This window comes from Citrus sinensis, chromosome 5 (genome assembly GCF_022201045.2).
Source record: "Citrus sinensis cultivar Valencia sweet orange chromosome 5, DVS_A1.0, whole genome shotgun sequence".
NCBI lineage: Eukaryota > Viridiplantae > Streptophyta > Magnoliopsida > Sapindales > Rutaceae > Citrus > Citrus sinensis.
The window spans coordinates 36,942,380-37,064,071 of record NC_068560.1 but is presented as its reverse complement, the minus strand read 5'-3'; the positions used below and the strand labels follow the sequence as shown (position 1 = coordinate 37,064,071).

At 34.7% G+C, this 121,692-nt stretch overlaps 17 protein-coding genes across 34 annotated transcripts; 9 read left to right on the top strand and 8 right to left on the bottom strand.

Annotated features, from left to right (window-relative positions):
* Positions 1 to 4,894: 4,894 nt before the first annotated feature.
* On the top strand, positions 4,895 to 8,394 carry LOC102629557 (jacalin-related lectin 3). Its single transcript, XM_052441533.1, has 8 exons — positions 4,895 to 5,312; positions 5,475 to 5,531; positions 5,629 to 5,841; positions 6,084 to 6,614; positions 6,708 to 6,935; positions 7,052 to 7,420; positions 7,495 to 7,713; positions 7,800 to 8,394. Exons 2-8 carry the CDS (start codon positions 5,529 to 5,531, stop codon positions 8,094 to 8,096), a joined length of 1,860 nt encoding a protein of 619 aa, XP_052297493.1. The 5' UTR covers positions 4,895 to 5,312; positions 5,475 to 5,528; the 3' UTR covers positions 8,097 to 8,394.
* Positions 8,395 to 17,660: 9,266 nt separating this feature from the next.
* Positions 17,661 to 22,787, top strand: LOC102628616 (cytokinin dehydrogenase 5). Of its 2 annotated transcripts, XM_006473504.3 has the most exons (5): positions 17,665 to 18,678; positions 19,081 to 19,208; positions 19,516 to 19,791; positions 20,599 to 20,861; positions 21,967 to 22,787. In XM_006473504.3, exons 1-5 carry the CDS (start codon positions 17,964 to 17,966, stop codon positions 22,301 to 22,303), a joined length of 1,719 nt encoding a protein of 572 aa, XP_006473567.2. In that variant the 5' UTR covers positions 17,665 to 17,963; the 3' UTR covers positions 22,304 to 22,787. The 2 variants fall into 2 exon arrangements, with proteins under 2 accessions (XP_024952650.2, XP_006473567.2); XM_025096882.2 differs by lacking the exon at positions 19,516 to 19,791 and having other exon boundaries at positions 17,661 to 18,678.
* Positions 22,348 to 27,237, bottom strand: LOC102628899 (uncharacterized). Of its 6 annotated transcripts, none has more exons than XR_008055252.1 (11): positions 26,859 to 27,217; positions 26,651 to 26,718; positions 26,473 to 26,569; positions 26,259 to 26,387; positions 25,469 to 25,577; positions 25,233 to 25,377; positions 24,973 to 25,015; positions 23,976 to 24,149; positions 23,284 to 23,464; positions 23,114 to 23,190; positions 22,348 to 22,992 (listed from the first exon to the last, which is right to left on the bottom strand). XR_008055252.1 is itself a non-coding variant. In XM_025096883.2 (9 exons), exons 1-9 carry the CDS (start codon positions 27,084 to 27,086, stop codon positions 23,351 to 23,353), a joined length of 1,107 nt encoding a protein of 368 aa, XP_024952651.2. In that variant the 5' UTR covers positions 27,087 to 27,215; the 3' UTR covers positions 22,348 to 23,350. The 6 variants fall into 6 exon arrangements, 1 of the variants encoding a protein (XP_024952651.2); XR_003064624.2 differs by having other exon boundaries at positions 22,348 to 22,735; XR_003064625.2 differs by lacking the exon at positions 23,114 to 23,190 and having other exon boundaries at positions 22,348 to 22,735; positions 26,859 to 27,218.
* Positions 27,238 to 27,827: 590 nt separating this feature from the next.
* Positions 27,828 to 30,788, bottom strand: LOC102628324 (probable ubiquitin-conjugating enzyme E2 16). The gene is made up of 6 exons (XM_006473503.4): positions 30,626 to 30,788; positions 30,381 to 30,484; positions 30,166 to 30,268; positions 29,850 to 29,913; positions 28,273 to 28,361; positions 27,828 to 28,158 (listed from the first exon to the last, which is right to left on the bottom strand). Exons 1-6 carry the CDS (start codon positions 30,653 to 30,655, stop codon positions 28,063 to 28,065), a joined length of 486 nt encoding a protein of 161 aa, XP_006473566.1. The 5' UTR covers positions 30,656 to 30,788; the 3' UTR covers positions 27,828 to 28,062.
* A 385-nt stretch (positions 30,789 to 31,173) lies between these two features.
* Positions 31,174 to 34,738, bottom strand: LOC102623053 (BEL1-like homeodomain protein 11). Of its 4 annotated transcripts, none has more exons than XM_025096030.2 (6): positions 33,628 to 34,738; positions 33,299 to 33,341; positions 32,238 to 33,009; positions 31,781 to 32,160; positions 31,635 to 31,695; positions 31,174 to 31,546 (listed from the first exon to the last, which is right to left on the bottom strand). In XM_025096030.2, the coding sequence occupies exons 3-6, from the start codon at positions 32,997 to 32,999 to the stop codon at positions 31,388 to 31,390; spliced, it is 1,362 nt and encodes a 453-aa protein (XP_024951798.2). In that variant the 5' UTR covers positions 33,000 to 33,009; positions 33,299 to 33,341; positions 33,628 to 34,738; the 3' UTR covers positions 31,174 to 31,387. The 4 variants fall into 4 exon arrangements, with proteins under 4 accessions (XP_024951798.2, XP_024951799.2, XP_024951797.2 ...); XM_025096031.2 differs by having other exon boundaries at positions 32,238 to 33,004; XM_025096029.2 differs by lacking the exon at positions 33,628 to 34,738 and having other exon boundaries at positions 33,299 to 33,598.
* Positions 34,739 to 48,913: 14,175 nt separating this feature from the next.
* Positions 48,914 to 53,733, bottom strand: LOC102627831 (BEL1-like homeodomain protein 3). 3 transcript variants are annotated; one of them, XM_006473501.4, is made up of 5 exons: positions 53,309 to 53,733; positions 51,220 to 52,223; positions 50,296 to 50,669; positions 50,123 to 50,183; positions 48,914 to 49,822 (listed from the first exon to the last, which is right to left on the bottom strand). In XM_006473501.4, exons 2-5 carry the CDS (start codon positions 52,144 to 52,146, stop codon positions 49,163 to 49,165), a joined length of 2,022 nt encoding a protein of 673 aa, XP_006473564.2. In that variant the 5' UTR covers positions 52,147 to 52,223; positions 53,309 to 53,733; the 3' UTR covers positions 48,914 to 49,162. The 3 variants fall into 3 exon arrangements, with proteins under 3 accessions (XP_006473564.2, XP_006473565.2, XP_024952271.2); XM_006473502.4 differs by having other exon boundaries at positions 51,220 to 52,191; XM_025096503.2 differs by lacking the exon at positions 53,309 to 53,733 and adding an exon at positions 52,660 to 53,281.
* A 3,191-nt stretch (positions 53,734 to 56,924) lies between these two features.
* On the top strand, positions 56,925 to 61,792 carry LOC102627252 (uncharacterized). Of its 4 annotated transcripts, XM_006473499.3 has the most exons (13): positions 56,929 to 57,450; positions 57,824 to 57,966; positions 58,058 to 58,174; positions 58,817 to 58,931; positions 59,078 to 59,215; positions 59,333 to 59,428; positions 59,523 to 59,636; positions 59,958 to 60,026; positions 60,196 to 60,266; positions 60,354 to 60,447; positions 61,062 to 61,190; positions 61,266 to 61,355; positions 61,463 to 61,792. In XM_006473499.3, exons 1-13 carry the CDS (start codon positions 57,082 to 57,084, stop codon positions 61,553 to 61,555), a joined length of 1,638 nt encoding a protein of 545 aa, XP_006473562.2. In that variant the 5' UTR covers positions 56,929 to 57,081; the 3' UTR covers positions 61,556 to 61,792. The 4 variants fall into 4 exon arrangements, 3 of the variants coding, with proteins under 3 accessions (XP_006473563.2, XP_024952556.2, XP_006473562.2); XR_370229.4 differs by lacking the exons at positions 61,062 to 61,190; positions 61,266 to 61,355; positions 61,463 to 61,792 and adding exons at positions 60,657 to 60,750; positions 60,837 to 61,045 and having other exon boundaries at positions 56,925 to 57,450; XM_006473500.4 differs by lacking the exons at positions 61,062 to 61,190; positions 61,266 to 61,355; positions 61,463 to 61,792 and adding an exon at positions 60,657 to 61,046 and having other exon boundaries at positions 56,925 to 57,450.
* Positions 61,793 to 62,189: 397 nt separating this feature from the next.
* Positions 62,190 to 63,826, top strand: LOC102626970 (peroxidase 9). The gene is made up of 4 exons (XM_006473498.4): positions 62,190 to 62,572; positions 62,716 to 62,907; positions 63,006 to 63,171; positions 63,256 to 63,826. The coding sequence occupies exons 1-4, from the start codon at positions 62,306 to 62,308 to the stop codon at positions 63,666 to 63,668; spliced, it is 1,038 nt and encodes a 345-aa protein (XP_006473561.2). The 5' UTR covers positions 62,190 to 62,305; the 3' UTR covers positions 63,669 to 63,826.
* Positions 63,827 to 64,446: 620 nt separating this feature from the next.
* Positions 64,447 to 69,171, top strand: LOC102626677 (uncharacterized). The gene is made up of 7 exons (XM_006473497.4): positions 64,447 to 65,051; positions 65,126 to 65,268; positions 65,376 to 65,647; positions 65,872 to 66,026; positions 66,700 to 66,962; positions 68,254 to 68,316; positions 68,607 to 69,171. Exons 1-7 carry the CDS (start codon positions 64,790 to 64,792, stop codon positions 68,871 to 68,873), a joined length of 1,425 nt encoding a protein of 474 aa, XP_006473560.2. The 5' UTR covers positions 64,447 to 64,789; the 3' UTR covers positions 68,874 to 69,171.
* Positions 69,172 to 70,772: 1,601 nt separating this feature from the next.
* LOC102626381 (26S proteasome regulatory subunit S10B homolog B) lies at positions 70,773 to 73,903 on the top strand. The gene is made up of 10 exons (XM_006473496.4): positions 70,773 to 70,959; positions 71,433 to 71,552; positions 71,683 to 71,819; positions 71,967 to 72,128; positions 72,258 to 72,344; positions 72,439 to 72,525; positions 72,611 to 72,748; positions 73,089 to 73,280; positions 73,357 to 73,455; positions 73,560 to 73,903. Exons 1-10 carry the CDS (start codon positions 70,860 to 70,862, stop codon positions 73,632 to 73,634), a joined length of 1,197 nt encoding a protein of 398 aa, XP_006473559.1. The 5' UTR covers positions 70,773 to 70,859; the 3' UTR covers positions 73,635 to 73,903.
* Positions 73,904 to 74,298: 395 nt separating this feature from the next.
* On the bottom strand, positions 74,299 to 75,721 carry LOC102626087 (uncharacterized). Its single transcript, XM_006473495.4, has 5 exons — positions 75,348 to 75,721; positions 75,108 to 75,248; positions 74,882 to 75,001; positions 74,670 to 74,765; positions 74,299 to 74,569 (listed from the first exon to the last, which is right to left on the bottom strand). Exons 1-5 carry the CDS (start codon positions 75,564 to 75,566, stop codon positions 74,465 to 74,467), a joined length of 681 nt encoding a protein of 226 aa, XP_006473558.2. The 5' UTR covers positions 75,567 to 75,721; the 3' UTR covers positions 74,299 to 74,464.
* Positions 75,722 to 76,402: 681 nt separating this feature from the next.
* On the top strand, positions 76,403 to 79,258 carry LOC102625797 (uncharacterized). The gene is made up of 8 exons (XM_006473494.4): positions 76,403 to 76,796; positions 76,893 to 76,985; positions 77,079 to 77,157; positions 77,317 to 77,395; positions 77,574 to 77,613; positions 77,712 to 77,846; positions 78,097 to 78,234; positions 78,769 to 79,258. The coding sequence occupies exons 1-8, from the start codon at positions 76,432 to 76,434 to the stop codon at positions 79,049 to 79,051; spliced, it is 1,212 nt and encodes a 403-aa protein (XP_006473557.2). The 5' UTR covers positions 76,403 to 76,431; the 3' UTR covers positions 79,052 to 79,258.
* A 2,726-nt stretch (positions 79,259 to 81,984) lies between these two features.
* LOC102624863 (uncharacterized) lies at positions 81,985 to 85,349 on the bottom strand. Of its 2 annotated transcripts, none has more exons than XM_006473491.4 (5): positions 85,010 to 85,349; positions 84,428 to 84,812; positions 83,740 to 83,804; positions 82,616 to 83,602; positions 81,985 to 82,500 (listed from the first exon to the last, which is right to left on the bottom strand). In XM_006473491.4, the coding sequence occupies exons 2-4, from the start codon at positions 84,753 to 84,755 to the stop codon at positions 82,637 to 82,639; spliced, it is 1,359 nt and encodes a 452-aa protein (XP_006473554.2). In that variant the 5' UTR covers positions 84,756 to 84,812; positions 85,010 to 85,349; the 3' UTR covers positions 81,985 to 82,500; positions 82,616 to 82,636. The 2 variants fall into 2 exon arrangements, with proteins under 2 accessions (XP_006473554.2, XP_006473553.2); XM_006473490.4 differs by having other exon boundaries at positions 81,985 to 82,509; positions 85,010 to 85,346.
* A 262-nt stretch (positions 85,350 to 85,611) lies between these two features.
* On the top strand, positions 85,612 to 88,141 carry LOC102625332 (protein TIC 20-I, chloroplastic). Of its 2 annotated transcripts, XM_025096091.2 has the most exons (4): positions 85,634 to 85,773; positions 86,596 to 86,743; positions 86,955 to 87,159; positions 87,350 to 88,141. In XM_025096091.2, the coding sequence occupies exons 3-4, from the start codon at positions 86,979 to 86,981 to the stop codon at positions 87,985 to 87,987; spliced, it is 819 nt and encodes a 272-aa protein (XP_024951859.2). In that variant the 5' UTR covers positions 85,634 to 85,773; positions 86,596 to 86,743; positions 86,955 to 86,978; the 3' UTR covers positions 87,988 to 88,141. The 2 variants fall into 2 exon arrangements, with proteins under 2 accessions (XP_006473555.2, XP_024951859.2); XM_006473492.4 differs by lacking the exon at positions 86,596 to 86,743 and having other exon boundaries at positions 85,612 to 85,773.
* A 6,541-nt stretch (positions 88,142 to 94,682) lies between these two features.
* On the bottom strand, positions 94,683 to 96,018 carry LOC102624589 (bZIP transcription factor 11-like). Its single transcript, XM_006473489.4, has one exon. The coding sequence runs from the start codon at positions 95,450 to 95,452 to the stop codon at positions 94,961 to 94,963; it is 492 nt and encodes a 163-aa protein (XP_006473552.2). The 5' UTR covers positions 95,453 to 96,018; the 3' UTR covers positions 94,683 to 94,960.
* An 8,463-nt stretch (positions 96,019 to 104,481) lies between these two features.
* LOC102623819 (mitogen-activated protein kinase homolog NTF3) lies at positions 104,482 to 108,313 on the bottom strand. 2 transcript variants are annotated; one of them, XM_006473487.4, is made up of 3 exons: positions 107,860 to 108,313; positions 106,914 to 107,339; positions 104,482 to 105,569 (listed from the first exon to the last, which is right to left on the bottom strand). In XM_006473487.4, the coding sequence occupies exons 2-3, from the start codon at positions 107,334 to 107,336 to the stop codon at positions 104,871 to 104,873; spliced, it is 1,122 nt and encodes a 373-aa protein (XP_006473550.2). In that variant the 5' UTR covers positions 107,337 to 107,339; positions 107,860 to 108,313; the 3' UTR covers positions 104,482 to 104,870. The 2 variants fall into 2 exon arrangements, with proteins under 2 accessions (XP_006473550.2, XP_006473549.2); XM_006473486.3 differs by having other exon boundaries at positions 107,905 to 108,313.
* A 6,780-nt stretch (positions 108,314 to 115,093) lies between these two features.
* LOC102622750 (alcohol acyltransferase 9) lies at positions 115,094 to 117,344 on the top strand. Its single transcript, XM_006473832.4, has 2 exons — positions 115,094 to 115,772; positions 116,288 to 117,344. The coding sequence occupies exons 1-2, from the start codon at positions 115,329 to 115,331 to the stop codon at positions 117,197 to 117,199; spliced, it is 1,356 nt and encodes a 451-aa protein (XP_006473895.2). The 5' UTR covers positions 115,094 to 115,328; the 3' UTR covers positions 117,200 to 117,344.
* Positions 117,345 to 121,692: the final 4,348 nt, after the last annotated feature.

Sequence of the window (121,692 nt, the reverse complement as noted above, 5' to 3'; positions counted from 1 at the left end):
CTCAGAGGAGGTATGATCCTTATGCACAAACATACAATCCGGGATGGAAGGATCATCCCAACTTCAGCTATGGAGTTAGACCGTCAGGATTCCCACAACAATATCCACTCAGACAACCAGCACATCCACTGTCAAACTCCAAGTGAGGTATATCTCTTGAAGAAATTGTTAAATCGCTTGCGACTAACACTCAACAATTTCAGCAGGCAACTACAGCAAGCATTCAGAACTTGGAGAACCAAATGAGTCAATTGGCGACTACAGTGAGTTGTCTGGAGTCTCAAGTATTAGGAAAATTGCCTTCACAATCTGAGTGAATCCAAAGCAAAACGTTAGTGCTGTCATCCTTAGAAGTGGGAAGGAGTTGCAAGAGCTTAGTAAGAAAGTGACAAAGCATGTAGAAGATGAGCTTGAGAAGAATGAATTGATGCCTAAATCTCAAGATGCGCAACCCACCAGAGCGAAACTCTTACCTATTGTGATACCTCCTCCTTTTCCAAGCCGATTTGCAAAATCCAAGAAGGGGGAACAAGAGAAAGACATCCTTGAGACATTTCGCAAGGTTGGGGTAAATATTCCTTTATTAGATGCTATAAAACAAATACCTCGATATGCTAAAGTCCTTAAGGAACTGTGCACCTCTAAGAGAAAATTAAGAGAAGATGAAAAAGTTCACATGGGGGAGAATGTTTCAGCAGTTCTTCAAAAGAAACTACCTCCTAAGTGCAAGGATCCAGGTATGTTTACTATCCCTTGTAAAATTGGTAGTGTTAGAATTGAAAATGCTTTGTTAGATTTAAGAGCTTCTATTAATGTCATGCCTCGTTTCATTTATTCATCTTTGAATGTTGGTCCATTGAAAGAAACTGGCGTGATAATTCAACTAGCTGATAGGTCTAATGCATATCCTGGTGGGGTATTAGAAAATGTCTTAGTACAAGTTAATGAGTTGGTTTTTCCCGCAGATTTTCATGTACTTGATATGGAAGATGATAACTCCTCTAATTCTGTCCTAATTTTGCTAGGAAGACTTTTTCTTAAGACTGCTAGGACTAAAATGGATGTACATAAAAGGACTCTCACTATGGAGTTTGATGGAGAGGTTATAGAATTCAATATGAATGATGCCATGAAATATCCTAGTGAGGAACATTCGGTATTTTCTGTGGATGTTATTAACCCTATAGGACTAAAATGGATGTACATAAAAGGACTCTCACTATGGAGTTTGATGGAGAGGTTATAGAATTCAATATGAATGATGCCATGAAATATCCTAGTGAGAAACATTCGGTATTTTCTATGGATGTTATTAACCCTATAGTGCAGGAAGTTTTTTACAAGGAAAAGACGAAAACATTTCATGATAGAATGATTTTGAGAAATGAGTTCTCTGTTGGTCAAAAAGTTCTTCTTTTTCATTCTAAGCTTAAACTTTTTCCGGGTAAATTACGTTCTTGCTGGGTTGGACCTTTTATTGTTACTAATGTTTTTCCTCATGGTGCAGTTGAGATTCAGAGTCCAACCTCTGATAAAGCCTTTAAGGTTAATGGTCATCGTTTAAAACCTTTTTATGAAGGTTTTTCGGTGAATATTGTGGAGGATGTGGCTCTCAAGAGTCCCAATTATGGAGATTGATGCATAAATATGTCTAGCCAAAGACATAAAATAAAGGCGCTTTTTGGGAGGCAACCCAAATGATTTATTTATTTTGGTTTTTGTTATATCTTCTTTTAATTTTGATTTAGATTTTTTTTTAAATAATGTGTTTGCTTATTTTGGCAAGAAGAAAATTTTTGATAAGGCGTGCCCACGTCTTAACTAAAAAGTACTTCTGTAATTTTTAAAGTAAAATAGTTTCAAGGCGTGCCCACGTGCTTATTAAAAAAGTATTTCTGAAATTTTTGGTGTCTCAAAGTGATTCATCACAAAAAAAAATTTATTTATTTATTTTATTTTATTTGTTTTTCTATTTATTTATTTTAAAAAATGAAAAAAAGAGATTTTCTTTTATTCTTTCTTTTATATATATATTTATTTATTTATAAAAAAAATTCAAAAAATCACTGTCCAAAAAAAATTTTTTTTACTGTTCACAAAATCCCTAATTTTCCAGAACTTGTTTTCTTCTCCAGCCGCTTGCAGCATACCAACAGCAAACCAGCCCGCCGGAAAACGCACCACCCCGCACGTGCAACACAACCAGCACCAACCCGCGCAGCACAACCATCCGTGCGCAACTGAACTAGCAACCGTGTACCCGCAAGCTCCAGTCGAGCAGCAATAGTCCACAACCAGCCTACGACCTGCATTCCAGCCGCGTGAATCGAAATCCGTGACAAGATGGGGCAGAATTTGGCTGCATACTTCAAGAGTGGGATTTATCCCACCATTCCCGCCAAGCTCATAGACGTTATGAGGATCAAAGCTCACAATTCAGGGAAGTTTTTGCCTTTAATCTTTTATCCTTACGCTTTAATTTTTATGTGAGCTTTGATTATCTTACATTGGGGACAATGTAAGTTCTTGGGTGTGGGGGAGGGATTTTTGCATTATTGATGTCTGGAAGTAGTATTTTCACTCTACTCATCTATTTTCACTCTACTCATCCTTAAATGATTTTGGAGTTAGTATGCTTTATATATTATTAGTTTTCTTTTCCTTTCTCTCTCACTACTCTTTTCCCATCTATCTCAAATTATTTACATACATATATATATATATATATATATTCTATCATATTATTTCATCACTCACATTTTATCTTTCAATTTTTTTTACTACATACATCTTTTTCGCTTATTATTTTTTTTACCTTTTCTTTTATATCTCACTCATACCTTCTTTTCATTCTACACCACTATTGATGGTTGATTCATTTGAAGAGTGTACATGATTTGATGGCAAATTTACCAACTTTGTGATGATTTGAGCCTATGAGCAACCACTTTGCTCTAATTATTTTTGTTATGTGAATATCAATACTAGTTTGTTTATTCTAGAACTTGCTTTGTTATGCATGTTGAAGCCATATTACGGGATTTTATGCATTAAAATGATAAGGGCAAACCATTTACCATTTTTCTATTCTCGCATTTTCCTTTTTCTCTACTCGAAGACCTTTATTTACTACCTTTGTTTGAGCCTTAACCATTACCCATCTAATTCTCTCCGTGTACTTAACCATTTTTCTTTTTTTTGAGCCTCAATTTAAGGAGATTTTTGGACTCATTGTGTGGATATCTTTTGTTGCTTTTTCTACCTTGTATTAAAGTTTCTCAATTAGATCAACAAGCATTATGCTTGAATTAAATTGTGCAAGGTTCGTTTCTTTTGTTTGATTAAAAAACAAAACAAAAAAAAAACAAAAACAAAACAAGAAAAAAAAAGAAAAAGAAAAAATAAAAAAAAATATGTTTACATTCTTGGTGACTTGAGTAAAAATAAGCATTTTGATATCATAAGTTCATTCAATGAGTTCATTCTTCTCGTTTTGATCTCTTTTTTTTTCGTAGACCTTTATTTTTCATTTCACCTATTTAACCCCATTATAACCCTTTTAAGACCCTTAGATTTTTGCATTTTATTCATGTTTTGTGGATTGATATGTGATATATGAGCAAGCTTATGGTAATAGCATTCTTTGATTTGATTTGAGTGGATAAATGACACCCTAAACACTTTGAGTGCATGGAGTGAAGTTATTGAGAGGGTTATTAAATCTTGTTGCACTTGAATTTTGAATGGATCTTCTTGGTGGTTGAATGTTCTTATTCTATCTTATGAAAATGGGCGCGTGCTGTCAACTGCGAATCTGCAGTTTTTAGTTTAACGTGTTTTGTAATTTTGGCTATTTTTGTAATTACGAATTTAATATTTAGTATTTTATTTTAAATAAAACTCTAAAAGAGGAGAGAGAGAGAATGTATTTAAGGGAGGAATTTATTGTGAAAGAGGGGGATTTTGGAGAAAAGAAAGAAATCATAGATCTAATTTTTCTCTTCTCTCTATGAAGAACTAAACTTATTTTTCTAGTTGAAGGATAATGAAGCTTTGATTCATCACTACTGTGAGATATTTCTTGTGCGTTAATTGTTTTATTACTTTTTGGGTATTTGTTTATTCTCTGAATTATTTTCATGATTATGTTTGTTAATTAGGTAATTGGCTACTATTTAATTATCAACTTAATCTATTGTCAATTAAAGGATTCATCATATGAAGAATTTAATGTTTGTGACAAATAACATAGCAGAGAGTTGTGTTGTGAGAATAAACAATTTAATTTAAATGAATCATCATATGTGTTGATTAGGATTTGGGTCTCTCTGGTTTTTCAGGCTGTCAATTGATTAAATCATATGATCGTATCTAGAGTTGTCTATTGATTAGGGAAATAACCAACGGTCGTACCTTGGTTATCGACTAGTTAAGGAGAGATTGGCTATTAGAAGGTCTCAGTAGCTATAACCGGTCTATTCATGGGTAATAAAAATCTATATTTGAATCAATGATCAGTAGTCGAATCAAGCTGAGTTAATTCCTTCAACCAGAACTTTCTCCAATTTGAATTACAACTTTAATTTGCATTCTTGTTATTTTAATTTGATTTTTATTATTGTCAACAAAACTCTCATTTTATGTTTTGCGTTTTAAAATGATTTAAATAATTACCGATCTCTGTGGACACAACCCTGCTCAATCACTACACACAATTTATTTAGAGTAAGAATTTATTTTTGTTGGTTTCGACAACCATCAATATTCCAATAGAGACATCCATTTTTGGAAGATTCTATTAAGACCGCATATCTAATATGCCAACCATAAAAGTTATAAAAAGTGAAAAATCTTTTCTTCGGAGGAAATAAGCAACAATTCAGAATTCACTGTCTTTTTACTCCAGGAGTTTCTGTAGTGCCATGAACGCGTTTATGATTTGCGGGAAAAAGCTTCTGTTGACGTTACTTGTGCAGATGTCGGATGCTTACTGCTACGTACTTCCATTTTGTTACTGAAATTATAGCCTTGTATTCTCCAGGGACCGGAGCAACACGTGACACCCATATCAAATGACATATGAATTCAGGGCGTATAAAAATCTTGAAATCTAGTATAAAGAAGATTTTTGTTAGATAATTTATTCATATTTTCATAATAACGCACCATGAAGAATTTATAGTACTAGAAAAGCGAATAAAGGATCTCTAATTGTTGAAATGCGTACAACTTCTCTGGCAAGATATAAAGCTCTTTTAGATGATTATCTGGGATCTGATTCTATGCCCTTTGATTTGTTGCCTTTGGTAGTGGTAAACAGAACAGAATTAGCTTCTTCTGCACAATTCTGAATCTATATTTCATTTCAAAAAATATAAATATAAATAAATAAAAAATAATCATAAGTAAACATTCTTTTTTGCTTCGATAAATGCATGTTATTCTTCCCGAGAATTCACAGCAGCATTCAACAGATTCCTCAAGCTTGTTCTTCTGGGCTTTGCTTAGTCTTTGTTCAATATTGAAAGATGGTAATAACCTTATATTATGTGATTTTGATATGATTTCAGCTATATGGCTTATTGATAAACGTTACATACATTAATTGGATGATACATGTTGTCGCAGAGTTTCGAGGATAGCGACAAAAAACCAATAGCGGTTGGACCATGGGGAGGTCAGAACGGTACTCGTTGGGACGATGGAGTTCACACGACAGTGAGGCAGCTGGTGATAGCTCATGGAGCCGGCATCGACTCCATCCAGATTGAGTACGATAACAAAGGTGGCTCCTGTTGGTCTGAAAAGCATGGAGGAAATGGGGGCACCAAGTTCGACCAGGTTAGTCCACACCCACCCAAGCATCTAGTTAACTTTTCATATCATGCATATATATATATATATATATGCTCGTTTTCTGAAGCATAAGCAAGAATAAATGCGCGTAAAATTGTTGAATTTTGTCAAAGGTTATTGTTACATTCTGAAACCTGTACATGAATTGTCTTCAGGTAATGTCCATTTAACTTTGTCAAATCTCATCCCTTAATGATTTTTGCAACTGCTATTTTGACCATTTACAGGTTAAGCTTGATGACCCAGACGAGTTCCTAACTTCAGTCCATGGACACTATGGTGCCACAAATGATCGAGGATCGGTATTTGTGAGATCACTGACATTTCAAAGCAACAGAAAAACATATGGACCATTCGGTGTTGAACAAGGAACATATTTTTCTTTCCCCATGACGGGAGGCAAGATTGTTGGTTTCCATGGCAGGTGCGGTTGGTATTTGGATGCAATTGGCATTTATTTGAAGTCTGTAGTGAAAAAAGTCTCCTCCAACACCAAGGCCATGCTTCAGACGCAAAACTATTATACCACTCAAAATGAAAAAACTGGCTACTCGCTGGTACAAGGGAGTGTGGGCGAAAACTATGATATTGTTCTGGCCGTGAGGCAAAAGGATTCTTTTGGCAATTCCCTGCCAAGCGTAGTCTCTAAGCAAAAGGATTCCTTTCGCAAGACCCTGCCAGTCGAGGTTTCTAAGCAAAAGAAAAGTTCTAGTTCTAGTTCTAGTTCTGATGACTCCAGTGATGATGAAAAGGATAAGGTGAAATATGTATTGCGTTAACTTTATTTTTTTGTTCGTTGCGCAAAGATATATCAATTTGGTTTTCTATCATTGTTTCTTGTTTAATTTCAGAAGCGTGGTGGTGGAAAGGTGCCCCCTAAAGTTGACGGTGCAATAACCTATGGACCCTGGGGTGGCACCGGTGGATCCATGTTCAATGATGGAACCTATACAGGCATTAGGCAAATAAATTTGTCCAGAAATGTTGGAATTGTATCTATGAAAGTTTGTTATGATCAAGATGGAAAGGCTGTATGGGGAAGCAAACATGGAGGCACTGGAGGATTCAGACATGACAGGGTATTGTATAACCAATATAAGTTACACCTTTCATAAGAGTTACAAACAGCTTGTTTAAAATATAACAAGATTAAATATTCACAAAATTTTTGCTTCTTTTTGGCGCTATTTGGCAGGTAATCTTTGATTATCCGTACGAAATACTAACGCAGATAACAGGAACATATGGTCCTTTGATGTACATGGGACCAAATATCATCAGGTCTCTTACTTTTCATACTACCAAAGGGAAGCACGGGCCATTCGGGGAGGAACAAGGACAATCATTTTCCAACAAAATAGGAGAAGGAAAAATCGTTGGATTCCATGGGAGGGATGGTCTTTTCCTGGATGCCATCGGTGTCTATGTAAAGGTGGGGATGGTAACACCTGCTACGCATCCTGTTTCCAACGCAATTGTCAGAGCTGACACACCTATAGCTGAGATTGATAATCCTCAGTGGTCTAACAAACTACTAGTTGCAAAGCAAGGAGTACCTGAAGAGGTATATAATCTTGTTAATTACAAGTTAAATCTGCTGGTTAATTAAGTTCCGTAACTAATTGTTAGTTGCCTCAGGTTGCATGCGGGGTGATCAAAGAACCAGCTCCATGCGGACCTGGTCCCTGGGGTGGAGATGGAGGCAGGGCATGGGATGATGGAGTGTTTTCTGGGATTAAGCAAATATTTGTGACAAGGGCAGAAGCTGTACACTCAATTCAAATTGAATATGACCGAAATGGGCAATTCATTTGGTCTGTAAAACATGGAGGAAATGGAGGAACCTACACGCACCGGGTAATGATTAGATTAACATCTTAATCAAATTTCAAAAATAGTTAGTTACTTCGATTGATTATGTTAATATGTGATGAATTCTGCAGATAAAATTGGAGTACCCGCATGAAGTGCTGACATGCATATCTGGGTATTATGGGCCCATAAGCAAAGATGAGAGGCCCAAAGTTATAAGGTCTCTGACATTCTACACAAGTAGAGGCAAGTATGGTCCATTTGGTGAGGAAGTTGGAACATTTTTCACCTCAACTACAACAGAAGGAAAGGTTGTTGGGTTCCATGGCAGGAGCAGCTTCTACTTGGATGCCATTGGAGTCCATATGCAACACTGGCTTGGAAATGTAAGAACCGCAAGACCATCTCGCTTCAATTTTTTGAAGTAAATTGGATCGGAATTGTACCGAATAATCAAGATTGTGCGTCAACAATATTCATGAGTCATGGACAATAAGCCTCTATGTTTGAGATGTTGTATTCACTACAATAACGTGTCTTGATCTCATGCCCTTTGTGGGCTATCCATCCATCAATCTCATTTTTTTTCTAATAGTGAATTTGAAATTTTGAAGTTGTAAAAATAATCATCTTTTTTTTTTTTGGTTACAAATACTCTATTGTATTTTCGTATTCTATTTAGTCAGTAACCTCTTGATTCTTGAAACCATGTGCCCGTTTAGGAATTTCGGCCCATTGAAAGGCACAAATGAATTCTAGGCTTTCCCTTTTCGATGGAAAATCCAATAAAATCTTAAAGATATATGGATGGAAGGTTCTTTTCTTAATGAAAAACATACGATGTACTATATATGATGTTCTCCATAAAAATACCTGAATGAGTTCAAAGCACGGTAAAGGGGTGAGTATCTTATCTCAACTGACTTGTTGTCAATTACCTTCTCTTATCACAATTAATATTTTTATTCTCTTACCTCCCTAGGAGTAATTAGTAGTTAACTAAATAAACTTACTTGAAAATCACTTGATCAAGTTTTGGGATATTATTATTACTAAGCAATGTGTAACCAGTGTGGGATTACAAAGATACAGCATCTATGTAGTAATGTAGACGCAATATAGGTAATTTTATTATGTATATTTAATGTCAAATACATTTGTTTCTTTCTTTTCAAAGAAAGCTTCATTCAACAGCCAAAACAGAAAATGAGCATTGTCTTCAAGCCCAAAATGAAAAAAGAAAAATAAAAAGAATAGAAACGTATTCGTTAGAGTTGTCATGATGAGGACATATTTGGTTGCAAAATAAATAGAAAATCTTGGCGCAAAACAAGTTGAATTAGTGATTAATACTAGGTTCCCAATATTTCATTTATAGTCTCCCATGTCACTATATCCAGAGATCCAGTGCAACATGAGCATATAGTGCCGAAAATCTTTTAGGGACCCTCAAAAATTGCTTTGTGTGCTACAGCTCTTGACATTGAAGGGTTTGATAAGATCAAGAAGCGAGAACATTAAGCTCGTTATTAGCTGTCCATGTAAAGCCGGGAAAACATGTGCCACAACATGATTTCAAATCAATAATTAAATCGGTAGCTTAGGTTTTATGCATCTTACAACTCCCAAATATATTTGATTAATCCAACACACCAGCTGGTTAAAATTAATACGTGGAACCCATTTTGAAGATGAAAATATTGATACCAGAGATACTGTATATGATACTTCTCTATTCAATTGCCGTAGATGATCGGGAACCTTTTAGCTTTATGGACAAGTGGCATCTTTTTTTATGCAAAAAGCTCTTCTAATTAGCAAATATAGTTCCATTATTGTGTGATTAGCCGTGATAGCATAGCAAGTTGCCTCAAATATTCGGATACGTCGGCTTATCTCTACTCTTGCGAATTGGGTTAGCAAAATATTGCCCAAATTGCAATAGAGAACAAACATCAAAACCATATTACCATGTGATGATATAGACGTCTGATCAGCTGAATAATTAGAGTTAGGTGCAAGATTTCATGGCGTTTATGGTTATATTAATTAGAAGGGATCAAGCTATAGCTAGCCATTAATTAGTGCTTAGGGACCCATCATTTGAACCAAGATTTTGCATTAGATTTTATTCCCGTGGCCGGCGTACTATTTGCATGGAGAAACATGGCACGTTCGAAATTGATCCATCACGTTTTAATTATTTGAGGTTGAGGCTTGGACGGACGTGTTAAAAAATTTTTAAAAAGCAAAACTGTCACTCAGATTTGTATCTAAAAACGCAGCAGAAGAAACAATAAAACAATTTGACTACGTACTCAACGGTCCCATGCGTTGTTAATTGCCTAGGGTTTCTGTAATCTTCCAAAGTGGGGGGGCTAAAATCTTTTGATTTTTTTTTTTAAAAAAGAATCCACTACTGCTCCCAGATACTCTTTTCATTTTTTTTTTTGCTGAAACACGAGGTGGTCCTGATTGACCCCAACTGTGAAAAGTATATTTAAGTTCTTATCACAACTCAGAATAATTTCCGCTTGCACTGGGTCGGCCCGTAAAGGATAAAGTGTTGGCTAAAGTGGTGACTCCATACGAGAGTGGGGCTTGAATTCCTGACCTCTCTTGAGGAATCAGGAATGAGAGTGCCGAATCATTCACTCCAACCAACTTTGATTCATGATTCTCTTTTCATGTTAAATATAAACAGCGTTCGAACCTCCGTTCTTTTACAGCATAACAGTAAATTTGACCAATTAATTACAACACCCACCCACAATTTCAGAAAGAACTTGGTGCTTTTTAGGCATTGATTCATTCACGGTATATAATTCAATATTAATGTCGCTAGACAGCCAGCCTACATATAGGTGCGTGACAGAACCTTTGTGTGCATTTTGTGTGTAGGGCTGGGAGGTAACGATGAGAAGAAAAGCCAGAGTAAATCATGTAAAATTTGACAAAGTAATAGTGCAAAGTTTGTCATTTTGCAAGAATTTTCATAACTTAGACTTGTCCAGCTACATACATCTTTCTAAATCTGGCATCAGAGTTGCTGTTACAGCACGCATTGAGACTTGAGAGGATCAAATGGCTACCCAACGAAGCCAAGAGGCAAGTGCACTGATGAACGAGCTAAGATTGCATGTGATATGTGTACACAGTTACGTTGTAAATGAAATCTTTTGAAATATATGGCACTGTCATTGCTAATTTGTTATCATAAATTAATAAACCCAAAATTACAGCTCATTTTCGACGTTATTCATCAACTCTCTAGGCTTTTCCAGACAACACCAAAAATTCAGATGTTGATATATATGTCATCAATGCATGCTTTCCTTTGCTTTGTGCTAATTATAGATATATATATATTCTTGACAAGAGTTAATTGTGCATATATCATGAATGAATACGAGGGGCTGGCTGGCTGGCTCCAAATATTACGCACTTCATGAAAATGATACTTAATTTTGCTGATAATTAACCTGTCTTCGTCTCACAAAAAGAAAAATAATAACAATAATTTATATATAATCTGTCTTGGACGGTGACTCATTGACGAATAAAGCTTCAGGACAGCAAGTTCCACCTCAAAACTGTGGGCCGGGGACACAAAATGACAATTTCCTTGTTGAAATTTGCTTTTGCATGTGAGAATATTAATTGCACGAACTTCAACCATATTTTTTGATGCCTACATAATCTAAGAAGTTGAGGCTGCAGCTGGATTAGTCCTAGAAATTTTCTTTTTTTTCGGTTATGTATGCCTTTCAGTCACTCATACAAGAGTAAATACATGTACATGTGAACGATAAGGCTGCAGCGCATCCAACATTTTTCTAATAAGCCTTTAAGGGGGTCATTAAGATTTCACTCCGACGAAGGAAACTGAGCCTGGTCAAGATAGATACACACACAAAGGCATTGATGATCACCAGCGACTAAAGTCATATGTTTACATTGATTGATCTTTTTAAAATTTTGAAGTTTGATCCATATCAACTAGTCTTGAAATTATGAACTTTAAATTCAGCCAAATATAGGAAAAAAAAATTTGCATTCATCATAGTGCTTTATACATATAAGTGGAGAAATTAATAAGATACTGATAAAAATGGAATTAATTGAGCTGTAAAATTGATTATACGTATACAAAAAGCAAGAAAAGCATTAAAGCAGCTTTCAATTTCTTATTATCAAGTACTCACACAGATTGCACTATGTAATTAAGTATATACATTTACATAATTGTTTATCTTCTTTTTCTAAAGGCTATATACGATCATGAAATCAGTAGCTAGCTGGGGTTTCCTACAAAGTAGCATACGTTATGAACTGGAGAAAGAGGAAGATTCTCAAGAAAATAATATAATAGTTGGCGTCAGGTTTTGAAAAAGAGAAGCAGATATTATTCTCATTCACACGTTAAAAAAAATGTCTAATTTAATTAAGCAGCTTTTAATCTGTCTACAAAGCGACGCTTGTGTAGGTCCATACTGCCGCTTGCATTGATTACTGGGCGATATACATATGAATCAAAAGAACGACAACATGGATGATTGCATTTGATGTGATTGTGCATAACAAATAAAATATATACCCATAAGTATACTTTTGTCACACATGAAATGAAATATTTGGATAATGGCTTGAAAAATTCATACTGATGAAGTGAGAGTGAAACCCCCACGTAATCAACTTGTTTCTAAAGATAAAAAAATGACCGACCAGAAGCAATATTCCCGGCGTTTAGTCCAGTGAGGAAATAAAATAATTGAAGCAGAGAGCCAAATCAAATAATACACTAGCTAGCTAGCTAGTTCTTTCCTTATTTAAATTCATCTTTCTTTTTTTCTGTTTCATTGGGAGTCTGAAGAACTTTGAAAAAGAAAAAAGAAAGTCTGACTATAAGAAATATGAATGTTTAATGTTTTATTATTATATCTTTATAAAACCTTATTTTTTTTAATTAAAAGATATTTTATGTGAACTATCATATCAACCACATACAAACAAGAGTGTACAAGGAGCCACATGCACGGTTAATTCTTATCAGCGTGTTTGCGAAGGAAATGACAATGCACATACATTGATTGGGTGGTACAATTATTCTTTCATCCTACTTAGTGGTGGACCATCCCCATAGCTGATGGAAGTTGAAGTTAATTTGATTTGTGAAATATAACGCAAAATGCTCGTTATATATAAATAAATTTCTGTCATATGTATATATACCAGATGAAAAAAAACTACAAGTTGCCTTGGTTTCATCAGTACATCCTTGTTAGAGTGTAATTTATGCACTAGTTTTGCATTGTTTACTTCCCTTAATATCGATGTTTTGCACTTAATAATAGTGATTTACTTGTGTTTTACTTTTGTAGGTGCAATTCTATTGATTGGTGATAAAATTGAGCTATAAGATGATGTTTAAGGGTGATTGTTCTCTTGAAAAAATTATGAGCGTTAGAATAACTTTGTTGATAAGGCGTGGGCGCGTGCTGTCAACTACGGACTTGCAGTTTTTAGTTTAACGTGTTTTGTATTTTTGGTTATTTTTATAATTACGAATTTAATATTTCAGATATTAATATTTTATTTTAAATAGAACTCTAAAGGAGAAGAGAGAGAGAGTATTGAAGGGAGAAATCTATTGTGAAAAATGGGATTTTTTAGAGAGAAAAGAAAGAAACCCTAGATCTAAACCTTTCTCTTCTATCTATGAAGAACTAAACCTATTATTCTGATTGAAGGTTAATGAAGCTTTGATTCATCACTACTGTGAGATCTTTCTTATGCTTTAATTGTTTTGTTGCTTTTTGGGTATTTATTTATTCTCTGAATTATTTTCATAATTATGTTTGTTAATTAGATAACTGACCACTATTTAATTATCAACTTAATCTCTTGTCAATTAAAGGATTCATCGTATGAAGATTTTAATGTTTGTGATAACGAACATAGCAGTGAGTTGTGTTATGAGAATAAACAATCTAATTTAAATGAACCATCGTATGCGTTTGTTGATTAGGATTTGAGTCTCTCTGATTTTTCAAGTTGTCAATTGATTAAATCCTATAATCGTATCTAGGGTTGTCTATTGATTAGAGAAATAACCAACGATCGTACCTTGGTTATCGACTAGTTAAGGAGAGATTGACTATTAGAGGGTCTCAGTAGCTATAACCGGTCTATTCATAACTAGTAATAATTTATATTTGAATTAATGATCAGTAGTCGAATCAAGCTGAGTTAATTCCTTCAACCAGAGCTTTCTCCAATTTGAATTACAATTTTAATTTGCGTTCGTATTATTTTAATTTGATTTTTATTATTGTCAACAATTCTCTCATTTTGCATTTTATATTTTAAAATAATTTAAATAATTATCGATCTCTGTGGACACGACCCTACTCAATCACTATACACAATTTATTTAGAGTATGTATTTATTTTTGCTGGCTTTGACAACCATCAATCCTTTATATATTACTTTGCGTAATATTGTCAACTTTGTTCTTACTGAATCGGTCAGGGACAAGTAAGAGATGTGGGGTTTTGGATTCTTTGTGAAAAATGATTTATGATGCTATTAAAAGATACAACGCTTAATTAATATATTCCCTTGAAGCGTTGTTTTTTTTATTCATTTAGGTGTATATATTTATACCCAATAAAAACTAAGCATACAAATGATCTTGAAGGATATATAGCACAGCACTTGATTATTATTAGTGTATGTCGATTGGAGAGGTTAATTAAGTAATGATTATTGTTCCATATTCATAAAACAATAATAAATGACTTGTTTGCATCAATAATATTCGTCATCATAAAAAGCTAATCTTCCCCAGAACTGCTTTAACGATCTGTTTTTATATTAAAATATTAAATTGCATACTAAAGGATAGAAAAGATGTTGTGGTACTCAAATTATGAGAAGTGTCCAAGTCAGTAACCAATAGATTAGAGACCGAAAAATTTTTTATTTATTTAATATTTGTGTTTCAAACATGCATTAATCTAATGCCAAAGTATTAATTTTAGGTCGTAGTATTGTGAAAAACTCATCAACATAATATATAATACCGCAAGCAATCTTAGTGACAAAAATTTTTTACGAAAATATTATATCAAATATCGATAAGTGTCATGCATGACGTTCGTAATTTGGTCTATTTCCACAATTGTAATGACTTTTTGTAGATTTTACAATTTCTTTTAATTTCTTTCTAGACTAATAAATTTTCAGTCCTTAGACATTACGTGCTTCACGATTACGCCTCGTGCACCCAATTATTCACACTTTTTTTTTTTTTTTAGTATATTATTGAATGAAAACCAAACCACATAGCCACTTTTGTGAACATGATCGTTTGAACTCCAAATTTCATCCTAAATTATGTAATAATTAATATGATAAAATATAACACGTGTCATGCCGCATATCTTTGCTAGAATTATTTCAGATATTGAATGTTGCATTATCTAGAAGAAATTAAATGTATTAATTAGCACTGCTTAATTTTTATTATTTAACAAATGGTACCTTTGAGTCATCGATCGAGGGGAACCAACATAGAAATGGGTATAATGCCAACAATTCCCCTCTTTTAAGGAAAAAAGGAAAAAGAAACAAAACCAAAGGTGAAATTGAGACTGCAGGCAGCCCACTTGATAAAAAGGACTTGACGAAACTCTTTTTTTTTTTTTTTTTTTTTGGTTCTTATTTCAGGGGAAACAAAAAGAAAATCTTCGTAAAGATTTTTCACACCTTTAGTTTTGCTTTAATCCGAATTTCTTGTCTTAACAAACGAAAAAAGAAAAGGTCAAAAAAAAAAAAAAAAAACTTAACTTTATGTATGTCGCATGCACACGAATTTATAAGGTACGTAATTCGATCCGAGCAGAAAGATCTTTCCAAATAACGAGGTGTATCAAGATCTAGGCTTGCTTGTTCGTGATTGGCAGCGGTGACAGTTACTGCTTCCTCGACCCAAATTACATTTTTTTTTTTTTACTCGGTAAATTCAAGTGGGTTTGTTTTCTTGGCTACATTAACACTGTATTTACTTTTTAGATTGAGAATTAAAAAAGAGAGTGATTAATAATGATTATTTGTTAAAGTAAAATGATAATGAAAATGAAATATGTGGGATGCACATATTTTTAAGATTAATGAACCGAAACTTAATTCTCACGAGGGGGGTTATTAATGAAGTTATCATTAATTGAACTTCCCATTTTACTTTCGTTCAAATTTCATAATTAATTTTACTTTTGTTTTTAATTAAAAAATAATATTATTGTATTATTATATTATTTTTATTAATTTATAACAATCCATTCCGATTACCAAATAGTAAATGAACCATAATTACAAGTAAATGGTGGATGGAATTTTGAAATTATTTTTTTGTTCGCTTAAAACATTGATTGACTAACGCATTGGACCAAATTTTGACTACTAATAACACACAAAAAGGATTGACACAACATGAAGACTTTTTTCATGTGAGTTATTATATAATGAGTTCGCACATGCGACAACCGTCTAATTTAAAATCCATTTTCCAAATTCGATTATACCCAATGAAAATTAAAAAATAGACAATAATAATCACCATGGTAATAATAGTGCATGGCATTTTCGCGACCACATAGAATGCTTTATTGACAATTCCTTCAATCTAATTAATATCAATTCAGTTGCATATACAATTGCCTTTTTCAAAATTCATTGAATCTTCGAAAGAAACACAAACACCCCATGAGTAGTCACAATCTACTCATTTTGAAAGTGAAGAAACTGTAAGTGGGTAAAGCATTATGTATATCGTGCAAGAATTAATGAGCTATATTATGAGATATCTCATTCATGCAACAATTAATTCCCCTTCAACCCGTCATTACTTATTTTAATTAATTGTAAGGTTGGATCGTATAATACTCAAAACCGACGGTCAATTTAACATATAACCCACATTGGATCCGCAACTAATTAATAAGCAACTTAAATATATTTTTAGTCCCTCAATTCTTTAGAACCAGAAATCAACTGACTAGTTAATATAAAGTTGTTTGAAAACTATCAACCAAGTTCTTAATTAAGAGAGAACATCAATTAAATATGAAATCTATTAAGTACCATTAATTTAAAATATTTGACTGGAACCATGCATGCATGTAATGTAACGAACTTATAATTTAATAAAAACTTCAAACGTACTAAAGTGAATAAAAAAAAAAAAAAATATGAGCAAACAACAAAATCCCATTTGTCCGTTATCCTTGTGATGGTAAACTTAATTAGGAAGTATGTATACAAGAAACCAAAATGCAATCTAAAGCTTAGATCCTCTCTCTGATTTTCTTGGAATACAAAGTTGATGATGGGCTGTCACAGCTAACCGATGATGGTCAAAATCAAATCAAACAAACAAACATATGGTACTTACAGCCAGGATTAATCATCATCTGCAGTCACTTTTCACGAATTAATGACATACAATAATGGTGAATAGAAAATGTTAAGAAGAGAGAGTAAGCCCCCCTTGACTCTTTTAACTCATTTAATTAAACTCTAGATACGAGAGAGACGAGAGAGACGAGAGAGAATCTTGAATGGTTGCGAAGCATGAGATGGGACGGCATCATTCAGCACAGCAATCAGCAGCGCTCGGCAGCTAGCATGCATATATGTTATCACCTAACAATAACATCGTCGTCGTCGTCGTCGTCGTCCCTGGCCAGTCTCTGCAACCACGTGAACCTTCTCTTGCTCACGTCCCCACAACGATCCTCCGTATCCGAAAGTGGGCCCTGATTATAACCCCTGTTCTGCTCTCCCACACGTGTTTCCTCACTCTTCGCACGTGAATGACCACGCGTCCCGCCACAGCCCCCTCACCCCCTTTTGTCCTTTAAATTCAAACCTGTATGTTATATCTTGGACACACAATATCAATAAATTAAAGTTAAAAATAATAACATTATCATTATTATTATTAACTAATTTTTCGTTTCAAGTTGTTTTTCTTGGGAGATTACAAACTCTATTTTATTATTTAGTTATTATTATAAAAAAGAGAAAAAAATATAAAAAAATGAAAAAGAAAGAAAAGGGCTAGCAGCGAAAGAACATGGAATCTGTGCATGTTACGTAGAAAATCTTTAAAGCGTAATCCAGGCTTACGTTAGCCCCACGACTCCCCCACAACGCTGCCACAGGATTTTGTTGTTAGCTTTTTATTTCTAACACCAACGCCACCCTTTTGCTTCTTCATTTCTTTCTTTATATGTACCAAACAAAAACAAAAACAAAAGTAAAAACAAAAACAATTTTTTGTGTTCTGTGTTGGTGCTGTTTGAACTACCTAGCTATTAAGCTGGCCGAGAAGGAATTACTCAGTATGGCGAGTAAGCTTCTTCTAACTTTTGCTATTTGTAGATTAATCGTTACCGTAGGATTGACAATGGACCCCACGGAGCTCCTCCGCCTCGGAGTCTACGGTCAACTAAGCGTCGACCCATTCGACGTGCAAACAGCTTCCCTTGACTTTGGTATGTTAAGCCGGGCAGAGCCTTGGGCAGTTTTGCACCCAGCTTCAGCGGATGATATTACTCGGGTGGTCAAAGCGGCCTATGAGTCGGAGGCTCATGGTTTTACAATCTCGGCCAGGGGTCATGGCCATTCTATTAACGGACAGGCACAAACAAGTAATGGGGTTGTGATTCAGATGAGCGGCTCAAGAGGAAGGCGGCTTGGCTCCTCGACCCCGGCGGCTTTGCGGCCTCATGTTTATGAAAAGGAGAGATACGTCGACGTTTGGGGAGGAGAGCTTTGGATAGATGTGTTAAGGAGTACACTTGAACATGGGCTTGCACCAAAATCATGGACTGATTACTTGTACCTCTCTGTTGGTGGTACCTTATCGAATGCTGGGATTAGTGGCCAAGCTTTTCATCAAGGTCCTCAAATTACTAATGTCCACGAGCTTGACGTCGTTACAGGTTCTTTTCTCTTTAATTTATTCTCTTGCATGCGTCGGTCTGTCTCAATATTGATTGCCTTTTTTTTTTTTTCAAACTTTTTCTAGTTTATCAATTTTTTTAATGTATTTTATATATTTTCCCTGCGTTGTTTCTTCTTTTGTTTTGATTTGCCGAACTTTCAACTCTTTAAGTATTTTTTTTTTTTAATCATGAGTGTGAAGAGATGGTTTTTATCTTCCGGATCATGTACAACATTCATTATTCTGCAGCAAATATATAATTTCACATGTGGTTTTGGCGTTTTGGGTGGTTATTGATATGTCATGATTTAATTTTATTGGTTTGTTGACTGTACTTGTACATACTTCTGATATGATGTACAAAAGTTTCTCAGAGTTTCAATTTCTGGTCGCCACACAGGTAAGGGAGAGCTTTTAACATGTTCAGAAGAACAAAACTCGGGGTTATTCCATGCTGTTCTTGGTGGTTTAGGGCAATTTGGGATAATCACAAGGGCGAGAATCAGTCTTGAACCAGCACCAAAAAGGGTATCTTTCCTTTGCTCTTGGAAAATTTTCGCTTCTTTTGAAATGCCTTTTGGTTGGTTTCATGTTTTGACATGTACACATAACAACGCAAAAATTCCATGTATTAATTAAGGAAGAAACCTAAAAAGCAAAAGAAATAATGACACACATAAAAAGGTTAATGATCGGTTGGGTCCATTTGAGCTTTTAAACCCCTTTCAATTCAAAGAAACAATCGAAACGGCTGTTATAAAGCTGGCAAGTCCTTTTATTTGCTCTCTAACGTGGTCTTTTTGGGGTCTCTTTGTTTTTATCTATCGCGCTGTAGGTGAGGTGGATCCGAGTATTGTATTCAGATTTTTCAACTTTTACCAGAGACCAAGAATATCTGATCTCTTTGCATGAACTCCCAGCTAGCCAAAAGTTTGATTATGTTGAGGGTTTTGTGATCGTTGATGAAGGCCTCATCAATAATTGGAGATCATCTTTCTTTTCCCCTCGTAATCCTGTTAAAATAACCTCTCTTGGTGCCGACGGTGGAGTTTTATATTGCTTAGAGATCACCAAAAATTATGATGAATCCACTGCTGAAACCACTGATCAGGTATTTGATAAAATATAACAGTTTATTTATTTTTATTTTTTAATTTTGCGTGTATCGATTTTTATTCTAATTAATTTAATGACTCAGAGACTGTAGTCTCATTAGAAGCCTGAAGGTTATTTTTTTTTTAATTTTTAATTTTTTATTTTTTATTTTCAATCTTGCGCGAGGCTAAGAGTTGTCATAATGGCTGTTAAAAGTCATTTTCGTTGGAAGTAGTTTACAAAAGCATGCCATAATTGTTGTCACTTTAAGTCACCATATTTGTTAGGTTTTTCTTCTTACAAGTTAGAACATTCTACAAGCATCGATGTCGATCTTATATTATTTTAATTTTTCAAACACATTCGGTTTGTTTTTTATTGCCTTATATGATTATTTTTCACCCCACTTTTTAGCCGTCTCGAAGGAATAATACGTATTACTGTAAATAACTACTATATGTAATAAAATACACACAATAAAACATGGAAGATCTTCTGTGATCTATCGTCCCATTTGATACTAAGAAAGAATGCAGTTTTTTAATAGTTTATATCACTAATATTAAATTAATTATTGCTAAATCTAAGCCGTCCATGGTCCGCCCACCTAATTATTCTTTATAATTAATTAATTATCTTTAAATTAGGATTGGCATCGAACTTATCCTGACAAAAGCAACTGTGTTTGTATATAGCAGCTTTTTGGGTGTACTTTCATTGCTATTTTTCTATTGTGCGTATAATTAATTAATTTTCTGTTGTGTGTGTGCGTGTGCTTTTTTTTTTTTTTTTTTTTAAATTTGAAAAAAAAAAAAAAAAACAGGAAGTAGAGTCTCTGTTGAAGAAATTGAACTTTATACCATCATCAGTGTTCACAACAGACCTGCTTTATGTGGATTTCTTGGACCGGGTTCACAAGGCCGAGTTGAAGCTCCGGTCCAAGGGTTTGTGGGAGGTGCCACACCCATGGCTTAACCTTTTTATACCCAAGTCCAGGATTGCCGACTTCGATAAGGGTGTTTTCAAGGGCATTTTGGGCAATAAAACAGGTGGCCCTATTCTCATCTACCCAATGAACAAACACAAGTAAGTATTTTGATCAATGCATATAATAATGTCACTCGCTGCGTTTATATTCTTATCCTTTCCATATATGATGATGATCATCATCATCACTACATGCACGCAACATGCTAATTAAACGTACTATATTATTACATTACATGCATGGCTTAGGATGTTGAAATCCGCCTCGCTTAGAGTAATTTGTCAATACAAATGCATGCATTTTTGAGTATGTACATGTAACACACATTATCGTCTATTAGCTAGCCAATTGACGAAGAAATTAAAGGTAGTTTCGTCTCAGCTTCTGTGGGGAAAAAGGAATGAAAGAAAGTAAGAAACAAATATTTGCAGCGGCAAAAATGGAACCGTACTTCGAGGAATCAAATCAAATGAGCTAAGGCCCTGAGTTGAGTGCGGAGTGTCGCCAAAACCATAACCCTAGTTCTTCACATTAATTAATTACTGAAACAAATTGTCGCCAGTAAGACCTCAGCCGCGTCGCTAGCCTCTTGCCTTTCTCCATTTTCCTTTCTTTGTTATTTAGGTTAACTACTTCTCAACACGATCATCAGTTTACCCATGCCATGCGGAGCCAGATATGCTTTTCAAACTAATTTCATACATATTCACAATGTTGGTCCTAAACAGGAGAATAAGACACGTGGCGTGTCTTAAGAATAAAAAAAAAAACCGGCCCCTCCCACTAAGACTGATCAGCCTGAGCTGATGGGTGCTTGTGTTTGTGTCCTAATTGCCAAAGCCAGCCAGGATGAAAGAAACATCCCTCTTCTCTTTCGTTGACTGGGAAACCAAACATATCGATGGTAATGATCATCCAAGTGGGAAGATTCTTGTGTCAGGGAGATCGTCCATAAGGGACCCACTGTCCACTGACGGGCCTCTTCCACTTACAATGTCATGTCGTTCTTTCAGCTTCCAGGAACATTGACCTTGCCGTTAGGACCGCTTAACGACCCGTCACTCCTTTTGATTTGTTCTAAACCATCAAATCCCAAACAACTTCCATTTTTTGTTAATTTGTACTGTACGCCCAACAGAACTCCATTACATACTTACACAGTCAAATACATTGTTGCTAATTGCTAGTTGATATGCTCTGTAGGTGGGACAATAGGAGCTCGGTGGTGACTCCAGATGAGGACGTGTTTTATCTCGTTGCATTTTTAAGATCAGCTTTGGACAATGGTGAGGAGATGCAGTCTTTGGAGTACTTGAACCATCAGAATCGTCAGATCCTCAAGTTCTGTGATGAAGCGGGAATCAAAGCTAAACAATACTTGCCTCACTACACTACACAAGAGGAGTGGGTGGACCACTTTGGAGATAAGTGGGGTCAGTTTTATCAAAGAAAAATGGAATTTGATCCGAGACACATTTTAGCCACAGGCCAACGTATTTTTAAACCCTCCTTCCAATCTTCTTCTAATATGGCCTTATAGCAGCACTATGAGAAAATAGAAACCACGATACTGAAACCGCACCGTCTTAGGAATATAAATATTCTTATTGTTGCAAATATAAAATGTTGAATTGATGTTACTGGGAAACAAGAGGTGGGTTCTTTTTGTTTTTTTCTCCCCCTTATTACAGTGGATGGACGCATGCCTCAGAGGGATTGTCATCATATGATGGTAGATAGGCACTAGTGTTTGATTGCAGGGATCCATGATCAATGACAGCACATGTCATGTTGCTGATTGCAGTGCCCGTGATCCCGACCGCCCACTGTTGTCTCCGGATTTTGTCTGTAGGCTTCATCACACAGCCGGTTCCAGTTCCAGTTCCATCCTGTTTGGTCTGGCGATTTACTGTGTTAGTATTATTACCCCACCCTATCATTATCAGTAGCTCCTTGTTCCTTGCAGTTGCATCTGAACGAGAACAACTTTGTAAATGTAATCAAGGTAGTTAACTTATAACATAGATCACAAGATTTATGTCCTCCGCCACCCCCCCCCCCCCCCTCCCCCCCTTCCCTCACGCATTACTTCAGAGAACTTAACTTTTAACAAGCAGTAGTGGGGGTAGAGAAAATCCACAGAAAGAGAAGAGAAGGTTAAAGAATATTCCATAGGAATCTCTTGCATACATCATTGGTAAACGAATTGGTCCATTTCTATCCATACAACTACATTAGAATCCAGAACTTGTCAGCCTAAAAACATGACTTTATTACCCGTATGCAAAATGCACAGGGTTATTTGCTAAAATAAGCCGCATTTGAGATGAATGTCTATCAATAAACTGACCTTTTTGGAACATCCTTGTTCAAATCCTTTTGCTCCATAAGTTCAGTATCATGAAACAATAACCCTTGAAATCTCATCTGATAAATAAGGATAACATTGTTTCGCACTGGTTTCACTGTTCAAGCATCCGTACAGGCAAGCAAGTGAAGGGATGAGCTAGAAAAACTTACCACTTTTGACTAACTTATCAGCACATAAGACTTGAGTAACAAGAAATGAACATCACACACTCTACGGTTAGCAGCTATTTGAATCATCCGCTGCCTCAATTTGCTTTCCAAATTTCCTCAATGCAAGAGAATATATGGTTTTCCTCCTCACTGATGTTCCTTGAGCCACCAATTTGACAGCCTAGAGGCACATTAAAACCTGTTATAAATATTGACTTGTATCTCCTAGGAGATTAAAGATATAATTTATAAAGGCAATGCAGAGAGAAAACACAATAAAAGAAGAAGAAAAATTTTAAACAGAAATCTAGGTGCTATTTGCATTGGTTTGACTGATATTGCAGTTAAAACTGAAGTGGTTTTCCATGCTTTTTATGATACGGAAAGTGAATGTTTCACAGTGAACACCCTAATTGATAGTACCTAACCAGAAGAACCATACTGATTGTACTTCCAAGTACTTGTAAGATTACATAAAAAGAGTATCATAGTGAAACGGTATAACCTAACCCATATTTCCTATATTATCTCCTCAAGAGGTTTGAAGAAATTAAAGACTAAAAAAACTAAAAATTTCTGTAAAAATAAGAAAAAAAAAGAAAAAAAAAAGTTCTGTATGAAATTCTGCAAAACAGAAATTTGTTTGGACAAACCGCAATTTGAAAAGTAAACACTACTAAAGTAGTAGTTACCATTGAAAGATTGTGCCCAGCGGAGATTAATCCTCTTAATTCCTTTTCAAGCTGATCCTCTGATGGAGTTTCAACGACACATATTGCCTTGCCTTCAACTAACACTGTAATTTCTCCTTTTGGTTGGTGACTTGAAAATGCTTCTTTGGCTTCCCCCAAAGTACCCCTCCAAAACTGACCAGGGAAAATCATCTTCCTTAGTTAGTAAGAGATCCTAAAAGCAAATCCATAACGTGAAATAATGACATAATGATTTCTAACAAATTTAATGGCAGAAGTTCTATTGTCCGACAACGATATCACATGTACTTGCACCATATATATCATTGGGTAAGGTTAAGATCTACTTTGCTGGATGAACATAAACTAGAACATGCCATACAGTATAAGCACGTTATTTAAATAATATTTCATTATGTGAAGGATATCTATCAAAACCCACCATTGACCATACTTAATTTGCACATGTCATGATAATATACCATTTTCTTTCTACTCCTCCTTTTAAGCCATTGATATGCAAGCCAGGAACAAATGGCCATTTACAGACCCAATCATGGATCAAAGTTCTTTGGTATCCCCCCTCCCACCAATAACCACACACACACCAAAACAAAGGAGAAAAAAATAATCCATGCAGAAGCTTGAGTAATAACTTGGTGTAAAATCATGCTCCCATCAGTGCCAAAGAGAGCTTACTGAATGACACTTCTATCTTTTTTCTAACAAGAGACAAGTCCCTCAACACTTGCGGTTTTATGTGTTCTCTCTTAAGGAATGATGATTGCTCTACATCTAGCCGTGCTATCAATAGATAAGATCAATAAAGCACAAATCACAGATTAAATTTACAAGAATTAGCATATAAAAACTTAAAGGAAATTATGCATCTCAAATTTAGAAAGGAATCCTCAATCAGCATCTCAATCTGATTGCCCAAAAACCCAATGAAGCAACATAAACAGGAAGCAACGCATAACAGAATATAAAACTCTACCTCTTCATGCATTTTCGTTATTTCCCGAGCTATTACACACCTTCTGCAATGCAATTACATTAACTGTCATCATTATCAATTAATTAAGAAGTGTAAAGTCTATCTCCATAACTTGACACTATTATGATATATTCCTTTATTCCCAAAAAATCAAATAAAAGAGGATGACTCCAAAAACACACATAGCACCTCCACTTTACTAAACTTCATAAAGCTATAGTTGGCAAAAAAGAAATAGAATTTTTAGATAACGTATATACCTTGAGTAACCAAAAAGTAAGGAAGTTTCTTCAAGAAATTGCAAAAGCTTGTGAGGAGGAACATAAAATATTTGTGTTTTCACTTCATTTGCAGAAAGCATTAGTCTCTCTGTCCTTGATCTAGCATGTTTAGGGAGAAATCCAACTGCATCAGTACAATTGATATTAGGCTGAATGTTGTTGATACTGCACTAACTGGATCACATCAGACCAAAATAAGTAATTCTAAAAATTACCAAATGTAAACTCATCGGTGGCCAAACCCGAGGCAGAAAGAGCAGCTACAAAAGCAGAAGCTCCAGGAATCGGGACAACAGGAATTTTCTCATCCACACATAATTTTGCCTGTATAAAGATTTTGAATACATAATGATTGCATTCTTTGTGATGAATTAGAAGTAGAAATTTCCAGGGAATTTTCACAAATAATTTTAGCAATTTGAAGTGTGGTTTATGATCCTTAAAGGACTAAGGAATTGTTACAGAACAACACAGGTAATAAAGCAGTGCACTTCTTCAGGAGGAAACTTGTTCTATTCAGAAATCAAAATGTTGAAAGTAAAACAATTTTGGCTCAGCTTTTATCTGATTACGATCTGGAAGTTCAACCTTATTTGGCACTGAGAAAGTACATTAGGTTCCCTGCAGAGAGTGAATGGAAGTATGAAATAAAATCTGATTCATCCTAGTCAAACTAAGACAAATCCTTCCCGAGCTGTTCAACTTGGTGGGAGACGAAAAAAACATTGTTCCCAGAACCAATACAACACTCAATACAGAATCTTAGCATACAGTTCCAGACTTGCCTGGTTGTTTTGGCTTAGTTTCCTAATGAAATGCAGGTAAATTGACGTTCTGATATTTATATCAAGAGAATATTTAAATGATACAATAAGGAAATAGAGGATATCATTTATTATACACAACAACAATGTAATTCCATAAGATTGTTACTCTTTCACTACAAATGTCATAATCTTTTGCAAAGAAACCAAAATACAAATGCAGAATGCACAACATACTCACCAATTCAGTACCAGGATCACTAATGCCAGGTGTTCCGGCATCACTGATCAGTGCCACGATCTCACCCTGTTTCAACCTATTTAACACTGTTTGCTCTCTTTGCGACTCATTGAACTTGTGATAACTCAGCTGAAATCTAAAGCATACAATTAGAATTGATGAAAATTAATCAAGACACAACCGATAGGAATTTGATTCAAGTAAAGAAACTTACAAGAGGAGTTTTAATATTGTAATACTGAAGTAACTTCCCTGAATGCCTTGTGTCTTCTGAAAGTATTACGTTAGCTGATTTCAAGACACGAAGAGCTCTGCATAATAGCTAAGATAATTAGAGGCTAATGTTCAATTAGGAGATTTTGTTTGGGGGGGTGGGGGTTGGATAGTAGTACCGTAAGGTGATATCTTCAAGATTTCCGATGGGTGTTGCGACTAGATACAATCCAGGTTCCAGAGGGCCCTATAAGATTAATAATAAGTTTCTCCCAATATTCAACAATTATAAAGCGTCTTTTAACCAATGCTTAAAAACAGGATTGATTTAACGAACTAAATAGATGATGAATGAAATGAACGAAGTTGAAAGAAGAGAAGCCTTACACGTTTTGAAGATTGTTCGAGGATTAAGTTGGAGAAATCGGGGGAGGTTTGCGATTGTGAACAGGAGCATAAGAGGAGGTAATTAATTTTAGGGTAAAGTGATAGTGAGTTTAAGAGTGTTTGTGTACGAAGAAAGCTAAGAAGAGGCCTGCTCTGCCATGAAGTCTTTGAAAGACCTGTCGTTGCGAGTGAATTTGCCATTAAAGGAAGTCTTTGTACCAGCCTCATTCGCACTCCAGTCTGTGCGGCAGCTAACAAACGATCGAGTACAAAATTATCCTCGCGTTTCACTCACTCGACTTGACAATACGACGTCGTTCGCTCGGATAAATTCTAGAGCAAAATGAGTGCACACGTACCATACGTATAATACCTCTTATTTGCTCGTTACCAGTTCCGTCATCTTCATTGAAGGGAAAGCAACGTCGTCCGGTTACATGACAAAACTGTTAAAAGAGTAGTTTTTAACTTTTTATTTCGTTTTAAAAAAATTTTAAATGAAAAAATCTTTTGATCTTGAAACAGTTGAAACGGCTGTGTACGCTTATATATTGTGCCTGCGCCGGCGGCCCTCTTATATAACAGCGAGTTGAACAACGACCGTTTAATTTTGTTTGATGTACACCGTGCAAAAACCAAGTACACTTTTTACCGAACGCATAAACTCGGCCAAACTTTATATCAAATAAGAAAAGACCGATAAAATGTTTAGAAAGTCCAGCAACCTCCAGCATTTTTATTGATACAATATAAAAACAAAACTACAGAAGTTCTCAAATAGTCTATAAGTCAAATTCAGCAATCCAAGAATTTTAGCCTCGTGATAACTTAGGATGCGGGCAATTTTGTGCAAGAACCATGATTAGAAGGTTACAACTTTTCTTTTTCCCCCTACTATTTTTGATCCTCCGTAGCATAGTTGATCGACGATCAAGTCTTATTAAGAAGCCCCAAGCAAAAGACACGATCTTTGTTCCTATTGATAATTAGGATATCATTGAAATTATGAAACCTGTTACGGGAGGGCAGTACAACCAAAATATAAAATCATCCCGAGTACAGAGCAAGTGAAAACATAAAAAACAGAGGACAGGTTTTTATAGGCATAGCAATGGCAGCCCCCTTTCCAGATGCCTTCCACGAATCTTTCCCAAAACCCTCCATTTTATACACAGGTTACAGCTAATTGATACTTCTTCTATCATTACACTTTATCATCATGGAACCACCATCTTGTCTCCTTTGGAGATCTCCCATTCCTACAGTTCTTCACATAACGGTCGTTATCGGCGGGCCGTTGCTGCATGATGACAGAATGCAAGTGATGCTCATAAGGTGTATTGAATAGAAAAAATTGAAGCAGATGGGGGTTAAGGGAAATAACAGCAAAGTAATATAAGTTTTAGAAGCAAACCTTCACAGTTGAGCTTGACAACATGGAGAGAATGCTGATACATACAGAACTAACAGTCATTGCCGGGGACCAGGAATCATAAAGAATATCTGCAAAGACAAATGGCACATGTTTCCACATCAACTAAGGATCAAAAAGTAGTCTTTGCATTCTTTTCTCAATATTATTCAAAAACAACTGTCACCAACCAAAGTTTATGTGAGATAATTATTCTTAGACTGCCCTCAGAAGTCAAAAATTTGTAACCAGCCAACATTCTTGCAGAATTCACCTTAACCTCAACCCCTAGAGGCGAATCAAAAGAAATAGACAAAATTCCCAAAGCTAAAAAAATTACTTCATTTTATCAGCAAACAATCCATGAATAAAATCAAAGGGTATATTGAACACCCATATCATAATCAGATAGGGATTATATTTAGTTTCATCAATTCACATATAACTCAACATGTAATGTGATAAGCATTGATGGGGAGAGAAGCAACCAAGAAGCTAAATATCATGGTTTAAAGCTACTCGAAAATGCCACGCACGTGCATTGGCACTGCCAAATTGACACCATCAAATCTCAGATAAACAGTAATAAGCAGTCATACCAAATAACTTTCATAGGTTAGACTGGATATTTGATGTATAACACAAAAGATTTAGAAGATAAGAAAGTTGTCAAACGGCCTAAAAGATACAATAGCTAACATCCTTTTCATAATCTGGTAAGCTGTGATGCAGAAAACTAACATCTCATTGGTGCACCAACACCAAATGCATATGACAGAAGTACTCCATTACACAAAACCATAAATTAAACACGAACACAAGTATGCGTTCTGAAACCATATAAGCATGTCTACTGTTTTACAAGAAAGACTGTCTCACGTGAAAAAATAATAATTGTCAAAAAGAAATAAAAACTATATAAGCATGTCTAATGTTTTACAAGAAAGACTGTCTTACGTGAAAAGAATAACAAATGTCAAAAAGAAACTAGTCATAGAAAGACGAAAAGGTTTTATAGCTTAACATATAAATTATATTACCTAACCACATTAACTACTGAACATAGCAAAACTTAAGATATAAATTATTGCAAACCACAAGTTCCTAGTAGACAGGCTTTTGCCTCGCGAGTCAGCATTCGGAAATGATGAATAGAGAACTAATTATATGAACCAGAATTCAAATGCTCCACTGAAGCAGGCTAAAACAGCTTGACAAAGAATGAATCATAAGAACCTAACTTCACAAATGCAGACACGAAGCTTGTCTTAAGCTTCATCCGGTTCTCCAAACTCTCAGGCATGCAAATTGATTAGACATGGACAACAATATTTTGAGATTTACAACACGACAAAACCTAATAACTCAAAATTCAACAGACTTGACCAAATAATCACAATGGTTAACCTTTTGACAACTATATGATAGCAAACTTGAAGCAAGAGATTAAGAACATTGTCATACTCCTACAAAATAACCATAACCAACTCATAGTCTTACATAAGTCAATTACTAACTGCACAAATTCAAAGCCCAAAGAAATGCAAAGAAAATAAATCAAAACTAAAAGGAAGCAATACCTAAACAGATATGTCCATTGCTATAAATGTGGGGATGCAGAGGAGCTGGAGGGAGAAAAATCACCTGCCAAAACATCACAAGAGAATATTGGAAATTCTATTCTAATCACTATAAAACCATCAAGGCCCAATTGGGTTGTCGAACGCTAAGGAAAAAAAACCTTAGACTAATAGCCAAATTTCAAATGCAACGGTGGAAACATTAAAGACAAAAATCTACTAAAGGTTTCTACAAGTTTCTACAATTTCTCGGCAACCAAACAGCAAGCGAATAAGAATTTAGAACTAGAAAAAAAATAATCGTGTAATTAATTACTTGAGGTGCCTCCATAGGGTAATGCTCAGGGAAATCCACTTGAAGCTCAAACGTTTCGTTCGCATAGAGCGTCCCCGGCGCTCCGTTGACTTCGATTATCCACCTTCACACGGGAAAAAAAAAAGTTACTCGAATTTAAACAAGAACAAAAAAATTAATTTAACAAATGATTAAAAAATCGGAGCGACACGTAAAAAAACACTGATGAAAAACACCTTTGCAGATTATCAGTGACTTTGTGTTTGAATCCCGCTGGAGGATTGACTTGCCACTCCACAAGCTCTTTTTGCAGTCTATTACTTGCGATCTTGCTTAAAGCCTACGCAAAATAAAAAAGTCAAAAAATACAATCAAATCAAAAATTACAGAAAAGAATTAAAACGAAATTAGGCAACGTTCAAAAAATAAGTAAATAATTATGCGCGTTTGTTTGTTCGTTCATGGAGAGTGAGAGAGAGACCTTGCGTGAAGGAGCAGATGAACTGGTCATGGCTTCCACGAGAAGAGAACGGCACCGTCTGGATTTTCCTGTGATGTACTTTTATGGAAATGAAGCAAAATCTAATTTATCGTGCGAGAAAATTCTGATTGGTAAAGAAAATAATGAATCGGACGATCTAGAATTATTTTCGGCAGTGATTTTATTTGTCGCTATTCGCTGACTGTGTAGTTTGCGTTGACGCGCGCAATTGGTGGTTTTCAAGCGTCGCGATTTTGCCACGTGGAATAGAAGATCGCTAGATCTTCGTGAGATCTTTTTCATCACACTTTTGGGCGCTGCGCGGCGGGTTCGATCTTCGGTGAATATGAACATATAATATTATAGTGCCCACTTGGATAGTTGGATGTAACTTGCCTTAATTAACTGAATTTATTAATTTCATGGTGTGTGTTAGCATCAGAGATCCATTAAACGCTTTGTGTTACATTCAATTCATATCGTTTATTTTATTTTATCTTACGTTTCATTTATTATAACAACAATAAATCTTGGAACACATTCTCTGGTGAAGTGCTTTCGTTGCCAGTATGTGGCTGAATGTGAATGGCTTACAGAATTGGGCATATAAATAATAGAAAATTTGAAGCATTAATGTTAAAACAAGGGGTGGAAAATATTTCTGGCAGCAAACTTGCACATATTGGAAGATTTTAATTAAGAGTTAATTTTGAGGATAAGCTATTTCATAATCCTGTTAGTTAAGTGCTCCATCTTCTTCAATCAATCTCCTGCTTGATCAGCTCCGCCTTCCCTTGTAGCAGAACTGCCAGCAAATGATGGATTTGAGTCTTCCGAAGAGTCTGCAAATTCCTCTCTGTACATTTCTTCGATCATAGGCTTCCATAGCCGAACTCGAGCGTTAATGAACCAATTTGACACCTGAATCAACCATGGCGGTGCCCAAATTTACAACAAAACAATTCCGATTCATTGCCATATACTAAAATTTGTTAAAAGAGAAAATTACTTGGTTCTTGGTCAGGCCTGTCTGGGATGCCAACAGTTGCTTTTCAGAGTCATTCGGGTATCTGTTTGAGAATTATAAGGAAAAGAAATGAATAGATAATTTTGCAACAAAAGAAGTAATTCATAGCCAAAATTTAAAGCACTTACGGATGAAGAAAGTGTTCAAATAGCCAAGAGCGAAGTATTCCCACAGAAGTCTCTGGCAGCCCCCTGATCGGCCTCCATACTTGTCGTTGGCTATGGAACATTCCAAGCTGTTGAAGAGACATTCTATGGTGCCTAGCCTCTCTATCAAACAAGCTAAGTTGAGATAATCCTGAGCTGATTTTTGGCAAGTCTTGAGAAAATCTTCTGCTTGCGATATTTATTTGAGATATTATGGCATCTCTTAAACTGCAGAAATGTCTAGACATGGCTTGGAGTGCTAAAGAAGTGTAAGATTTGGCTGCACCTAACCCTGCTATCACTTCATATGATGACACTACTTCTTCCATTTGGTTGTAGTATATCTCATATTTGCTCTCCACCTAAAATTTTGGAAACAATTAGCTCAAATAACTTGCACAGAATTCTAATGTTCAATATGTGAATTAGAAATAAAAACCTCCTCTAGCAAGGAAATAAGCTTTGCAATTCTGAGACGAAGCTCTTGTTTCTCAGCAGATAACGTCCCAGTATTGCACATTTCTGCTTTTAATTCAGATGATAATCTTAGCCCTCCTCTCCGGCTACCATGATACAACTTGCTGATATATCTTTCATCACTCATGTCAATGTTTTTGCCAACATTAACTACTTCTTCTAAAAGGGACTGAGCTGGTCTTAGAAATCTTGAATTCCCTACTGCATAAGCAAAAGATTCTGTTCCATCAATGGAACAAGCGCGATTTATTGAGTTGCTGTTGAACGAATAGCCCTCACTTACATGCTGATCCACTCCTGGATTACAAACTTCTCTAGCTTCATCCCCATAAAATAAGTAATTGGGGCTCTGGTTGTAATGGCCGGATGGAACTAGCATGTGAGAACCAAGAGATAGAGAAAGCCTCTGGGATTGATCATTGGTCTCATTTGATGCTCCAAGAAGGTCCATTAGATGTCTTGTGTGACTGATCTCGGATGATTCCTCTGCTACGGCAGGAGCATGAACATGAACAAGGTCCATTGATCTGGATATTCTTTCCCCAAGAGACTGAATGCTTGGCAACACACCAAAAGAATGAGGAAGTATGTTATTGCCTCTTAATGCAGAACCATAAGTATCAAAATGTTGGTTTGCAAGATTCTGAGCTGTAATGGAGTCTGAGATGATGAATTGGTGTAGCATATTTGAAGCTGGATTTGGAGGTGAGTCTTTTGAAACCATAGTTCCTGAACTAGAAGATTAAAGGCTATGAAAAATCGAAACAGAAACTTACAGAGACAGGTAACAACTAAAAGGGTTTGTTTATTAACAGATGTAAGGGACAGATACTTCAGTTTTTCCCATATCTAATGCACAAGACATCAGTGAAAGCTACACCAGAGGAAAGAAGAAAAAAGGAGATTTAGGATTAATGACAATATCAAGCATCATGTCAAGCTAAAACATGGAAATGCACAAGACAAGTAAAAGATTAGTTTATTGGACCACTGAGCAGATTGCCCCTTGAAGTTATGACATACCTTAATGTAAGTGAAAACCTGTAGTAACTTGCATTCAAGGAAACTGAAACCAAAAGAGATTCATAATTAATAAGAATATGAATGTAATGGTGATAACCTTCAACTTGTCTACAGAAAAGAACAGGAGGTAAAAGTGACATAAACTGAAAACAATATATAATCGGAAGTATTTTTCAACAACACCAACCACTTATTGATAGGTTTGGGGATCTAAAATACTAGAAAAGATCCATTAAAAGATAAAATGTGATTCATTCTCATTGATAAGCATAATAGTTGAATGCCAAAGCAAATGAAGAAAGCACCAGTCTATTTTAGTACTAACATACCTTTGCTGAAAGTAATTTAAAGATAAAGCAATGACTCCGTCTCCCTCTCTCTCTTTTATGAAAATTGAGCAGGTCTAAATCTATGCAGCCAAAAGCTATAACACCTACAGACGTAGGCCTTGTTTATTCCCTTTTCTTATTTATTTTTATTTTTATTTTTTTTAAAGGACAGAGGCCTTGTTACTTCTTCAAAGTAAAGCTAACTGGCTAAGAAGAAATCAGAAATTGCCAGGTAAAAGATGGTCCCCCAAATTCTCTGAGCATAAAACAAGAAGCAAAAGCATAAGCCCTTCAGCTTTAGTGCCTGCAGTTACATATCTTTGGGATACTAAAAAATTACTTTTAGCTCAAAACAGTGTAATACTCTCCCTCTTTCTCTTATTGCCACTGAACAAGTGCACTTATTTGTTAAAATGTTCTTAAAAGGTAGAGCAAAAGTGGCTATCTTTTGCACACTCCCAGTTTTAAGATTGTCTACTTATGAATCCTTAAGCATAAGGAATATCCAACTTTTCCTGTTAGGATTTTTTATCAGGCCAGGCACAGTGATGCTGAAAGGACACTGAAAATTCACAATCTATGAGAAAATTAAAAATGGGTCTTGTGAGTTGTTGAGAATATGGTTTGGTCCTGGCGTGCTGATTAGATTGATTATGAGTGTAATTTTTTTGGTTGATTCATTTGGATGCTTTATGTAATGATTGCCATATTTGTTCCTTCAGCCTCCTCCAGTTGTCACTTTCTATGGTCTCATAACTTCGTCGCTTATTGAACTTAAAGGCCCACGCTGCCCACTTAGATTAAAGTTTCTGCATAATCTGAAACTTGTCAGCAAATTTAAATGAGGAAAAAAATAAAAATAGAAACTCGCTTAGCAAGATGAAGCTGATACACACACAAAGTAGTCAAAAGAAATACAGAGTGCTTGGATCAAGTAGCCAGCCCTCGATGGGCTACTGTATAGCCCTGTATCGGATTCAGTTCATCCCCGCCTTGATGACTGTGCCACACTATAGGCCATAGCCAATTGTTTTTTTTTTCCTTTCTTTTTCGCGAATTAAATGATACTCCACAAACAGCAGCTAGGCCTAGGCCTGGTGGCGGCAACGGTGGCCATTAAGGGTGCTCAGTTCAGATTGCAGCTGCCAAGCCAAGCACCTACTAGTCATTATAGCCCATATTATTAGGTCCAACTTCAGAGAATTAATCTTTGATCAATTATGCTTGGACCCTACAAATATATATATATATATATATATATAATAGGAGCGGTCACAAAATCCACTGTGCGTAGCTACTTTCGACCATATGGTTCTGGTTTCCCCTAGTTAAGCCTTTACAGAAGGAAAATTTTGGTCGGAGTTTCTTTATACTGGTAGAAATGTGTAACGAGCCTTATTCTGCCGCCTCTTCGGGTTTTTTTCTTCTTATTTAGGAGAGGTATGAGAAATCAAGAAACTTGATCAATAAATAAGCTTTTTCGTAAATTATGTTCATTAATATTAAGTACCAATTAGTAGAGCAAAACCAAAGGCTCTGGGGATGAGGGATATGATTGCACACTGCGGGCGGAGGTATTGTTCCAGAGTCTTGAGTTGGTAATTCTTCCAGGGCACCCGTTATAGAACCTGAAGAAAGAGGGTGTCATGTTATCTCATGTTTATTTTAGTCTTCATGAAAAAAAAATTATGAGCTTCTTCAAAAAAGATTCACTTTCTCAAACAAACTGCATTGCTCGAGAGTTTACGCGTCAACAAACAATAGTCATGGATTGATCACATATGATTTCCAAATGAATTGAAACGAATATGAATATAAAGAATGTACACACTCACGTACAGAACAATGATGAATCAACAGACAAGAGAGGAATCAAAGCTTGTACGTATCATCACATTGTTATTTAGGTCAATAATAAGGAACTGCATGCTGCTAAACATTCAAATCGGCCATTTATTATTTTGTCTTCACTGTTCACCATAGATTTACAGTTCTATTCGCTACAAGGCCATTTATTCATTTCATTACACAAGAGTATACCATTGTTTTGTCTCACAATCACATATCTGTTTGTACACTACAAGTGGTACATCATACTTGCCCAGTTTCAAATCAATGCGATTTTGAGTCTTCAAACAGCCAAATTTGCCCAAATTGCACATATATATGTAGCCAATATCGAAATTCCACTCCATGTACATCAATTTTCAGATGATGGAAATGATCAAATTAAGGAACTTGAAGCTGGTGTTTGAGGAGTAATAATCGTCAACCATCCCAGCATCTCTTTTAAATAAATAGCCCACTATACTCTTTCCAAGATGACGCTTAATCATTGGCTCCACTACGGCTTGAATTTTCTTAGCTACTCGCTGACTCGCTGTCCTTTTGTTAGTGCCGGTAATATTAAATATGTCCTCTTCAGCACTCCAATTCCAATCAATTTCAAAAGTGTCTAGGCGATCGATGACGAATGACCCTTCCTTTAATTTGTTTCTCTATCTTTTTTTTTTTTTAGAAGATAATTTGTTTCTCTATCTTTAGTTCTTCAAGAAATGGAGCATAACAAGGAATATTGAATGAATCAGCTTTTCCTCTTCAATCAAGCCCATGCAGGATCATATTTCTACAAATATTGAGCTGCTCTGCCTTTAGAATTAAGCCGGCCGCCATTATACCCTTCTGCACGTTGTAATAAGCATGGTAGCTGAAGAAAAAATTGTGTAGAATGAAATTTTGGGTGCATATATGGAGAGATTGATTAGTACGTAGGCGCACCTCTGCAACCATGCTCATGCGTGCGTTTGCTAAAAGCTCCCAATGATAGCAACGTTCTTCAATGGTACGTAGGATCAATGGACCTCCTGCCCAGCAATAATAGGACCATGCATCCTCCGGGGACCATTTCTTTTCTGCCCGTAACTATGCATCCAACAAGCACTGCGGGCTGCTCTTTGATATGTACAACTTAATTTCCCTTATATATTGAAAGAGAGAGAGAGAGATTTTACAACACCGTAAAATACTTTACGAGACCGTGCGCACGTAAAATTAGATTTTGGCAAGTATGATATCCATATTTCGAAGACCACAATCAAGGAGTTGTTGGGGAAAAATCCGGTTTTTAAAATTTTATAAAACCTTTTGAAGATCTTGAAAATTCGAGTTGGCTTTTTCCGCTGAAGTGATTTAGGCTCCTAGATCACGATCCGCCACCACCACTCCTGTTAGATCACGATCCGTCACCACCACGCTAGTTAGATCACGAACTGTCTCCAATGATCTTCCAGGTTATGACTCAGGTTCGAACTGCACTTGACGTGTGGGCGCCTTTATCACTACCAAAGTAACTAGCACGAGAAAATTTTTCTCTCAATAATGGAGAGAAAAATCTTATTCTCTGATCTGTATAAAGTGGCTTCTTATTTTTTTCTGTTGAGAAAAATAAGCCTTATATATCTCCCTTTAGTGAAAACCCTAGGCTCCAAATAATGAAAAATCAAAACCCACGTTATTTGCTTTTTCAATAGAGGACCCACCTTGTAAAATAACATAAGGCCCCTTATACAAAAACTAATTAAATGGAGCCTCCCACTAAATGATATATTTAGGCTTTTGACCCAAATTGCTAGTTATCTTACTTATTAGTCCAGTAGTGGTGCAATCAATTAAATGAGCTAACCCGGGGATCATTTGGGAACATACAATAGTGGCTACAATAATTAGGCCTGTAATTAAACTAGCCCAATTATTTAATTCCAAATCTACTCCACTAAAAGATTGGAACTGACTTCCATAATTGTATGCTCGAATAATAATTCGCCCCAAGCCACATTGATTTCTTTACTGCACAATCCTTTGTACCACATCGTTAATTAAATTGATATCTCAACTGTCCAATCAATTTAATAACATCTTATTCCTTGAACCTTACTGGTTTTCTCTAATGATCATTTTCAACATACTAAATATGTTGACACACTCTGGCCAGAGAATTCTATGATCAAGTGCCGAAAACCCATCAAGAGATGTGTTGTACAAATTCTATATTGTTAATCCATAACTCCAATACTCATAATTGCTCCCACCAAGATACCGGGTAATCTTGACCACAAGGCTGTGTCGTGCCCATTGGTAACTCAAATGGAATAACAATTACAATCATGAAATCATAATTAACTCAAGATTAAGATTACAGTAAAATCAACGCCTATGAGATTTAATAAGTCTGACAGTTATTACAAAGTTAATTAAATCTCATATGTAATCATGTTCAATGTAGTCGTACTACATCAATAAATTCATACATGATTAAGACAAATCATTCAATGAATTTATTACAGTCTATACCTAAATAAAGTGCCCAACTTTATTTATCAACTGCGAACTAAATTTATTTAATCATAAGATAACTTGTATTTATATCTTCTGTGAATCCACGTGGTGATCACATAAATACATATAATATGATTAAATGGACTTTAATACAAGTATTAATGCAATTAAGATATTTGAATAAAATATCTCATTTATTTTATTAATCAGAAAAATAGTTTATTACAATTAAATAAACACATATGCTTTTAAAGAGCATATTTTCCCAACAATCTCCCACTAGCTCTCAAAGCATATCTGGCATATTGCACATGCTCTAGCGGTCTAAGTGCAGGTTATAAAGGTTTCCCACTAATGGCCATTCTAATAAGATCTGCCATTTAGCATCTAATGCCATTTGGGGTACTGTCATATAACCTTTCTACACTATTACCTTATAAGATGATACTTCCTTTCAATATGTTTTGTTTCTTGTGGTTCCTTGGTTCCTTAGATTGAGCTACAGCACCACCATTATCACATAAATAGTTTAAGGGGTGCAGTTACAACAGGTACCACCTCAAGATTTCGTAGGAACTTGCGGAGCCATATAGCTTCTTTTGCAGCTTCAAATGTAGCCACATATTCAGCTTTAGTTGTTGAGTCTGTGATACAAGATTGTTTCACACTCATCCAACTAATAGCTCCACTTCCCAATGTAAACACATAGCCGGAAGTTGATTTTCTAGAATCCTTATCTGACATAAAGTCAGAATCAGTATAACCCACTGGAATGAGTTCATCACCAGAATACATAAGCATATAATTTTTAGTTCTTTTCAGATACTTTATAATATGCTTGACTGCAGTCCAGTATTGAGGTCCAGGATTAAATTGATATCTGCTAACCATCCCTACCGCAAAACAGATGTCTGGCCTAGTGCAAAGCATGGCATTCATGAGACTTCCCACAGCTTCTGCATAGGGAACTCGTCTCATTCTCTCTATCTCTTCAGATGTTTTAGGTGATTGATCCTTAGAGAATGTAATTCCATGTCTGAATGGTAATAAACCGGTCTTGGAATTTTCCATACTAAATCTAGCCAATATCTTATCGATATAGACCGCTTGAGACAAGGCTAAAGTTTTATTCTTCCGGTCTCGTAATAATTTGATACCAAGAATATAACTTGCCTCTCCCAGGTCTTTCATATCAAATTGTTTTGCTAATCAAATCTTTATTGTAGTCAATACTCCTATATCGTTTCCAATCAGGAGAATATTGTCTACACAAAGAACTAGGAAGGCTACAAATTTTCCCTGAATTTTCTTGTACACACATGGTTCATCAATGTTCTGAATGAATCCAAGTGATTTAATCGCTTGATCAAATCTGATGTTCCATGACTGGGATGCTTGCTTCAATCCATAAATAGATCTCTGCAACTTACATACTATGTGTTCTTGGCCTTTTTTGTATAAATCCATCTGGTTGCTGCATGTAGATGTTTTCTTCAAAATGCCTGTTAAGAAAGGCAGTCTTGACATCCATTTGCCAAATTTCATAATCTAGCACTGCAGCAATGGAGAGCAGAATCCTGATGGATTTAAGCATAGCAACCGGAGAAAAGGTTTCCTCATAATTGATTCCTTCTTTCTGAGTAAACCCTTCGGCTACTAATCTTGCTTTAAATGTTTCCACCCTTCCGTCTACTCCTCTTTTTCTCTTGTAGATCCACTTGCACCTTATAGGTTTTACCCCATTTGGTGCCTCTACAAGTTCCCAGACTTTATTGGAATACATAGATTCCATTTCTTGATTCATGGCCTTTTTCAAAATTCAACATCTCTTTCTATTAGAGTTTCGTTGTAAGTAGTAGGATCTTGTACATGTTCATCTGAGATAGCCGTATAGGTTTCTCCCAAAAACATGCATCTCGCAGGTAACCTAGTTACCCTCCCACTACGACGAGGTTCTAAAAGTGATGATTGTTCAAGGATAATCCTGTTCTGATCAGCTGGTTGTTGCTGTTCTTCCTGTTCTATAACAGGTGTTGAAAGCTGAGCATCAACCTGATCTCTTTTGTTTCTCTAGTTTTACCTTACTCTTAGGTTATAAGTCATTATATAGTCTTCCTCAAAGAAAGTAAAGAATATTTCTATAAATACATTCCTATCTTGAGGACTATAATTCAGGCTTTTCCTTATTCCTTTAAGATACCTAAAACATGCAAGCTTCTGAACACGAATCCATCTTCTCTATCTCTGATTCTAGTAAACTCCAAATACGAATGTGTCTCAAACTATGTTTGTGACTTTTTCATAATATCTTGGAGTAGTAGACACCGAGATAGATGAAACTAAGTTCAATAAACTTTGTAGTTTCAAATACTAGTATCTGGAATAAAAAAGGTAAATGATAAACCACTTAGTATATATCTTGTCTTATCCAAAAGAATCTTGTTTCTCCATTTAATTACACTATTTGTATCATAGTGTTCATTGACAACCAAATAGTGCTTGAATTCTCCATAGAGATATTCTTTATTTCGATCATATCGAAATTCTTTTATGTTCCTGTCTAATTGCTTCTGTCTTATTCACGTACTCTTTTGAATTTCAAAAGCAATGGAATAATGACGCATTTAGACAAACATAAATAAAATGAATATTCATCAACTAGATTGATAGAATACTCATAACCTCTTATAACATGTAAACTGATTAGTCCGTATACATTTGTATGCGCTAAATCATCAAATACAATGTTATGCTTTTAGCTCATAAAGAGCATCCTTGTCATATTACTTTTCTAAATAAGATTTATAGAGTTACAATGATTAATCTTAATAGGCCAACAAGTCTATCATTAATCATTTTCTTAAAATCTTATTATAGTTTATATGACTTAAGCATAAATATCAGAGGTGATTTTTGGTTAGAAGAAACATTTCTTTTCTTAGATAAATGCATATACTTTTTATCATTATATCTTACTTTGAATAGATCAATGTACTTTTATGATATAAATTGTCTTTATAAATAACCAAAATAAGTAATAAACAGAGGATTCAAAAATAACAGTGTACTCCTGTTTATTAAAACAAGCCACCGAAATTAAATTCCTCTAATATTTGGAAAAATAAAGACAAATATCAAAACTAAAGTCTTGTAAAATTGATCTAGTCTTTCAATTGATATAAACTAGCATGTCCTCAATTGCTGTTTGAAGCTTTCTTCACTTAATCTCTTGGTTTCCTGAAAACCAAATAAATGAATTACAAATAAGATTAGTTATCACAGAATTCATTATTGTATGAATCAATAGAAATCTGAACTAATTTGGAAGCTTAAAGATTTCCTATACCTGATTTTAATAATCTTAGGACAATCTTTCTTCCAGTGATCCTTCTGTCCACATTTGTAACACTTGCCTTTTGGCTTGCCACTTCTTTTAGTGGACAGTTTGCCGATCCTGACTCTTGCTTGCTCATTCTTGTCTTTCGACTTAAGCCTTGAAGAGAATCCTTTTTCAGGAGGTTTTCTGCTATGATAAAATTCTTCTATAGCATGTAGTTCGTGCATTAATTCAATTAAGGTCATATCTTTATTGTTTAAGATATAGCTGACCTTAAACTCTTTGAATGTATCAGGTAAAGATTCAATCACAATGTTAATCTTTGATTTATCATTGATTTGAACACCATGAATCTCTACCTCATTCAAATAGTCCATCATTTTGAGGACATGATCACGAACTTTTGTGCCCTCTTCCATCTTAGTATCTGTGATACGTTTTAATGCTGCTTCTCTGGCAAAATGGGTATTTTGCCCAAACATCTGATGAAGACCAGCCATTATTTCAGTGGCTGTTTCCATGTTCCGATGTTTCTTATGCAGTTCCACAGAAATCGAAGCCAATATATAGCGCTTAGCCATTTTGTTAGCTTCGCACCATTTCTCATAAGGCTCCCTCTGATTTCTATAATCGTATAACGATGGTTCAGGAGGGCAAGGTTGGGTCAACACATATTTGCTTCCCTTAGCAGTGAGAATATTAAATAGATTGCGTTTCCAATCTAAATAATTTTCGCCAGTGAGTTCATTTTTAACAAGGATAATTAATAATGGGTTGATGGAAGACATTTTCTGAAAAACAAAACAAAATAAACATGCATAAATACTTTGAAACAATATTCACAATAAATGACAAAAATGCAAAAAACCATAAATGCATTTTAATTTATTGTAACGATAATCTAGTACCGCTTTGACAAGCTATCCGTTGGGGAAGTCATGTCTACACTTACTAGACCCAATTATCCATTAGATTATTTACTTTCATGCAAAGACATGATAAATAATTATCGTTATCCCTTTGGGCCTAAATTTGTTAACAGAGCTTCGTTGGGAAGGTTAATAACAAACTTTAGTTGAGTGTATAACCATTATTTCAATCTATGTATTTTTCATATCAATAGTCACCGTTGGGGTGAACAATCGATTGAAAAATATTTCAATTTTATCTTTGAAGAAGTTCATCAAATAAAATATCTAATATATATACCCTCCGAAGGAAGCATCACCGTATCATGAAGTCGAGGTATATATATAATTTTATTATTGAACTAACAATGGAGCCCGTGGGAAAATTATCTTGAATTTTCCCTCTCCCACTCAATATTTTAAAATTGGTTTTTCCTTTTTAAAACATACATATTGTTAATTGCATGCTTCCTATAATATTATCTAGATGATATCAAATATTATTAAGCATGTGCAAATTTCAAACAATATAATGAAATTCATAATTAATGAATGACATGTATCATTATGCATAGAGTGGCACTACCTATTCTATATGACATGTTATCATGGCATGTTATCATCCAAAACATAACATATAGAAAAACAATTAAATAATCTTAATTCATGGCTTTCCTAATAATGAAAAAAATACATTAACCCTAAGCCTAATCTTCATTGGGCTTCTTGTCAATGTCCATCCTTCATAAGCTTGACTTTGTTAATGGACTAGGAGAAATTGGGCATTTAAATTTATAATTGGTCCAATTTTAATTTTGAAAGAAAATAAAATAAAATTTTTTTTTATTAAAATAAAACTTTTGGACCAAAAATAAATTTAATGTATTTAATTTTATCTATGCATTTTAATCCATTAAGCCCAATTGAAATTGGGCCTAAAACTAGGATTCTTTAAGCCCAAAACTGTTTTTGGACTTAAATGCAAAACATTAAAACTTATCAGCCCAAAGAGAAAATCCATGGAACTATAGGGATCGTAATGATGAAAACCATTAAAACCCTAAATCCATCTTTTTCTCTCCCCAGCCGCCATCTCCACAAAGGTCCAGCTGCTGTTCCCGGTCAACCGCCGATCTCCGACGCCGACGCCAAACCAACCGTTGCCGAATGGCCGAAAAACGTGCCAAAACCCGCGCGCAACTTTCTGCTGGCCTCGGCAGCGTTGCTTCCAGCTGCAGCACATGCAGCGCGCGCTGCTGGCCTTGCTGGCCGCGCGCGCTGCTTGCTGCGCACAGCGCAGCGCGCGCCGCTGGCCAATGCTGGCCGCGCGCGCTGTTTTGCTGCGTGCAGCGCAGCGCGCGCCGCTGGCCATTGCTGGCCGCGCGCGCTGCTGCAGCGTGCCCTGGTTTGTTGCCGCTGTCAGAATTTCCGGCCTCTGTCGCTCCGATCTTGAAAATCCGAGATTAATTTACAAATTTCCTAGACCAATTTTGGCTTACAAAAATTCTATAACTGTAAAATAAATCAAGAGGGAAACATGGTGATAAAAAACCACCCCTCTTGTTACAGATCCAAAGGAAAAATACAACAGAAAATCTAACCATGAATTAAGACAAACCAAAACATGCTTTATTCATATATTAAACAAATAATATATATCTGAATAAATTGTGCCACTCTAATACATAAATTTCAAGATTAATTTCATACGAAATTCTTATATATTAATATGAGTAGGCTCTGATACCAATTGTTGGGGAAAAATCCGGTTTTTAAAATTTTTATAAAACCTTTTGAAGATCGCTCTCATATAATATATAGGAATACGTAATCCAGAAATCGTACCTTGAAAATTCGAGTTGGCTTTTTCCGCTGAAGTGATTTAGGCTCCTAGATCACGATCCGCCACCACCACTCCTGTTAGATCACGATCCGTCACCACCACGCTAGTTAGATCACGAACTGTCTCCAATGATCTTCCAGGTTATGACTCAGGTTCGAACTGCACTTGACGTGTGGGCGCCTTTATCACTACCAAAGTAACTAGCACGAGAAAATTTTTCTCTCAATAATGGAGAGAAAAATCTTATTCTCTGATCTGTATAAAGTGGCTTTTTATTTTTTTCTGTTGAGAAAAATAAGCCTTATATATCTCCATTTAGTGAAAACCCTAGGCTCCAAATAATGAAAAATCAAAACCCACGTTATTTGCTTTTTCAATAGGGGACCCACCTTGTAAAATAACATAAGGCCCCTTATACAAAAACTAATTAAATGGAGCCTCCCACTAAATGATATATTTAGGCTTTTGACCCAAATTGCTAGTTATCTTACTTATTAGTCCAGTAGTGGTGCAATCAATTAAATGAGCTAACCCGGGGATCATTTGGGAACATACAATAGTGGCTACAATAATTAGGCCTGTAATTAAACTAGCCCAATTATTTAATTCCAAATCTACTCCACTAAAAGATTGGAACTGACTTCCATAATTGTATGCTCGAATAATAATTCGCCCCAAGCCACATTGATTTCTTTACTGCACAATCCTTTGTACCACATCGTTAATTAAATTGATATCTCAACTGTCCAATCAATTTAATAACATCTTATTCCTTGAACCTTACTGGTTTTCTCTAATGATCATTTTCAACATACTAAATATGTTGACACACTCTGGCCAGAGAATTCTATGATCAAGTGCCGAAAACCCATCAAGAGATGTGTTGTACAAATTCTATATTGTTAATCCATAACTCCAATACTCATAATTGCTCCCACCAAGATACCGGGTAATCTTGACCACAAGGCTGTGTCGTGCCCATTGGTAACTCAAATGGAATAACAATTACAATCATGAAATCATAATTAACTCAAGATTAAGATTACAGTAAAATCAACGCCTATGAGATTTAATAAGTCTGACAGTTATTACAAAGTTAATTAAATCTCATATGTAATCCTGTTCAATGTAGTCGTACTACATCAATAAATTCATACATGATTAAGACAAATCATTCAATGAATTTATTACAGTCTATACCTAAATAAAGTGCCCAACTTTATTTATCAACTGCGAACTAAATTTATTTAATCATAAGATAACTTGTATTTATGTCTTCTGTGAATCCACATGGTGATCACATAAATACATATAATATGATTAAATGGACTTTAATACAAGTATTAATGCAATTAAGATATTTGAATAAAATATCTCATTTATTTTATTAATCAGAAAAATAGTTTATTACAATTAAATAAACACATATGCTTTTAAAGAGCATATTTTCCCAACAGGAGTTGGGTTCAGAAGAGCAACCCAAGTCCGCAATGTCCATGCCTCTGGTATATTTTGGCTTAAGATTCCTAGTATAGCTTCCTTCATGGCCGATTTTCGTGTTGATGTAATCTTTCTCTGCATAATCTGAATAAACTGTGAGTCTGTGAGTTAGTTAATTAATGTAGTATTATATGAATAGCAAATTAGTTAAGCACGACCTAAGGAGTAATGAAAATTAACATCGAACAAAGCCTCAGAAGATGGATTTTTTTTTCTTTCTTTTTCATAACTGGTTTTACCATCCCCTTTATTCGTGTGAAATACTCGTGTTACTTTCATTTTCTTTTCTTGTCTAACCCCACAGTCCCCCCCCAAAACCCTAGCCCACCCCCCAAAACCCTATCCCACCCTTATCGGCATATAGAACCAGGCAACTGCTAAAACATGATAGATCTACTAACATATAACAACAATCAATCATTAGCAGTAAAATTATCCCACAACCACCTCAAGAATATCAAAAGTACAAGTAGTAGCCATAAGTTTCTAATAAAATCTCAAAATCACATCAAGTTTTAATTTTATATTAATCAATTCCTTTTCTATTAACTTTAGTAGCCACCGTTAAAAAACTTATAAACAATATTTTACCTCTTATTCATTTAAGAGGGTAAAATGATGGGAGGTTTCATGTCCAGAATACTCTATTATCGATCTTAAATTCTTTAACAGTGGCTAACCAAGTTAATAGAAAAGTAATTGACTGATATAAAAAATAAAAATTTTAGATGATTTTAAGATATTATTAAAAACTCTTTGTTCTTAGTAGTTATCTGCACTCTCCATATTCTTGAGGTAGTTAAGGATAAATTCTCAATATTTTCTCAATTGTTAGCTTGTTAGATTTAGAGGTAAGGCTGAGTGACTAACCATATCCAATATGAAAGATAAGTTTGATGTTGTATAATTTATTTAGGATTCTTATAAGATAAACTTAGTGTTTTATTTGATCAAGATAACATGAGGCGTGGCTTACTCAAATAACTCTAGGAAATTTATTTGAATTAGACTACACTTATTATACCATATAACATAAGCACTACATGGGTGAGTGAAAATTTGGACAATAAGATTAGAATAAAATCAAAAGGAGAGTAAGAGAAAAAGAGAAAACATTAGTGACATAAGTTCATTACGATCCGTTTGTAAAGGTTCCTAAAAATTCATTCTTAGAGATTGGCGGGAATCTATTCTTTATCCTATAGATTCGTGATGATTTCCACACCAACCAACAAGGTATGACTTTGGTTTAATAAAATTGCATGATTGATTTAGAAAATCAACACTTAAATTCTTTAATAGTGGCTAACCAAGTTAATGAAAAAGTAATTGATTGATTTAAAAAATTAAATTTTAAATGGTTTTAAGATATTACTTAAAACTCTTAGTTTTCATTAGTTATTTTCACTCTCAATATTGTTGAGGTAGTTAAGGATAAGTTCTCTTTTTTTGAAGGCTCTATTGAGTAATACGAAAAAGTTATTTCCCTCTATTTTAATCCCAAATCGCACCCCGAATTAAACACACCATTTTGAGAATAATTGAAAACACATCGTTTCGACGCATTTTTCCTTTCGTTTTCACACGATCGAAGCCTTTTATTTTTTGTACAACAGTTGCAAACAGCAACAATAGTTCTGCACCTGCAAACAGAAACACACTCTCTCACGGCCGATGATGGACGAGCCACATACGACAGACCACCGCCATCACGCGATCGAGGTCTCCATTGCCATCACCGACAGTCACGTGACCATCCTCATCCACTTACAAAGTTAGTTGATTGAGATTTTGGCTTATTGGGAAATGATCATTGGTTCTGGAATTGAGTGTTGGTGCTGGAATTGTTGCTGCTGGAAGTGATTATTGGACTTGTTGTTTGATAATTTTAAGGGTTATTTTCCGCCAACCCCCACATATTTCAACAAAAGTTGGCATGCATCCTAATGCTTCAACAACCATCACCATGCCCCAAATCAGCATATTCAGCCCTTATCTTTGACAGATAGCTATTTAACTGAGTGAAAAGACTTCTCTGCCCTTGATTTGAAAATTAGGCATTCAAAAATTCAGAAAATGTATTGGGTGGTGTTGTTCACACAGTTTATGAACTAAAGTACCCTTCTAATGTCCGCTTACTTACATGTAAGTGCAAAAGAAAATAACGATATTACCCTCACTCCATATAAGCACATTGCATATTTATTTTATCTAAAATCATTGTAGAGACTGTTGATAACAACGGTAATATAATGGTAAAAAAACCTTAGCCACCATATAAAACCCACGCAACAGCGGAAAATTGAAGTAGATTCCATGTCTCTTCTTTATTTCATCAATCACAGCTTCTAATTGAAGCGAACACCCAACTTTCAAACCATGAAATCAAAGGGAACAAAAATAGTGCCTACTTAATCTTGTGCTTTCAGTAGTCTATGATAACGGTTGAATATGCCAATTTGGGGGCGTGGTGATGGTTGTTGAAACATTAGGGTCCACGTCAACTTTTGTTGAAACATGTGGGGATTAGCCGAAAATATCCTTAATTTTAAATCATTTGGCTGATTGGGAAATGATTATTGGTGCTAAAATTGTCTTGATGCTAGAATTGTTACGGCTGGAAGTGGTTATTGAATTTTTTATGCCTTGAGATGCAGTGTGACAATTTTTTTCTTTTTTTTTTTTAGGTAAAATGACTAGAATTCTCATTTGATTTAACCTTTTTCAGAGTCTTTAGTAAAATATAAATTGTAGTTTACAGTTTTCAGTTTGTGGAAGTTCTGTAACCCAACCAAGTGTTGTGGTTGAAAGCAAAAAGAAAGATAAAGCATATGCAAGCGACGTCGTTTTGGTTTGAAATTAATTGAAGCATATGCTCACCCACGTGCTGCCCACCTTTTTCGGTTGAAATTAAAAGGAAAATGAACAAAATAAAACGACGTTTTTTTTCACAATTCGGGGCACGACTCGGAGTTTGACCCAGAGTGTGTAGCAGCGCTGTAAGTAATATGACAACTAGAACTCTAGAATAATGCATGTAGATATCCGACTCTAGGGCTACCTAGGCAAGTGTCTAAGACCTCTACCTTAACATTAGGAGCCCCCGACGCAATTCCCTTCACCCATTGACTTTTGTGACAATTTCGCCAAAATCTATCATTAACGAGCTTAGATTTCATTTTTTAAGTAGACTTCTCCATTCTAAGAAACTCCTAAGTTTCTTATATTTTAGCAGGAAAGTAACATTTGGTTTTTGGTTTATCTCTTTCATTAGATATTTATTTTACTTACAGATGAAATCTTGAATTTTGCGTCAAATGAATTCCTGAACATTTCTTTTCGCTTGGTCCACATCTTTATTCCTACCGTCATTTCACGTTTTGTCTTTGCTTCCATACAACAATGAATCCCACTAGATTGTTCTTTTACAAGGGGTTCTTTATTCAACAAAATATACAAGACGAGCTATCTTTTGTCTCAACTTATCTGTCTGTATATTACAAGTGGCACCATTCCCATACTTGCAGCTGCCTTCTAATAGATTTCAGTGTTATTCTCTTCACAATTCTGATTTATAATATAACCCAAGGAATTACGGTCGCAGATACCATTTTAGACTACAAAATCATGCAACAGCTGAGGATTGCCAAACCTATCTTGCTGATTTCCCAGATCCATGCAATGATAATCTGCTGTGTCATGCCCTTCAGAAGACACAACTATCTTATCGCCTCCAATGTTGTTACCAGCAGACACGGGAAATACATCAGTCCCCTGATGTCTTAACCCCAGTGCAAGTGAAACCTGGTTGCTAATTGCATAACCTCTCAACTCTTGCATACCATATGTGGCAGCACTAGCACCCATAAGAACATCATTACCATTTTGGTTGTGTGGGATACTCGCGTAAAGTCTGTGGTCATTTATGTTAGGCCTTTGGTCATTCTGTAATCTCATGATCCCTGAATTCAAGACATTATCTCCATGGCTACCTTCTTGAAACAATGAACTTGCTGTGGGTTTATTCATTTCTACATCAGGGACGTAATCAGACATCACGTCATGGATACTTCTACCAGATTTAGACGAAAGACTATCCTGCAACTCTTCTCCTCTATTTTCAGGTGCTGATGAATTCTGACTAGATGCTTTGTTTGCATTTTCTAGACAAGACTTGGAATTTTCCTCTGTATCACCAAATTCTTCTTTGTACATCTCCTCGATCATGGGCTTCCAGAGACGCACCCGAGCATTTATAAACCAGTTTGCAACCTAGGCCAAACACAAGAATAATGATCATGCCATAAGACAAGAAAGGAGAAGAATTGAATCCATAACGAACCTTGTGTCATAAAATTTAGAAGAGACTAATTCAGGTATATAAGCTTCAAATCATAAGCTTGTTTGGGAAAATGTCAAGGAGACCCTCAATCAATGCATATGTACTTGTTGTATTTCCAATGACTTTTGGATCTAATTTTTTCCAGTGTAATTTTAATTTACAGATATGCAGTAATAGTTATGTGAATTTCATGATCCATAACTCCAATAAAAGAATTTCATCTTCCTTACCTGGTTTTTGCTCAAGCCTGTCTGTTTTGCTAGCATGATTTTCTCTGAATCATTTGGGTACCTGGTGGATTAAAAAAAAAAAAAAGGAAGTTAGCGGAGATTGAGAACACGTGGATCAATGTTCTTGGTAATTAAACAAATTCAGAGGAGAAAGTAAGAGCCTAGGAACATACGGATGAAGAAAATGCTCAAAAAGCCAAGCACGGAGGATTGAAACAGAGCTCTCTGGAAGTCCTCTCTGTGGCCTCCAAGCATGTCGCATGACACCAAGCTGTTGAAGAGCTCTTTGTTGTCTTGACTGATGATCCACAAAACGAAGCCGAGGAATGCTTGCTTGACCGTTTGATGAAGTCTCTTGCTCCCCAAGGCTTCTCCCAGTCACTTGAATCTGGTCACTTATTGCATCACGCAAAGAGCGAAAATGCCGAGAAATTGTTTGGAGGGCAAGAACTGTGTATGATTTAGCTGCCCCATGCCCAGCAACCATGTCAAATGATGACGCCACTATTTGCATTTGATGGTAATATTGTTTGTATCCTCTGTCTACCTACAAGAAAAACAGTAGACTTAGCAGTCTTTTGAAAGAGTACAGCTCAGCTGAATACATGCACACATAGATGTATCAATGTACAAGGCCAAACTATTCATTGCAGGATGGAAGAACAGTGAAGCTATTACTAGCTGAATAGCTGAAACAACTAATTTCTCCATAGTCTGGATCTTTCATAGGACTACCAAATTGTCAAAGAACATTTTTGACAAGCAAGAACCCATATCTCAGACTTTTAACACCACTCGCACAAGAGATTTCCATTGACGGTAGCAGCAGCTGGAGGCAACAACTATGCTTTCTCTCCTATTTTTGGCATCAGTTTATAAAGACATGAACAAGAAAATGATATCTAAAGGGTTAATAGTACCAAAATGGTTCAATGAAAAGCTGCAATTTATTATCTGCTCAGGCGATTGCCATAGAAGATACAAGGAAAAAAAAATACACCATGATATGCACGGTTGCAGAATGAGCAAAAGTAGAGAAGCATCCATGTTAATAACACAGAACGCCAATTGTTAAGCACAAAAAGGTGGTGGCTTACCTCCTCCAACATGGACAGGAGTTTTGTCTTCTTATTCAGCAACTCCTGTCTTTCTGCATGTGATAGCTCAGAAGATGAGTTGCTAACTGACTCAGTAGGGTTTGAAAGAATGCCATGGAATGCAGGCAGCATACTACTAGATCTCCCATCAGTCTCTTTTGCGTCATTTTTATTTGAATTGGGCAGCTTCAGTGCCTTTTGGATATTAACTGCCTCATCAAGCAACTGCTGAGCTGCTTTGAGGTGTTTAGATTTTAATATAGTGCTATTAAAACCTATTGGTTCATATTGATATGTACCAGAATGCATTTCGTTGTGACCTATTGAACACTGCGTGTTGAACGGAGGCTCTGTTTGAAATCCAGGAAGCATCCCCTCAGAACTTCTCAGCTCCTTACTTGTTTCATTTTCATTATCTTGACAAGGCATTGTTCCCTTCCCTGGAACTGAAAGATGTGTTCTCAAGAATGAAGAGAAACGAGGGTTTGAGTACTGGTGCTGAAATGAAGGCACAGAAACTGCAGACGTCATCTGCGTGCTAAGGCTTAGTGATAATCCCTGACACTGAAAATTCTGTTCACCATCTAGAACACTTGGCTGTGTTGTCAGGATTACATTACCTGTTCCTGCGTTTAATTGCCCATCAATGGATGGCAAGACAACCGCATCACTTGTTGACGGAATGAACATCTTCCCATTCGTACCTCCAGTAGATGGGACTTCAACACAGTTGCGAGGAGAAAGAGAACTCCCAACAGACAAGATCTCTGAGTACAACTCAGTAGATGAAGCTGGGTTTACATACATATTCACATTATCTGGATGGGAAGATGTTGGATCCAGACAATTAGAAAATTTATTGTCCCCAGGAACTGGTGTTGAAAAGCACTCTCTTTGATAACTTAAGCTGGGATTATAAGTGGCCATCTTATGCTCTGTCACACAAATCTGACATAAATCTAGAAGTGCTCTCTGCAGATTACATGATCATCAAGAAACCGGTGCTGCCCAATTAAATATTCATCAGTTAATTAATCTAGAGTAACTAAAATTGAAAATACATGAGAATTTGTCTTTTAAATTCTCAAATCATATCCTCAAATCAGTTTCTCACGTCATCATGCATCACATGTGTCTAAATGTTTATACAAAATGACTCAGGTTTCAAGACCAGACCAGCATAATGAAATGCGAATACAAGAGACAATTTACAACCAATGTGATGAATACAAGAGACAATTTACAACCAATGTGATGAACATTGCAACAATACGTTCAGCCCAGAAGGTGTTGCAGAAATCATCAAAGGAAAAAAGTTTCCATCCCCAACGAGAGGGGGGGGGGGGGGGGAATCAATTTCAACCTGCAACATATATTCCTTTTTGCCATCACTTTATTAGCATTTAGACTAAAAGTGAAATTAGAAAGATAAATAGTTACCTTAGACACCCGATAAAGAATAATAGCATACTGAGAACCAGAAGAGAAAATTTACAATATTTCAGGAAGAGATGAAGAAGTTGTCGGGTGGCAGAAGAGCAGGGAGGGATTTTTTTTTTTTTTTCTTTTCACTTTTATATTTAGCAGCTTCTTGTGATTATTAGTTATTAACAGCACCGTTTCATAGTTATTGCAGAGGTCACTCCAGATTCGGAAAGGAAGCAGAAAGAAAAACGAAATCCAAGAGTTTTCAGAGGAAAATTAAAAAGAAATTATAAGACTCATATTATGTAAATGAGCCTAGTAGCCGGCAGGACACTAAAAAGCTGGCAACAGGGACCCAAAAAAAAAAAAAGTAAATAATAATAACCCTCTTTTTTTCTTTTCCACTTCCCAGCAATTACTTTTTACTTATCTTCCAGTTCTTCCGAATCACAGCCATCATTTGATGATCAGCGTCATCATAAGAAAGAACAGAAATCACAGAAAAACTTAAAAACCCATATGATCACACAAACTCATTAAGTAAAGCTCTCGAGTTCCACAGGAACTAATACACAAGTTGGCAAACACAATCAAGCATCAATCCCACACACAGTATCAACAATCATTACCAATAAAAAGAACTGAAAAAAAAAAAAAAAAGTACCTGAAAACCCCCATAACCCAAGTAAGAGCTGCGCCGGTCGTGGGGAGCAGAGAGGGTATGAATTTGAAAACACGGAGACAAAAAAGAAAGCAATCCCAATAATATATTTATCTTGTAAACAGAACAAACCACCTGATGATTGGAACATTGACACCAATCCAAAAATAATAACAATAAAATCAAAATGATTTTGGATAAAATAATAATGCAACTTATAACAACTCCTACTACTATTACAGATATTATTATATCATATGAAGTTTAATTAAGCTTGTCAATTATTCCTAAGAATCTCATTCTCACGTGTGAAATGAAAGTAGAACGTTCTTTCAACAACAAGTGGCGAAAGCAGAAGGTGGTGATGGTGGTTGTTGGTTTTCTTGCTTAAGAGTGTTCATTAGACCTAACCACCAGTTGGTGAACCTGTAACCCGCGCTTAAGCCTTCTTTTAACGCTTAATACTTGGCGCTTCTCTCTTGTTTCTGGTTGGTCCATTTTTTTTTTAATTAATTAATTAATTAACGAAAAGGAACTGGTTAGCTGCACTCGCGGTTGGTGAAAGTGACAAACACGTTTTTGTATTCGCTTGCTTTCCATACGCTATATAGGTTGCCAGCGGCTAAAGGCTATTTATTGCTAATTGCTTGCTTCTTATTTTTTGATTAACTATTTTATTTTATTTATTTTTTTGCAATCTCATGGAACGTTTCTTTTTCTTGGAAAAAAAAATGTAAATTTTAATATAACTGATTATTTTTTTAATAAATTAATATAGCATAATATTATTGATTGAATGAAACCATCACATAATTCACATGATTTATTTTGTTATCCTTTTATTTTCACTCCATCAATAATATTATGCCGCAATAATTTATACAAGAGTTTATAATTCTATTATTACTGTTAATAACAATATAATATTTTTAAAACGTGATTCACTTGTGTAACTGTTACTTTTATTTACATATAATAGAAGAAATAACAGCATGAGAACTGGTAGGTGGATCAAAAATTCATGCAGCAACCTCACCAGGCAGCTTAATTAATTTGGATGTCGGACTTAGCCTGCCTCTCTTTTCTATCTTCTTGGGCAGGTGCTGATTGCTGATCGATGAATTCTCACTACATGCGTGCAGGCTTTCCGTATAATTATAATGTCTGGGAAAGGACTTCAATATAATTCTTCTTTTTCACATCTCTTTTCGCTCTCGACCATGGGCCATGGGGCCTCCAGACACGCACCCTCCCTTGCATTTATCGCAGCCTGATCGAAACACGAGCTTCGACATAACACGATCATGGCACACGGACATGGGAAAGACAAGAAGAAACGAGGAAAAATATTTATCCATACGAATCTCCTCTTGCATATACTACAACTAACAGTCAGCAAAACTAAATGAGAGTTTGAATTAAAATAGGTAAATTAAAGTTCACAAACAATTTGGATACTTATAGATGGTTATTCCACAAGACCCATTAAATTTTAAGATGGTGATATTTTCGCCTCGTTCTTTTTGTTAATCCATCCTATTTTTTGAAAATAATTATAAAAAGTTCACATAATTTTTAAAATTTTCTAATAAAGAAGAATTTTAGATAATTGATTAATTAAATCTATCTCAATTTTTTATGACATAGGGGTAGTTTTTTTTTTTTTTTTTTGACTTAATGACTTAATTGACTTAATTTTAATCAAATAAGTCATTAAGGACCCGTTTGGGTTTGCGGTTGAAATTTAATAGCTGTTTATTTCATAATTTTCTATAAAAATAGTGTTTTGGTAAATTTTGTAAAAGCAACTTATTTCATAATTTTCTCAATTTTATCACACAGCTTTTAAAAGCAAACAAGGGGTTACTTTTCATAAGCAGCTTATTTAATAAGCTACCATATATTTTTAAAATTTCTATTATGACCCTACATTTTAATAAAAAGATTATCCATAAACCCTAATATATAAATCATACATTTATCCTATTTTATGTAACAGATTATAAAGTTCTTTAGATTTTTTTAATTGAGTTTTTTAATGTAATTTTACATATTTAAGAAAAAATATATCTAATATTTAAGAAAAAAGATATGTCTAGACAATTTTATTAAACATATTCTAAAAATAAAAAGTAATTAAAACTTATGTCTATTTTGGTCATTATATAATAAAACAACACTTTCGTAATAAAAATTGACAAACACATACACTCGGTTTTTTCAACTTGATGAAGATTTTCAGCAATTAAGTTATTAAGCTAATTTTTTTTTTAGCTTTTTACTTAATCTAAAAGGTTTGAATGCTGTCATTAAAAGATATTTTTCAAAATATCACTATCTAATTAATTAATTTTCATCCTTAACTAAATAAAATTTAATAATTAGCATTATTACCCATCTGTATATAACTTGTGATAATATATAGTGGTAGACTCTTATTTTTTTATTTTGTTCAAATTAGTATTATTTATATTCATAATTTTTATGAATATTTTTTATATAAAAACATCACAAACTATAATAAAATTGATTAACATATATGATATAAAATATTAAAGAGTTGTACTCAATTGAATATGATTTATATTATGATAATTTATTACTTTATTTATATTATTTGAGATATAAATTATTTGTTTAACATTATAATTTGTTAGGACATAAATATAAAAATATTAGTTTTCAGATTTTTTAAGTTAAAAAAACAAACAACTTAATATTTAATTTTATGTATTCAGACAAACAAACAAACATGTCATTTAGATTCAAACATTAAGCTCTATTTAGAATTCAGACTAATTAAGGTTTATTCAAATTTCAGACAAAAAAAACAAATGCCACCTTAGTTTTTTTTAGTTATATTTAACCATGAAGTTTAGTTTGGCCCAAGTTTAAATTAACTATTATATTCTTATAAGGTAAAAATACTATAAATTTATTTTAATTTCAATTTTTTTTTTAATGTTTATGCAAAACTCATTTTTTTAAATGATGTGTCAATACTACTTCATTAGTACAATTGTTAATCTTCAATTAAACTAACATAATGCCTTTATGATATAATACCCATTAATTCATCGGATTGTCAAATTTATATGTTTCATTGTAAAATGTTATATTATCAGTCACATAATTAAAACTACAAAGAAGAAAATCCAAATGGAGTAAAAATAGATAAAATTTTATTCATTAAAATTCATTAATGATAAGAATAATAATAATAATAATAATAAGAATAATAATAATAAGTTAACAAATTAAGGTTAAATCCAATAAAACCTCTCTGCAGGCAGAGAGAAGGCAGTTGCATTGTCCGCCAAAGGAGTGTTATTACCATTGTCATTTCAACTTCCTCATTTTCGATCATAAAGAGATATACTGTTACTTCACTGGTAGTGACATCTTCTCATCATACAAGAATCTTCTTCTTCTTCGGAAGGTTTTAAAAATAACAATCAATAGATTAGAGATGAAGATTGAAAAGAGAACTGAAGAATATGAATGTAATAATAAAGTGCAAGAAAAATAGTAATATTTATCTTTTTTCTTTTTAAATGAAAAATATTGGAGGGATATTGAAGATAAGGAACCATAAATTTTGATTTTAAAATTTTTAAAACATTTATTATCATTATACCACCTATCCGTAGCTGGTGGTTCCACGACGAATTATGACGCGAAATCTCAAATTTTACCCTAAATTTTCTCCGTTTTAAGAAGCTGAATTTTTTTTCGAAGAGTAGAGTAACTTGCTTTGCTGGATTCAGAATTCCATAATGAGCTTTAGTTTATGTTCACTCACGCCGGTATCACCTCAAATTCACGAACGTAATTCTCAGTGGAGTCAAAACGCTAAACGGTCGATCTTCAGACTCAGTTTAACCAACAACTCATCGAGATGTATCTGCAGAGTTGTTGAACAAGGACTCGAAGTCGAAGTTGCTTCCGCTGACACCGCCCCGCAGAAGCAGGGCCCAGTAATTGACACTAAAGAAGAAGAAGAAGAACAACAAGAGGTTTTCAATGGAGTCGCAACCACTGAATCAGATAATAAAGCGCTAAATTCTTCGTATACAGCGAAGAAGAAGAAGAGAGATGATGATGACAGTTACGAGAATAGGTTCAAGCTGCAAAATGGAAGGGAGGTCAGTTATTTATTTTATTTTTTAATTTCTTTTTTTAGAATTTACATGATTAATAACATTCAACTGAGAAAGCTTTCTAAAATTTGTATGAGATATTTTTTTAAAGTGATTCGTGTGTGAAGTGTTGCTTATTTGAGTAATCTCTTTCCGGAAGTGGATAATGGTTAGCGTTGGATTTACTAATTACTGCCTAGTGTGCTCTGATTAAAAATTAAGTGTTAATTAACAGAATGCAAGTGTTTGGTTTGCATTCATCTTAGTGTTTTGATTAAAATACGCTTAATTAAATTCGTTTTTCTTTTGTTGTTCATGTTATTAACCATTAAGCTATGGATGAGAAAGAGTTAAATACGGCTGATTTCTTTATATTCAGGTGTTTCAAGAAAAATCCTACCTTGTGGGTGTTGAACGCAAAGGTGGTGCAGAGTATTTGTTCGTAATAGAGGAGTCACTCAAGGAACTGGCTCAACTAGCTGACACTGCTGGACTAATGGTTGTGGGCTCCACCCATCAAAAGTGAGTACATACTTTACTGTTTCAGCAAGAAGATGGCTCTTCAGTGTATAGGAGTTACTCAAGCCTGTTGTTCATGTGACTCACAACGCAGGTTAAATTCTCCAAACCCGAGGACATATATTGGATCTGGCAAGGTTGCAGAAATTAAGAGTGCAATTCATGCACTGGGTGTTGAGACTGTGATATTTGATGATGAACTTTCAGCAGGGTAAGGTTTGTATGAATTAATGGTTACCTCAATCAAGAAATTCTTCTTGTACAGGTTATTTTTCACAAATCGAACCAATTTACTTTCTGATATTGTTTCTTTGTGTGCGGCAATGCCAATAAATGTTTAAGGATCTTAACAAGAAAAAGATCTCCTAGACTATGCTTTTTCACCGATTTTCAAAATTTAGCTGTTTTAACCTTAATTCATTTTCATTGGATGGATACAAGTAGTTATCCCCATTCAGCATCAGTTGCAGCTGAAGTTGACCAGAGGCCTGTTTTTGAACCTCATTTGTGATATGCATTTGAAGTGCTAGTTTGCATGTAGGTTTTTGGATAGCCAGAACATACCGTACCCAGGCATGGGATTATTGCAATTCAATTTGTTGTTGGTTGGTTTTATGCCTTATCTTCAACTAGTCATCTGTATGGATGACATTACTACTTCAACTCTCCTGTGTATTCTGACAAAAAAAATAGAAAATGAAATCTTGTTATTGCTTAATGCTTATCACTTAGGCAGCTATATACAGTCTTCCTTTTTTAACTTTATTTATGTATGCGATCTGCAACATATAACCGTGAGGTCTGTTATTTAAAAACATATGTTTTATTGTATGTTTTCCGTAAATGTGATTAGACAGTTGCGCAATTTGGAGAAGGCTTTTGGTGGAGATGTTAGAGTTTGTGACCGCACTGCCCTTATCCTTGATATTTTCAATCAGCGAGCAGCAACACATGAGGCAGCTCTACAGGTAATTTTAATCAGTGTTTTTATGATTAATCTATCTATTTATGTGTTTTTTGTGGTCTTATCCCCTGCTTAAGTCCTAGTTCTTCAACTCTAAGCAGTTTAATATGTCATTGCTGAAAGTATTCGCACTCAAATGTTTTATTCTAGGTTGCATTGGCGCAAATGGAATACCAGTTACCTCGACTAACTAAAATGTGGACTCACCTTGAACGTCAAGCAGGAGGCCAGGTAAAGGGTATGGGAGAGAAACAAATTGAAGTCGACAAACGTATCTTACGTACTCAAGTAAGCCACTTTTCTTATAAACTTTTAAGAGACTTTATATTTTATCCTGTATACCTCATTATGGTTTTGTTATCTCTGGAAATTGAGAACTTAAGTCTCTGACACATTGTTTGCTAGATCGGGGTTCTCAAAAAAGAGCTAGAATCTGTTAGAAAACATCGAAAGCAATACCGGAACCGGCGTGTTTCTGTACCTGTCCCTGTAGTGTCACTGGTAAATCAACGCATGAAGATTTTGTGTTTTTGGATTGCCAGATAAATCATTATGCATGTTAAGCTGTTATTTTTTTCCCCCCAAAACATTTTAGGTTGGGTATACAAATGCTGGAAAGAGTACACTATTAAATCGATTGACTGGAGCTACTGTTCTTGCTGAGGATCGGTTATTTGCGACGCTTGATCCAACTACGAGAAGGGTTCAGGCGAGATTCAGACATACCCTAATATTTTTTTATGTTTTATTTTTTGTTGCAACATGCTATTTGAAGTCGTCTATTCTCTATACACTTGTGTTAGAAAAGCAAACTTGATATACGTTGTTTACAACTAGTAATGAATAGTATTCTGTTCTTCAAAACATACTTTAACATATTATGCCATCTTTGGTGCTTTCTCTGACAATCAACTACGTTTTAGTTCTTACAATTCAGAGCTTAGGCCTTGTACAAAAGAAAACGACTATAGTTCAATTTTTATATGATTCACAGAAGAATTTACTGAAATGAAACCTTTGTCCTGTCTAGATGAAAAACGGGGGGGAATTTCTTCTCACAGATACTGTTGGTTTTATCCAAAAGTTACCGACTACCCTGGTGAGGATTTTAACCTCTAATCTGCTCTCATTTTAATATCATTGCCTCTTTTATTTCTACTCCTATTAGCTTCTCTATCAGAGAAGAGGCTTCTAATTAATGTGAATTGTTAACTCCTATGATGTCAAGTTCAACAATTTTTCTAAACATTGTTGACCTCTCCCTGTAGGTTGCTGCATTCAGAGCAACACTGGAGGAGATATCGGAGTCATCACTTTTGGTGCATGTAGTGGATATCAGGTATAATGATATCAAACTGCTGATTGGATCTAATTCCGTGATTATCAGAAACAGTTGAATCTTATTGTACACCACGGTCAAGTGCAGCCATCCCCTAGCAGAGCAACAGATAGAAGCTGTTGACAAAGTTCTTTCAGAACTTGATGTGTCATCAATTCCAAAGTTAATGATCTGGAACAAGGTACTGGTGGTCTTCCCCCCCCCCCCCAATGTATTGTATTTTCTCTGGGATTCAGTTATTGAAACTTCTGAAGTGAAATAAACAGTTGAATCCTATATATTTACCTTTTACACTTTGTATACCTTCCCCCTTTTCCATTGCTTTAATCTGTCTGATATTAAGCAGGCTTTCAGCCGTAAAATACTAATAATTTATTAGTATTTGCGCAGACTTGTTCCCTCCCCCTCTAAAGATATTTTAAAGACATTGGATGCTGAATACGAATTGTTTATTGGTAGACCATTGTTTAAGTCGTTTGCATGTGTAAGCACATCCGTTATTTTGTGAATAACTAAAAAGATAATGAGATGAATAATATTTGTTATCCAATAGGTTTATTAATTTTGCAGATAAGTTGCAGCCTATTTATGAGCATCAACTTTGTAGCTGCTCCTATGAATTGATCTCCAGATGGCTCACTTTGCAATGTCTTGGGATTTATTTTATTGCATGGATCAAGCTTATTGATGATTTTATGATTTATATTATTTGAATTTTAAACTTGCATCAGCTTTTGTTCATTGCCGTATGAACTCACTTGACAAATTTTATGATTTTCGACTGTGCTTGGGCAGGTTGATAAGGTATGTGATCCCCAAAAGGTCAAGTTGGAAGCACAGAAAAGAGAAGATGTTGTTTGTATATCTGCTTTGAGTGGCAATGGATTAGATGAATTCTGCAGTGCAGTTCAGGAAAAATTAAAGGTACCAAGTTTACTTCAAATGTAGTATCCTTAAATTATGCTCATTCCTAATACTAAGCATGACGTTGATGGTCAGGATTCTATGGTCTGGGTGGAAGCATTGGTTCCATTTGACAAAGGGGAGCTTCTCAGTACCATACACCAGGTCGGAATGGTGGAGAGAACTGTGAGTATTCACTCGCTATTTATTTAATTTATTTTCTTTTCACTTACACTAATTACCGATTATCACTTAGCTAAATTTTTCTGATGTACTTCTTTGCTTATTTACAGGAGTATACAGAGAATGGGACATTGGTGAAGGCACACGTCCCTCTTCGTTTTGCCAGACTGCTGACACCAATGCGGCAAATGTGTATATCATGAACCCACTGTTCCAAATTGAGTTTTAATGATAGTATATTAATTGTGATTGTACCATTCTCCATGATGTACCTATAATCTTTAGCCTACAGGCAAATGCTACTTTTATTTTTCATTTTTCCCTTTTTCCTGAGGGAGAGAAATGTTCAGCGCTTGTACTGCCCTTGTCAAAGGGTTGTGTAAATAGCATAACCAGCTATACAAAATGACAATATTAATAAAATTTGTTCCTTTTACCAATTGTATGTGTTCAGAGCAGTTAAAATCTAATGCCTTCGGGGTTGAAGTTTCTTGTGGTAGGAGGTTAACCACACAAGCTTTTGAATGCCTCTAGCGTGTTAACGTGATTGAAAGTAGAATTTTGTAACGAATCTTGCCTTATCTGCTAAGGAGATTAGTCACTCTTATAGCATTGGCTTTATCTGGGTTTCTTCTAACTTTTGCTCACATGATTCTCTAATGAACCTTTTAGTGTTTCTGGAGAATAAAAAGTCAAAAAGAGACACGATACCATTACGCTACTCGTACTTGGAGCAGGTAGAACAGAAACACCTCTTTCTTTTTCTTACGCGGATAATTGTATGCCAAAAGTAGTATACAGACAAGTTGAAATAGTCATTGCTCCTTCTGATATTAGGTGTTTTAGAGAGGATTTGGTAGAGAAAGCAGTTGATTTAATCACTATAAAAGTAGAACCTAAGTCTAAACAATGAGCAACATCAAAGAAAGAGACTCTTGGAATTCTAATCATCAATGGCTTTCTTCAAATTTGCTATCACTCTACTGCTACTAGCTTTGATCTCAGCCAGGATCTCACTAGCTCACCCTGGAATTGGCATTGGCTGGGGTGGTAATGGCCAGTATGGAGGCAGCTTCTATGGCCTCTTTCCACAATTTTATCAGTTTTCATGCCCACAAGTTGATAACATTGTCATGTCAGTGCTCCAGAAGGCCATTGCAAGACAGCCCAGAATAGCTGCCTCTTTGCTTAGGCTTCATTTCCATGATTGCTTTGTTCAGGTTTCTCACTTTTAGTATACCTAGTAGTACAAAACACTCGATTCTTTCCTTTTTTTTCTTCTTCTTTTTTTTTTTTCAAAGTGTAGTTAACTTCGTATGTATGCATAGGTGTTTATGACTTACAGTTTTATTACTAATTACAGGGCTGTGATGCTTCCGTCTTGTTGGACGATTCTGCAGCTATAGTTAGTGAAAAGAATTCAGTACCAAACAGGAATTCCCTCAGAGGATTTGAAGTGATTGACGAGATCAAGGCTAAGCTGGAAGAAGCATGTCCTCAGACTGTTTCTTGTGCAGACATTGTCGCCCTAGCTGCTCGCGGCTCCGTTGTACTAGTAAGCAAAATTCTAACAAAACTGATGTTAGGTAGATCATATAAAAGATTCAGGACAGAGAACTTTGTTAATAACTATTACTGGGTATGCTCAAACAGAGCGGAGGACCGTCTTGGGAGCTCCCCCTTGGAAGGAGGGACTCGAGAACAGCAAGCTTAAGTGGCTCAAACAGTAACATTCCCCCGCCAAACTCTACCGTCCAAAACCTTATAGCATCCTTCAAGCGTCAAGGCCTAAATGAAGTAGACCTTGTCTCTCTTTCAGGTAATTAATTACTGTATAGCACTGCATTTAATGAACTGAACCTGATTCTCTAAACTAAGTATTTTGTTTGATGTCATGTTGCAGGAGGGCATACAATTGGGGTGGCAAGGTGTGTGACCTTCAAGCAAAGGCTATATAATCAAAATGGAAACAACCAACCGGATGAGACTTTAGAGAGGACATATTACTTCGGTTTAAAATCAGTCTGCCCAAGAACAGGCGGCGACAATAACATCTCCCCGCTAGACTTTGCCTCACCAGCAAAATTTGATAACACCTACTTCAAGCTTGTTCTGTTGGGCAAAGGGCTTCTCACATCTGATGAAGTGCTTTTGACAGGCGATGTGGGGAACATCGTGCAACTAGTTAAGTCCTACGCTGAGGATGATGAGCTCTTCTTTAAACAGTTTGCTCAGTCAATGGTTAAGATGGGGAACATTAGCCCTCTCACTGGCTTTAATGGTGAAGTTAGGAAGAATTGTCGCCTAGTTAATTAAGAAACTAATTATTTATCTCATATTATTCAGGGCTGTTTAAGTTTGGTATGCTCAGCTCAGTTATGTATCATGTCATCCCCTAGTTATGAGAACGTGCTAGCTGAACTGTTTGATTGATTTATCATTAAAATTAATCAAATACTGCTATGATTTCTGAATTTTTTTCCTTTTTAAAAAACATACATGTATGTATATATAATATATAACCGTAAAATCTAGCTTCCAAGAATAAGAACAACATCGAGTGCAACATGTGAGAGTGACCAGTTCCTAAGCAATATTCTATATCTTATGAGTGCAGTACGATTTAACAGGTTCAAATAAAAAACAACAGGGACAACTTAGTCGCCATCAGAGCTACAACTCCTCCCTTGCCAAGAAAATGCAGCACAAGAGCCCCAAGTTTCGCTTGGGTATATTATAAGAGAACATGAACATGAATCACGTCTACTTTTAGTTTATCAGTAAAATTAATTATTTTCAGGTTCAGATACCCGTATTTTTTTTAATACGGACACAGTATTAAACTATGCGGCTTTTAAAAAAATTAATTTTTTAATGAACTATTGGTAAAATTATTCTACTTTTCATCAACAAAAAAAAGTAAAGAAGGCATTAGAATAAGATGTAACTATGTGATCTAATCCGAACCCGAATGTTTTCGAGTTGGGTTGGATGAGTTATTTTTACCTACACCTAAGTTTTATAATGCCGTTATTGTTAGCTAACCACCATACTTGCTGGATACTAAGCCAACTCACATCACATCTTTGAGTTTTGAAATATTTCAAGCTTTTATTATTATTTTCCTTTTGCTGATGAAATAATCTATTAACGCTAACGCCCAAGCCCACGCTCCGTCAGGCAGTAACGGTAAGGGAGATGTTCATTGTCTTTGCGTCTCTGACGACGTGACGCTGCGTTACTTGAAAAAAAATTAGGCAGGCTGCAATTCCCATGAGATCGGTGTCGAGTGTCGACTGACTGTGAAGTCAAGATTAGATTTGTGAATCGTTCTTCTCAGGTTTTCAAATCTAAATTCAAATCCCAAATTTTTGATCTGTTGCTTATCTTTTTCGGAGACGAAGAAGCGGCCCTCACTATAAGAACCAAGTAAAAGAATGGGAAAGCAATCAAGCGCGTGGATTACAATGCAGAAGAAGAAACGATGGCAACTGATGATTCTTGTACTCTTCACTCTATCAACCGCTATGCTCTTCTTCATAAGATCTACAGCCAATTCATGCAACACTAGTAGTATTACTACTAAAACAACAACTACCGCCACTCATTTCAATAGCGACGAAGAAAAAGCATCAAATCCTCTCAATTTCATGAAGTCAAAGCTCGTTCTTTTGGTCTCCCACGAACTCTCCCTTTCCGGTAATATTTCTACCTCTGAATTTCTGTTTGTTTCTTGGGAAAATTACTTGCGCTTGATAAAATTAAGTATACAGGTGGGCCATTGTTGTTGATGGAGCTGGCATTTCTGTTGAGAGGGGTCGGAGCTGAAGTTGTGTGGATTACTAACCAGAAACCGAACGAACCTGATGAAGTTATTTACAGTTTAGAGCATAAGATGTTGGACAGAGGAGTTCAGGTTTAATGTAATTCGGGTCTTTTTCCTTTTTCCTTTTTTTCTTTTAAAGTTTGAATTTAACTATGTTATTAAGTAGTGTTTAACTTGTGGATTATGAATATTTATAGGTGTTATCTGCTAAGGGCGAAAAAGCTATAAACACTGCACTTAATGCTGATTTGGTGGTTTTAAATACTGCTGTTGCTGGGAAGTGGTTGGATGGTGTGCTTAAGGATAAAGTTTCTCAGGTTCTTCCAAAGGTTCTGTGGTGGATTCATGAAATGCGTGGGCATTATTTCAAATTAGAATATGTTAAGCACCTGCCCTTTGTTGCAGGTGCTATGATTGATTCATATACCACTGCTGAATATTGGAAGAACAGGACAAGAGAACGTCTAGGGTATATAAGATCCTTACTTTGTGTAGTTAACTGTTTTATTGCATGTTAGCTTCTTGCATTGAAGTTCTTCTTTGTACTGCTATATTTTGTTTTGGATATGCTATGTAATTGGCCCATGTTTTATCTGATGTTGGCTTTAATTCCTTCATTTCAATGTTTTATTTCAAGCTGCCATTCCTTCATCGTTTGAGCCTAATATTCGTATTAGACTTTGTGCTTTACAGAATTAGAATGCCCGAAACATATGTTGTGCACCTTGGAAATAGCAAGGATCTTATGGACATAGCTGAGGATAGCGTGGCCAGGAGGGTTCTCCGTGAGCATGTGCGGGAATCTCTTGGAGTGCGGGATGATGATCTACTCTTTGCCATCATAAATAGTATGCTTTTGACGTTGCCAATACCATAAGTTTAACTGAGTCTCTTAGTTGCAGAAGATTTCTTATTTTATTTGAAACATTGATGCCAAGGTACATATATAAAGGGCTTCAGTCTGTCACATACCAAGTTGGTCATCAGGTCTGATTTTATCAGTTCCAAGTAACCGTGATTCTAATTTGAAATGTAGTTGTACAACTTATTGCTGCATTTTTCCTTGTATGGACATTAGTGTTAAAATGAGTCCTCTAAGAAGTAGCAATTCCACCTCGTAGTTCACATCCTGGGTTTGGATAAAGTGGTATAGTCTTTGCTCTTAAAATTTTACTATTGAAAGTATTACTTTGAAATTCACAACTGGCATTAGCACCAAATAGTTCCCTTGCACATTGATTTGAGTTTGTACTTTAATTGGTAATGTTTGATTTCTTCCTCATTTTCAGTCGATTTTGCTGTTCTAATAGAAGCCAATTCTACATTTAACTATTGGTCTTCTCTTTAGAATTTAATTTGGCAATCATTGGATTGTAGGACTGCGGGAATAGTAACTTTTACCGGGTTAATTTTGATTTTCCATAGTATGCGTAACATTCAGTTCTCTGTTTGCATATTATGCCACTGTACTTTTAGTTTCTGCTACATATCTTCTGAGCATCACTCAGTCTATGATAACAGGTGTTTCACGGGGTAAAGGTCAGGATCTATTTCTTCATTCCTTTTATGAAAGTCTGCAGTTGATCCGAGAGAAGAAGCTGCAGGTGCCGTCAATGCATGCAGTAGTAGTAGGAAGTGACATGAATGCTCAGACAAAGTTTGAGACAGAGATACGCAACTTTGTAGCCGAGAAAAAGATTCAGGATCATGTTCACTTTGTCAATAAAACACTAACAGTCAGTCCTTATCTAGCTTCCATCGATGTTCTTGTTCAGAATTCTCAGGTCTGTTCTACTGATTTCTTTTCCCTATTTTTGCAAGGAGCAATGTTTCTGTATATTAGTTTTGTTTATTATTTCATGTTCCTTTAATTTATCTATTTTGGTTTGCAAAGAAAATAAATATTACATGTTTGGTGACCTATATATTAGAATGAAGAGAAGAAATATGAGACTGAAATATGTCCTCACCTCATCAGGTTCTGGGTGTTTAGTCAATGCTGTATCTACAGAAAAATTCTCACAAGGCTACTCTTCTTTTCTTCCTAATGTGAAATCGGAATTGGGTAATGGTGAAAAATTTCGTTTTGGCAGGATGTTTTTTATGGGGGTTCCTCCTTATGTTCTTCATTTCTTCATCTTTACAGACACTCTCGCTCTCATAATGTTTCTGTCAAAAGTCTGATTGTCACTTCCTCTTTAGATTGGACTTGGAATTTCAACTCTTTTGAGGAATTTGAATGAGAGAAAAATTAAAAAGCTTCAGTTCTTTTGTTATTATTGGTGAACGTTTCTATCACTGTTTTGGTAGAGGATAAAAGAATTTCGAAGCTTAGACCTCCAAGGATCTTTTCATGCAAACTTTTACTCATCAGTTGATTGATGATCAAGCTCTCTCAAACCTTTTTTTCTCAATGACAAAATATACATGTAGTTATGGAAATCTTCAGTTCTGTCTACTATTTGGATGATTTATCTGAACGAAATAGAAGGATTTTTGAAGATTTTGAGGAATATATCATCATATTTTGTGGGAAAGAGTGTGATTAATAGCCTAACTTTGGGCCTCAGTTACTAAGGAATTTCAAGATTTCTCTTTCTTCTTTACTCATTTAAACTGGGAAGTGGTGTTGGCTTAATTCTGTGCATTTTGTTCAGAGGTCATTTAGTCATATGGATCCTATACATAATTTGGTCATCTGATTAGCACTCAATTGTATAGATCTTTTTGTGATCTTTAGGGTTCTTTTTTGTTCGTGTTGTGCTTCTTAATTCAAGTATCTCTGTTTCCTATCCCCAAAAAAAAAACTCTTCTAGGAGTCTAACATGAGATGAAGAGAAAAATTTCTGCCATGTTTATTTTCCAAGTCGTTAATGACTTGGTTATTCTGGTTAGCAAGCAGGATAGCAACTAAATTCCACTATGAATATTACTGCACTTTCTCTTCCACTTTTCCTTTCTAATTTCCCATTGCTTTTAGGTTGTTTTCCTGTTTAAAAATGACGGCTCCTACATGAAAAGTCTGTTTTGGTTTTTTGCTTTACTAATAAGCCTAAAGTTCTTATTGATGTGTAGGCCCGAGGAGAGTGCTTTGGTAGGATAACCATTGAAGCTATGGCTTTTCAGCTGCCTGTATTGGTATGATACTTCAAATTTAGTAAAATTATCTTTTCCTGATCTAGCCCTTTTTAAGTTTGCATTAGATTAATATTACTGTAAAAAAATTGTTGTTACTTTTTGCTTGATTGTGCTTGTACTCGAGGACAGGATTTTCTCTTTGCTAATTTCAAAAGCAGAGACTTTCTCCATTTTTGGATTGCTTGATTGCTCTCGTGATGCACATGCATTCACCTTCATTTGTCCACGTATTGGGACTTTGTTGTCATCTTCCAATGAAAATGCTCATTTTATCATTCACGATTATTCAGGGAACTGCTGCGGGAGGCACCATGGAGATTGTAGTGAACGGAACAACAGGCTTGTTACATCCCGCCGGAAAAGAAGGTGTGACACCTCTAGCTAATAACATAGTGAAACTAGCCACACATGTAGAGAGGAGGTTGACAATGGGAAAGAAAGGATATGAGAGGGTGAAAGACAGGTTCTTGGAACACCATATGTCACAGAGAATTGCTTTGGTGTTAAAGGAAGTTCTTCAATATGCAAAGATCCACCAGCCTCAGTCTCATTCTTAACTTGTTACCGGCATTTCATCGTTTGGTTAAAGTATTCTCCTTGCAAGTGTTGAGTTAGCTGGGAAAGTCACGAGAAAAATTCCGAAAACCTTTGTACCATATGTTGCGGGAAATTCATAGTTAGGACATATTGTTTTATCCTTGTGTTAATGTTTTTGCAGTCATATTTCCATTGTTGTTTTCATGATCGATGCCGATGGACTACAATTAGGGAAAAGGAAAGCTTCACCCCCATAGTTTGATGAAATGGTCACGTAGATCTCAAATTTTTTACATGGACTCAAGACTCGTTCCGTTATGTTTTGCCTTTTATTTGGGTGTCAAATGCTAAATTTACTGTTATGCCCTTATCATGTCATTGCTTGCTCCTAGACATGGAACGATATGAAATTGCTTTTTAGAGTTTGACATTGAATTAAAAACATTTTAATTAACCTAGAAAAGAGAGGAAACTCATCCATTTTTGTATACATATAAACAGATCAATCAAAGTATGCAAAATAAGAAGATAAAACTGAACACTTGCCAAAGCTACGGATTATGGGTTAGAGATTTTTCAAATTCAACATTCACTGTTTGTTGTGTAAACCACGGATTGCTTGCATTTTCAGAATGATAATTGGTCGGGTTTTCTTTGTTTTGCACAAAATATGGAGGAGAAGACGAAGAATGTGGAAGTGAAGAAGAAGACGGGATGGCGGCATGAAGGGAAGTGGTGCCGGATGTTAGGGTTTTTGATTAATTTGCTTTATGATTGAGGTCTACATGTGCGGTTTTAATGCTGGATATTAGTTTTAATTTTGATTAGCTTAATTGCTTCCACTTCTCCTGCATTTTTTTTTAGCCATGTGGATTCCTTCAGTCTCATAATCAAAGCACTTTTTTTTTTTTCCTCCAAATTATTATAAGCAAACTATGTTAGCTTATCAAAAAAGGAGAAAAAAATGCCGAAGTTACAAATGGCTAATTTTCTCAAAATCAACGCATAGTGAACTTACTGAAATGTTCTTTTTTTAATCCAAATAAATGGCAAAAGTAATGGAAGAAAGTTAAGGTGTTTATTATTAAATTTCTGTGACTATTTAGTTAAATTATAGGGGTAAAGCTGTCTTTTTATCCTATAATTATATAATTTTATATAAAGAATTTGGGACAACGGATTTTCAACTGTAGAAATGTTTAGTCCAATTTCCTCTTCTTCTTCTTCTTCTTCTTCTTCTTCGTTTTTTCCCCTCCCTCTAAAGAGCCCACAATTTCTCGCTCTGCTAACCAAAACGAAATGCAGCAATTCTTCAAAAACAAATGAACGCAGCAACTTTTTGTTTGTTTTCTCACTGTGGGTAGTGAATATAATGCAAGTTTCATCCGTTGAACATTTGTTCTCAGACTGGTTTATGATGGAGCAACAGGTCTGGTTATGTAATTTTATTTTATTTTTGACTAGGTTTATGTAATATTTTAAAAAAGGCTCAATGAGTTGAATTTATATTCCATAAAATAATCTCATTCCCATGTTTAATAAACATCAGACAAATTTTCAATATGAGTGGGTTTATTTGTCATTTGATTGTGAAACCAAACTTGATTAGATAACACTGTCTTATTATTATTATTTTTTAAAAATATTATATTATATGATTACTAAACGAATAGTAAGGTTTGCAAAATTCCGTATAAAGGTTGATCAGTTTTGTAACTTAACAAAATCATTACCATAATCTCTCCCTATAAATAGATAGAAGGCATAAACTTATAGTCAAAGGCAAGTCAGAAACGACATAGCGTCTAATCTTATTAACCGACGGGTCGGCTGGACTGTTTTACTGGGAATACTAAAAAGAGAACCAAAAGGGTAAGTTAGTAATTTTACAGTACAGAAGTACGCCCCTCCAACAAGAAAGCACATACATACAAAGGCAGAGAGAAAACATCGACAAGCTTACGAGACTCGATTGATTTGCTACATCAATATCTCCGACTGCAACGATGAGCGAAGGAGAAGACGCCGTTAGACGCCGTAATGCCATGACGGAGTACCGTAAGAAGCTACTCCAGCACAAAGAAATCGAATCTAGAGTTCGATCTGGTTAGTCGCATACTACCATTAGCAAGCCCTAAATCTGGTATTTCTGAGAGAACGGTTACTATATCGTCGAATGCTTTGTTTGTTAGGATTTCCTTCTACTATTATCTCCGAATTAGTATTTTCTTATACTTTAGGATATTATTTCTAGGGTTTTTGATTAATTGCCGACATGCCTAAAGCCAGAGCACTTTATTGGGATCTAATTTTATTAGAGTAGCTTCAGTTTTAAATTTCTTGTTATTAGCTTAGCATTAGAAAATCGGCCATAAGTCAGATTCTCATAGTGAAAGAAGACAGTACTTGTGAATTAAACCTGGCGGGAAGTCTCGTAGTTGTTGTTTGTTAATGGATGTCATGGCCCCATTAATTTTTTTTTTTAGTTAACTAGTTATGAGATCGAGCAATTTTGTGCTTAATAGTACTGATTTTCTTAAGGCGGTAGATGATGTTGACCTCTAGTCATGAATGTGCAGTTAAGGAGAATTTGAGAGCTGCAAAGAAGGAGTTCAACAAAACAGAAGATGATTTGAAGTCTCTTCAAAGTGTTGGGCAGATCATTGGAGAAGTTCTCAGACCTCTTGACAATGAACGCTGTAATTACTTGTTTGGACTTTCCTTTTCTTACTGTATCTTGTAAATTATTTCAATAGTTTTGGGCTGATTTTTAATAGACATTAGATTTAGTTCTTAGAATGTGGATTGATCTTGCTCTATATGTTACAGTGATTGTTAAAGCTAGCAGCGGGCCCCGTTATGTGGTTGGATGCCGCAGCAAAGTGGATAAAGAGAAGTTGACTTCGGGAACAAGAGTTGTTCTTGATATGACAACGCTCACAATCATGCGAGCTCTTCCTCGTGAAGTAATTTATAGTTTTTATTACTCTTTGGAATTCATTTTAGCAGGACCAATTAGTGGTTATGAATCATCCAGTTCCTATTTGAATATGTAATCTAGTCTGCTTTTGAAAATGAAAAAACTGACATCTGTGGTATGATCTGGATAACAGGTTGATCCGGTTGTATATAACATGTTGCATGAAGATCCGGGTAATGTTAGCTATTCGGCTGTGGGTGGTTTATCTGATCAGATCAGAGAATTAAGGGAATCTATTGAGCTACCTTTGATGAATCCTGAGCTTTTCCTTAGAGTTGGAATTAAACCTCCCAAGGTAACAACATCTTTCCTCCTTTTATTCTAGATTTTGTTCTATGATTTACCCAGTATTGGTGGATTGTTTTCCATATTTTGTGATGTTCGACCGCTAACCATTTTAGCTTTCTTATTGTCTCTCTTCCAGGGCGTTCTTCTTTATGGGCCTCCTGGAACTGGCAAGACATTATTAGCACGAGCAATTGCCAGTAACATAGATGCAAATTTTCTGAAGGTTATATTTTGTTTCTGCTTTATGCTATTTAAGTTGCATTATTTTGTAATTCGTGCTTTAAATTTTGATACATTTTACTTATGATATGTTATAGGTGGTTTCAAGTGCCATTATTGATAAGTACATTGGGGAAAGTGCAAGGTTGATAAGAGAGATGTTTGGATATGCACGTGATCATCAAGTAAGAGCATGGGTTTTGTGAATACTTGCTGATAAACATGTATCTGTAATAACCTTTCTTTCTCATTATTTCTTTGCTCATCCAGCCCTGCATCATTTTTATGGATGAAATTGATGCCATCGGTGGACGCCGTTTTAGTGAAGGAACCAGTGCAGATCGTGAAATTCAAAGGACACTGATGGAGTTACTTAATCAGCTTGATGGATTTGATCAGCTTGGGAAGGTATATTTTTTTGGACGATAAACTAGAATGGGCTCTGAAGCGGTCTTTCTAGGATATGTTCATAGTTCATAACCACCAAATATGGTTTGAAGTGTCACATAGACGCACACAAACACGTGTGCATGAACATAGAGGGAGAAAGGTGAACTTATGGAGTTCAGTGACTTCTTTCCCAATATCTACGATTCCTCTTCCCATCAATGGTGGGCTGTGGGATGCTTTCACTAATTGTGGAATGTGCATATTTTAAGTTCTCATTTGTACCAACTAATCTCATTGATTGTTTATTTCTTTTTCTTGCATGGAAGATTGATAAATTAGAACGTTTCTTATTTTGCAGGTTAAAATGATAATGGCCACTAACAGACCTGATGTCCTTGACCCTGCACTTCTTCGTCCAGGGCGACTGGATAGGAAAATTGAGATTCCATTGCCAAATGAGCAGTCAAGAATGGAAATTCTTAAAATTCATGCTGCTGGCATTGCTAAGCATGGTGAGATTGATTATGAGGCTGTTGTGAAGCTTGCAGAGGTGAGTAGGCGTGGCCTGTGATTTCTGTTATTTGTTTTTTGCTTTATTCTGAGACAATCTCCTGCAATTGCTTAAGGGCTTTAATGGGGCTGATCTCCGAAATGTTTGCACCGAGGCTGGAATGTCGGCAATCCGTGCTGAACGTGATTATGTCATCCACGAAGATTTTATGAAGGTAGAAAGCCTTTCTGTTATGTAAACAATTAAATTTATGCAGTGTTGAGAAAAATTAAACTGTATGATGTGCTCATGCTTGGTTCTGCCCATACATATTTGCAGGCTGTCCGGAAACTGAACGAGGCAAAGAAACTTGAATCAAGTGCTCACTACAATGCTGATTTTGGAAAAGAGTAAAAACATTTAGGAAAAGAGCCAAGGATCTTGAGGCAGTGCGGTTATTTTTCAGATGTAATTGTTTTCATATTTTTGTTAAAACATCTTGCTTTAATTTGTGAAGTTAGTGGTTCTTTGAGCGATGGAATGCTCTATATATTATAACAATCATTTACGTCAGAAATTGTTGCACATCTTTAATGTCTTAATGGTTTCAGTGATTTCCACCGATTCTCAGACAACTGTGTTTTGGTCGCAGCTGGGAAATTGAGTTATTACATAGTTCTCTATGTCCACTGTAGGAGTTTGCATGAACTATTAAGTCTGCGCTGTGTAACCCACTTGCCTCTTCCTCAAATCCATTAAGAGGCAATTTCTTTTCATTACAGTGCCTGCTTGGATGTCAAACCACAGGTGGAAATAGATTTTAGCATGCATATGATATTTATCAATTTTGAAATTTGGTAGTAACTAGTATGATGTTCGTTTATTGCTGCAGCCTGCATGATGTTTCTTCATGTGATTTTGGAATATTTTTCTCCCCTTTCTATATCATTTGTGGGGTAATAGTTTTATAAGCGGTTGCAGTTAATAAAATTTTCATGCTTCCTTTTTTGTTTAGCCATGGATGAATATATATTTAGGCGAAGACAGAACAATAGCCTCTTACCGTTAACAGGATAAATTTTTGTGCAGGTGATTTTTCATGTCATTTTCAATCGATTAGGTCCGTTGCTTATAATAATCAACAGTTTCCTCGGTTAATGTTCCAAGGGAGAGGAAAGAGCGAAACATTTAATCTTAAAAGTTACTTTTTGGAGCAAATAAATCCTCTAATTAAGGTGAAGCAATCACGCCGCCTTTTTGGACGTCCATTTAGCCAGCTTGTATTTCACCATTCTTGCAATCTTGAAGAACCAAAAAGCGCTAACCAGCTGCAGCCCAAGTGCCATCGCCTAAGACGTTGTAGGAGAATGAAATCATCAGTTGAAAAATTCAAAACGTAACTTTGGTTGCTTAGAGCGCGAAAAGAGGGGGGTTGGTATTAATAGTTACCTTGATGATGATTGGATTTCTAGCAGATAGCGTCAAGTAAGCGAGATAAGGCCCGCACACCATCCTTGCAAATGTAAATATAGCTGCAAACGTTACCTGAACAGCACAGTTGGTAGAGTTAGGATTCCTAATCTCAAGCTCAAACATTGGATTTACAAATTGGAGCTCTTAATAGTGATCCATTTTTCTTTTAACACAGAGTTAAAACTTACATCAGCTGTCAAATTAAGGCCAGTGTCTCTGTAACCAAGCTCTTTAAGCATCTCCCTGCAGTGGAGGAAAGGGCTGGAGATCTCTGTTATCCATAATGCAGCTGCCAGTTCCGATCCGCTCTGTACATTTTAATTTAGCAGCATTAACACAACCGCATCTCAAGAATCCAGACAAACAAACAAACAAACAAAGGGACTTGAAATTTTATGTCCAAAATCATACAACCTTTTCATAGACGAGACCGGCTCCGATTCCAACTATGCTGATCAAGTGGTGAATTGTATTGTCAACATTTACTCGTTGATCGAACAAGCAGCATACTAGATCATATACAAGATAAGCAAGAGTCCACGCTAATGTTTGCATCTGCGCGCCAAGTTATCAAGATTCACGTATTAAAATTCATGGTAGCCAACTGATCTCTACTATACATGCCTAAAGAAACCAAGTAGAAAAGAACAGAACCTGGCGAGGGGAAGAGTTTGAAGCCAGGGGACAAACTGGGCATCTCCAGTCTTGAACAGAGAGCGAGGTCAACGTTACAGCTAAAGTTGCATGAGCTGTAGAAACTAGACGATTGCAGAAGTCGAAAGAGCGATTTGGGAAGATTTTTCTGATGAACAGAAAAGCCGCAGTCCATGAAACGACAGCAACTACAACCAACTTCAAAATGTAATCATCCATGGATTCAAATATCCCCGCAACGCAAGCAGGTTGAGATTACGATAATGTTGCAAGAAAATAGGAGATGTCTCAAAAAGCCTATGAGAACTAACAAACAAATGGAGAAGCTTCTTTCAAGCAATTGTGTTCTGTTTCTGCTATGCCTCTATTTAGTTGAACTTCTTTAATGCTTATATTGTCGTTAGGTCAGTTGGCCAAACTCGTGCTTGCTCTTTACATAAACTCATTTCTTATGCTTATTGATTACTGATTTGAATTATTTCTCTCTCTCTCTCTCTCTCTCTTATTTATTTATTTATTTATTTATTTTAATGTTTTTGTGGATCCAGTCAATCTTCAGCGAAGCTAAATTTGCTTTATTTAAGTGATTGGGTACTCCCTTGCTTTCTTTCATTCAGAGGCGTTTGAATTTACATTTGCTCGTTAAATTGGTACGGCTTTTGAGTTGTGCTGATGTGCGAGAGTGCCACAGCAAGTGTCCTCTCTTTGGATGCATTCTAATGTATTGCCTGTCATCAGAATCAAATTTTTATTTATATTTTCATGCGTGAGGAGGTAAGCCATTTAATGTACTTTTTTAGTCTTTTAAATTTAAAATAAAAAAGGACTATTTCATTGTCTAATTGTCACAAGGATTTTGTTACCTTACATAATGGTGGGATGATAATAGACATTACAAAATTGATAACATCTTTTTCAGTTTTCACAATTCTTTTATTATTATTCAATACCTCTTCTCAGTTCCATTAAATTTAACGATTTACAATTCTATAAGGTAACAAAATCCTTGGCATAATTTGTCAACAGTGGAAAATATGTCGAGTGAAAGATACGAAAATATACGAAACAACAGAGGTGGCGTGTGATGATGTACGCTAAAATGTGTCAGTTGGTAAGGGCATTTTCGTCTAATCAATCCGCTCCGTCAGTATTTACAACCATATCGGCATTGCTGTCCCAACCAAATACCCGAAATATCGTGATGGAGATATGTCAATTATCGGGTGGATTCGCTACTCTCCCCTTTCAATCGACCCATGCGCCAAGCGCAATAACTAATGTTTCTTCAAAAGTCGAAACTCCGACGTTTATCCGTTGTTCGACAATTCGCACCGCGGTTAATCTTTCTCATTCCGATAAATCGGAATGGCAATCTCCAAACCGGATGTTAATTCTGGGCATGGGTTTCGTCGGACGTATCTTTGCGGAAAAGATCAAGAATCAAGGCTGGTATAATAATGCATCATTTAATCACCAAATTTAGATTGAGATTTTTGAACTAATTGTCATTTTAATATTAATTGAAACACGTATTGAATCTATTAGGGTTGTCTCTGGGACTTGCACTAATGTTATGAAGAAAAAGGAGCTTGAACTGAGCGGATTTGATGTTCACCTGTTCAATGCCAATGAGACAACGTGAGTTTTTTTTTTTTTTTTCTTTCTTGGGAAGTATTAAAGCTATTAAATATTTTTGTGTATTTAATCACTTAATATTAATTTAATTTGCAGCTTGATGATCCTACCTACTTTGAAAAATTACACGCACCTTCTTGTCTCAATCCCTCCTCTTGAGGGTACTGGTGATCCGGTATTGCTATGAGTGCTTAATTTAATAATTTATTAATTGTTTTATTTTTATTTTATTTTAAAAAAGAACTATTTGAAAATTTTGGAGTGATCAGGATACCTTGTTTCTTAGTTTATTAACAATCTAGTCCTGCTTATTCTGTTCTTACTGATTATACAGATGCTTGAGCATGGAGAGCTGCTTAGAAGTACATTAATGAATGGACATCTCCAGTGGCTTGGTTATTTATCATCAACTGGTATGCATGAACTGTAATCCATTGTTGGGCAATGGTTGTGTAATGCCATACTTCTCCATATGAAATATTAGCAACTTGTGATTGTCGGTACTAAAGTTAATGTGTACTGGTCTGACCCATTAGCCATTATTGTGATGGGCATTTGGCCTTGGAATTAATTGTTGCTTCTGTTTGGTAGGTGTATATGGACATTCTGGTGGTGCATGGGTGGATGAGGAGTGAGCCAGTTAATCTTGACTGATACTTATGGCATCTTAACTTTTACAATAAGCTGAGATCATTTTTTGCTAAGTTTAACCATTTTACACCGTTGCAGTTACCGTGCAAACCCTACAACTGAGTTGGGTAGATTAAGATTAGCTGCTGAGAAAGGATGGTTAAATCTTGGACGTGATCTTGGGATCTCAGTACAAGTATTTCGACTTGGAGGCATCTACGGCCCTGGCAGAAGGTTTGTACTGATACTGCACTTAGACCATATATGCTGCCTTTTCTAATCTTGGAATGTGTAAAACATTAACGCATCCTTCTCCAAAGGTCAATAATATTGTTTAGGGATGATCGTGCAAAGTTAATTTCACAGTCTATCTAACCATGTTGGGCGGCCTTGGTTTTTGCTTGCTTATCACTTTAGATTTCATTTTGGTCTAGTTTCTGTGCTAAAGTGGAGCTAACGCTTGGTCTATATTCTTCCATTGTAGTTCTGTTGATACAATAATTAAGCAGTTACCATTGTCAGAAGGCCAGAAAATGAGAAGATCCAGGCAATACACATCCAGAATTCATGTTGATGACATCTGTCAAGTACTTAGTGCTAGCATTGATAAACCATCTGCTTGGTAATCTCCAGTGCTGGGCTTGCTTAACTTGATTGTAATTTTATTTGCATTATTCATTCAAGTTCTGACATACCAAGTGTGAAAACTAAATTGGTAAAATTCCAAAGAAGAATTATATCACAGCACTTCAAGTCAATTTCTTATTTTTCATTGCTAGAAGAAAATTTGAGTGGCGTTGTCAACTGCTAGTAAATTTCAATTCTAAAAAATTACTCTTGTTCGTCTTTAGTTTGTCACCTGATATTATAATTGGGCTTGAATCCATTTTAAGTTTTACTTGGCTGGATTACTTAGAACCTACGGTTTTCTTTTATGAAAATGCCACACGACTGTACTTGCTTTACACACAAGAACACCGTGCAGGATGGGGATGTGTTTCGAGTGATATTTTTGTTGTTTGCAATATGTGCTATATGTTCTTTGGTAATTATTGGTTTCCCCTTTCTTCTCATCTTTTGCACTTGCTTTAGTTCTGTTTATTTCAGTCGGAAACAAGGAAATGGTAATTATCCCCTCGGGTTTTCTTATTCTCAGGAATGTATACAATGTTGTTGACGATGACCCTGCTCCCCGAGAAGAGGTTTTTGCATATGCTTGGGACTTGGTTGAGAAAAAGTGGCCTGGCTTGCTCAAACATAGGAAACCTCGGGAGAACACAGAATCATCGAATGAGAAGGGAAGTTCAAGGGGTGAGAAGCGGGTTTCAAATGTGCGTATGAAGAAGGAATTAGGAGTGAGGCTTCAGCATCCAAGTTATAAATCAGGATTGCAGAGCATTATTAACCAAATGGATAAACCATATCAATGTAGTCCCTGAGGTTCATAACATCATCGTACGTCTTTTTTTTAACAATTCGTCCTTTTAGTAAGCATTATCTCTATCGTGGACGAAGACAGGGCCTTTTTTTTTTTCTTTTTTAATTGTAAAATTGTTTTTTTGACAAATGCAATTTTCATGTAGTGTTCTATCTTATAGCGGTAGAAATTAAATAAATGTAAACAGGCTAAGGAAAATTATTCGTGATTTTTTTTTTTTTTTGGTGAAAATACATTACAAATTGTTATTGCACAAAACAAATTATACCAGTTCATGAACACGGATGAAATTAATAAATCAATTGTCCTTTTTCTCAATTTCAATAGAGAAAAGCGTGATAACATGGGAAGTATCTCTTAGGATAGCCACTCAAGTTTTGGTTCTTGAACGACTGACAACTCAATACTGTGCAGCTTTGGGCTTAGTCTCTAGTGTTTGCAATGGCACGCATTTGATCAGGCTTTCTAAACTCATAACTAATTATTAAGCTAATTGACATTAGCTATTATAACGTAACAACTACCATATATATATATATAGGTTATTATCATATTCAAATCTTATCTTTTGGCGTTAGCACTTTGGAAACATGTACATGATTGGTCCTCTAAATTAGGACAAATGCAAGTTTTTTAGACCAAAGTTCTCTCACTACTATCAATAAATCACCAAACCAATACCATTATGAACAAATCATAGACATCGCCACTCTGGAAAAAAAAAATCAACAAATCATCAATTGGTGAGCAAGAAATTAAGATTAATATTTTCATACAATTGATCTTATTTTCAAAATTGATGTGGTTATTGTTGAAGAGTGAAGATGTCATTTTTCTCTATTCATAAAATAATATGGATTGATATAATATTTAGTTTGAGTTGATAGATTGAAAAAAAAAGAAAAAAAAGTGAGAAAGTGTAAATTCCGTAATTGTAGTTTCTATGGACTATTTTATAATTTGGATAATTATACGGTTACATAATTTACATGATTGGTTGGGAATATTATTATCTCTATGAACTTTTGTTGAAGTGCGTAAAAATGCTATTACCTACGTACATGATTGATCAGTCACCATCCGCTGAGGATCAAAGGGTTCTGGAACCTTTTTATGTGGCGCCACAATGGTTTTGATTAGATGGGAAATTATATTTCTTGGCGGTGATCATATGAATCAACACCGTTGTGATTCAACATGTTGATTTAATTAATGTGTGTTTTGTAACAAAGAGTACCAAAGGCCAAAAAGCAGAGGAATTTGGTGGGTCCATTACAGTAACGCTTGTCGTTTTGATGCCGCATGATTCCGATCTCCAATTGAATGATGCAGAGGAGACGAAAGCTTCACACCCCGATTAAATTTTGGGTTAAAACGTACTTTAAAAAAAAAAAAAAAAATCAGAAAAACTGCGACAGAAATCTTATCACACATTTTACATTTTATATTAAGGTCATTGTGCAACAGATATCTGTCACCCATAAAGAAAACATTTTTGTACTTGTAAAAATCATATGTTCTGCAATTATCATTATTTTTTGACCAAAAAAACTATAGTAGCATTGTTTTTTTTTTTTGTTTTTTTTTTTCATATTGCGATAAAGGCAGCCTAATATTAATTACTAACTTGTAAATGCAACAATAAGTTTTAATACTTAAACCATACGACAAAATTCAACACTCAAGTTACAAATGCCAACAAATTCATACATCAACATATAAATAATAACGATCTGGTTGTTTATGCTTTGCCAATTTGTTCTTCGTCATTACGTTGCAACAAACCACACAACAAAATTGGATAATAACATTGATGAAATTAAAAAATAAAATAAAAATAAAATTATTGTGTTTATGTGAACATCGCACAAAATTGCATATGTTGTGCTTTGTTAAATAATACAAAATAATGAGTCTTTTTGAACAAGAAGATTAGTTTAATGAGCTTCGCAGGTAATTGGTCGAAACCCATTAATTTCCTTTCAGCACCCCATTATTTAATTAAAATATTTATTATTTTAATTTACTAATTTCAAAGGCTACAAAATTATCCTTATGTAATTATTTTCTCTCTTTTATAATAATAGGCAAAACCTAAATTAGTTTCTTCCTTTTATTTTTTCTTTTTTATTCTTTCTCTTGTTCTCATCTGAAGGATGACCAAAAAATTTATAATAAATTTAAAATAGTACAAAAACTTTAATTATTATTATTATTATTTTAACATGATGAGTGAGTGTTATTCCTTTCATTTTATTTTAGATTACAACATGACTAAATTTATTAATTTTTAAACAATTTCACTTGTTAAATGTAATATTTACTTCATGTATACTTTTGATAAGGGAAGTAGAAAATAGAAGAAAGATCAATGCTAAATAAATAATTGATAAAATTAAATTTTTACAATAAAAATTTAGTGAGAAATTTAATAGATTCAAAAAACCACCCTATCTAAAAAAACCCAAAGTTTTTGGACTAGTTATGGAAATTTACCCCCTATGCTTTGCGTATTAATGCGATGTCCACTAGCTTAATATTGCGATGCATTGAATGCGACATTCTTCTCCATGCAAAAATTGAGCATCCTTCTAAAACGACGACGGGCAAATTCTTATTACTAGGTCGATGACCTTCATCAACCAACACGTGCCAAAATTCCTTAAAACACAAATTGGGAACCACGATACCAACCGTGAACAATCGGCACTCCTTTCTAATCACACACGTCTGACGTCTATTAAATTTGCGAGTATCACAACATTAGCTATTCACTTCCATTCATTTCATCTTTATCGTGTAAAGTAACAACCTGGTAAAAAACATACACAGACACACACAAAAAAAAAAGGCAATATCCTCTAACAGATATGGTACCAGAAAAGCATCATGATTTGTCATGTCGGTTAAATGGTTTAATCAAGCTTAAGGCGGTAAGAAAATAAAGGTATGCCACTGAGCAAGATGCTGGTGGCAATAAACAATGCTTGAAGCCAATTCCCATCTGTGGAATTGAAGACTTGATGAGTTTGCTTGTCGCATTCCGTAGGAATCATTCATTAAGTACACAGACTAAAATAGAGTAATATTTCATATCTTAGCTAAATTCCTAACAATATAACATTTCCAAAAGCCCACCATAACATTCATTTTATTCCTAGCATTTCACAAGCTACGCCATTGTTCTGGCTGGCTGCAAGTTTTTAGAAACTCAAAGCAGAAGCCTGAACCAGGCCAACCGGCTAAAAGAAGTTCAATTAGAACTTGAGTAATCAGGTGGGTCGGGTTGATGTAGACTATCCTACAATTGCCTGCAATAGGATTTACCTGAGAAAAGAAAAGGGATCTATATTTTGTGGAAGCCAAGAGCTTGGACACCAACTACGTCACATCAGTATCTGAAAGCAGCCTGCCTTCAGCTTCACAATGTAGTAATATCACCAGCATTTCCTGGAAAACCTTTAAAGGAAAAAATCATTTTACTTAACAAAGCTAGACACTATAAAGTAATAAAAACAAGTCAAAGAAGTGCTAGCATAACAGAAAATAAAACACATCTCCTCACCTTTTACCAAGCTGTGGTAAATCAATCTTTCCTATATCTGGCCCAAAAACCCTTCTTCCAGACAGAATCATTATCTGTTACTGATCTACTCCACTTGGACCCTAACGAAAAATGCCGTCTCAAGAAAGGCTTCACTGAGGAGCTCCTGGTGCTAGAACTAGCTTCAATCTTCGGAGTTTTTCCATCTTGTTTGGCATCTTTTGGGTTATAAAAATCTTCACAATCACCATCGAGGTAACTATCCACAACTCGGTTTCTTGATATCTTATGATATTTTGCCCTTAATTCTGCTTCTGCTTTAAAAGCTTTTCTTGACATCTTTGACACTTGCTTTTCTCCAACCACACATATTGGGCAAGCTGGGTCATACTTATCAGTGTCTACTGTCATAATCTCCAAGCACTCTGCATGATAAACATGTCCACAGACAAGCACAGCAGCAACTGAGAGTTCATTATTGGCACCAATTCTCTGGCTGCACCATGAAGATCTCTCTGTCAAGAGCTTTGAGCAAGCACCACAAGCTTGTAGATCCACAGAGGGTGAACATGAGAACCTGCTGCTGGATCCACTTACATTGCAGTGACCAAAGCCCAGGTGCTCGCTGTCAAAAGACCACCTTTCTCTTTGAGAAGAGGCCACAAGCTCAGAAAAGGTGCGCATGGACCAGCCATCAGAAGACCCACCATATGATCCAGCAGTTAAGTCGTTGCTGCAAGCGGATAGCACAAAAGAAGACCTACCTTCGGACACACAGTAATTATTTGGCGACTTCAATCCCAGGATTCGACTATCAGAAACCTGTCTCAACAGCCGGTGCCCAGGTGAACGGCGGGCCCGTCTAGATGGGGTTGAATTGGGAGGGAGTGGATGGGCATGGGCACACAAGGGATCAGCAATAGGAGTTGAGAACGGTGAAGGAATTGAAAATGAAAGCTTTTGTGTAGATATATCAGCAATGTTTGGTGATTCTGCTAAGTTCTTCACCTAAAACAATCAGCAAAAGGCTAGATGTAAATCCACGAAGAGACAGAGGCAAGGAGCTTTGACATTACTTAAAGAAAAAAATACAGCATACAAATAATGTCTTCCACTAGCTGGCGTTTCAACCAGTAGAAACTCACCTCCACAGAATAATTGCTAGCCATGGATTTCACTTCAGTCGAATAATTGCTTGCCATGGATAAGTCTGAAGCAATAATGCAGAAAAACATCAAATATAACATGAAAAATGCTTTACACACACACACACACACACAGAGGATATGTTCAATGAAACATATTACTTATGGCTGCATACAGAAAAAGGGAACAGAAGCAGGTAAAGAACCATGTTTCACATAATCACATCCCAAAATTTATGGACTGAGATAATGTTCTAATTTCACAGTTCTATTTTAAGCACCATCGAACTAAAACAGTGTCCAATAGTACATACATCCTCAATCAACATTAATCAAAACTAACCCAATTGTCCAGCAACGACAACCAACACGCTACAAGCAGTTGAAAGCAGGGAAATGAGAAGTTCTCAATGTACGAACTATAATACAATAGTATGAAAGTTTGTAGCCCAACAACAAAATTAATTTAAGCAAACTAGACTTGTGAAGAGAATATGAACATGTCCTAAAGGGAACAATATTAAATCCTTATATAGTTAATCTCTTAATACAACATTTATTCACATGAAAGCATAATTGCAACGCAGGGGACAGTTACAAATATATGAAATGAGCATTTCTAAATGAACTAGCATGAAACACTTAAAATATGGTAAACATTATAACCAGACACAAATACAAAATCTACCTGAAGGCATAGTCATCAAACTTGCACCCATTTCTTCATGGACTGGCGATTTTAGAGAGGATGGCGTTCCAACAAACTCAAGGCTTCCGCCATCGGAATGATTACCTCTCTCAGAATCAAATGGCCCTTTTATCTCCCTACTAAAGTTCCTGTTAACTCCACGGGACACTTGATATGGAGATTCTTCAACTTCACCAGCCACACGCCTTTGATTATCCCGCCTGAAGCTCCATGATGGAGAGCAAATGAGATTTCTACGCGAAGTTTCAACTCTGGTTCTATTAGGAAGGGTCCCATCCCTTGCAGCAACACAGCAAGCCGAACCCATAATCACTTGTACACAAAAATGCCTATCTGAAGTACTCGCATGAACTATACTTCTCACCTATTAAATACAGAAGTGAAAAATAAAATGATTTTCAGATTCCACAATTGTACAAACAATGTCAACATAAGGTCAAAACAAACAATAAAATGAAGCGATGCTGCAGTGCTTGGAGTGCCAATAAGCAATGAAACACGAAACTTCAACACAGATTCGGTCAACGACGAAAAGTAAAACCAGTTGACGAAAAGGCTCACCAGTTAAAGTTGAAAAATCGCTGCATCACGAGGGCATTTTAGGAAAATATGCAGAGGCCCACGACAGGAGAAATAGCCGATATGATTTCTCGCCGTTTCTTAATCTCCTATCTTTTCTCTCGCTTCTCGTCGGATTATCTCTCCGTCCTCGCCGGCTCGTCTACCTAACCCCCAATTTTGCTCTAGACGCCAGTTTCTCTCCGTTATATCTCTTCCTCTTTTTGTTTTGGTTCTCACACTCGTTTACTCGCTCTATGTCTTGCTCTCGACAAGCTAGCCGGATCTCCTCTCGCCGGTCGGTTTCTCTCTCTTCCTTTCTCTGCCTCTCACTCAATTCTCTTTTTATCCCGCGGATTGCACGAGGCGTGCTCTTTTGGCAGCCAGCACAAACGGGCTCCCGGGTGCCCATCCAAACCCGAGTTTGTAATGGGCTTTCATGACTCCAAAGATAAGTAAAGTCTATTACTAGAGCAACCCCAATGAGCTTTTGATTACATCGTTTTATCTGACGGTGCAAGTTCAACTTTGGGCTGCTTGTTTTCATTTCGTTTGACCCAATTTTGTGTCTCGAACCGTCGCCGTATTACTCGAATATCCTTGTTAAAAGTTAAAACCTTGACGTATTATTACCATTACCGGCCAGTTCCGTTCAGCTTTTAACCAGGATAGGATAGGCTATGAAACCAAGAGCGATTCAACGATAAACCCTAGTGACTTTGTAGTAGCATTTCAAGAGCCTCTGCTTTATCAAATTTCAGTTCAAGGTAATTTCTTTACACGATGGCTTGATCTCGATTTCTTTATATAAGTAGTGTTGTTAAGCTGGCTTCGGCATTTCATTCGGTGGATATGACAACAAAAATTAGCAAACCCAGGAGCTTTTTGGCTCCCTCGCCTGGTTATTGTTGTTGTAGTTTTTTTTTTGGCTCTAAAATGGTCTTTTTCACTAAGCAATATTGTTATTGGTCAAGAATTCTGAGGTTTTCATCCTACTCCATTTACTGGAAAAATGTTGTAGCATTTTGCCTCTATTTTTGGGACTATTTCTTTTATCAAAATTTATCAGTGTCTTGCCCAAAAGAGAAAAAAATTATCAGTATCTATTACCTTCGATTAAGTTCATGAATAAACAATTATTGATTTATGGAGTATGACCGATCACTCTGGTGATTAACTTCTTTTTTCTTAATCAATTGAAAGATTTGAGAATTTAAGGGCCTTGTAATTGATTTTAGCTCAATCATGAATTCTGCGGACAAGATTTTTTTTTTAAGAAGGAATGTAGAGGATCATCTGTAAGAAGGGAGTTCCGAGATATGGTCTATCTTTCAATTTTGTCACCTTTTTTTTTCTGGTGATAAATTTATTTAATGCTGTTAGCTCCGTTGCTTCGTGCTAGTATGTAGGCAGTTTGTTAAATCACTGTACAATATTAATTTTTTCTCAGAGTGGAGACCCTTCTCTCACACTATCCATTGTGGATACAGCATGTTTGGTTGCTGACCTTCTCAACTAGCATGTGTAAAACTGCTTAATGAAACGTTGGGTGCATTATCTACTAATCTTATGTTTATGTTGTGTTGAAGCGCGTCCTTGATTGCATTTACTACTTCCACACTTTAGGACCCTAGTGAGTCTACCATTTACCCGTCATTTTTGCCTCCAAATGATTGGAAAGTTCATCTCAACAAGAGCATAGGAACTGTTCCCAATTCGTTATTAGTCTATGTTGAGGTATGGGACGAATATAATTATATTCCCTTAAAAGGAACAAAATTTATAAAAAAAGGGTTTACATTTGGAATGTACATATCATAATGACAGCATTCTAACTGAAGAAATTTTGCAGGGTTGCTTCTGTTATCTAAATTTTTTTTTCTTTTGGGGGTGCTCTTTCCATTTTGCACTTATTATGCTCACATTTTTTCTTGCGTTCTCCTTTCAGTGGTCTTTCATCTAGGTTTAGGCAATGATTCTGAACGGATACACTACACTTTCTGGGTGCGCTCCCACAAATTCAAATAAATGTAATGTACAGCAAAATCGTTCCGTTTTTGCAAGTATTCTTGGTTCGCCTACTCATTCAGCAGGTTTAAGCACCAGGAGTTCTTGGGGAACACATCACTGGGTTGGATCCTGGAGTTCTGGAGGTATATAAATGACCATCTCCATGGTCCCTCTCTTTCTCTCTCGCTTTGCATCAGGATAAAAATAAATGCGGTGTAACATAATTGGCTTCTGGACCTTAATTTTGGAAATACTTAGGGAATTTGTGCAATCCTGATGATTCAGAAATGCTAGATTTATCCATTGTTCTAACCTATATCGTTTTAAATGCAGGCTTTCCTGTCTTGCACCTTTCTGCTGCATCAACCCCTCTTTTAAGTGGGGAACAAGGTAGTCTGGCACACACTATCCCTTCATTACCTATGAGTCGCAGGTCTCATTTGTCTCCTCGAGCTTCAAAGGATGTTCCGTATAGTTTTCGTTTTCCTCCTATGACCAAGAAGCCTAGATGGTGGTGGAGGAGCTTGGCATGCATCCCTTACTTAATGCCACTCCATGAGACATGGATGTATGCTGAGACAGCATATCACTTACACCCATTCCTAGAAGACTTTGAGTATTTGACCTATCCATTCCTCGAAGCCATTGGCAAACTGCCAGTCTGGTTCTTGATGGCATATTTTTTTGTTGCATATCTTGGAGTGGTGAGGAGAAAGGAGTGGCCTCACTTTTTCAGATTCCATGTGGTAATGGGAATGCTATTGGAGATTGCTCTGCAGGTGGTAGGGACTGCGAGCACTTGGTTGCCATATGGAATATACTGGGGTAAGCTGGGGATGCACTTTTGGACAGCTGTGGCATTTGGTTTCCTTTTCACTGTTTTAGAGTGTATAAGATGTGCTCTTAGGGGTATTTATGCTGACCTTCCATTCTTCTGTGATGCTGCTTATATCCAAATTCCATACGAATAAGGTGCTTGATATGAGAGAATTTTGTCTGGGATTCTTTTTTGGTTGTGGTTCTGCTGTACGGGAGCCTTTTGAGCTAAAATGCATGGATTTATGTTGAAAAACTGCCTTGTGCAAATGTATTAAATCTAATTATAATGTTTGTGCTTACCATTAACCGTGGCCTTTTCCCATTCCTATACATGTCTCTTAACTCATGAATGCAGGTCTGGCGTTCAAGTAGTCGCTGATAATGGATTTAAAAATATGACAATAACATGTCTGGTGAAACTGCATCTTGCCATTTACTGCAATTTTGCCACGTTTACATTTCTTTGATGCCTGGGACTCTAATGTTTAAGTAAGTTTGTCGATAAGGATTGCAAACTTAACACTTCGATGATTTGGGACTTAGTTTTAATAAGGGGATTGTCAATTTTCTCTCCATTGAATTAATATATACTATTTATCTTCTTATTGTTTTTATAATACTTGATAATCGCTTGGTATCATAATTTTACATTATTTTTTTAATTTCAAATATATTTTTATTTATATTAATTATAAATTAAATAAATAATATAAGTTGAAATTAAAAATAAAATTTTACATATTAAAAATAAGAAATATTTATTTTTTTAGAAGAAGAAATATTAGGTTTTAGTATAAATAAAAAATTAATAATAAGACTTTTCATGTAATTTTTATTATTTTTTTAAATATTCTTTTTATAATAAATATTATTTTATATTTTCCAAATAAAATACCAATAAATGATCTTTTATCTCCTCTTTTTTCTTAATTTCTTTTTTTTTGAGAGAGAAACCTGACAATCTTCCAAAGTAATAAGCAACAAAACTTGAGTAAAATAACTTAGCTTGTCATTATTTTAATAACGAGACTCCTCTTTTTTTAAAAAAAAAAATTATTTTGTGGGAGAAACTTGACAATCTTCCAAAGTAATAAGCAACAAAACTCGAGTAAAACAACCTAACTTATCATTATCCTGATAATGAGATTTGCTTGTCACAACTAACCAAATTTTGAAATGAATTTACTTTGCGTCTCTTTGCACTCAATTATTTGGGTTATTTTATATCTATTTGTGGGCATGTCATTATAGTCTCACATCATACTCTCTACTGCCTTTTGCCCTTTTATGCTGCAGGCCACTGTCAAAAGCGAAAGCTAATACAAATTAAAGCCTTTTTTTTTTTTTAATTACGGGTATTTATTGTATAATCATAAAATTAACAGAAGAAATGTGTATCTCTACTTAATTTTTTTTTTTAAAAAAAAAAACACACACACACACACATACACATATTAGTCCTCTAAAGAGATTCAATCCGCAAGTGAAGCAACTCTTACACAATATTATTCAACTAAATATCAAGTGACATAAAATTAACGTGTTTGATTACCGCATATGTTAATGGACCTACTTTATTTTTTGATAAGCTCTACTTAAAAAAAAAAAAGTTGGAACTAAGAGAGAGTAACCTACTCCAAAACTTGTAATTGAAGCACGCACACGAGAGGGAAGTCCATGCCGAATACTGATTAAATTCCCAAGTCGTCAAATTGTTCATTTAAATTTAGGATCACTAAAGGGTAGAGCTTTTACCAGGGGGTGATTGAAAATGGATAAAGCTAGCTTGAACCCATGAAAATTAAAACCCCTGGTTCAATTAGATTACCCCAACATGTGAACGAATAATATGATGGATGATGCTCGTTGATGCAGAATGATTAAATCTTCTTTTTTGTTAATCTTGTTGGCCTATGTCCATCAAATAATGACGTTCTAATATAATATTATTAATTTGCCCTTGGTAATAACTGCTCTCCACCGTGCAAGATTAAATTATTTATTCGTAGCATAGAGCCATTTGAAACTACTGACTCTGCACTAAACATAGACAGGGAAAATGACACCATTTTCTCAACCGGATGCAACTCTTTATTAATTTTTTTTTAAAAAAAAAAATGGCAACCACTAGCTTTCGTCATCTTCTAATCATCAAATTACAATATTAGTCATCATTGAACCTTTTTTTTTTCTTTCTTTTTTTTTCCCCAACAAGCAATCAAAATCCAGAAATGAAAAAGGGATGACAAATGGATTGCATCATATTTTTGCTTCCCCTTATGGCTATTGGTCGAATTAAAAATGCATTGCAGTACCCAAATTCACTAACTTCTTGCTCCCTTTTTATTGCTTTTGGTGCCCTTGTTAATTTTCATTTATGCATTTTCTTAATCAACATCTTTATGTTCCCACCTGTAAAATGTGTCGATGACGTCATAATCTTTTTCTACACCACTTTAGGACAGAAAAGTCTTCAATAAAATAAAGTGTCAAGGACTCTTTATACGCATGGAAAAATATGTGTATTTTTCTCTTATATGATTGATTGAGATATACACATAGTAAAATTTAACCTAAAAAAAAAAAGAAAAAAAGAACTAGTGTGAGAATCAAAACTGTTCAACAAAGAAGAACTCCTTTGGGACTGTGGTAATTATGGAATTTTCGGTATTTTTACAAAATCTAATCATTAATCAATTATTAAGTATAAAAGCTAAAGCGAGTGATCGATAAACATTGGATTTGAAAAAAAAAAAAAAAGGTGAGTGTTTATTTAGTTTTAAAAATTAAAAGCAAGCCGAAGTATGACAATAACGAACAAGTCCCCAATTAAGTTTGGAAAAAATATATAGTTGTATTATATTGAAAACTTATACGGCTCCACAGCGGGGCTTATGCAAATGGCAAGTCCTAAAATTTCTTAAAGAAAAATAGTGCAATTGGCTGAACGTGCAAGATAAAGGGACTGCCAACGATGCGCATTGAGTTTCAGGAAATTTAAAATAAACATGCATTACAGGTTCACTTTTACTTCAATGTCGTCTCCACTATATTGAAATATTTGCAGCATCATTAACGCTATCATAGACAGAATTGTTGTGGGTAGTTGGAATTCGAACATGCAATGCAATGACTAATTAAAGTAATAACATGGGGAAAATGCAATGAATCTAGCTAGGCCATATAAAATTAGGAATTGTGCACAAAAGAAAACGAGAGAGGTTATATATATATATATATATATCTTTAATCTTGTCCTCTTTTGAAAATATAATTAAACATACCATCACGAAGGTTCCAAATTTCCTTCAATACTTGAAAACGATAATTACATCCTTCATCTTTGAATTCCGATACTTAAGTCAATGTTTAGTTCATTCGAAAATATTAGAAATTAACGAGAAATGTAATCTTAAGTATAGAGAGTACTTTTATCTCTTTATTCACGAGAGAAAATTTATTAATTTTATCTTGAGAATTTATGTCCGGTCCCCTTTAATTAATTCAATACCTCTATTTATAGGTAGTTTTCACCGAGAAAGATTAGATGTTCAAGCCTAATCTCACCCATTATTTTCCCTTTTTCTATTTTATTTAGTCTTTCTCATTTATATTTATTTATAAATCACGTGACTCACATACTTTTATTTTCTCAGATTTGTTATTCTGTTTTTACATTGCATGTCCGAAGTCTCCAAATCCATAATGTTTTTAATGACGCATAGCACAGTGTTAGTGACCAAATTTTATATTACTTACAATGATTAACTTGCAAAAATAAATAGATAAGTAAATAAATAAATTGACCTATCGAGCCACATATAAAATTTCTTTATCAAAACAAACCATCCAACAAATCTTTGCTTGTTAACCACTTACACCGATTTTGGATTAAACTACCATTAAAGTAAACAAAAGTCAACAAAACCGACATTGGGTAGATGGCTTCCATCGACCATCCACTCTGACAAAATAATAACCACACATGACTTTAACAACCAAACACATACATAACTTTCAGTACAACATTACCTTTGCCTCTCAAAGAGCAATCAATAACTCTGAACACTAATTCTCAAAAAAAAAACTCTGAACACTAACATCAATTTTCGGTTCATCAAGTTCGTATATTTTGATTTATTCCAAGTCCATTGACGCATATCGTCGCCCCGCCCGAGCGATGATGCCCACTGCCCATACTCTATCCTTCAAGAATTGTGGGCGACGACAGTGAGCTCGCTAGCGTCGCGTAGACAATTTGTGGGCGATAGCAGCAAAGCTCGCTGGCATTGCCCAATTTTTTTAAAAATAAAAATAAAACTAAATTAAGAAGGCAGCAAGCTAAGCAGTATATTACGAATGAGTGCGATAGGTTTTCGTTTTGAGTTCGTTAAGATTTTAGTAGTTTGGACATGTGCTCAGCTAAGCATTTTGTCAAACATGTATTGAGCGACGTTCCGTTGTCCTAGATCTCAGCAAAAATTAAGTTGTATGGTGACTTTTTTTTTTTTTTTTTTTTTTGGGGACCCCCACATCAACAAAGTGTTATACATGAATAATGATTAAAAGCCGAACGATGAACGTGAAGATCGTGGGCGATGGGAGATGGGAGAGATACCTCCTTATTTTGTGTTTTGGGTGATTAAGTGTACTTTTGGTTAAAAAAAGATCGTAATTGATTAATATTGTAAGAAAATTGAGAGCGGGGCTCTTTTTTAAATTAAAAAAATTAAAAGTGGGTAGGTAAGTAAATTTATTTAAAAAATTTGAGAAGCTAGAAAAATTGGGACCTGTCTATGGTACAGATTCTGTAACAAACATCTCCCGTCATCCCCCATCATCCGATTTTCTATTGTTTAGTTTCTCACTCCACATCCAACGGCTGATGCTGCAGTCTGTAGCTAGTCAAGTCCAAAAAATTGATATGCAGTGTTTGGTTGTGAAGACAGAATCCAGCCAGTATCCCATATGATATGACGGCATGACCTTCTGCTTACGCAGTATAATTATACGTGACCATCCATTTGTACGGTAGCATGTAGTTGCACGTCATTATTCGCACCGAAAAATTCAATTTCATCATGTGTCCAAAAGCACAAAAAAAACACATGCAACACTCAGACAATTTAAAGGGAAAAAAAAAATAAAAAATAAAAGTAATTTTCCTTTTTCCGAATCCCATTATATCATCAGCTCACACATTAAGAAATGAGAATCCAAACGTTCTTTCTGCGAGATTGATTTTGTCTACCTTTGTTACACAAGAATTCAGGAGGACACAAACCCACCGGAGGAGCACTTTCATAAATTTCCTACTTTATTTTGCTTTATCTTTCATTAACCAAATGCTAATTTAAGCGATGAAGTGTCGTTGGTGCCAAACAAATGTTAATTTAGAGTTTTCGAGACTTGAAACGAAGAACGAATCGGAAAATTTGGCTATTAAAGGACTTTTTATTTTTGGATTTGCATTAGAGTGCCATGTGAAACACAGCTTTTGCCAACTTTTATTTTTTTGTTTTTCAATTTAAACGCACAGAACCAGTCAACTTTGTACGTCTTTGTTTCTTAGTACTTTATTTGTTTAATTAATTTTTCTTTATTTTTTTTTTCTCTAAAATTACTCACTTAACAGCGTCATGAATAAATTTGCAAGTTTTAATATTCAAATACATTTTTCTATTCAATATTCGCGATTAAGTAATAAATCAAACAAGTCATTTTCAATCTTAGAGTTTGTTACTTTTGAGTTTTTCTGTCAATCACGCGAAGATGTTATGTTAATTATAGTTTGTGGCTAATGACAATTATTTTATTGCTTAATCGAGCTATGTCATTGTTGACTTCATTCAAAAAAATTAATATATATATATATATATATATATTCATATTCTTTGAGCATCAGTACTATTTCATTAAATTACTCTTAAATTGTAAATTTATGTTGAGAGTCACTTGTTATTTAATTATATTTTAGAAATTTATTTTAAAAATATTTAGTATCTCTTTAATTAAATATCTAATTTTCCTCAATAAATTATAATCAAACAACAAATAAACTAATAGCAAATTAATAAAAGTGTTTTAAAATATTCCTTAAATGGACAGAGAAAAATGAGCTATTACATCAAATTATAAGAGTGAAAAAAATATTTTTTCAATTAAAGTAGTGAATACAATGAAACTGCTCCACTCTAGAGTATTAATAAGTACAGATTTAATATTTATTTTTATAATCATCATTAATGCCTGCTCCACTCTAAAGTATTAATAAGTACAGATTTAATATTTATTTTTATAATCATCATTAATGCTCCATCATAGAACGACCCATTAACTCTAATTAATTATAGGCAAACCACCAAAAAAAAAGGAAATTAGATCACCATTGGAAGAAAACGAAGGCGCAACAAATCCAACCATAACAAATTAAGCAAAAGTTTTTTTTTTTATATTTAAGAATTAAATTAAAAGCTGTTTCTTTCGGTAACCTCTTAGAGGAGGCAAAGGCCCACAAAGCCTATGGAAAAATCTCTCTTTCATTGGTCATTAGTAGGTAAATGCACCTACCTACCCTCTATAATAATCAAGAAAATTAAACAATAATTAACCCTGAATTAATTTCAGTTTTTTTTTTCTTGCTTGATTAAATTACTCACTCCCTGACATCATATGGCTGCTGCGCCTGTGGTTTACTGAGAGGCGAAATTCCAAACAATTTTTGCATAACCAAATAAATTATTGGCTGGAGTTGGACAACCAAAAGTTGCATGATTTACATCTATATAACCGAATCATATTATAAAAAATATTACTTTTAAGACAAAGAAGAAAACACGACACAAAATTGAATAAAATCTATTTACATTAAAAACCAGAGAGACCACATACATTAATTAATTCATTCAGAGCCCTTCACAGCATATTTATACTGGGCAGATTTATTTTACTCCAATTGCATGTGCCATTGATTCTCTCATGTCCTCACAAACTGGAAACTAAATATCATAATATATAATAATAATAAAAAAACTCACATTAAAGAAACACCAATAAAAAACGCCAATCCAGAGAGACACCGAGGGCAGAATTGACCAAATATGAACCACAGGATGATGATCCTGATCAATAGTATTGAAAGATATCTGGAGAAGCCATGATGGGTTGGTTCAGAAACATGGTGTTGGTGTCCATTGGGTTGTTGTTAATGAAATCATCATGGGCATGTGGGTGATGATGATGATCAGTAGTGTCGAGAATCCCACTGCTTGTGTTAATAAAATTGAGGATGTCGTTGAGAGAGTCAAGCCTTTGAGTAAGTTCCAATAACTGAGCCCTTAAAACGGAGTTCTCAGACTCAATGTTCATGTAGTGCTGGGTGGTGATGTTGACGCTTGTCAAGATTTGGTTATTCTCTTTCCTTAGCTGATCCACTTGGGCAATCAAATCATCCAAGTGCTTCTGTTTTCTCATCCTTGATCTCCTGGCTGATTCCCGATTCGATTGCATTCTCTTCCTCTTTCTCTGATCCATCGCTAACTGGAAATCTTCTTCGGATGCTGAGTTTTGACCATCACGACTGCTGCAACCTGAGGAATTCCCACTAGAGGAAGCCATATATTCCGAAGATGACAATAATATCTGGATTAAAAAAAAAAAAAAAAACCTACAAACTCACTAATAAAAACTAAGGTCTTCAGAACCTGCCCTGCCTCCGAAGACACAGGACCCCTTGTTATATATTTTCTGCCTGTAATAAATCTATAGGGAGGCCCCTGTATATATAAATATGTATATAAATATATATTTGAGGACTGAGATGAGAAGTTATTTATGAGAAAACATAAAACCAGTAGAGGAAAACAACAGAGAAAGATTGAACAAGATGGGTCCTACGCCTCAGGGAGGAATTTATCATAAACCCGGAACGGAGGATTTCACTAACAACCGGAGACATCAATCTCAAACATCGATCAACGACCAAATCTTTAACATCAATGTTTCCTTATTGAAGCAGGAAAAAGAAAAAAGAAATTAGGGTTTAATGATCTAATTAAGCAAAACCCTAGAACCTGATCAGAAACTGAATAACAAAGAGATAAGAGTGGGGAAAAGATTGGAGGAGGAGGAAAGAGGGGAAGCGGGAGAGGTTGATGAGGGTATTGGAGAAGCAATTTATAGAGAAAGAAGGGTGAAAATTGGAAATAAAAAATAAAAATTTTAATTATAGAATAAAGCAGTAAAGACTAAATAGGGGCATAGGAGGAATCTCCCATCCGAAGAGTTTGTTGGGGGGGGGCGAGGTGATTAGGCATGTCACATGTGGGGTGGAGACGAAATTTCCCCAATTCCAGCTGGATCCCATGACTTGTACCCTTTTTTTTATTATGATTATTATTATTTGTTAACTAATACATATCTTTCAGGTAAATTTCTTTCTTTTTCGGTTGCTGTTAATTATTGTCTTATTATTAACTTATTACTGTTACCACCTTTTACTGCCTGTACGGGATTTATAACTGTTCAAAGTACAGTATTGATAAATTCCTGAACAAATCATAAGGAATCTTATGTCAGGGAGGGAGGTGGCACAATAAAGTAGGTCAAGGGTATTTCGGGGAATGACTATTTCTACTTGATTAATCTGAAAAAGGGTTTAAGTTCATGCTTATAGGGTTAACGGGGAAGATATTAGTATCATCTTCTCCCTTTGAATTATTGCAGGTGCATGCATGTTCCATAAAAAGTGGTTCATTATCTCCTAAGCTAATATATAAGGAAAATTAAAACAAAAATCATTTTAAGCAGTCCCATAAAAGTGGCTCACTTAGTGACAAGCTAAATAGGAGTAGTCGTGTTAAAAAAAAATTAATAATAAAAAAATCCATAGTTGAAGCTGTTCATTTGACCAAAAAAAAAAAAAAATTCAAAAGGGCGGCTTTCACTTTAAATATAACAATAAACAATTAAAATTCTGAAATACATTCGGTTTCAAGTTAACTCCAAAAGTTAAAGGTTGCCGACGATGCAGAAGAACTAATTTTCGGCGCGTCAATTTCACCATTCCGATTGAATTTTCTAGATCTATTCATCTGGTACACTAGATTTACCTGAACGGAAAAGCGCAGTTTTTTCTATGTCACTAACAGTGCAACTACATAGATTGACTCAGGACGAATCAAATTGCACCAGTGGTGATGTTCCACCCGTTACCAAAGGAGTTCATGATGTGACAGTCCGGTGGCAGTCCACCTCGTTATATATATATATATATATATTCCAGAATAATAAATTATAATATTATTTTTTAAAAAATTATAAATAATAATAATTTAATAAAAATAAGGTAATTAATTCAAAATTCTAAAAATGGTATATTTGGAAATCTTATTTTCTAGTCAATGAGGAATTTTGATTACTCACTCAATTTGAAGGAACTTAAAATTTCTTTGAATTTGAATTCCATCATTTTTTTGCCAACCGGACAATGGATTATGGATCCCCCTCCTCTACCTCCAAACCAACCATCACCTAAAAGAATCTTAAAAACAGTAGGATGCATGACCCGATAGTTTAAATTTTGCTTTCAGCCTTTCAGTCATTTATCTTATCTTGTTAATGTTTGTTAGTCGAATAATTATTACACATGGCTAGCGTTATTACAGTTTAAAAATACTCCGAATGTCTTGTATTTTCTAGAGGAAAATTGTCAATTTCTTCCTATTGAAATATATATATATATATATATATATATATATCACTTATTCTCCTATTATGTTTATAATATTAAAAAAAAATCACCTAACAACAACAATTTAAGGGAAAAGAGAAATAAACAAGTTATTTGTTTGATAATTTATCTTGAGAATATAAAATATAAATTTATTACAAAAAATTTTAAAAAATTAATAAAAAGCATAAGAGAAATATCTTATTATTAATTTTTTTACTCACACTAAAACATAATTTTCTCATTTTTAGTACTTCAATTTTTATTTTTATTTCAATTGATATGATTTATTTAATTTATAATAAATATGAATAAAAAATATATTCGAAAACAAGAGTACTGTGATAAAATCATGATGCCAAGGGGGTTATTAGGTTATTAACTATTATGAAAATAATAAACAGTAAATGATATATATTAATTTCATTAGGGGAGAAATTTACAATCTCCCTTTTTTAAATTCTTATTTGATCGGCAATAATTGAAACTTGAAAGTTTCTACCGTCAGGCATGTTTATCATCTTTGTAACAATGTGCCTTAGAATTTTTCTATAACAGTACATAAAAATAATCATGTTAATTTTGAATATCCTAACTGTAGAGAATGGATTACTAGGTGAAGTGACGAAATTTTATTTATTTTAATCTATAGGTCACTTTTTAAAAATAATCATGTCATAGATCACTATCGGTATCAAGATCTTGCTTATCTGATGCCCAATTTTCTAGGGTAAAGAAATTATGGTGGGGGAGTAAAAGCAAATAGCCATCTTCCATATTCTCGCAAAAGCTGAAATGTTTGGACGCAGCTAAGGAAAGAGACGCAAAAAAAATAGAAAATAAAAAAGAAATTGTTGATCGGTATTGACACTGAATTGACAACTAATCTCGCATTATGCTTTTGACGTAGGGTGAGAACCTTAGCCTCTTCATTAACTCATGTTATTGGATATTTCTTTCTTCACTTCCAACTTAAGATAAGTGTGAAGAAAACTGACAACACCCCATCATCATTAAGTTAAAAGGAGCAAAAAAAAAAAAGGCATTAATGATGGCAATTGACACCCACACATCTGATTTTACCCTTTTACTATGATCTTCCTTTGTAATTTATATGCTGAGGCCATTCTACAACTTGCAGTGTGACCAAATCTTCATTTCTCCCAAAGAATCTTTCTGAAAGAGACAACTCAAGCCCTTCCAAGCACATAAACAGCTTCTCAACTCAAAAACTTTATTTCTTGGCTAGCTCGGCCGCGAGTAGCTAGACTCATCTATGCACCAAACACTGAACATTGGATCATACATGTCGGTTGGTATCTTAAATTAATACGTCAACTTTTACACACGGATAGGAAGTTAGGTATGTAAGAAGATCATATGAACCTAATAATTCAAATTCACAGAGTTTATGTCAAGAATAAGACATGATTTAGCTAGATTTGCATAGAAAAATAAAAGAAAAAAAAGAGCAATGCTATATATGTATCTATACATTCGCCTCAATTATTGTCGATGAAATGCGAAAACTTGCTATGGCGTTCGCTTCATTTGCACTATTAATTCGTCACGCTTTCGAGGAAAATGTGGTGGTCCACTTAAGATAGTAACAGCACAACATAACTGCTTTTCGTTGAGTCAGAATGTTTAAAAGCAGTTTTTGTGGAAAAACCCGTCAAGTGACTCACTATGAATGGGTGTAGAAACCTACTAATTACAGTACAGAGATGCTTACATTTTGCTTTAATGACTTGAGAAGTCGAGATGTGTTCTCTTTGATAAGTCTGTAAGCTGGCGAAGCGTTTTTTAAAAAAGTGATTTTCTTTTTTTACCTGTTTTTTTCGGATACTGAAGTCACTTGACAGGTCAAGTTGCTCGACTACTGGTGAATTTTTTAATATGGTGGATTCAACGATAGTGCTTATTTGGCATATTATCACACATTCATCAGAGTCAAATTTGTTTGGCTTTGCTACTAGCTACCAACTTATAAACCGTGCCAATAGTTTTTCAAAATAATAATAATAATAATAAGGTCTATTGTCATCTTTAATTTCTACTTTTTGCTGTGATTCTAATGGATAATACTTCAAAGCTAAATTTGAAAAAAATTACATCAGCGCCGTTATAGTTAAATGTTAATAAAGAGCTTAGTTAATAAAGAGTTTTCGAATTTGGCATGGCATCAAATGATAAATATCCTCCCTCTCACAGAATTAAATTTCAATTAAGTTTTTAATGCTTAAATTCTAATCTTTGATTAGAGAGAGAGAGTTAGGTAGAGGATTTATAATAGGTTTTACTTAAGCTAGAGTTTTATGGTGCATTTGGGAGTGATGTGTTGTAACTTTTAAGTTATAGCTACTATAGAGTAAAATCATAACTGTGGATTAAAACTGAGAAAAAACATATGTTGAGTTATCAAAAACCCAGTTGTGAGACAATCATTTTAAGTCCCTTTCTAATATAGGTTTTATTTCATCTAGATCTCCTCGTTTTCTGACTGTTCAATTGTTAACTTGTGACATCTTTTGTAATTATTATAACTTCGTAGTAGCTTAGGTCATTGTATGCATCATTCCTTATATTAGAATTAATTTTATAGGAGGAAGTTGCTACCTCAATATAATTTCTCAATTATGAGATTAAACTAGCATCAGCCCTTAATCACATGTAATTAGATAGCAATGAGTCAGAGGCACGCTAAATGCTGTTGTCATAAACTGCTTCATCGAAATCAGCATTTGATTTTAATTCAACACTGCACGGTATGCATATGCAAGGAGAAACACAAACAAAAACGAAGAAAATATACGGTAAACACATTTAATTTGATAAAATCACAGAAATGATCGGCACATAATTTTATTGTTCAAGCCGGCCGCATGAAATGATTCAATTTAAAAAGCTAGAAAAAGAATACACGTTGCCATCAGAAATAAAGCATCCGCCCGTCGACTCCTATCCCCATGACAATAGCAATGAAAGAGACCTTGTAAACAGGTGGCTGGGATCCTGTGGTTCAAAAGAAAATACTCTTGTGCTTACCGTTTTTAGACGTCAACCGTTAACACCCCAACTTCTACAACCAATTGCATCATTCAAATGAATTGAAATTCGAAGATTTACTTGAGCCATACTAATATTTTTTTATGAGTTCCGTTCAGATGCTATGACAACATTGAAGAAATAGTGATAAAATTAAATATCAGGAATGGTTTATTTTGTACTTTTACTTATGGTATACCTGAGGAGATAATTACCTAGACCAATCTTTAATATTATCTATGGGCTCTTTTAGCATTGTATAAGAGCCAATCCAATGTAATATAAAAGTTCTTGGGCGGCTTTCATGTTATCAGAGCTAAGATACTTGTGTCCAAAATCATATGAGGTCACTTTGTTTCAATTATTTATCTTTGTGACATTATTGATCTCTCAAACTCATGCCTATATGGTTTTATTAGATCTTAATTTACATGATATTTGTTTATAAATTAATTCAAAAAATTCATCTATAAATGGGTTGCGACAATAGTAACTTATAGATATTGTACTCAACAGCTTGATTATCATTTGATGATTAAATTTTATTGATTTTCTGATCATCTAACAATATCTAGATCATTATAGGGTGTGATACCCTTAAATTATCGTACTCAAACCCCTATAAAAAGTTTTATGGATCTCTTTGGGATCCATAGCCATCTCAAAATTTTAAAATTAGACTGATATTTCACATGAAATAGTAATTTTTTATATCATTATTGAATTATTTCATGTATACCTATTAATACCTTAGATTTTTAGGTTAGAGTAATTTCCTGAATAGTAATAATTTTAAAAAGAACATTTCAGAAAAATGACTACAAAAAGCTCTAAGTTAAGAGTATATGTAATTGCTTAATTAATTGGGGTGAATTCTTGATCAAGCAACGCGAAAGGCAAATTTGAGAGAATCCAAAATCTGTCGTTGCTTTTTTGCTTTTCTGTCTATAATCTTCTTATTGGGGACATTGAGTAGGAGAGAACCCCAAAAGGGAACAGTAATGGAAAAAAGCAGAGGCTTGGTCGGTCTTGTAGGGTCAAGCGACAATGGTCTATCTTTTTGGTTTTTAATTTAAGCTCCAAAATACACAAAAATGAAAAGAAAAGAAAAGAAAAAAAAAGCCGTTTCAGCTTTTTCAAAAGAGCCCCAACCCCAAGAAATAAGAGTTGTTTCGATCATCGAAGCAATGATTTTTCACGTGTTCTAGTTTTTCTCTTCCTCGCTCAGCTTTAATAACAGTACGTGTGATAGTCTCGATCACATAATTTTCCTCCTGGATGGAGCTGGCTCAGTAGTATACGATTGAATTCGTGTTCCAATTTTTCAGCAACTGTATGATTAACTTGCAAAATAATGAGCGATAAAATAAAATCAAACAAATTCAGTGACCATTAGTCAGTACACAGTGTGTCAATTCATTTGTTGGAACTTGGAACTTGGACAAATTTAGTACGGACGATTCAAAAAGTAAAAGATTTGCACGCCCAAGTACGGCCCCGTCTCATGTGTAAAGAGATGCATGCATGCGTGACCCCATAAAATATATGCTGCATGTGAGTCTGTGTCTATGCACGAGCCTTTATTGGCTTTATATATTCTTTTTCCTGCACCGCATTCAGCATGCAACAAGCAACAGCTCAAACTGAAATATCTTGAAATTAAAGTAGATGGGGTCTCGCGGCTCCTCCATGAGAACTCACTCTTCATAACACTACTGTTGTAAAGCGTCAGCTTGCATGTTGTGTGGCTTCCTATTAAGTTTTGGTTCATAATTATAATTTTTTTTCTACAGTAATTATATCTTAAAATGTATAACACTTCAATACCAAACAAAATCTCTAGTTCCATATGCCTTCATTTTGTTAAGGATATAATCATATTTGAGTCTAATAGCATTTCAATCTGCACTGCAAATACGTGGGATGTTGTTAGATAAAAATCAACTTAATTTTCAAATCACAACAACAACAAATATTTATTAAATATTTTAATGTGGTGGCTTTTAAGTTCATAGTTCTACAACTAAGAAACTAAACAACACTAAGTCATAATGATTAATCCGCGGCCATCCTCGTAAAATAATAGTGCAACATTTTAGAGAAAAACAAACAGGTGTCAAAACTTCTGGATTGGTCAATGTACTATTAAGGGGCCTTTGTCAACTTATAATTTAACACTACAAATCAAATTCTGTTTATCAGCGCATTGAATAATAATATTCTTGTTCTATATATAGCAACCCCAGCAGGGCCAGCCAAACATCAAAAACAGCACATTTATCTGCTGTATAATTTAATTAATATTTAGTTCAAGCACACGATAAAGACGCATTCATCCTCTAACCCGTCTGTGGGTATTTATTCTATTCTTTCACAAGACATGTATGGGGTTTGTCAACCCCGCATTATTCCTATCTAGCTCGCCTTGATGAGCCCCTTTTAATAAAAAAAAAAAAAAAAAGACGCATTCATTCTCTGTTACAAGCAACTTACTTGACAATGTTCAAAGCATGAAGTCGAATTACCCAAAAGGCGATTTCAAAGCAGTCCAAATTGGCTGCTGTTCGTTTAACAAATCAATTTAAGTCATAATTCCACCAATTTTTACCACTTTTCAAGTTCAAACCTTATCATATATATATATGCATCTAACTGCTTTGCTTCCAAGAAGCTTCTCATCGGACAAAATCTTAATGGGAGACTGCTGATTGCTCCCCCTGCTAAAATCGCTATGTACCACTTATCCTTTTACTATTTTTGTAATATTCAAAAAAAAAATCCTAGCACCGAAAAATTTAAAGGAAAAGAGAAATGAATGAGTTATTTGCTTGATAATTTATCTTGAAATATAAAATATATTTTTACTAAAAAAAATACTTAAAAAAGTAACAAAAAGTTCAAGAAAAGTATTGTATTATTAATTTTTTATTTACAAGAAACATATATTTTTTATTTTAATTTATATTTATATGATTTATTTAATTTATAATAGATATGAATAAATGTGTATTTGAAAATAAGAGTAATATTGTAAAATTATAGTGTCTAGGGGATCATCGACTATTATAAAAACAATAAGAGATAAGTAATATATATTAATTTTAATAGAAAAAACTGACAATCTCGCAATTTTATTTTATCTGCAATTTGTAATAACATCGGATGATTACATTTTTATTATTCCTGCTTGAATTAAGCATTTATTAGTTCTGCTTCCGTCACATGTTTTAGGATCTAATGATTAACTCATTGTTTGTTTTAAAGAGAGAGTGGGGGAAGAGTATAAATGAATAGAAGCTATCTTCGATTAGTGATCCGAACTTTGTCGAAAATGGTGAAGAGATTAGAGACCTATATATGTTTTTACGCATGGTTATTTTTATTTTTATTTTTATTTTTTTCCCAATTATATATAGTCAATGTCAACAACTGAACCGGTTGGTGCTCACAAACATCATCATCGGAAAAGAGGACAGAGCCTATATTCTTCTTGCATCCAATTCATAATGGGTTCTATCGAAAAGAAAGGAAAAGAAAGTGAGGGAGCCCGTTGGTTTGGTTTGGCAGATGCCCAACACAGGGCACAGGGTATAAAAGTGACGGCATAATGGTTTTTGCCGTTGAAAGGCAGATTATGGCGTGGCTTGTTTTGAGAACAAGGAGCGGCAAATCTTTCTGGCGGCCACGACTATAAACGTGATCATATTGACATGCCGAACGACAGCATTGATGATCCAATTCTCCTTGGGCCATGCTTGCAATGCAAGCCCCCATAGACCTGGACAAATTGCTCTAGTTGTGGATTGAAAATTGTTGACCAAGATGAAAGGACCAGGGGGTCGGCAATTTATGAACATTAAACATGATGTCTCATTGTTAACTTACTCTCATGTATCTAAATATTAATTTACAAAAAATAAGTTCATACACAAACAGCACCACTCTTATATACAAATTAAACAGGGCCACCTACGGTACAGTACAGCGCTCAAACTCATAACCATACTTTAAAACAAAACAAAAAAAACAAAACGAAACAAAACAAAACAAAATTATTAGCAGCCCTACTAATGACTAATGCCATGTTTCTTCTGGATTATTAAAAAACAGGAAACAGAATGCAAATAAATAACTGTCATCAGCTGAAGTAGCTTACTAAGGCGAAGGAATTCTTCGTTGATTGCACGAGCTAGCCAGCAAGCAAGCAAACCCAAACAGTTCTCCCCATTCCTCACTGTTAAGCCAAGGAAGACAAGATTAGGAGGAGCACACCTCAGTGTTGGCTGTAATTGCCTCGGGGTGGTAATGCAGCATTTCCTTCAACATCATTTCCCTTATCATCTCTTCCCCTGATTCCTCATCCATATCAAGATCAATAGGCACCTGAGCTGGAGGGTTAGAGCTAGGATCATACAGTGGGGACATGTAAGGGTGTTGGAGTGCTTCAGTAACACTAATCCTCTTTGTAGGGTCAAAAACAAGCATCTTTTGCAGCAGATCAATAGCTAAAGGATGCGCATTCGGGTAAAGACGGGAAAAGGGAGTCCCAGGTGTATACGGAAGCGATTTAATGTATTTCCTCGCCTTTGGGTTGTCAATAAACTCAAGATCCTCCTCCCTTCGGCTGCCAAGGATGTTGATGATAAGTTTAAGCTGGTTAAGACACTCTGTTCCGGGGAAGATAGGTTTGCGACCAAGTAGCTCAGCAAAGATGCATCCAACAGACCAGACATCAATGGATGTCCCATAGTTGTCACAGCATAGGAGAAGCTCTGGAGCTCGGTACCAGCGAGTGACAACATACTCTGTCATAAACTGATTCTTGCCATTGCTAGTGCGTGCCAGCCCAAAATCACATATCTTTAGGTCACAGTTTGCATTGACGAGAAGATTCCCAGGCTTCAAGTCACGGTGGAGAATGTTTGCTGAATGAAGATACTTCAGACCTCGAAGCAACTGCACCAGAAATCATGAATTAGATCAGGCAATAAGGCCTTCAGAGCAGAATTTTTTCAGAATCTGAAAGCCCAAAAGATTTACACAAGCAGTTGTATGTAGAACTGCAAAGTTAGCATACGAAGCTGCCAAGATGGTAAGATTCCTTAAGATGAAAGTTTATGAATATATTTGAGGTTCAAGACTCTGTTGCCACAACAAAGGAATATACTTATTTCAATGCTTCATTTGAAAGCTAAGTAGAGGAAAAGATAATAAATCCCAATCTCTATGAAACATATAACAAACTCAGTATGAACAAATTGTCAAATACAAGACAATTCAGAGGACCGTGTCCTAAGAAATTTTTCCAAGGTGGCCGTTTAAAAGATGTACTCCCTAATTTTTGGACAATAATCAACTCTTTTAAGATCAGCAGATTGTTAAACAATAGTTTAGCTAAAAGTGATAATGTATACAGAACATTCCACCGGGACCATATCTATTTCAAAACTTGTCATGGATTTAGAACCTCTTATCAAGTCCCCACAGTCTCTTTCAGAAGTGATTAGTGGAGCTGATCACCCTTCTCTACTCATATGGTGCTAAGAATTAGATACAAGTAGGACAGATTGGGATGGGGTTTTGAGATAGGGAGTTATAACTGATTCTAGCCTTGTATTGGAGTGATTGGGTATACTTTTGTATAGCAAAAATAGTCCTAGATTCTATTTTCTTAGCGGACAGCTGGTCCTCTATCCGTTTTAAATCTTCTTCATTAATACATTTTTTAGTGTCTTATCAGGGGGGAAAAAAATGAAATGAATACAAGTAGCGCAGAATAATTGAATTCTATGACTGGAAACAAAATTCCTGGATCCCAAAGAAACCCTCAAGGTCAATAGAAAAAGGAAAGCCTATTCTACTTCACACCAATTGAAAGGTTTTCTAACAAAAGTGCAACTGGTTGAAGTATTACTGACACCTAAAAGATGATGTCAATACCGCCATACTCCAAGAAAACCACATCACAGAGTAGGCATCCATCTAGGTTGTGAAATTCTATTCTCGAGTCTGATCAATGAGCTAATTGTTTCTTTCTGGTGAGCTGCAAGAAAACAGGATGAAGACCTGTCCAGTTAATGTAAGAACTTCACATTGCAGCCTAAGTTATCCATGTAACTAGTCGGCAGTAGTCAATTTCACAATCTCCAAAACCATGTAATAATTCTACACTTCTTTAGGCTGATGCATAGAACTATACTTCAATCAATTGCAGCACTACAGAAACTATCTAATCACTACCTTCGCAAAATTAACTCTAAAAACCCCAATAGGAAAATATCGAGAACAATGTCAATTCACCTGGAAGAGAAAGTATTGGCAGTGATCATTTGTGAGAGCCTGAGAAGACTTAATAATTTGATGCAGATCGGTATCCATGAGTTCATAAACCAGATAGACATCCTTGAAGTTTCTCCTATGACTAGGCATCATTACGTCTTTCAGTGCGATCACATTTTCATGTTGAAGATGCCGAAGAAGCTTCAGTTCTCGCAAAGTTCTCAGAGCGTCAACACGGTTCTCAAATGCATTGTTTATCTTTTTTATTGCAACTTTCTCATTGGTTTCCCTGTTGACAGAAGAGCACACAATACCATATGCCCCTCGACCAATAGGTTTGATGGGCACATATTTTGTATCAATCTCAAACAAGGTTTGCCACATGGAATAATAATGTTTCCCTGGGGACCTGATCCCATTAGGAGGCTCCACTGGAGTTGCCATTTCCTGCAGATCATTGAACAAGGTAAAATAGAAGAGTTTAGCCGTGAGCAAGGACTAAAACTTTATTAGTTTAAGACATTTAATAACTTCTAGTCGGATTCATAATGCATAAACTAGCAACAGAGTTTCATTATCTAAACGACCCAAGGTATTCATTAAGATATAAATCTACGATAGATTTGGAGCCATCCCATCAAAATTTCACTGGAAAAACGAAGTTTATTATGGATAAAACATGATAATTTCAGCATATTGCCTTCATCGGTTTTCCTTGAATTCAGTAATTGGAGCGAGAAAAAATAAATCCCCCAGAATCGGTGTCAGCTAGTTGTTAAATGATGTAGAGTAAACTACTATACACCATTTTCCTCTCTGAATTACGAAGTTTTAAACGGCTGACCCAGAAAAGTATGCACAAAACAGTAGATTTGAATAAAATAAAATCAAGCACAAGAATAAAAGAAGTACCATAAGAAAATTTGAAAAGTAAAAACAAAATTGTAAAAGCGATTTGATTTAGTACCACGTTGTAGGAGTTTTACTAATCTTTGGAGAAGAAAAAGGTCACCTTCTTCAAGCTAAAAAAGTTCCCTTTATTGAAGGTGACGTCTCCAATTATCTCTTTCAAACAATATGAAAGCTAATTTTATACTTTCCTTCTGATCTTCCGGTGACGTGAAATCACCTGAGACAATTCTCTAAGCTACATCTGAATCCATCAAAATCCTTCTCGAATCCAACCAATTTGCTCGTTAATTGGCGCCAAATTGCTCTGTGACTGAGCTTAGCATTCGATCAGGTGAACGAATTTGTTGGAAATTTTTATATATATTTTGTCAACGATGGGTTCGACGGGATTTCGATTTCGCTTGGATCAAGATTCGTTATCCAGTTGCCATCAATCGGACAAAACTTAAATTTAACTTATAAATGTTGATTTTTTTTTTTTTTAATGGGTTTGGGCAGAATGCATCACGCGCTCCGGGATTTGCTCTTGAAACGACAGCTATGGATACTTTTTGATCTCGATCAAAAATCATAATGGGTCCCACTTTTTATCAAACCAATGACATATCTTTTGGCGGATAATTACTGAGGTGAAACGACTGCGTTTGCCTCGACTTTTGTGTTTCTGTTAGCCCGGAAGAAATATCTGCTTTCGCATCTGGTACAAATGCAGACGCAGGATATTCTTCGCAGGTTGACATCGGGCCGAAACTACGTCGTTTACCTAATTTGCTTGGGCCATCGTCATCCTCATTTGAGTCAATAAATCAATTTTTTCCACTCGAAATTAATTTGACTTAACGGAAAGCATGAATTCCACGATCTCATTTGCAATTATATTGCGAACTAGTGGCCGTAGAGTAATATTATAGTTTTTAAAATAATTATTTTTAGAATTAATTAAATATTTAATAAAATTTATTTTTAAAAAATATTGTGAATTTTAAAAATAGTCATATATATTTAAAAATATTATTATTAAATTGTTATAAGAATATAAATAACTTAATTGGATATAATATTAATTAAAACTTAATTATATATTTATAAACATGTATATAAATTCATTTTTTGACCATATGTACATAATAATTAATAACTAAAATATATATTTATATTACTAATTTCATTTTGTTATCTCAATATAATTGACAATAATAATAATTTCTTTAAATTTATTAATTTTATTTCCTAATTATTAAGAATAATTTTGAATTTTTATAATATACATAAGTGTGTGTGAGTGTGTGTGTGTGTGTGTGTGTGTGTATAATTATATTATGCATAAAACTTATTTTTAAAATCAAATTTTAAAAAATTACTGTTCTTACTTTTCAAAACCTTTATTTTCACTTCAAATTAATTGGATTATTCATGTTTTAAACACTTCTAGTACTCCTCTATTATTCTTTTACAACTCTTTTTTTAAATTACATTCTATTTAATATTAAAAGTATTCTATCTAAATTGACATAGTTTTAATTTGATTCCTTAATTTTAATAAGTTTTCTCATTCTTATTTATTATTCTTTTTTTTTACCGTCTGCTTACCTCACCTTCCACGTAAATAGTTTTATGAATGATAATTTTTTAAAATTATTATGAAAAGAGTCTGTAACAAAATGAAAAAATTAAAAAAAATGGAAGTGAGAGTAAATCTAAATGTGGATTATATTTGAGCATGTCTTTGAAAGTAATTTTTATGAAAGAGGATTTATAAGTATATTGAAGGGGTGTTAGAAGCACCACTCTTTAAAGAGTTCATGAATGTTATAATGGGTGTGGATAATTCTACTCCACTATTTTTATCCACTTCCGTAAATATAATTATAATAAATTCAGATTATTTTATATAAATTACAAATTATTAACAAGTTTGAAGAATTAATTAATTTAATCATTCTTATAATATTTTTTTGCCTGACTTAGTCTTCATCAATTTTTAACTATTTAAAGTTGCTTCAAGATAATTTTAATTTGACTATTTCACCCCTATAGTCTAAATAACCAAATTACCCTAAGAAAAATATATATTTTGTAACTAGTTGTTTAAGCGTTTAGTTTTATGCTTTATAATCTAATATGTTTTATATGAAATTTAATAATTTTCAATTCTCCACGTGTTAATTATATCTTGTTAGTTTAGTGAAATATTAATAATCATAATAATAAATTGCTGCTTACACATCATTAAAAGATTAAAAAAATGTATAAAGATTTATTAAAGTTGCAGTAAATTTTTAGATATTTTGGTATTTTTATCTTATGAGGGTAAAATAGTCATACTAATTCATGTTAAAGCAACTTTATTGATCAAATATAATAAACAAAAATAGTCTCAAAAAAAGTAAATGAATATACAATAAGTTACTACTTATACATCATTAAAATAGTCATATTACTTTATGTTAAAGCAAACTTATTGATCAAATATAATATATAAAAAAAAAGATATGAATTTAATTGATTAAATTTTAAAATTTCTTCTTAATTTGAATTTTTAAAAAATCATGTGAACTTATTGTAAAAACATTTTGAAAATGGGGTGCGTTTATAAAATTTGTGGGGTGGAATTATCACCACCCTATTAGACCAATTTGACGACTCTGAGGCCCATAGTATTTTTCTTTTTTACAAAAAAGGCCCTTGAATTACAGTAATTGAGTTGAAATAATTAAAAAAAAAAAAAAAAAAAACCATCTCATCGACTGCTCGTTTTGATAGAATTGGCAAGTTCTCTTCTCTCCAGTCCCTACAAAGGAGCCCAAGCCCAAAGCCATCAACAATGTGAGGTTCAGAAAGACGAACTTCCCTTGCTCTCTCCTAATAAATAAATAAAACACATATATATAGTCCAAGATCCTAGACTTTAACCAAAAATTTTCTAATAAGGATTAATATTCCCACAATTTTAATAAAGTGCCAGCACCCTCATCAAATAATGAGTCAAAATTTAATGCATATAAAAAAAAATTATTTGCCTCTCTTATTATCATTGCATGTTATTGGAACAGAAAGAGCAATGAAGTGATTCACTTTGGTGAATTAAGTTAATCCAAAGATAAAAAGTTGATTCTATTGAATTTTTAATAGAATTGATGTGTAAATGAACCAATTAAATGTGTCTCAATAACTCATAGTCTTATGTCTTACTATTTTGTAATGCAAACACATCGATCGAATGGCGCTGATTTTGATCCTAAAATAAGCATAGATTGCCGATGGGTTCTGGGTAGTTTCAATTTTAAAATGATTGATATGCCTTTGTCTATAGCTGGCTTCCTTAGTGTATGATATTCAATCCCTTCACAGTTCACAATGACCGACCGTTTGTTACTCGAGTTGCTACTCATGGAAATAGGATAGATGTGAAGGAAGTAATTGCAACTTTAAGCCACTTTTATTTCTTGAATTATATGCATCTAGCAAAGCAACTTGTTATCTGCTCGTGAGTACTGAGAAAACTATTATGTTAACTTTTATTAAAACTAAAAGCACTTGTTTCATTGACTCCATCATTGCAGATAGCATGTACAGAGAGAAAATGCATATAAATTGTTTTATATGTGAGTTTTATTATTTTGTTTTTCAATAAACGAGTCCTTGAATCGTGTGAGTCAAAGGCTGATCGAGCTGGACCAGGTCTTGAGGGAAGAATTAACTTTTCCTATTTCATTGAGATTTGATTTTGTAATATCTTTATGTTGGCTTCTGTTGTAACTGATGGGTATATAAGCCATGAAAGACTGGAATAAAGGATATATTATCATAAATTAAATTAACTTGTTATGTCGAGACCAAGGTTCCTCTCATAACCTTGAACATGCACTTAGATTTAATTAATTCCCTGTCATCTTGGGCTCCAACAAGAACAAGCTAGAGAGACCACAAGTGTAATATAACTTGGAAATAAAACGGCCTATTATGTGGTCTGCTTAGAGTTTCAACTTGAGTTTTAATTGATGTGACATGTGGTTATTCGATAACATAACATTAATTTTATTAATTATGAAATTTTATATCCAACAAATGAATAACACGAAATAGTTGGGATTCAACTATTAGAATATCTAACATTATTGTTAGTAAAATATGTACTAAAAAATCTTACTCATTTTTCATTCATCAATTTCTTTTTTTTCTGAAATCAAGTAAAAGTGGATAAAATCTTTAATTGGGCAAAATCTAAATCATTTTTTTTTTACTCCTTACTTACCTAATTAAAATAAAGTTACTGAAAAACCATTCAACTAAACCTCAAATATTTATCTTGTGTAGTCCTACTCAAGTAGTGGAGTCATTTGTATTTGTAAGACATGGGATTAACGTGGTATAACAAAACCTCTCTATTGTCTTATTGTTGGAGCCAACTAATTTTTTTACTATAAGGAGGCTATAACCTAATAGGAGTTTAGTTAAAAAAAATTATTATTTTGACTTAGGTATCCTTAGTATAAGTAATATAGAGGTGAATATATTACAATTAATGAATAGCGTATATCAATCTCATGAAGTTCTAAACATACTTAAGAAGTTAGAAATATTTTGGTTTCAAAGAGAATGTGTTCATACTAATAAGTTATTATGTACTTGCAAGTTAAAAAATGCAATAATAACTTTAAATAATAAATCATTATCACAAACAATTTTAAAAAACATTTTATTTCATATTAAACTTTTAATATGACATATATATTTTTGTAGTATACAATAATTATTATAATGTAGAAGTAAGTCACTTAAAAAAATTAATTTATTACAATGTAGAATTTATTGTTATCTTATAACTTACTAAAAATGGGGATCATAATTTTATGTTTGAAAAATGGCTTGTCAGTGGGGTTGTGGCATTAAGTATCGACCCTTTGTTGACGATGGTGATAGATTGATAATCATGATAATAAAAAATTTGACGAATGAGTGGGGAAAGTCGCATCCGAAATGGAGTTAGCAGCACTGTGGGCTGTGGCAAAATGGGAGATGACATCACCAACCTAAACTGGAAATGTGATTTGGGCAAAGTTTAGAATTTATATGAAATTAATTGTTCTAATGCCCTTGGGAATTAACAGAGCATATATTTATGTAAACATAAGATCGTTTTTACAAGAACTCGATTCCTGAGATTAAAAGAACGCAATCCTTCGGCGTTATCCTTACAATAGGATTAATTATTTGATTTAGAAAGCAGATTCTAGAAATGTTCTGTTCAATTATTTGATTTATTGATATTACACTTGAGAATTAGATGCCGGTTCCCCTTCTTAATTTGTCGAAGTATTTTTCCGACTTCTGAATATAATATGTGTTTGGTGCTTTATTTTGACCACTTGGCTCAGACAATAGGAATCATAGTTAATCATTTCCATCAACTAAATTTGTTGAAACTGGAAACCAATTAAAGTTTTTGATCCAATAAGTAGCATATAAAGCTTAAGCATTTTGAATTTTTGATGCTTTTGATTAGTTATTCAACTATGGAAGGCATACTGGGGAGTTGGGATTTAGGATGGAGGGATGGAATTTCCTTCAATTAGGAGCAGTGACACTGAGGCGGTGGTGTTTGGAGACCACGTGTCTCAGAAGCACTTTTTTGTTGTGGGGTTCGGCTTCTTAAGTACCTTTTTCCTGAAATGACCCAACCCCGAAATATTCACCCTCAGCTGGGGAATTGTTAGGGCTTCATCAAGTTGTTCATAGACTATATTCGTTACCCAACAGTTATACTGTATCCAAGTTCATTGCATATTTTTACAACTAAGAAATCATAGATTACTGCTTCTCAAAAAAAGAAAAAAATAAATAAATTCCAAGAGACAGAGAAACCGAAAAGATGAACAATTGCTTTCTTCTACCCAGAATTTGGCCATCTCCTTTGGCTTCAAGATTGACAGTTGCTTTAATTGCTACGGAAAAGCAATTAAAGCAAGACAAATTGACAACAAATCTTACACGATTAAGAAAGATTTTCCCCCCCGCCTTTTCTGTTAAAGCCGCAGCAAGAGCATGGAGATAAGTGAGACACAGCACATGAGATGTATCATAAAGCCACTCTGGCATTTGATGATGTAGTTCCCCAACCTCCAAACAGGGATTACAGGCCCAGCCTGGTCTTTCTAACCCAATATAAGTTCACCCCCTTATTGCACCATTTTTACGGCAGACAGACTGTTCTTTTGGTAAATTCAGCGAATTTTGTTTTTTAGCACCCAATTTACAAAAGAGTTGCATTTCAAGTTGAATATGAGCAGTATGCAAAACCCTAGAAATAAATCCATGTCCATATCATGGGATCACATTCAGGATATGCTGGAAGATTTATATCTGCGCATGTTCTTGTTTTTTCATATTTAATGGAAACGTTGCTTTCAGCCACTAAGAGGGGCTTGCCGCAGAAAATCGGTACATTGCCTTTTGGAGTTACGCATATGATACAATGCCTACCAGGCCACACCCAGTTAATATATGTACAATGTTGAACTCCACTGCATTTGCATTCATATATAATATACCCGTATGTCTTTTTCTTAGTCACGTACTTGTAAGTAAAGAAGGAACCACCATGCCCACCCAATTTAATTACTAAAGGCTACTGAAAATTCACAAATTTTATAATTTATATCCTATTCTTTGGGTAGATGCCTTGCAGACGTGCCCATGCCGGGTACTAAGATATTGTCGCTCCCACGTGTGTTTTATAAATAGGTTTCGTTTGTGTGGTTACATATTAGTTAAGACGCGTTTGTGATTGAGGTTTGTTAGCTATAACTTAAAAGTTATAGCACTAAAGTGTTTGGTAAACACTAACTATTGTAACTTAAAAGTTATGTTGATATAATTTTTTACTTGTTTAATAAAAAAATTTATTATATCTTTAATAATTTCATCAAAATTATTATTTATTAATTTTTGTTTTATAGTTACAATTTTTTTTACAGCAGCTATAGTTTTTAAGTTACAGCACTTTAATATCAATCTTAATGTTAACTGAAAGTGAGATTTTGATAAATTAATGTGTAAAGTTACGTGGTAAAAGTTTGTTAGACTAAATTTTGACTTAAATATATGTATGTATGCACGAGTGAGGTTCACACAATTCAAGCTAATGATAGATATTAAAGATGAAAAAAAGATATATTTATGAGCAGCGAATTGTATAAACTAATTACTTAAAATGTTATGTCAGAATTTTAAATTCTTTTATTTTGAAATTGTGAAATTTAAGTTAAAAATAATCTATAAATATACACATATGGGTCGACATGAGAAATATGCAGTAGATTGACCCCATTAAATTGTTTCTCTTGTCTACAAATAATCCCTGGCCTCTCTTCAGTCTTCAATTGTTCTTCAGTCATGAAGTCTCTCTCTCTTAATTTTTTTCTCTCCATCTTTTCTCATTTTCTTTTATGAGCATCGATCATATCCGCCATCTGCTTTGAACAAGAACAAAGAATTCAAGGAGAAAGAAACTAGGTAGCAAGTATGTTAAAATCTCATGATCACAATCAAGAACTCCCAGATTGTTGTTACCATCCAAACCAACCAATCTTAATCTCCCCAAGCACTCCAACTCCAAACCATTCACTGTATCTCTCCAATCTTGACGATCAGAAGTTCCTTAGATTCTCCATTAAATATCTTTACCTTTACAAGAAATCCATAAGCTTAGATTTTTTGAAATACTCACTGTCTAAAGTTCTCGTGGAATACTACCCATTAGCCGGTAGGCTAAGAACAAGTTCAGAAGATGATTTTAAGCTTCAAGTTGATTGTAATGGTGAAGGTGCTGTTTTTGCCGCCGCTTTCATGGATATCTCCTCTGAAGACTTTCTTCAACTTTCTAGGAAACCAAACAGGTCTTGGAGGAAACTCTTGTATAGAGTCGAAGCTCACAGCTTCTTGCAGGTTCCTCCACTTGTAGTTCAGGTCAGATAATTAATTTCACTTTTTTTTTTTTTGGGGTCACTTTGCTTGCATTCTTTTAAAAAACTGCAGCTACAAATTTATAGTATTAATTACGTGATTAATTAAAAATCCTTTCAACTATTTGAGGTTACCAGTTGTAAAATCATAAACCATACATATTATATATATAAATATATATATATATTATGAGTCCCATGTTCTTTAATCTGATCTTTCTGTTTCCGGTGAGTGTGATGTTACGGAAGCAGCGAAACAAAGAGCAACGACGCCGTTTTCTTTCTGTATTAATTTCGTTCCAATATTTTCATATGAATTTCCTTTCTCAGATAATGACTCAAAAGAAAGTGGGTGAGGGTGACCCTACCTATTTTAGGTGTTAATAATATATATATATATATATATATATATATATTTTATTGGTCACTACTCCTTGCTATTTCGTTTCTTTCATTCACAGGGGTCTGGTTCCTGTTTTCTAATGGCAATATTAGCCTTGCTTACAATTGCAATTGCAGGTGACAAATCTCCGTTGCGGAGGAATGATTCTCTGCACTGCGATCAATCACTGTCTATGCGACGGCATCGGCACTTCGCAGTTTTTGCATGCTTGGGCCCACGTGACCACCAAGCCCAATCTTGATCCGCCAATCTCACCCTTCCACACTCGCCACGTGTTGAAACCCCGAAATCCACCGCAAGTGAATTTTACGCATCACGGATACACCAAAACTACCCAAAATGAAACGGCGCAGGTGGAGGTGGAGATCAACCAATACTTGCAAGCTCAGCCGTTGGTTCCAGCATCCTTAACATTCACTCCGTCCCAGATTCTTCATCTCAAGAGACAATGCGTACCGTCACTAAAATGCACCACATTTGAAGCACTGGCATCTCACACGTGGCGCTCCTGGGTGCGATCACTGGACTTGTTACCCGATTCTCTAAACGTGAAGCTTCTCTTTTCTGTCAATGTGAGGAAAAAATTAAACCCTGAAATGCCAGAAGGGTATTATGGGAATGGATTTGTGCTAGCGTGTGCGCAAACCAGCGTTAACGACTTGGTTAACTCCAACCTGTATCATACAATAAAGTTAGTGCAGCAAGCGAAAGCAAGTTTGACTGATGATTATGTGAGGTCAATGGTTGATTTACTGGAGGATAAAAGTTACAAAACCGACCTTTCTTCGAGTTTGGTTATTTCTCAATGGTCAAAACTGGGACTAGAGGATTTGGATTTTGGAGAAGGGAAGCCAATGCATATGGGTCCAGTAACAAGTGATATTTACTGCTTGTTTTTACCAGTCACCGGTGATTTAAACTCTACCAGAGTGCTTGTCTCAATGCCGGAGGGTGTCGTGGAAAAGTTCGAGTATTACATGACAGAACTTTTGGATAGGGATCAACAGAATACCAACAATGAAAATTAAGCTGAAAGCCTTTTTTATTTTTATTTCTCTCTCTTTTCTTTTCTTTCTTTTTTTTTTTTTTTTAATGACCATTCCCACGTAATAATAACAAGGAGAAAACTCAATGTAATTTTGAGTTTATAAAAGTGAAATATTATTATATCTATGTACTTGACAAGCTAGCGTTCAGAAATCATGATATTCTACTGCTTTATTTTACTTTGCAATGTATGATGAAATATTAATTGATTCATTGCCACCATAACTTTTGGCATAAATTAGTCGCCATAAATATTTATATGTATACATATATATGACTGATAGCTAGCTTTCTAAAATCTTCTTATAATCCGGAATAATTTTTCCTTAGATTCCATTTGTCTCTACCTTTTTAATTAGTGTCTCTCTTTATTTCACCTACCATTTTCTTCTCATATATGACCTTTAATTTGATCGCCAGCTCGATTACATTAACCTGTTGAAGCAAGCAGTTAAAGATCGCTTTCTAGCATTTTCTTTGTAGCAATCAAACTTTATGTATTGTCAATTATACACGTCACATAAGTTGAAACTTTAACCAGCTCTGAGACTTGAAAGGTAAGGAACGATATCATGTATATATATATATATAGATTTATCGAAAGCTAGGGTCACTGGTCATAATTATATAGAAGGTAAAAATTTTCAGTTTAATATTAATTTGAGGGTGGATATAGTTAAAAATAATTTTTTAACTTCCCGCTAAACTCGGTTGGTTAGCCAAAGAAACTTATTTGAAAACTACTCAATCAAGGTATATCAATTATTCTAATTCTTTAACGAATATTATAAACTTTAGGTTCAAAGTATTAGAAAATTGTGTTTATTCTCAATAACCTAATTGCATATATGTATTTTAGACACTATATATAACATGACAGTAGCATATCTTTGAAAGATGCTAAAAATATATAGGATCGGTATTAGGTATATCGTTTGGAATAAGAATCAAAGCTATTCATTTCTCACCTTTTGCCTTTATTCCAAACCGAAAATAAATAGTTGTCTTCGTGCATGAATTTCAAAGGGCGGTGTAACTTGTAGATGATGGAATTTCGCAGTCATGACTCATTGCGTGCTTTTTTTTTTTTTTTTCTTTTCTTATAAGAATCCTCTCATGATCTAATTAATAATATCTAAGTTTCGAAGGATCTTTTAATACATATGTACTTTTATTTATATATGATCAAAATTTATTTAATTATTATGTTCTTATTTATCACCCACTAATCATGCAAGTTTATTTGCTTAGATAAGAGATAAAGAATACTGACACTTTTTTTTTCTCCTTAGGAATACTGGAAATCGACAAAGTATATATCTCGAATGTCAATGGACTCAATGTAATAGCATAAATTTTCAAAATTATGTTTAGATTTAATGAAGCAGATATGAGTTCGTCACGAGAAGAATTAAAGTTGGACAATTATATACAATATATATATTTGTTCTTTAATTAGTGGTGCTTATCACAACGAGAATTACTTTCTGATCATCATATATGAGTTATTATACCAAAAAGTTGCTTCTTATCTCTTGCCTCTATTTAATAATAATATGGCCATAAAATATGAAACGACCTCCAACCAAATGCAAGGGCCAGTTATGTTTCTCTCCTTTTTTTTTTTATAGTTTTTGTCATCCGAATGGTGATTAGAATTTTAGTTAGTGGCAATTATCACGCATGTGTAAACAAGTACAGATCTTTTGTGATCTATTTGTCAAGTAAATGATGATGAATGTGATCCGATCTTGGATTTGAGGACTAAATGGTGACAGCTACAACCACCGTGTATGTGTGTGTGTGTGTAAGAAAATTTTATATGAGACATGCTCAGTCTGTCTAATGGTGCTTTATCATTTCGCAGAGTAGTGGAATCTGCTACAGGTCTTATTAATCTTATAGCTGACTTGCTAAAGGGGAAGCATATAATACAACATAGCATTAAGGTGTTAAGGTGTTGTTTGGTATGAAAGTTGAGTAGTTGTATCTTTTAATTAAGTTTCAACATTAAAATGTTTGATAAATGCTAATTATATTATGGTTTGAAAGTAAAAATAATTTGACCCATAATTTGTATAATGAAAAATTTATAATATCTTTACTAATTTTTTAAAAATTATTATTTAAACGTTATATTTACTAAATATTATTAACTTCTATTTCAGTGTTATAAATTTTTTTCCAATAGCAACAATAGCTTTGAAGTTAGAAAACTCTAACTTAATAATAAATAGGATCTAATTCCGATAAGTTGAAATACTCTTAAGATGAGATAAAATAATTGCACGTTGTCGCGAGCACTTGCATTAATTCCAGGATATTGAGGACATGTGTCAACAAGACTTGTTTGGCACCAGATCGAAGTAGGCCACTTGATTTTGAGCGTATCAGAGGACTACACTTTGTTCATTCTGCTGCCTATCCTTAGTACGTTATTAATAATGCGTAGGCAGGCGGTTAAAGATTACTTATTTTAATCTAAAAGCAGTTGAAATTCTGCAACTAAATTATTCATTTTAGTTTACAAGCTAACATTGAGACAAAGGACTTTACTTTGCCGCGCAAGTTCGTGGTTTCCAGTCATAATAAAAAGAACCTTTTTCCTTTTCCACAAAGAGTTCCAGTCTGGGAGAGTGTAATCAAACTTATCATAATACCCTGATGGGCAGTCGGCATTGTATTAATTTGCAGAAAGATGTGGACTTATAACACAAAATCATAAAAAATTCCTGCCTTCAGCATGCATTAAAACCGAAACAGAATCTTAGACAATATTTGATCACATAATCTGCAGAACATTGCCCTACCGATTAATGGAAGGCAGGCAATAACAGTTTATTTTTTTAAAATAACTTCACACCCACACACATATTACAATGTACCGCACACTAGCTAGGCCCCAACTAGATCACTTTTATAGACCCGCATGAGAGATTGACTCATCTGAATAAATAATCCGTAAAGAAAAAAAAAAGAAAGGAAAAAAGCGGAAAAGAAAGAAAACTAAAGATTCCAAACGTAACGTTTGTGCTTTGCGGTTGGTCCACATTTTCGCCCACGATTACTGGTCACATACTTATTTTATTCTCTGAGCGTGCTTTTAAACCAGTTCTTTGATATAATGATCGATAACCAATATTAATTAGTGTAACCCTACATATAACTGTCTCTCCCACTTGATTCTATTGACTTCTGGAGGGATTTTGCCATTGACTCGGCTCAAGGTGAAAGTTAATTTCACACGGATTTGGAATATCCTTTTGAAAGAATTAAGAATTCATCTGAGAGGCAATTATTACATGAAACTTTTACTGGGGGTACTTGTTGCTTTGTCTTGGTGAGGTGAGATCAAAATCCAGGTAGTAAAATTCAATTAATTATAATTAACACGTACTATAATATAAATAATTTTGGGCCCTGCGTTGGTTAAGGATTTTGGGCAGGTGAGATATGTTTCCCGTGAGCGAAGAAGTCATTTTCCTTTCGCTGATGGAACGGAACAAAGGAACTGCCCATTGCACCGAACGTGTATCAACTATGGTCAATTCCTTGAGACATTAAATCAAAAATCATGCCCATCTGATTTTCTCTGTCGTCCTAAAAGTGACAAACCCTCATCTTTTCTTCTCTCTTTTTTATCATCTATTGCGTCACTCTGTCTGGGCTAAAACTCTAAAAGCGTTTCGGAAACTACAACTGTAACAGGTCCTTTTTTGACAAAGTTTTGATATGTTGCGTGGACGTGTTTCGGGTAGACGTAATTTCCGAGTTTTGTATGCCTTTTCTGGCCTTCATTAGCTTAGAAGATAAAGAAATGGTTGTTATTTGTGACTCCACAAGATTATTCATTCTACACTTGTGCTGTGTGCTCTCCATTGATTTTTTTTAAAGAACTCTCTTATTTGAATAAGTAAAACGATTTCGGTATCTGCAGAGAGACTATTTGAAGTCTGATTTGTAACAACTCCGCACTCTAACTTAATTTCAAAAGCATCAGAGAAGATAAATGATAGAACAATTAATATTAGTTTAATTAAAAATGTACAACTTAATTTTGTCTTTGTTATTTTGTGTTCTTCATTCAATCAGTACTATTGTGTTAAAATTGTGACTCCAACGTTTACTCATTTGAGAAACCAACCAACTACTCATAGAGTCACAGTTAGGATTGATGGGTAAAACGACAAATATCAACTTAATACAGTCAACAATAAATCAAGACTTCTATTATCTTTAAATCCTAATATAGGATCGATAAACTCTCAAAAACTACTCACGGTTTAATTAATTTATTATAGGTCATAGTATAACTTAATTAAGACTAATTTAAGCCTAATATTTTCTTCATGTTTGCAACCTTTTTTTAAAAAAAAAAAAATAGTTGAGCTTTTAACACTCCTCTAAATTTTTTATAATACTCCTTTTAAATTTTATTTTTTAGAATACCGTATTTAATTTATTTAAAAATAAA

Coding starts and splice junctions, on each gene's coding strand:
- LOC102626677 (XM_006473497.4), top strand. CDS start 64,790: ATGGGAAAGCAATCAAGCGCGTGGATTACAATGCAGAAGAAGAAACGA. Junction 65,052..65,125: donor CCACGAACTCTCCCTTTCCG/GTAATATTTCTA, acceptor TTAAGTATACAG/GTGGGCCATTGTTGTTGATG. Junction 65,269..65,375: donor TGTTGGACAGAGGAGTTCAG/GTTTAATGTAAT, acceptor GAATATTTATAG/GTGTTATCTGCTAAGGGCGA.
- LOC102629557 (XM_052441533.1), top strand. Junction 6,936..7,051: donor GAGGATTCAGACATGACAGG/GTATTGTATAAC, acceptor GCTATTTGGCAG/GTAATCTTTGATTATCCGTA. Junction 7,421..7,494: donor AGCAAGGAGTACCTGAAGAG/GTATATAATCTT, acceptor TAGTTGCCTCAG/GTTGCATGCGGGGTGATCAA.
- LOC102624589 (XM_006473489.4), bottom strand. CDS start 95,452: ATGGCTTCCTCTAGTGGGAATTCCTCAGGTTGCAGCAGTCGTGATGGT.
- LOC102626970 (XM_006473498.4), top strand. CDS start 62,306: ATGGCTTTCTTCAAATTTGCTATCACTCTACTGCTACTAGCTTTGATC. Junction 62,573..62,715: donor TCCATGATTGCTTTGTTCAG/GTTTCTCACTTT, acceptor TACTAATTACAG/GGCTGTGATGCTTCCGTCTT. Junction 63,172..63,255: donor AGACCTTGTCTCTCTTTCAG/GTAATTAATTAC, acceptor GTCATGTTGCAG/GAGGGCATACAATTGGGGTG.
- LOC102626087 (XM_006473495.4), bottom strand. CDS start 75,566: ATGGATGATTACATTTTGAAGTTGGTTGTAGTTGCTGTCGTTTCATGG. Junction 75,249..75,347: donor CAAACTCTTCCCCTCGCCAG/GTTCTGTTCTTT, acceptor CTTGGCGCGCAG/ATGCAAACATTAGCGTGGAC. Junction 74,570..74,669: donor GAAATCCAATCATCATCAAG/GTAACTATTAAT, acceptor ACAACGTCTTAG/GCGATGGCACTTGGGCTGCA.
- LOC102628324 (XM_006473503.4), bottom strand. CDS start 30,655: ATGACCAGTTCATCTGCTCCTTCACGCAAG. Junction 30,269..30,380: donor GTCACTGATAATCTGCAAAG/GTGTTTTTCATC, acceptor TCCCGTGTGAAG/GTGGATAATCGAAGTCAACG. Junction 28,159..28,272: donor TGTCAAGCTCAACTGTGAAG/GTTTGCTTCTAA, acceptor GTCATCATGCAG/CAACGGCCCGCCGATAACGA.
- LOC102623053 (XM_025096029.2), bottom strand. CDS start 33,438: ATGTCACTTTTACCTCCTGTTCTTTTCTGTAGACAAGTTGAAGGTTAT. Junction 32,161..32,237: donor TTATTTCCTTGCTAGAGGAG/GTTTTTATTTCT, acceptor CCAAAATTTTAG/GTGGAGAGCAAATATGAGAT. Junction 31,696..31,780: donor TTTGAACACTTTCTTCATCC/GTAAGTGCTTTA, acceptor ATTCTCAAACAG/ATACCCGAATGACTCTGAAA.
- LOC102623819 (XM_006473487.4), bottom strand. CDS start 107,336: ATGGCAACTCCAGTGGAGCCTCCTAATGGGATCAGGTCCCCAGGGAAA. Junction 105,570..106,913: donor GCCAATACTTTCTCTTCCAG/GTGAATTGACAT, acceptor TTTCTGGTGCAG/TTGCTTCGAGGTCTGAAGTA.
- LOC102625332 (XM_006473492.4), top strand. CDS start 86,979: ATGATTCTGAACGGATACACTACACTTTCTGGGTGCGCTCCCACAAAT. Junction 87,160..87,349: donor TGGATCCTGGAGTTCTGGAG/GTATATAAATGA, acceptor TTTTAAATGCAG/GCTTTCCTGTCTTGCACCTT.
- LOC102626381 (XM_006473496.4), top strand. CDS start 70,860: ATGAGCGAAGGAGAAGACGCCGTTAGACGCCGTAATGCCATGACGGAG. Junction 70,960..71,432: donor CGAATCTAGAGTTCGATCTG/GTTAGTCGCATA, acceptor ATGAATGTGCAG/TTAAGGAGAATTTGAGAGCT. Junction 73,281..73,356: donor CTGTTGTGAAGCTTGCAGAG/GTGAGTAGGCGT, acceptor CAATTGCTTAAG/GGCTTTAATGGGGCTGATCT.
- LOC102628616 (XM_006473504.3), top strand. CDS start 17,964: ATGTACCAAACAAAAACAAAAACAAAAGTAAAAACAAAAACAATTTTT. Junction 18,679..19,080: donor CGAGCTTGACGTCGTTACAG/GTTCTTTTCTCT, acceptor GTCGCCACACAG/GTAAGGGAGAGCTTTTAACA. Junction 19,792..20,598: donor CTGCTGAAACCACTGATCAG/GTATTTGATAAA, acceptor AAAAAAAAACAG/GAAGTAGAGTCTCTGTTGAA.
- LOC102624863 (XM_006473491.4), bottom strand. CDS start 84,755: ATGGGTTCGGCTTGCTGTGTTGCTGCAAGGGATGGGACCCTTCCTAAT. Junction 83,805..84,427: donor TTTGATGACTATGCCTTCAG/GTAGATTTTGTA, acceptor TTATTGCTTCAG/ACTTATCCATGGCAAGCAAT. Junction 83,603..83,739: donor CTAGCAATTATTCTGTGGAG/GTGAGTTTCTAC, acceptor TGATTGTTTTAG/GTGAAGAACTTAGCAGAATC.
- LOC102622750 (XM_006473832.4), top strand. CDS start 115,329: ATGTTAAAATCTCATGATCACAATCAAGAACTCCCAGATTGTTGTTAC. Junction 115,773..116,287: donor TTCCTCCACTTGTAGTTCAG/GTCAGATAATTA, acceptor TTGCAATTGCAG/GTGACAAATCTCCGTTGCGG.
- LOC102625797 (XM_006473494.4), top strand. CDS start 76,432: ATGATGTACGCTAAAATGTGTCAGTTGGTAAGGGCATTTTCGTCTAAT. Junction 76,797..76,892: donor AAGATCAAGAATCAAGGCTG/GTATAATAATGC, acceptor TGAATCTATTAG/GGTTGTCTCTGGGACTTGCA. Junction 77,396..77,573: donor TGGTTATTTATCATCAACTG/GTATGCATGAAC, acceptor TCTGTTTGGTAG/GTGTATATGGACATTCTGGT.
- LOC102627252 (XM_006473499.3), top strand. CDS start 57,082: ATGAGCTTTAGTTTATGTTCACTCACGCCGGTATCACCTCAAATTCAC. Junction 59,637..59,957: donor CAACTACGAGAAGGGTTCAG/GCGAGATTCAGA, acceptor TGTCCTGTCTAG/ATGAAAAACGGGGGGGAATT. Junction 60,448..61,061: donor AGTTAATGATCTGGAACAAG/GTACTGGTGGTC, acceptor GTGCTTGGGCAG/GTTGATAAGGTATGTGATCC.
- LOC102628899 (XM_025096883.2), bottom strand. CDS start 27,086: ATGAGGCTGGTACAAAGACTTCCTTTAATGGCAAATTCACTCGCAACG. Junction 25,016..25,232: donor TTACTTTTTGGTTACTCAAG/GTATATACGTTA, acceptor ATTGCATTGCAG/AAGGTGTGTAATAGCTCGGG. Junction 23,465..23,975: donor CTGGGCACAATCTTTCAATG/GTAACTACTACT, acceptor ATGTGCCTCTAG/GCTGTCAAATTGGTGGCTCA.
- LOC102627831 (XM_006473501.4), bottom strand. CDS start 52,146: ATGGCCACTTATAATCCCAGCTTAAGTTATCAAAGAGAGTGCTTTTCA. Junction 50,670..51,219: donor TCCTGTCCATGTTGGAGGAG/GTAAGCCACCAC, acceptor TTTTTCTTGTAG/GTAGACAGAGGATACAAACA. Junction 49,823..50,122: donor CAGGCTTGAGCAAAAACCAG/GTAAGGAAGATG, acceptor TGTTTGGCCTAG/GTTGCAAACTGGTTTATAAA.